The sequence below is a fragment of the Symphalangus syndactylus genome, chromosome 23 (genome assembly GCF_028878055.3).
Source record: "Symphalangus syndactylus isolate Jambi chromosome 23, NHGRI_mSymSyn1-v2.1_pri, whole genome shotgun sequence".
NCBI classification, from domain to species: Eukaryota; Metazoa; Chordata; class Mammalia; order Primates; family Hylobatidae; genus Symphalangus; species Symphalangus syndactylus.
Window position 1 is genome coordinate 53,977,050 of NC_072445.2, and position 144,179 is coordinate 54,121,228.

Here is a 144,179-nt window from a genome sequence, read left to right on the forward strand (position 1 = left end):
TCCTCTGTCTGTGCATCTCTAAATAATATGATTTGCTTTTGTTTATTTTAGAACTTTTAAAATGGAATAATAGTATCTAACTCCTTTGTGTTTTATTTGTCATTCAACATTGTGTTTTTAAGGTTGACACATAATCCTCTGTGTAGCCTCAATTTGTTCCTTTTCATTTGTATATAGGATTTTGTTTGTTTGTTTGTTTGTTTGTTTGAGGTAGAGTCTCACTGTGTCTCCAAGGCTGGAGTGCAGTGGCGCAATCTCAGCTCACGGCAACCTCTGCCTCCCGGGTTCAAGCAATTCTCCCGCCTCAGCCTCCTGAGTAGCTGGAACTACAGGCGCCCGCCATCATGCCACACTAATTTTTTTGTATTTTTAGTAGAGGCAAGGTTTCGCCATGTTGGCCAGGCTGGTCTCAAACTCCTGACCTCAGGTGATCCACCCACCTCGGCCTCCTACCCTCTCCCCCAGATTAACTTTCTGAGTATCTGCCACATAGGTTGAAATATAAATGGCCAGCTTTAGCTTTAACTCACCCGAAAGTTTAAGCACTGAAATTAGACAAACTAAATATTGTTGAATCCCAATTCCTCATTTCAGGGACAGAGTATCTGATTGTCTTAGCTTGGGCTAGTGCCTAAACTTGTCGTATTCAACTGTGGACCAGGAGTAGAAGGAGCAAGAGAGGGGGCCCATTACCACTCAGTGGAGTCTACATTATCAGACTTTATCAGAAAGAGGAGAGAGGAGTGGATAGTTCTCTAAGGAGGAAGTGTGGTGATGGTAAGAAAACAACTGGTATTTCCAATACAGATCTTCTACACCTTAGGAGGAGGAACATCTGGGCTTCCTAATCAAATGAGAGAGAACAACACTAAAATCAAAACTTGTCCACACCAAAGGGATGAAGTCTGAAGATACCTTATATTCTTTGTTTCAGATTTAATTCCTTCCTCTTGTCTCATGCTAAGTCACAAACGAATTCTATTTGGGATTATATTCCCTGTACCCATATTTCCTGGGGCTGAGTCAGCTAGCTACTCAAAGAAGCATTTGTGTTCTTCTTCTGTTTTTATTTTATTTATTTATTTTTTTGAGACAGAATTTCACTCTTGTTGCCCAAGCTGGAATGCAATGATGTGATCTTGGCTCACTGCAACTTCTGCCTCCTGGGTTCAAGCGATTCTCCTGCCTCAGCCTCCCAAGTAGCTGGGATTGCAGGTGTGCACCACCACGCCCAGCTAATTTTTTTTTTTTTTTTGTATTTTTAGTAGAAACGGGATTTCACCATGTTAGCCAGGCCAGTCTCGAATTTCTGACTCAAACGATCTGCCTGCTTCAGCCTCCCAAAGTGCTGGGATTACAGGCATGAGCCACTGCACCCAGCCAGCATTTGTGTTCTTCTTTCCCAGTGTATAATTGTTACTAAGAAGTAGCCGCCCAGCCAGGATCCACATTTTCCAGTCTCCTTGAATTTAGATGCAACCATATGGTTGAGCGCTCTCTAATGAAATGTGAGCAGGCCAGATCAATTACAGCCTCCCATGTGGCACTCTTCATGCTCTCCTCCAGTTGGTTGCTGGTTTCTAAGGACTCTGAGGCCTTACTAGGTGGAAGAGCCACAATATGGAAGAAGCCTGGGTTCCTGAATCACCACTAGAGGAAATCTGCCCATCCACCTGGGAAAAAAACTTCATTTGGGCTGTTAAAAGAGTAGACATAAACTCCTATTGGGTAAAGCCACAGATATTTTACAATTTACTTAACGCTAGTAGTAATTTGAAAGTACTTCCAGTTCAACAAAGAATAGCTCCAGAGGGTGGCTGGGTGCGGTGGCTCACGCCTGTAATCCCAGCACTTTGGGAGGCTGAGGCAGGCGGATCATGAGGTCAGGAGATCGAGACCATCCTGGCTAACATGGCAAAACCCTGTCTCTACTAAAAATACAAAAAAATTAGCCGGGCATGGTGGTGGGCGTCTGTAGTCCCAGCTACTGGGGAGGCTGAGGCAGGAGAATGGCATGAACCCGGGAGGCAGAGCTATTGTGACATCAATTGACTGGAGGAAGCCCATCCACATTGAGGAGGGCAATCTGCTTTACTTAGTCTACCAATTCAAATGTTAGTCTCATCCAGAAACATCTTCCCAGACACATCCAGAATAATGTTTGACCAAATATCTAGGCACTACGTGGCCCAGTCGAGTTGACACATAGCATTAACCATCACGAGGGGCAAGGGATGAATGATGTTAGCACAGCCTCCAGTGAGCTGAGCCATGGGTCTCCAGACAGGACCTATAGCTGAGAGACATGCAGCTGCTCTCAGAACAGCTCCAAGGCAGGGAGGAAGAGGGGTAAAAACTCCATTCTTTCTCTCTATACTCCCCTCTCCCATCTCCTGCCACTGCTTCCCATTGGCCCAACCCAACTAGAAGCCAGTGGATCATGGAACTTGAGCGGTGTAAGAGTGCAGCCAGCAGAGGTCAACGTCCTGGGGCTCAGAGCTGGCAGATAGAAGAGGAGAATATATTCAAGAAAGGACAAATGAAAATAAACCACCACAGCAACCCCCAGAACTTTTCTAGAAATACTTAGCAAAGTGAACTCTGAAAAAAAAAACTGTTACTCATAGCCAGGGTGGCCTAGAGTCATTTTAGTCTCAACATTAAACAATATTAAGCATTAAGCAAAAGGGGATTTGTACCCCATATATAATATTTGGAGCATACAAATTGCATGTGAATAAATTTATTAATTAGATATCTGTAATTCTGAGACTGTGCTCATGTGTATATCTCTTATCTCCTCTTCGAGGATGTAAGCTATTGTAGGGCAAAGATGGTCTTAGAATTCTACAGTGCATTGAACATGATAGATATTCCAAAAATATTTGCTGAAAAACTATTTCCACCTCTTTTCCTTAAACCTAATAGGAACTGATGAAATGCAATATAAAAAACAACAAAGGTTTTGTAAGTGTCATATGTAATCAGCCAAGGAGAGTTTTAGCACAGCAGGTAGTAAGAGTAGAACTAAATTGCTTAGTCTGACTTCTTAGAGCTAACTCATTTAACAAATGTTTATGAAGCACCTATGCTATGCCAAACACTGTGTTAAGCTTTTAAGATATAAAAATAATGTTTTGAAGGAAGAAATCCATTAAACATACAAACCACTCATGAACCACTCAATTTTTATGGCGTGCAACCAGCCAATTGCCACATAGCTGTTTGGATCAGTTTTACAGAGGTCTGATTCAGTTAAATCAATGAAATGAGTTGCTTAATCCACTTATTTTAGACATACAGAAACATGCTTCATTTTGCTGTCCACAGCCCTAGTACAGGTTTATTCCTTGACAAAACTTGGGTTTGCTATGACACAGACACAATGTTATAGATTGTGTCCACAAAAACTCAACAAAGCTATGTGCTGTACCACTTTCTCAAAGCTACTCCCAAGACTGGGGCCCAGTGATGAGAGGTCCTTGAAATGGAAGGATTCCAGTTAAGAACAGGAGTCACAGAACAGTTAGGCTTTCTTTAGCAATGTCAAATGCCAGCATATCCCGCAGAGGAGCATCTTTCATATCTGCAGACAAAACATTGTCCCCATCCACCCAACAATTTCAGCTAGCATTTCCTTCTAGACCCTGAGGCACAAAAAGCCAGTATTTACTTGAGTGGGTTTTCTCACAGCAAAACAGCCTTGTCTTTCAACTTCCTTTTCTAGAACCAACCCTGTCTTGCTTCCATAATACTGAGAAAAGTGGATCAGAGTCTCCCACTGTTTGTGTCAAATAGCAATTCTTTTATGTTGCTCTATTATAAATGCTGCTCAGACATTTTGAGTCAAAACTGTGAAATATCCCTTCTTGCGTCCCCATTATCCATTCTATTACGAGATTTAAGACTTGTGAATAATCCCATATGTGACCTTGGTTAGATGACTCTTTTTTTAACCAGGACAAAAACCAATTGAGTGATTTCTTCATGTAGAGTGTGCCAGTAGTTGAATACCCTACACTTTTTTAAAAGCACTATTATTTGATCTCAAAATATTCTGTAACGGGATGGAATATATTTTTTCCAGAATTTAACCTTATGTTAATTGTGTCTAGCACGGGCTCTGAGACGTACATTAGAATTACTGAACTATAATGTCAATCAAAGTTTTATCTTCAGTAGTGTCATCTGAATAGAAAATTCATCTGCTTTCTTAATGTAATCACTAGTAATTTGGTGTGTGTGTGTGTGTGTGTGTGTGTTTTTGCCAGGGTCTCGATTTGTTGCCCAGGCTGGAGTGCAGTGGCATGATCATGGCTCACTGTAGCCTCCACCTCCTGGGCTCAAGTGATCCTCCCACTTCAGTTTTCTGAACAGCTAGGACCACAGGCATGTATCACTACCCCAGTCTAATTTTTTATTTTTATTTTTTGTAGAGAATGGGGTCTCCCTATGTTGCCAAGGCTGGTCTCAAACTCCCAGGCTCAAGGGATCCTCCTGCCTCCTGCTCCCAAAGTGCTGGGATTACAGGCGTGAACCACTGTGCCCCACCACTAGTAATATTTTTTTAATTAACTTGCTAATATTCTCACTAGTTGCACTTCTGGTTGAGAAATGAGAATAATAGTTACGACAGTTCCTCCTTCTTTACTTTCAGATTTGTTAACTCAAATTACCATAGCTTTTATTTTATAGGTATTTGCTTATAAATTTGTAGATGATAAATTTTTTGAATTGAGGGACTTTTTATACTTGTTTTTTCTCCCCACAACCAGCCTTAAATATGGTAACTTCAACATAATAAATACTCCACAAATGTTTGTGGGCATTGAATCAATAAGATTTTTTTGAAAATAATAACATGCAAGGTAAATTTGAGGAAATCTCTCAGAAAGTAAAATAAAAGCACAAAAATATGAAAAATATGAGAGAAAAGAAAATTAGGGGGTCTAAATGGATTAATAAAATTCTAGAAAAATAGAAAAATTAAAGGGGTGATATTATCACATAAGTTATACAAGAAAAATGTCAAAAACTGAAGATCATTCATTTGCAGATTGAAAGGGTCCATTGATGGCTAAAATAAATGAAGAAAAAACTAACATTAAATCAAATATAATTGTAAAATTTCAGAACCTAAAATAAGAAATAAACCATAAAGGCTGTTGGAGAAAAGAGAAGATCAAACACCAATAATCAGTAATCATATGGAGCTGTTTTTTTGAATAGCAAAATTGGAAGCTATAAAACAACACAAAGAAAAGACATTAGAAAACACACAAGTTCTCAAAAATCAACTTTTCACATATTCTTTCTCGTGAAGCTACAGGAGGATGCATTCCATTTAAGCAAGAGAATAAAGCAATAAAGAGAAGGACAATAAATCCAGGCAACAGGATCAGAGATTTTCCAGTGTTATGATGAAGAGAAGGCTCAGGATGAAAGCTACATTCAGATTCAGATTAAATCAGGAGGTTATGGATTCTAGGAGAGATACTGATGAGAAAAACACAGAGTAGATTCAGTTCCCTGTGTTTTGCTCATGAGAAAGTGATTTATTTTACATCTTTACAGAAGTGCTTAGGGGAAAAAAACATGGTATATAAAAAAAGTGCATGAAAACAACAGGGCAACTGTAAATTCTAGAAAAAACAAAAAGTCATTCAAAAAGAGTAAATATATCACATTTTGTACCTTAGCTTGAACAATTTTAACATAATTATAATAATATTGGGAAGTTGAAGAAATTGGAAGTATTATGTGTATGTGTATATAAGGGAAAGGGTATAAGAAGGTTAAATTTTTATCTCCATAAAAGAAAAAAAATAATTAATAGTTCAATTTTAAATTATGAATAGTAATATCAACTGATATGGTTTGGCTGTGTCCCCACCCAAATCTCATCTTGAACTGTAACTCCCACGATTCCCACTTGTCATGGGAGGAACCCAATGGGTGGTTATTGAATCATGGAAGCAAGTCGTTCCTGTGCTGTTCTCTTGATAGCAAGTCTCACGAGATCTGATGGTTTTAAAAAACGGGAGTTTCGCTGCAGAAGCTCTCTCTTTGCCTGCTTTAAGACTTCACTTGCCTTGTGCCATGATTGTAAATTACCCAGTCTCGGGTATGTCTTTATCAGCAGCGTGAAAACAGACAAACACATAAACCATTTATTTTTAAACATAAAAAAGAATGTTAAAAGGATTGAATGGGATTATCTCCTCAGGTGACTAGAACTCAGAGGTGGAGAGTAGTGGAGCTGAGGATAAAATTAAAATTAAATTAAAAATTATATAATGATTCCCCCAAATTCATGCAACTATATTTATATAATATTTTGTTTGAATGAGTCATAAAATTACATCTCTTAATAAGAGAAATATTTGAAACTACCTTAATTTTATTAACCAATCTACCCCCAAATTTATTATTTTTCTTATTTATTTTAAAAAATGTTTAAGAAAGTTTAAATGTTAAAAATACATAAAACATTACTTAAACATGCATAAAGCAATTAAAAGCCATTCTGAAATACAAAGTGGCTAAGTAAGACACAGAAGCTAAGTCAATGCTATGATTGAGCATTAAATTGTGCTCCTAGCTACCTACAGAGAGTGAGAATTATTTATTTTTTAACCTGAGGGGGGAAAAACACATAAATTAGAATGGAAAGAAATTTTTCCTGGCATTAAAGTTTTGGAAGTATTTGAGATATAGATGATTATAGAAGGAACATTTGTCTTGCATCTTTCACAGGAACTCAGGAACTGAAACCAGTCCTTCATTAGTTTTTCTTAAATATTTTCTTGTCATCGCATCCACATTGTCACTACCTTTGTTCAAGGTCTTATAATCTTTCACTTAGACTAATTTGATTGTCTCCTAATGGAATGTTAGTTATTCATTCAGAAAAGATTTAAAGACCTAAAAACAGAATGAGAAAATTTCAGACCAAATACAGAAGGCAAAACCCCAGAAATATAGAAAATAAGTGTAATACTCAAAGATACTTTAGCTTTGAAGGTAGTTGCTGAGCTGGAAGAAATGGCCATGAACTTTATTTTGTGAAAGTTTCACCCACACATATAAATATATAATTAATACACACAGCAACAATAGCGTATATGTTGGGGGTAAACAAATGAAACTGAAGTGGTCTAAGATTCTTGTACTTTTTAGAAAGAAGTGAAATGTACTAATTTAACATATGATTTTGGAATATTGTGGTCCTTACTGTAATTTCTAGGGAAATATTAAAGTAACAGAAAGTGATCGTTGGGAGGAAAATGAAATAATACAGAAAATAAAATTAACCAAGTAAATAAGAAAAAAGAAAATAAAACAGGTGACACAAGTAGAAAGAACATAATAAAATGGTGAATTAAACCGAAGTACATGAGTAATTACATTAAATGTAAATGGGGTCGGACACGGTGGCTCATGCCTGTAATCCTAACACTTTGGGAGGCCGAGGCAAGCAGATCACTTGAGACCAGGAGGTCGAAACTAGCCTGACCAACATGGTGAAAATCCGTCTTTACTGAAAATACACAAAAATTGGCTGAGCACTGTGGCGGATGCCTGTAATCCCAGCTACTCGGGAGGCTAAGGCAGGAGAATCGCTTGAACCTGGGAAGTGGAGGTTGCAGTGAGCCGAGCTCTCACCACTGCCCTCCAGCCAGGATGACAGAGAGAGACTCTGTCTCAAAAAAAAAAAAAAAAGGTAAATGGACTAAATGCTTCAATTAGAAGATTAAGAAATTGTCAGACAGGAAAAAAGTCAAAGTCAAGGATATAATCATTATAAGAGAAATATAAAACATAAAGATATAAAAAAGTAGAATGTTAAAGTATGGAATAGGCATTAAGCAAGCAAAGGTGACCACTGTTAGCAAGGCTATTCAGTGTTGTACAGGAGGTTGTGCCAATCAGTAAGGAAAAGCAAATGCTATAAGGATAGGAATGGGATAAGCAAATTATTATTTTTCATAGATGATATAATTAATTTTATATTAATGTGTGAATATTCAAAAGAATCTTTAGATGAATTATTGGAATTAATACGTGAGCTTAGAAATACTGAAAGATATAAAATCAAACTTGAAAAAGCAACTGCATTTCTCTATAAAAGCAACAAACAGGTAATAAAATTAATGAATATATAACATTTATATCATCATCAGGAATATCTGTTACTTGGGAATATATTTAACAAAACAACTCTGCAGAGAAAATTTTAAAACATTTTAAAAATAAGAGTTAAATTGAAATATTTACAATGATGTACATGGGTAAGAAAACTTTATAGAATAAAAATGTCATTTTTCTTCATATTGATCTAGAAAGCTATACAATTCAAATTAAACTCTAAAGACCACTTGCTCCCCACGTGTTTTTCTCTGTGAAACTGGACAAAAAAGTAAAATAACTTTTATGGAAACATAACAAAGGCCAAGAATAACAAAACTCTCCTGGAGAAGAAAAAGATGAGTCTTTCTTTTCTCTACAAAATATCTAAACTTAAGAAGCTGTGTTAATTAAATGGTATCGATGCAAGACTAGTGGAACAAAAGAGAGCCGGCAGACAGATTCCACACATACAGACACTTGACTGATACCAGAAATGACACTGGAGAATAGGGAGAAAGGAGAGTCTTGACTCCCTTTACAAATATTGCCCTTTGCAAATAATGCTAATTGCACAGAATTGGACCCATATCTCACATTCTTACACAAAAATGAACACAAAAAGAATGATAGAGCTAAAAATAAGCAAAAGTATAATCTTCTTTTTTTTTTTTTTGACACAGAGTCTTGCTCTGTTGCCCAGGCTGGAGTGCAGTGGTGTGATCTCGGCTCACGGCAACATCCGCCTCTCAGGTTCAAGCGATTCTCCTGTCTCAGCCTCCAGAGTAGCTGTAACTACAGGCATGTGCCACCAGGCCCGGCTAATTTTTCGTATTTTAGTAGAGATGGGGTTTCACCATATTGGTCAGGCTGATCTCAAACTCCTGACCTCAAATGATCCACCCACCTAGGCCTCCCAAAGTGCTGGGATAACAGGCGTGAGCCACCACACCTGGCCAAAGTATAATCTTTTAAGATGGCAGTATAGATTGGGAAATAAACACAGGATAGGCTAGGATAATATTTTAGAATATATAGAAAAAAATATTGCCCAGGCATGGTGGCATGTGGGTGTAGTACCAGCCACTCAGGAGGCTGAGGCAGGAGGGTCACTTGAGTCCCAGGGTTTGAGACCAGCCTAGGCAACACAGCAATACCCTGACTCTTTTTATAAAAATCGAATAGAATAAAATAAAAATAAAAATATTTTAAACCAGATACATGAAGTAGAATAAAGGAAAAAACTGATAAATTTAACCATATTTAAATGAAGAACTGTTCATTAAAAAACTGTAAAGAAAGGGAAGAGAGGCCAGACACAGTGGCTCATGCCTGTAATCCCAGCACCTTGGGAGGCCGAGGCAGGCGGATCACTAGGTCAGGAGATCAAGACCATCCTGGCTAACACGGTGAAATCCCATCTCTACTAAAATACAAAAATTTAGCCGGGCATGGTGGCAGGCGCCTGTAGTCCCAGCTACTCAGGAGGCTGAGGCAGGAGAATGGCATGAACCTGGGAGGCGGAGGTTGCAGTGAGCCAAAATCGTGCCACTGCACTCCAGCCTGGGTGACAGTGCGAGACTCCGTCTCAAAAAACAAACAAAAAAAAGGAGGTATTTGCATACTGAATAAATAACTTGTTTCTAGGATACTTCATCAAATCAATAAGAAAGACACAAACTCCAATAGAAACAGAGACACTGAAAAGGTACACTACGAAACCACAAAAGAGAGTTCTTGAAAAGGCACTCTACAAAAGAGGAAACATATATGCTGAAAAACAATGAAAAGGTGCTCAACCTCATTAGAAAATAATGGAATGCAAATTCAGCCCACAGGCTTCTACACATCCACTGGATTGGCAAAAATTAACAAGTCTGACAAGACTAAGTACTAGTGATGATATGGAGTTATTAGTACAGTAGCTCTCCTGAAATATTGATGGGAAATAGTTTGCCAATGCCAGTAAACCACTTTGGTAGAACCACTTTGGAAAGAAGTTTGGCAGTATCTAGTAAAATTAAAGGTACTTTCTGTGGCCAAGCACGTCACTGCTAAATTTAACACTCTTGAAAAATTTGTGAAACCTGTGCCTTAGGATATATGTGCAATACCATTCATAACCCCAGGGTTTGCAGTGTCCCAAACTGAAAGCAACTCATGTGTCTATCAAAAGTAGAACAGAAGAACTACAGTGTATTTGCACAATAAAATCCTATATACAGGCCGGGCGCAGCCTATAATCCAAGCACTTTGGGAGGGGTGGGGACTAAGGGGGCATAAAGAAACTGAGAGACACTCCTGACATTACAGCTCCTAGTTCTATTTCTCAGGGGGAGTCACAGTTTCATGAAGTAACTTTGTGCCTTTCCAGAAAAGACAAAGTGTCTTTTTTGTGTTGGCACGAGTTTGGCTGAGTTAGTTGTTTGTAGCCAACTAAAATTATTTAACTAAAATTAATTTCTATTTGGTTGCAGAGGACTACCTCCTTGAGGACCGTGATGACAGTAATGGAGTCTAACTGTAAAGTCAAGCCCACTCACTGCACTTATTACTAAGTAACTGAAATAATACCCTTCTTTATATTTAAAATGAATTTCTTATCCATATACTGTATTTGTGTCTCACTTTCTCATCCAGTCTGACGATCTCTGCCTTTTAATTGGAATGTTTAGGTCATTTAAATTTAATGTAATTTTTTATTTTATTGGGTTTAAAGCTACATTTTGCTGCTTATTTTCTCTTTGTCTCATATGTTTTGGTTACTTTTTTCTTTCTCCTGCCTTCTTTTGTTGTATTTTTCAGGATTCCATTCAATCTCCACTATTGCTATTCTCCTTTATTTTTTAGTGCTTACTCCAAGATTTATAAGATACATTTTTAACTTACCATAGTCTATCTTCAAATATAATATACCACTTTAAGTATAATTTAAGAGCCTCGCACTAGTACTTACAATGGTACACTTTCGTTTCTACCCTCCTGTCCTTTATACTAGTTATCATACATTTGATTTCCATGTGTTATGCCCCAATATGTATTTTGTATTAATTTTGCTTTAAGCAATTATCTTTTAGAGAGACTTTAAAATAATGAAACATTGTCTTTTGTACTTACCCACATATTTTTCATTTCTGGCACTTTTCATTCCTTCATTTTTGTATATAGATCCAAATTTACATCTAATATTATTTTTCTTCTGCCTAAATAACTTTCTTTAAAATTCTATAGTGTAGCTTTTTTGGCAATGAGGTCTCTTAGCCATTGTTTTTGTGAAAAAGCCTCTATTTTGTCTTCATTTTTGAAAGATATTTTGCACAGTGCAGAATTCTAGGCCGACAGATTTTTCTTTCCATACTTTCAAAATGTTGCCTCACTATCATCTACCTTGCATTGTTTTCAACAAGAAGGCTGATGTCATCCTTATCTTGCTGCTTCTGCACATAATGTGTTTTTATTCCTCTGGTTGCCTTTATTATTTTCTTTTCATAACTGGTTTTAAACAATTTGTTTATAATGTGCCCTGGTGTGGTTTTATATTTCTTGTTTGGTTCACTGAGCTTCTAGGATCTATGAGTTTATGTTTGTCATCAAGTTTCAAAAGATTTACCCAACATTCCTTAAATATTCTGCTTTTCCTTCTTTCTTTCTTCTCCTCTGGTACTCCAATTACATGTGTGTCAAACTTCTTGATATTTTCCTACAGGTTACTAGTACTCTGTGCTATGGTTTGAATGTGTCCCTGAAAAGCTTATGTGTTGAAAACTTAATTGTCAATGTAACACTATTACAAAGTGGAGCCTTTAAGAGGTGATTGGGTCATGACAGCAGACCCGTTCCTTATGAATGGATCAGTGTGGTTACTGAAAGGGTGGATTGGCCAGTGTGGTGGCTCATGCCTATAATCCCAGCACTTTAGGAGGCTGAGGTGGGCGGATCCCTTGAGGTCGGGAGTTCAAGACCAACCTGGCCAACATGGTGAAACCCCGTCACTACTAAAAATACAAAAAATTAGCTGGGTGTCATGGCAGGTGCCTGTAATCCCAGCTACTCAGGAGGCTGGGGCAGGAGAATTGCTTGAACCCGGGAGGTGGATGTTGCAATGAGCCAAGATCAGGCCACTGTACTCCAGTCTGGGCAACAGAGTGAGACTCTGTCTCACAACAAAAAAGGGTGAGTTAGTTCTTGCAGGAGTGAGTTAGTTCTAAGAGAACAGGTTTTTGTAAAAGCGAGCTCAGATTGCTCTAGCGAGCTCCTGTGCATGTGCTTGCTTGCCCTTCTGCTCTTCTGTCATGTTATGTCATAGTGCGAAGCCCTCACCAGAAGCTGCGTACATGCCCTTGAATTTCTCAGCCTCCAGAACTGTGAGCCAACTAAACTTCTTTTTGTTATAAATTACCCAGTCACAGGTATTCTATTATAGCAACAAAAATGAGCCAAGACACTCTATTTTTTTCAGGCTTTAAAAATAATTTGTTTTATTTTGAGGCATTTATATTGCTGTTTTCCAGTTCATTGCAATGTCCAATCTGCTGTTGATCCTGTTTGCTGTAATTTTCATTTCAGGTATAGTGTTTTCCATGTCTAGAGGTTCAATTTAGGTTTTTTTTTTTTAATCTTTCATTTCTTTTCTCATTATGTTAATATCCTTGACCATAGTTTGTTGTTGTTGTTGTTGTTTATTTGTTTTGGGGTTTTCTTTTTCTTTTGAGACAGAGTCTCACTTTGTCACCCCGGCTGGATTGTAGTGGCACAATCATGGCTCACTGCAGCCTCAACTTCCTGGGCTCAAGCAATCCTCTCACCTCAGCTTCCTGAGTAGCTGGGACTACAGGCACATGCCACCACGCCCAGCTAATTGTTGTATTTTTTGTAGAGACAGGGTTTCGTCACATTGCTCAGACTGGTCTTAAACTCCTTGGCTCAAGCGATCCACCCACCTCGGCCTCCCAAAGTGCTGAGATTATAGTCATGAGCCACTGCGCCTGGCTACCCTTGACCATATTTTTAATAGCTGCTTTAAGGTCTTTGTCTGCTAGTTTCAGCATCTCTGTTATTTCTGAAATGTTTTCTATTGTTTTTTTCTTTCATTACGAGTTCTATATTTTCCTGCCACTTTTCATGCCTGTTAATATTTTTATTGAATACTAAACATTGTGAACTTCACATTATTGGGTGCTGGATTATACTGTATTCATTTAGCTTGGGACTTTGTTCTGGAATGCAGTTATGTAACTTCAAATCAGTCTGATCCTATCAAAGCTTTGCTTTTAACCTTTGCTAGGACAAGGCCAGAAAAACAGTTTGTGACTAATTTAGCCCCACTACTAGGGAGAGCCCTTTCTGAGTTTTGTACCCAATACCCATTTATTACAAACTCTCTCCTCTTTGACTGGTGGGGATGTGATCTATTTCCAGTCTTACATGAGCTTGGGAATTTTTTCAGCCTCCATTCTGGAAGTTCTTTTCCAAATTTTTTTTTCTGCCGAAAAATCAAGGGTATCTTTCTGCACACCTATCTCTATCTCTTTCTCTCCTTTCTTTCTCTATCTCTCTCTCCTTCTCCATCAGTATTTGTACCATTCATTTTAGCTGCCTTAGGCTTCCTGAATGTCAGTCTCTTTCTTCACTCAACACGACTCCTGGCTTATGTGTGGGTTTCCCCTCCCTGTGCTATGGCCAGGAAACTGCCTCCAGGTGAGAAACTGCAGGAATCATGGGACACACTCATTTATTTTTCTGCTCTAGAGATCACAGTCCTGCACCCTCTGTTGTCTAACGCCTGAAAACAGTTGCTTAATTCTACAGCAGGTATTCCTTCATAAGCAGAAGCAGAAGTTCTACCATATTTTGTGTTGTGCTGTTTATTTAGTTTTTTATTGTGGTGATGGTTTTTCTTTTGCATGATATATCTCATTACATTCAGATGTGTAATAAAATTGGTCTGTAATTGCGCTGATCTCACAGTGCTGAAGAGCTGTGGAAGACAGGGAGGATCAGGGAATAAATTTTATCCCAATTTGGATGAATCATTCCAATGCATCAGTTTAAATTGTCTCTGTAAGTAGCACAATTTCTGCTTAGATGAGAAAATAACATCAAGTTTTCCAAAGTTCTACCATCCTCCTAGGGTGACCAATTTATACTGGTTTTCTTAAAAGTTTTCCAGTTTTCACATTAGAAATCCTGCACACTGGAACACCACTAAGTCCCAGACAAACTTGGACAGTTAGTCACTATGTTCCTCCAACTTGTCTCCAAGATGACATCTGATTTGGGGGGCAATGATGTGTCTTCCCCATCCCTGTGATTGCAGAGGAATGATTAAGTATGAACCAAGAGACCTGTGTATTCTTACTGGCCACCAGCCAGAACTAGTGAACAGAGACTCAATTGTCCCATTCCTGGCTATTTTCCTAGAGCTGAAGCAATGTGTCTATGGAGCAATGGCTATCTCTTCTTGATGACCAGGCTTTATCTCAGTGGCCATTGGCCCAAGGAAACCCTGTGTTCTGGCTAAGACTCATTCTTCCTCCAGATTGACCCACCTGCCCCACAACCTTCACTTATAGGGCCACTGCACAAAAACCCATACAGGCAAGCTCTTCAGACAGCACCCTTAGCTACCTTTGACATCTCTCTGCAAGGCACACTAGAAATTCTTTATTCTGTCCACAACCTGTGCAACCCTGTGAGGCTAAACCAAGATCCTTTATCTGCCTAACCATATGACGTCACTGAATTTAGTTTCATGTGTCACCTTCAGCTTGTTGTGGGAACAGTGAATGGTCACCTTTTGCCATCGTGAAAGGGAAGTGGGTCAAGCTGATCTGCAATCAGCATTTTCCTTAACCGCCTAACATCCCTTCTCAAACTGAAAGCTGAGCCTGGGGATCAGGAAATACATCTGACTGCCCATTTCTCCTACTCTGGCTCCCTTATTTTCTTAGTATTCTGGGGGAGCTGAAAGAGATGGGATTTGGGTTTTTCACCTCTTCTTTGTCATGTGCTTCTTCTATAGGCCCAAAGCATAAAGAAAACTGATCCACCGGGTCCACCTCTTGTTATGTAAAAGACGGATTTTAAAAAAATTATAATCATTTTTCCTCTATAGCCTAGCTTTCTAGATTCACATCTCAGAAATTGAATATTAATTTTTTTTTTTTTAAGATAGGAGTCTCCCTCTGTCATCCAGGCTGGAGTACAGTGGCATGATCTTTCTCACTGCAGCCTCCACCTCTGGCGTCAAGCCATCCTCCCACCTCTGCCTCCCAAATAGCTGGGGCCACTGGTGTGCACCATCATGCTCTGCTAATTTTTTGTATTTTTGGTAGAGAAAGGGTTTCACTATGTTTCCCAGGCTGGTCTTCAACACCTAAGCTCAAGCAATCCACCCACCTTGGCCTCCCAAAGTGCTGGGATTACAGGCATGAGCCACTGCACCTAGCTAACTCTTTCTTCTTGCATTTCAGCCATAATATTTGCATCCTCCCCTTGCCCTCTGTATGCCCAGCCAGGAGGCAAATTCAAAGGAAAAGTACATTTGTGTATTTCAAAGTAAGACTTCCTTACATGTGATTTCTAAACTTTTACTTTTAACCTTCTTTAGTTTTAAATGTACTTATAGAAGACAATAATTCTTTTGGAATTTCTTTTTAATTTTTAGAATCTTTGTATTTCTGTGAGGGAGTTTTGTCCTTTATATATTGGCATAATTGATATCCTCACCTTACATCTGTTACTAATATTAAGCTTTCTGTTCCTGTAGGGCTCCTTGCTATTACTACCTTAAAATCTTTTATTATAAATTTTTCATCCATTGTGATTTGTAAAGTATGTATCATAGTCTCAAATCTCTTCATATATTATTTCCCAAAGTTTCATGGGGGTATTAAGAGCTGTTACTCACAACAAAGAAATTGTGCCATTAAATATGTTTGGGAAATTCAGGATAAATTAAAGTTAAACAGCCTTCTCACTGTAGTTCTTATAATTTTTAATATGTTAATGAATTTTAGGCTCCAACAGCAGAAAATACAAAACAGGCCAAATTTATTTGAACACAGAATCCCTTTCCCAACAAACCTTTAGTGAAACAATTGTCTTATAGAAAACTATTGGAAAAATGTGGTGCTGATATTTACATTTTTGCACCTATATTTATGTAAATATTAGTAAATAAAAGTACTACTGTCATCTGCCCTAAATATTCTCTAGTTCCTCCTGAGGTTTATTTTCCAGCTTTCTCCACTCTGCTTGATGGCTCAGAGACTTTCTTCTATGGGCTTCAGCTGGGTTTCCTCTTCCTCTGGGTCTCAGCTGGGTTCAACCCATGAGGCTCTGGCGGGAGATGGAAGCGTGGGAGGAAAGAGCCCACTCTATCTACTTCCCTGGTGCCCTTCCTGTAGGGCCATGGATTGGCACAGCTGTGTGCTTCTCTTGAAGGCTGCAGCTCCTGGCAGGAAGCGCTTCTATAATTATCTATTTTTCTTTTCCTTAGCTCTGCAGACCTAGGAGTTGGTAACAGCTACCTGCTCATACTATCCCCAAGTGTTTCGCCATCTCTTGCTGGTCCCGCATAACCTTCTACAAGGGTTATGATAAACCTTCATTAAACTCTCCTCAGTTATACCTTGGGAATGAGTGATCAGTTTCCTGTCAGTTCTCTGATTCACATAGTACCCACAGTGTAAAATATCAAAATTAACACACTTATGCTTTCTCATCCCTTTTCTCCTGCAACCCCAATTTTTGTTAGTTAATACGGAATTTTTTTTTTTTTTTTTGAGACGGAGTTTTGTTCTGTTGCTCAGGCTGGAGTGTAGTGGCACGATCTCAGCTCACTGCAACCTCCGCCCCCTGGGTTCAACTGATTGTCCTGCCTCAGCCTCCTGAGTAGCTGAGATTACAGGCATGCGCCACCACACCTGGCTAATTTTGTATTTTTAGTACAGACGGGGTTTCACCATGTTGGTCAGGCCTGTCTTGAACTCCTAATCTCAGATGATCCGCCCGCCTCGGCCTCCCAAAGTGCTGGGATTACAGGCATGAGCCACTGCACTCAGCCGTTAATACAGAATTTTATATGTAATTTCATAGTTTAAATTATTATTAATATCATCATTATTTTATGTTGAACATTTTGTCTATTAGGAAATGTTAAAATAAATGATATTTTGCATTCTATCTCTTCAATCATACAATAAACATTATTTAGAATAATTCTGGTTTAAATGGTTTTAAGACTCACTTTTAGTACTTTTGTACCATAGTTTCTATGTTCTTGAACGTTACTTTGGTTAATCACTTGGTTAGCTAGAATAGTTGTCAAAAAGAATACATAAATTTTACATTTTCACAGTCATTGCTTAGTTTACAATATTTTTCTTTGTCTTTCTCAGAACAGTCATTGGGCTTGTTGTGAAATTCATGAATCAACATCCTCTCAAAATTTTTTAGACGTTGTTTCCATTATCTACTATATTTGAAGATTATCGAGAAATTGTGTGGGGCCAACTCAATTTTTCTTTGAGGCTCATTATGTCCATCTTAGTTTCCATCGCTGCCAACCAACATTTCAGGGAAAAATATCTGCATTTCAAAAACCTTCCCCTTCCTTCCTTCCTTTCTTCCTTCCTTCCTCTCCTCCTCTTCTTTCTTTCTTTACTTCTTTCTTTCTTTCCTTCCTTCTTTCCTTCCTTTCCTTTCTTTTCCTTTCCTCTCTCCCCATCTCTCTCTGTCTCTCTCTCACACACACATACACACTTTAGTATGTGTAAATATCCTGCTTTTCTAAATCTCCTATGAGATTTAGCATTTAACCACATTTCTCGCCTATTTCAGTCTTTACCATGATGCTTGCAAGATGATGATTTTACAATTTTTACCAGTTGGTCTCTAACACTCAACTGTAAACAAGAGCCCTCTCTTCTCCCTGAATTATTTATTTATCTATTTATTATCGGCATGGATGCATGATTTCCTACTTTTTTTTTTCCAATGGTTTAAAAGTCATTACTGTACTTAATTATTTTAGTTCAGAATTTCCCAGATCTGGCCAGTGGGAGTCTCTCCAATCTGAGACACTCTCTTTAGACATTTAATTGCTCATTTACATCAAGATTAAGATGCAGGGAATCAGATGCTTATGCTCAAGTCACCAGCCTGTTCTAGAACTGACATCATTTTCTCATTGTACATTTGCCCATAGTCAGAATAGGCATTAGACGTCAATGCACTCAGTTCTTTCTACATTGCTCAACCCCTCCCTGATGACATTCTTTTGTATACTGATTGCTACAACCTTCTGTATATATGCACATACAGAGAAATCTGTAGAAAAAACTTTTTTTAATCAGGTCACTGTAAAGCAAGGTCTGACATATTGTACATAAATTCAAATGTGCTTATGCAAAAATCTATCTAAAAATATAAACCTCATGTCTGCAACGTCTAATGATGTGTGTGTGTGTGCATGTGTGTGCGCGCGTGTCTGTGTGTGTGTGTGTGTGTGTCCACTATGGCTGGAAAACATCCAGGGAAACAAGCTATCTCTTATTAAAACCACAGTGAAGGTGTTATTGGGTGCAGCTGGTTATCAAAACCAGGCTTCCCCAAGGCTTGCAAATGGTTGGTTCTCAGAATAGTGGAGTCCAGTAGAACACAGAAGAGGGAAGGAAGCTGGTATGAATTAGAGCTGAAGCCAAGCCCAAGGCAGAGACTTGATGTCAGATACCGAGCAGAAGACTCTGGCCTCAGCTCAGGTGAACCGGAGGTAGAAGCAGCCCAGTATTCTGGATAGCTCCTGAGCACAAAAGGTTTGCTAGGCTTGTAATCTTCCAAACACCATTTTGATTCTCTGCTGTGTCTGGAATTCTCTGTCTGAAAAAAAAAAAAAAAATCTTCTATGCCCCTCATGTTCCTGCTGCCCCTCTATCCAACCATGTAACCATTTCTATCCTCCTAAGAGCTTTTGCAATCTTCACATTGGGTGGGAGGGGTTCTCATAGAGTAGTCGTATCTTTAGAGGAGTCTACACAGCCCAGAGTAAGGACTCTGGGACAAAGCATCGAAAAAAAAAAACAGACAAAAATCCTGGCATTCCCCTCTTACCTCTGTGTGGGTGAGTGTTGCTGCTGAGAGTGGCCTCTCAGGATACCTCATTGCATGTGTGCATGGCACGTGAATGTCTCAGAGGGCTACATGCAACAATTCACAAACTCAGTTTTTAACCCCCCTTTTGCCATTCAGCTTGTGACACGTGGCCATCAGAGACAGCACCCAGAGTTACACAGCACTCCCTTCCCAATGAGGCTGCCACATGTCACCAAGAGCTGCAGTTCTCTCTCGCACATTTTGCATAATCAGTTTCTATTCTGTCGTGTTCTCTCACACATGGTGCTCTGAGACTATTCTGGAAAATAGAGAATTTTTTCAGTTTAGATGAGTAGCATGATTTTACGTTGTGCTCAGCCTGTTTGGTAAATGAAATCAATTACTCATCTATCTGTCAGATGAAGAGAAAGACACATGCCTGCGTTTAACCTGTTTTTAGATCCAGAGACCATCGCTTTGCTTCCATCACACTGAGAATAACAGCAATCCGCATCATGGCCCTGAGAGCTGATGTTTGCATTCAGATTTCTAACTTAAATTCCACACCATGGGTTTCTGCAATAGCTTCTAAATGTTTCCCCTCCTTTGAATACATTCTACATTCTGTAAGCCGTTCCCTGATCAAAGCTTTGAAAGCACTACTTACTACTTGGCTTACAGATTGAGTTTTATCATTGACTGGCTACCCAATCTAGTAAAATCACACCTTCTTCAAGCCGCAACTTCCTGAAAAGTAACATTGGGATCATAATACTACTTCTTCCTTAAAGGATGGTTAGGAGAACTCACTAAAAAATTGTAGGCGAAGAGTTTTGTAAATTATAAATTCTTAGAAGGTGTTCATTAGTTCTATAATCTTTCTTTTTTTTTTTTTTTTTTTTTATTATACTTTAGGGTTTTAGGGTACATGTGCACAATGTGCAGGTTTGTTACATATGTATCCATGTGCCATGTTGATTTCCTGCACCCATTAACTCGTCATTTAGCATTAGGTGTATCTCCTAATGCTGTCCCTCCCCCCTCCCCCCACCCCACAACAGTCCCCGGAGCGTGTTGTTCCCCTTCCTGTGTCCATGAGTTCTCATTGTTCAATTCCCACCTATGAGTGAGAACATGCGGTGTTTGGTTTTTTGTCCTTGCGATAGTTTACTGAGAATGATGTTTTCCAGTTTCATCCATGTCCCTACAAAGGACACGAACTCATCATTTTTTATGGCTGCATAGTATTCCATGGTGTATATGTGCCACATTTTCTTAATCCAGTCTATCGTTGTTGGACATTTGGGTTGGTTCCAACTCTTTGCTATTGTGAATAGTGCCGCAATAAACATACGTGTGCATGTGTCTCTATAGCAGCATGATTTATAGTCCTTTGGGTATATACCCAGTAATGGGATGGCTGGGTCAAATGGTATTTCTAGTTCGAGATCCCTGAGGAATCGCCACACTGACTTCCACAATGGTTGAACTAGTTTACAGTCCCACCAACAGTGTAAAAGTGTTCCTATTTCTCCACATCCTCTCCAGCACCTGTTGTTTCCTGATTTTTTAATGATGGCCATTCTAACTGGTGTGAGATGGTATCTCACTGTGGTTTTGATTTGCATTTCTCTGATGGCCAGTGATGAGGAGCATTTCTTCATGTGTTTTTTGGCTGCATAAATGTCTTCTTTTGAGAAGTGTCTGTTCATGTCCTCTGCCCACTTTTTGATGGGGTTGTTTGTTTTTTTCTTGTAAATTTGTTTGAGTTCATTGTAGATTCTGGATATTAGCCCTTTGTCAGATGAGTAGGTTGCAAAAATTTTCTCCCATTCTGTAGGTTGCCTGTTCACTCTGATGATAGTTTCTTTTGCTGTGCAGAAGCTCTTTAGTTTAATGAGATCCCATTTGTCGATTTTGGCTTTTGTTGCCATTGCTTTTGGTGTTTTAGACATGAAGTCCTTGCCCACGCCTATGTCCTGAATGGTATTGCCTAAGTTTTCTTGTAGGATTTTAATGGTTTTAGGTCTAACATATAAGTCTTTAATCCATCTTGAATTAATTTTTGTATAAGGTGTAAGGAAGGGATCCAGTTTCAGCTTTCTACATATGGCTAGCCAGTTTTCCCAGCACCATTTATTAAATAGGGAATCCTTTCCCCATTTCTTGTTTTTGTCAGGTTTGTCAAAGATCAGATAGTTGTAGCTATGCGGCATCATTTCTGAGGGCTCTGTTCTGTTCCATTGATCTATGTCTCTGTTGTGGTACCAGTACCATGCTGTTTTGGTTACTGTAGCCTTGTAGTATAGTTTAAAGTCAGGTAGCGTGATGCCTCCAGCTTTGTTCTTTTGGCTTAGGATTGACTTGGCGATGCGGGCTCTTTTTTGGTTCCATATGAACTTTAAAGTAGTTTTTTCCAATTCTGTGAAGAAAGTCATTGGTAGCTTGATGGGGATGGCATTGAATCTATAAATTACCTTGGGCAGTATGGCCATTTTCACGATATTGATTCTTCCAACCCATGAGCATGGAATGTTCTTCCATTTGTTTGTATCCTCTTTTATTTCATTGAGCAGTGGTTTGTAGTTCTCCTTGAAGAGGTCCTTCACATCCCTGGTAAGTTGGATTCCTAGGTATTTTATTCTCTTTGAAGCAATTGTGAATGGGAGTTCACTCATGATTTGGCTCTCTGTTTGTCTGTTATTGGTGTACAAGAATGCTTGTGATTTTTGTACATTAATTTTGTATCCTGAGACTTTGCTGAAGTTGCTAATCAGCTTAAGGAGATTTTGGGCTGAGACAATGGGGTTTTCTAGATATACAATCATGTCATCTGCAAACAGGGACAATTTGACTTCCTCTTTTCCTAATTGAATACCCTTTATTTCCTTCTCCTGCCTGATTGCTCTGGCCAGAACTTCCAGCACTATGTTGAATAGTAGCGGTGAGAGAGGGCATCCCTGTCTTGTGCCAGTTTTCAGAGGGAATGCTTCCAGTTTTTGCCCATTCAGTATGATATTGGCTGTGGGTTTGTTGTAGATAGCTCTTATTATTTTGAGATACGTCCCATCAATACCTAATTTATTGAGAGTTTTTAGCATGAAGGGTTGTTGAATTTTGTCAAAGGCCTTTTCTGCATCTATTGAGATGATCATGTGGTTTTTGTCTTTGGTTCTGTTTATATGCTGGATTACATTTATTGATTTGCGTATGTTGAACCAGCCTTGCATCCCAGGGATGAAGCCCACTTGATCATGGTGGATAAGCTTTTTGATGTGCTGCTGGATTCGGTTTGCCAGTATTTTATTGAGGATTTTTGCATCAATGTTCATCAAGGATATTGGTCTGAAATTCTCTTTTTTGGTTATGTCTCTGCCAGGTTTTGGTGTCAGGACGATGCTGGCTTCGTAAAATGTGTTAGGGAGGATTCCCTCTTTTTCTATCGATTGGAATAGTTTCAGAAGGAATGGTACCAGTTCCTCCTTGTACCTCTGGTAGAATTCAGCTGTGAATCCATCAGGTCCTGGACTCTTTTTGGTTGGTAAGCTATTGATTATTGCCACAATTTCAGAACCTGTTATTGGTCTATTCAGAGATTCAACTTCTTCCTGGTTTAGTCTTGGGAGGGTGTATTTGTCGAGGAATTTATCCATTTCTTCTAGATTTTCTAGTTTATTTGCATAGAGGTGTTTGTAGTATTCTCTGATGGTAGATTGTATTTCTGTGGGATCGGTGGTGATATCCCCTTTTTCGTTTTTTATTGCATCTATTTGATTCTTCTCTCTTTTCTTCTTTATTAGTCTTGCTAGCGGTCCATCAATTTTGTTGATGTTTTCAAAAAACCAGCTCCTGGATTCATTAATTTTTTGAAGGGTTTTTTGTGTCTCTATTTCCTTCAGTTCTGCTCTGATTTTAGTTATTTCTAGCCTTCTGCTAGCTTTTGAATGTGTTTGCTCTTGCTTTTCTAGTTCTTTTAATTGTGATGTTAGGCTGTCAATTTTGGATCTTTCCTGCTTTCTCTTGTGGGCATTTAGTGCTATAAATTTCCCTCTACACACTGCTTTGAACGTGTCCCAGAGATTCTGGTATGTCGTGTCTTTGTTCTCGTTGGTTTCAAAGAACATCTTTATTTCTGCCTTCATTTCATTATGTACCCAATAGTCATTCAGGAGCAGGTTGTTCAGTTTCCATGTAGTTGAGCGGTTTTGAGTGAGTTTCTTAATCCTGAGTTCTAGTTTGATTGCACTGTGGTCTGAGAGACAGTTTGTTATAATCTCTGTTCTTTTACATTTGCTGAGAAGAGCTTTACTTCCAACTATGTGGTCAATTTTGGAATAGGTGTGGTGTGGTGCTGAAAAAAATGTATATTCTGTTGATTTGGGGTGGAGAGTTCTGTAGATGTCTATTAGGTCCACTTTATGTAGAGCTGAGTTCAATTCCTGGATATCCTTGTTAACTTTCTGTCTCGTTGATCTGTCTAATGCTGACAGTGGGGTGTTAAAATCTCCCATTATTATTGTGTGGGAGTTTAAGTCCCTTTGTAGGTCACTGAGGACTTGCTTTATGAATCTGGGTGCTCCTGTGTTGGGTGCATATATATTTAGGATAGTTAGCTCTTCTTGTTGAATTGATCCCTTTACCATTATGTAATGGCCTTCTTTGTCTCTTTTGATCTTTGTTGGTTTAAAGTCTATTTTATCAGAGACTAGGATTGCAACCCCTGCCTTTTTTTGTTTTCCAGTTGCTTGATAGATCTTCCTCCATCCCTTTATTTTGAGTCTATGTGTGTCTCTGCACGCGAGATGGGTTTCCTGAGTACAGCACACTGATGGGTCCTGACTCCTTATCCAGTTTGCCAGTCTGTGTCTTTTGATTGGAGCATTTAGCCCATTTACATTTAACGTGAATATTGTTATGTGTGAATCTGATCCTGTCATTATGATGTTAGTTGGTTATTTTGCTCGTTAGTTGCTATAGTTTCTTCCTAGCCTCGATGGTCTTTACAATTTGGCATGTTTTTGCAGGGGCTGGTACCGGTTGTTCCTTTCCATGTTTAGTGCTTCCTTCAGGAGCTCTTTTAGGGCAGGCCTGGTGGTGACAAAATCACTCAGCGTTTGCTTGTCTGTAAAGTATTTTATTTCTCCTTCACTTATGAAGCTTAGTTTGGCGGGATAGGAAATTCTGGGTTGAAAATTCTTTTCTTTAAGAATGTTGAATATCGGCCCCCACTCTCTTCTGGCTTGTAGAGTTTCTGCTGAGAGATCAGCTGTTAGTCTGATGGGCTTCCCTTTGTGGGTAACCCGACCTTTCTCTCTGGCTGCCCTTAACATTTTTTCCTTCATTTCCACTTTGGTGAATCTGACAATTATGTGTCTTGGAGTTGCCCTTCTCGAGGAGTATCTTTGTGGCGTTCTCTGTATTTCCTGAATCTGAATGCTGGCCTGCCTTGCTAGATTGGGGAAGTTCTCCTGGATAATATCTTGCAGAGTGTTTTCCAACTTGGTTCCATTCTCCCCATCATTTTCAGGTACACCAATCAGACGTAGGTTTGGTCTTTTCACATAGTCCCAAATTTCTTGGAGGCTTTGTTCATTTCTTTTTATTCTTTTTTCTCTAAACTTCCCTTCTCTCTTCATTTCATTCATTTCATCTTCTATCAGCGATACCCTTTCTTCCAGTTGATCGCATCTGCTACTGAGGCTTCTGCATTCTTCGCGTAGTTCTCGAAACTTGGCTTTCAGCTCCATCATCTCCTTGAAGCCCTTCTCTCCATTGGTTATTCTAGTTATCCATTCTTCTAATTTTTTTTCAAAGTTTTTAACTTCTTTGCTATTGTTTTGAATTTCCTCTCGTAGCTCAGAGTAGTTTGATCGTCTGAAGCCTTCTTCTCTCAACTCATCAAAGTCATCCTCCATCCAGCTTTGTTCCGTTGCTGGTGAGGAACTGCGTTCCTTTGGAGGAGGAGAGGTGCTCTGTTTTTTAGAGTTTCCAGTTTTTTTGGTCTGTTTTTTCCCCATCTTTGTGGTTTTGTCTACTTTTTGTCTTCGATGATGGTGATGTACAGATGGGTTTTTGGTGTGGATGTCCTTTCTGTTTGTTAATTTTCCTTCTACCAGACAAGACCCTCAGCTGCAGGTCTGTTGGAGTTTACTAGAGGTCCACTCCAGACCCTGTTTGGCTGGGTGTCAGCACCGGTGGCTGCAGAACAGCGGATTTTCGTGAGACCACAAATTCAGCTGTCTGATAGTTCCTCTGAAAGTTTTGTCTCAGAGGAGTACCCAGTTGAATGAGGTGTCAGTCTGTCCCACTCGGGGGATGCCTCCCAGTTAGGCTGCTCAGGGGTGAGGGACCCACTTTAGGAGGCAGTCTGTCCGTTCTCAGATCTCCAGCTGCGTGCTGGGAGAACCACTACTCTCTTCAAAGCTGTCAGTCAGACAGGGACATTTAAGGCTGTGGAGGTTCTCGCTGAGTTTTTGGTTGTCTGTGCCCTGCCCCCAGAGGTGGAGCCTACAGAGGCAGGCGGGCCTCCTTGAGCTGTGGTGGGCTCCACCCAGTTCGAGCTTCCTGGCTGCTTTGTTTACCTAAGCAAGCCTGGGCAATGGCGGGCGCCCCTCCCCCAGCCTCGTTGCCGCCTTGCAGCGTGATCTCAGACTGCTGTGCTAGCAATCAGCAAGACTCTGTGGGCATAGGACCCTCCGAGCCAGGTGCGGGACACAATCTCCTAGTGTGCCGTTTTCCAGGCCCGTTGGAAAAGCGCAGTATTAGGACGGGACTGACCTGATATTCCAGGTGCCGTCTGTTTCCCCTTTCTTTGACTAGGAAAGGGAACTCCCTGACCCCTTGCGCTTCCCGAGTGAGGCAATGCCTCGCCCTGCTTCGGCTCGCGCAGAGTGCGCTTCACCGACTGTCCTGAACCCACTGTTAGGCACTCCCTAGTGAGATGAAACCGGTACCTCAAGCAGAAATGCAGAAATCACCCGTCTTCTGTGTCGCTGGGGCTGGGAGCTGGAGACCGGAGCTGTTCCTATTCGGCCATCTTGGCTCCACCACCCCCATTAGTTCTATAATCTTTCTATGGCTTCTCACTACTGAAATTTCAAACTCTACTCCAGCATTTAAACAACTCATGGACCAAAATCCACCCAAACACGTTTTTGTCATTTTTGTGTGACTCCCTGGTGTGAAAATTCTTTCCCAGCTGAACTTGTATACCTGCATTTTCACTGGGTGTGGCCAAAGTTGAATAATAAAGTCCAGAGAAGTGCAAGACAACGAAGAAAAAGGCAAGAGTAACAGATAAGCTGGCAAAACTTAGATTTCAGTAGATATTTTAGACATTGATTTTTCACCCAACTCACAATGCTCAAGTGCAACCACTCAGCACCTTTATGTTGGAAAGATGATTAGGGTTTGAATTACACCAATGACATTTTCCAAGTATGTGACCTTAGGACACTCATTTATAATTTCCTTTCTTTCTCTGCTGAAAAGTTTGAACCTTACCAGACAGTTGGGAAGAGTTGATGTGGCAAAGTATATATATACACAGTGTATATATATATATATATACACAGTGTATATATATATATATACACTGTGTATATATATATACACATACACATACACATATATATATATTTAAGTGTTTTTTTAAGTGTTAAAATATTAAAGGACTGCACAAATGTTAGTTTGCCATTGTTGGGTCATTGCAAGGGCTGGTGAATTCATAGTGCTTAAAAGAAACCTGCAGAGCAATTCTTTTGATCCACAAATCCTTGTCTAATCTCTATGGCAGATGACTCCATTAGTCTCTCACTAGGTCTGTCCTCAAATTTCATAAGCAGCGCCATTGTAAGGGCAGAGGAGAAGTAAACAATCTAAAAATACTTTCCTCACTAATTTCCCCTAAATTTGGAGAAACAGACAGTGTCTGTGAAAGCAGTAGCCTCGTGCTAGAGCATTCATGGATGAGTCAAACCCCTTTCCATCCGCTGCCAGATTTTTATTCACTCAGGGGCTGTCAACCCAGTTTGGGGCTCTGTTTTCCTTCCTCTTCCTGCCCACTGCCTCCTTCTCAATCTCCATTACCCATTAGCACACCTCCCCATGGGAGGACCAGGAAAGAAGACATTGATTAAGTCAAATAAGTCAATATGAGTACTTTTTAACAATTTACACCGGTGAAAGAGCAGGTTAAATAAGTTGCGGTTTGTAAGCACTCTGTGAACTTCATTCATCTACGACCGCTCTTTCCCCTTCAACAGAGCCACAAATAACTAGAGGTGGACTCTTTCGGAGCCCCTCTAGTAAAAACTCAGCTTCTTTGGTAAACAGCCGTAAAGGAATTTTGATGTGTAGGATTTTGTTTTTTTCTTTTTCCTTTTACAAATAATGAAATGCCGCTCATCTACTTAGAACCACTCTATAGACCTTGAGGACACCCAGGCCAGGAAATGGCAGCCCCCCAGAGTGTGGCTGCCCTGGAGCAATTGTCTTCATAACAGAAGTGGGCAGGACATAAGGCAAAGGGGGAATATCCTTCAGCCAAATCCCAATAGAGATAGTGCATTCTTCACCTGAATTGCATTCCGCAAGCATACTTCCAAAATGTATTCACTCCCCTGAAAACAAGCTGCCTAAACATCTGTGGGGAGACAAAGGAAAACATGGGGAAGGAACCCAGAAATGATATTTCAGCATAAACGTGGGAAGAAGTACACTGCAACTTGCAAACAGCCTTCTGTACCGCATGCCATAAATTAACACAATATAAATTTATACATATTTACACCACATAGTCTCTAACTATATAAATCCTCAATACTCAGACTTGTGGAGTAGGTGTAAGAGAACAGTCCATATGTTTATTCATGTTCTGTGGAACTCTAGGGAACTTGGTGATTATACACACACACACACACACACACGCACACACACTCTCTCTCTCTCTCTCTGTATGTGTGTGTGTATAATTAAAGGTGATTCTAAATGTTTAAATCAAATTAATGCCTAAAGGCAAAACACTATTTTAGAAAATGGTGACATTTTTCAGATAATCACAGCCCAAAAGAATTTTAATTCTATTTAACTAAGCTTTTCCTAGTTGGTTTATGTATTCCAAAACTTTGGTAAATAGTGACTGATCTATACATAAAGATTTTGTAGAGTAAACTTTTTATAGATGGAAAAGACAATTTAAAGGACTATTTCCCAGGATCTGTTATCCATATGAAAGAAAGTAGGATTAAAATACAAGATTTCACAATTTATACTTGGAAACTTCTTAGCTAATGAGAGACTTTGTGATGTCTTGAGGGTTGGGGGGTGGGAGGAAATATCAGAATAGTGGGGTTCTCCTCCTGGCTCTGCCATTTACTTATTCTTCTTGGAAAAGTCCCTTCACCTCTCAGAGGATAAGGGAGATAGTAATATCTGCCTTGAATACCTCAAAAAAAAAATGTAAGAGTCAATGACACAGAGCTGCTGTGAAAGTACTTGGCAATTGTAACGTCTTTATATGTACTGTCAAGTGATTGTTATGGTTTCTTTTATAATTCACTAAGCAAACAAAATGCATTCAATTTCTTTTATAGCTTTCTTGGAAGAAATCTACAGCTGGGTTGCTGTTGACACTCTTTGTATCAGAAGAAAGCCATCCACGATGGTCAGAGAAGCACATCACAGCACCGATTGCCAAATTGCTTTGGCACATGAATGTGTGTGGGCGGGGACTGTGGCTGTGTCTTGGACACTGCCCAGCACTCAGTGGGCACTTATTAAATATGGAATAACAAGAAGTATTTTAGAGGGAAATGGCTGTCTGACACAAACAAGACAGCAATTTTTTCACATGTCACCCATTTAAAGGTGTAGCAGCTGTGAAGTGAGTAGAGCCTTTATTGTATATGTAGGCACCAAAGAATCGTACTAAAATAGAGTTGCACTTATCATAGCCAAAGTCATAACTGTTACACAATGAAGAGTAGATGCTTAATCTCTGCTTTGCTTTACACTGACAGCAAATAGAATCGATTTCAAATGATACCTTGTCTCTATTTCAGTCTGCCTTTTTTCTTCTCAAACTATGAAAGGATGCTACTTATGCATTATTTGAGGACTGGAGAAGAGAAGTCTTTCTTCTGCTTTCTTCTGCCCACATCCTTATAAGTGTGGAAAAAGTCTACACATCACAGAGATGCCCTTAGACTCCATATAATGGCCAGGACATAAACCCAGACTCATGTGCAATGATAGAGGGATGCTAGGTTCATGCTGACACCCCTGTCCACTCCACCACCATCCCCAATGCCACCATGCCTAGCACAGCAGTGATGGCTGCAGCGGAGTTACCCAGCTTCATGCTCAGTGAAGTCACTGGTAACTACGACTCCACGTGAGGAATGGATTTTTCCATGTATAAAAATTAAGAGCAGTACCTCAAGGACATGTGGGAGCACCAGGTTAGAGCTAAGCCCTGTGCAGCCTCATTTTTAAGAGTGAAGGAAGGACCAGTAATGAAGGAATAAAAATATTTGAAACATTTGCTTTCTCACATTTTTTCTTTTATGCCACTCACAGCCTGCTGGGGATAAAGATGTGAAGTTACGAATGTCCAATCAAGACTAACATTTCCAATTTTAAGATCACAGATCACTTTGCCAGTCTGATGAAATCTATGGACTCCTTTCCAGAAAAATGCATGTGACACAAAATTGTAAATATAATTTTAGAAGGTTGATTGCCACTCAAACCCTGTTTAAGAACTCCGCTGAAGAATTAAGGGAAAGACAGCAAGGGAGGACTACTTATTAGGCTTGTATAGAAACTGTAGGGCTAAAACGGAGAAGTAGAGTATATTAGTTTCCTATTGCTGTTGTAATAAATCACCCCCATTCAGTGCCTTAAAACAACACAAATTAATCTTCTTACAGTTGTGGAGGTCAGAGGCCTAAAAATGGTTCAGTAGAGCTGTGTTCCTTCTGGAGGCTCTAGGGGAGAATCTGTTTCCCTACCTATCCCAGCTGCTGATTTCTTGATTCACAGCCCCACATCACTCCAACCTCTGCTTTCATTATTATATCTTGTTCTCTGACTATGGCTCCCACCTGCCTTTTATAAGGACCTCTGGGATTGCATTGGACCCACCTGGATTATGCAAAATAATCACCTCATCTCAAGATTCTTAACTGAATCACCTATGCAGAGTTTCTTTTCCCATGTAAGTTAACATATCACAGTTTCTGGGATTTAGGATGTGGACATCTTTGGGACCATGATTCAGCCTACCACAGGTTGCTTCAAGGTTTTCACTTTGCACAGCACTATTTGAGAGAATAGATTGGCATTCACGCTAGAAGAGTTAGCCAGAAATTGAAGGTGCATATTTGATTGACATCCAAGTTTCTATATCTTCAGGAGAGTTACCGAATGGGGCCAAATCTAAGCAATGGGAAGGAATTAGACCTCTGTGCTTGAGAAAAGCCTAATACTTTTTCAACCCATGACTCCAGGGGAACATTGCCTGACTCACTATATCTTGAGTATCTTGAATGGAACTCTGCAAACTGGCTCACTGAGAACCTCAAATGGTAACAGCTCTGAAAGACAAGGAAGAATGAAGAATACACTCAAATAAGTTGAGCATGTGTGCTAGTCAAAATAATTTCTATCATTCTCCCCTTAATTTTCCTGATACTTGAAAGCCACTTTTTTCTAAAATTTCTAAATTATTGTATTAGTCTGTTCACATGCTGATATGAAGAAATACCCAAGACTGGGTAATTTATAAACAAAAGAAGTTTAATTGACTCACAGTTCCACATGGCTGGGGAGGCCTCATGGCAGAAGGCACCTCTTCACAGGGCGGCAGGAGAGAGAATGAGTGCAAGCAGGGAAAATGCCAGGTGCTTATAAGGGCATCAGATCTCGTGAGACTCACTCATTAACACAAGAACAGCATGTGGGAAGCCACCCCCATGATCTAATTACCTCCACCTGGTCCTGCCCTTGCCATGTGGGAATTATTACAATTCAAGGTGAGACTTGGGTGGGGACACAGAGCCAAACCATATCAATTATCTAGATAATCTCCTCAATTGTCCTTTTCATTTTGTCTAGATAGATAGGATAATGTCCTAGGTAGGATCTGAGCTTGTTGAAAAAATAATGAACATAGGTCATACTATATTAGGACTTTGCAACTACCTGGAGAAACTCTTGCAGATTTCATACACCACTAAGAGGTGCTATTCTTAGCAAGATTCACACTTGGTATGCTCAATTTCAATATGAACTCAATATTTGAGGAGAAGGAAATTAAATCAGCACTTGGGTTGTTGTTTTCTTTTTTGATCTGCAGCAGACTGGTCTGTCTGGATCCTGCGATCAAGATGGAATGTCATTATCCTGGTTTTTGTCTGTGACCTGTCAGAGCGGACGACTGGGTTTGAACTGAAAGGCAGCACATATGCTTCTGAAATGCTTAATTGTAGCAACACAGAAACATTGAATAAGCTTCATGTTGGAAATGTTGTCATTTCTCTTCCTAAGCCCTTCAGTGTTAAAACTGGGCAAAAAATAGGCGGTCGAGCAAAGGCTGTTGTTTCCCTGATGTTCTCAGAAGCCAGCTCCCAGTTCTTGGCTTAGCCTTGCTGCCGAGTTTGAACTGAAGCTGGTGAGCAGATGAATGCTATATATCTCCCACAATGAAAATCAATTGTAGGCTTATATCTTTCTAGAGCATTGCACCAGAGTACTGTTGATCTGCTTTTTTGCTTTAAATGGAAAACCCTCCGGGGAAGTTTTGTGTACTCTAAACAAGATCTCTGTAGGATCAAATAATAGGGTCTGTGTGAATGTAATACAAAATAGAGAGAGAGAGAGGCGGGGGGCAAGCATGCTAATGCAGATTAGAAATTATTCAGCTGAGACTTTCATTTACTGAGGCGCATAATATAAAAATGCCACTATCTCAACTGCCATTTTCTTATGATTTCTCCAAAGATTTTGGGACAATTATTTGTAAAACAAAACTGCTTTAACTCTCAAGAAGTCAGTTCTGGAAACAAAACTTAATATGTGTTTCATCTACACTATTTGTATTTTTAAAATTGCACATACTTTGAAGGTAATACTTAAAGAATAGTGGATATGATTATCACTGATTTCATTTGGATAATCAAGGAATACTTGTTTTGAAAGGGGGTACTTTTAAAAAAGGAAATAGAAAATGTTTACATACCTCAACTTAATGATCCAAAGGAGAAATGTCTGATGTACAGGATACAATGCGTATGATAAGGACACTACATTTAGTACTATGATTACCAAATAGGACCATGTCATGAAATTCCATATGTTAATTCTTGACATGTTCCTTTTTGTATTAATCAGGGTTGTCCAGAGAAACAGAAACAATAAGATAGATATATACATATATATATAAAAAGAAATTATATATACATATGAATACATACATACATACATATCTATCTATCTATGAAGAAATGCATTATAGGGAATTGGCTTATGCAGTTATGGAGGCTAATAAATCTCAAGATCTGCAGTCAGACAGCTGGAGACCAAGGAGAGACAATTGTGTAGTTTTAATCTGAAGGCTGGCAGGCTTAACACCTAGGAAAACCCAATGTTTCAGCTCAAGTCCAAAGATGGAAAAAAAAAATGATGTCCTGATTTCAAGGTAGTTGGACAGGAAGAGCTCCCTCTTACTCTCAGAAGGGTCAGCCTTTTTGTTCTATTCACGTCTTCAACTGATAGGATGAGGCCCGCCTACATTAAGGAGGGCGATTTGCTGGACTCTGTCTACTGATTTCAAATTTTAATCTCATCCAGGAACACCCTCACAGACACAACCAGAATGTTTGACCAAAGGTCTGAGACCCCCATGGCACAGACTAGTTGATACATAAAATCAACCATCCCTGATAACCATCACTCATCTACCCATCCATCCAGTCACTTATTCATTTGCTTGATCTACATTATGAGCACCTACTGTGTGCCAAATTTTGGGGCTAGGAGCTGGGAACACCAAAACAAATAAGGTGGGTTTGACTTCTAGCAGGATGGCATGAGGACCTTCACAAACCTGCTAGCCAGTGAAACTGGTTCAATAACATATATTTTTTTCTTTTAGAGATAAGATCACCCAAGCCAGAGTTCAGTGGCACAATCATAGTTCACTGCAGCCTCAAACTCCAGGGCTCAAGTGATCCTTCCACCTCAGCCCCCAGAATATGGCATGCACCAGCACACCTGGCTAATTTTTTATTTTTTTGTAGAGATGGTGTCGTGCTATGTTACCCAAGGTAATCTTGAACTCTGGCCTCAAACAATCCTCCCTCCGTGGCCTCTCAAATTGTTGGGATTATAGGCATGAGCCACCATGCCCAGCAAAATTATTTTTAAAAACAAAACAAAAATAACCATTTAAAGTCTCTAGGAACTGTTCTAAATACAACAAATAAAGAAGCATTTAGGAGAACCTACTAAAATTGAGTAAGAACAGTGAGAATCTGTGGTATCTGAACAAATATCACTCCCTCCTTCTCCTCTCCAAGCTTAGTGAAATGGAAACTACACTCCAGACAGCTAAGAGCACACAGCTCCTTCTCCAGACAGCTCCCAGTCAGAGGATGTCAGCACTTCTCATCTTGTCCTCAGCTACCTGTTGCTGAGCCTAAAATTTGGGTGAGTGCAGCCAAGAGATAGAGACTCCCTTCCTCCATTCAGCCTGCGCTTGTGGGATGGCTTTGTATTGGGTTCAGTGCTGCTGATTATACAAAGGCCCTGATTGCTGTTGTATCATCTCTCAAGGTGATGGATCTATGCCAGGAGGAGTAAGCTGAAAAGACCTGAGGCTACTAGCTCCTCTCCTTTCCATCAAACATTCCGTTCCAAAAGTGAGGTGTCACTCAGAGAGAAACACACCATTGTCCCCACTTCCAGCCCAGATCTACAATCCAGAAATTTTGCCCAAGTAGAGAGGCAGACTATAAAGCAGAGAGCGCCAAGTCTCTTCCTAAAAGAACTTACTTCATTCACAAGAAAGTGTGCAGAAGTTCAAACCTAAGTGCACTCTCAAAAACAATGGACTTGTGGTTAAAAAACAAACAAACAAAAAAATTTAAAAAAAAAACCAAACAGCTGAGAAGACATTGGCGGGGTCATTGGAGATATATGCTAAACTGTAGGTCAGCTATATTGCTGGAGAAAACAGCCAGGGAAAGAGATAACCAGCGTGAGCCCTAGAAATCTGCTGGGAATTCATGGAGCTCAACGTCTGGGTGCAGTCAGTGAAAGAGATAGCTAAAGAGAGCTGTGCCCCTCTGCCAAAACCACTGCCATCCCAGAGTGACTGCGTGACTGCAGGCCTACCCAATGCTGTACCCTCTGAAGAACATCAGAGACTTAACATAGAGGAGTGAGGAGAACAGAATTCACTAAAATTATGCAGTGGCAACCAAACAAATAAGCAATAAAAAGCATGGGCGGTGGAAGGATTGTATTCAGAGTTGCTATAATATATTATCTAAAATGCCCAGTTTCCAACAAAAAATTATGAAACATACAAAGAGAAAGTATGAACCATGCACTGGAAAAATAAGCAGGCAACATAAACTGCCTATAAAAACAACAAAATGTTGGTATAACGATGACTTCAAAGTAGCCATTACAAATTTGTCAAAGAACAAAAGGGAACCATAATTAAAGAAGTAATGGAAGGTATAATGATAATGCCATATAAAATAGACAATATTAATAAAGAGATTGGAATTACAAATAAAATGTAAATCATGGAGTTGACAAGTACCATACAGTTGACCCTTGAACAATGCAGGTTTGGGGCACCAACACCCCACACAGTAAAAATATTACATGTAACATTTATTGAAAGTTGAATTGTTTAATATGTACCATAGATCGAGGTCTGCAGCTGTGGTTGCCTGCCGTTTCAAGATGTTTTTTAAAAAAGCAAATTCGTGAAATTTACATTAAATTTGCATATAACTTTTGACTCCCTCAAAAGAGTCCTGATCATAAACCCAACTGCATTTGCACAAAAGAGTAGAGTTAGCCCATCCCTTCCTGCCTTAAATCCTGATGCTCACTTCTCTTTCTTACTAATAAATGCCACTGGGGGCATTTTCTTTTTTCTAGAATAGGGCACTTTCACCTGCATTAAAAACCTTTTAGCAGATACCTTTTCTTATCAATGATTTTCTTAGTGGCATCTGGGAACTCGCTGCTGTCTCTGGGTTGCAGAAGATGCTTCTCCTGTTATCTTGACATTTTTAAAGCCAAATTTTTCTCTAAAATTATCAAACCATCCTTTGCTGGCATTAAATTCTCCAGCATTAGATCCTTCAACATCTTTTTGCTTTCGGTTGTCATATAATGACTTTGCTTTTTCTCACATCATATGAGAGGTTATAAGTATGCCTTTCTTTTAGCAATCCTACACCCACATAAAAGCTGCATTTTCTATATGACGTGAAAAGGTATTTTGCACAAAGTGCAAGGTCTTCACACCTGCTGGTACAGCTGCAATGATGGCTTCATGAATGAATTTCCTTTTCTTTTCTTTTCTTTTTTTTTTTTTTTTTAAGACAAAGTCTCACTCTGTCAGCAAGCCTGGAGTGCAATGGTGCAATCTCGGCTCACTGCAATCTCTGCCTCCCAGTTCAAGCAATTCTCCTGTCTGAGCCTCCCAAGTAGCTGGGATTACAGGTGCATGCCACCACACAGGCTAATTTTTGTATTTTTAGTAGAGACGGGTTTTCACCATGTTGGCCAGGCTGGTCTTGAACTCCTGACCTCAGGTGATCCACCTGCCTTGGCCTCCCAAAGTGCTGGGATTACAGGCATGAGCCACCTACCCCGGACTTCCTTTTCTTTTGTTCATGCTAGATTTGTTTATCTTGAAATGGCAGGCAATCACAGTTGCAGACCTCAATCTATGGTACATATTAAACAATTCAATTTTTTCTAGGAATGTCATGACTTTTCTCTGCTTCTTGGGAACATTTCTGGCATTACTTTGCATGGGTCCCATGGCGTTATTCAAGGTTTACAATACTACACTAAGCACAGTGAAAAATACATAAGAATCTTGAGAGATCATTTTTTACTGCAATATGCAATTTATTAGGGAGAAGAACTGCTCACAGGAAGATGATTAGTATCACATGTTGTTTTCAGCATATTCTCACAACACTTGAGCTCACTGTAATAGAAACAGGAGGTGGCTATGAAATTATTACAGTAGTAAAGTATATACCACAGCTAATTTTATGCAGTTGTGATTTAATACTGCCCCTTTACATTTGTTTACATTTCTCTTGACTGTGAATAGCATTGTGTACAGTCTGTAAGTGTTTGTGTAAGTTTTGATAAATTTTAACTTTTTATAATAGATTTGTATATATTTTATGGTACTAAATGATAAAATAGAATGACATCTATATATATTTTATGCATTCATGACATACCTAACTTAAAAGATTTTGTTTTATATTTCTAGGCTATATGATTCATTTGTGAATTTTTTGAAATTGTCACAAATTTCCAAAAAAATTTCCAAAATATTTATTTTAAAAAATTCACATGTCATTCAAGTGTCAACTATACTGAGATGAAAAATTCACTAGGGGGTCTCAATAGTAGATTTGAACTCTCAAAAGAAGGAATTAGCAAACTTGAAGGTAGAGTCATAGCACAGAGAGGGAAAAATTGAAGAAAAATGAACAGAACCTTCAGGAAAGGTGGGATACCATGAAGTACACCAGCATACATATAATAAGACTATAGTTGGGGGAAGAAAAAGAAGAAAAAATCTGAAGAAATAATGGCCTTAAATACCCCAAATTTATTGAAAAACATTAATTTATACACCCAGGAAGCTTGATGAACTAAACAGAATAAATGCAAATGGAACTACCATGAGACACATTATAGTACAAATTTTGAAAGCCAAAGACAAGGAGAAAATCTTGAAAGCAGCAAGAGAAAAATGACTTGTCATTCACAAGAGAACTCCAATAAGATTAATAGCTGACTTCTTATCAGAAACAATGGAGACCAGAAGGTAGGGACATAATATATTCGAAGTGCCCAAAGAAAAATATAATCAACCAAGTATCCTATATCCAGCAAAGCTCTCTTTCAAAAATGAATGTGGAATAAATTCCCAGATAAACAAATGCTGAGACTACTAAAGGAAGTATAGCATTTATTTAATACTAAAAGAAAAAACACTAAAGAAAATTCTTCAGGCTGAAAGCAAGTGACCCCAGATAGTAACGTGAATCCACACAAAAAAAACAAACAACACTGGTAAAGGTAATTATGTAACTATAAAAAGACTATAAATGCAAATTTCTTCTCCTTTCTTGTCTCCACTGATTTTAAAAGCAATTGTGTAAAACAATATGCATATAATGTATGGTTGGTCTCAAAACATATAGAAATGTAATATCTTTGCCAATAACAGCAACAAGAATGTGGGTGGGAGCAAAGCTGTACTGGGCTAAGGAAATGACTCCAGATGGTAGCTTGACTCCACAAGAACAAATGAAGAGAATCAGAAATGATAAATAAGAGGGCTAATATTAAAAAAGCTATAACTATATAATTGCTGTCTTTTATTAGCTTAGTTTCTTTAAAAGACATAAAATTATATAAAGTAATCATTATAACAATATATTGCTTGGCTTATAACATTTATAGATGTAATATGTTTAATAATAATACCATAAAAAGTGGGGAAAGGGAATAGAACTATGTAAGAGTGATATTTCTATATCTCACTGGAATTAAGTTAGTATAAATCTGAAGCTGATTCTGATAAGTTAAGATGTATATGTAAGCCCTAAAGCAACCCCAAGGAAATAACTCAAAAAGTATAGTGAAAACAATCATTAGAGAATTAAAATGTTACATTAGAAAATACTCATTTAATACAAAAGAAAACAGTAAAAGAGGAAGAGAGAAACCAAAAAGATATGCAAAATATAGAAAATAAAAAGTAAAAAGGAAAGATAATATCTAATGGGAATGAAGTAAGCAATTCAATTCAAAGGCAGAGATTATTAAACTGAATAAAAATTACAAGATTTGCTACATGCAATTTATGGGAAATACACTTTAAATCCAAAGATACAGACAGATTGAAAGTAGGGACTAGAAAAAGATATTCTATGTAAATAATAACCAAAAGAAAGCTGAGCTGGCTATACTAATGTCAGACAAAATAGACTTTAAGTCAGATATGTTACAGGAGAAAAAAGAATATTATACATTGGTAAACGGGTCAATCCATCATGAAGATGTCATAATTATAAACATATTTGTACCTCATACCAGAGCTCCAATATATATCAAGCAAATAGAGAATTAAAGGGAGAAATATACAATTCTACAGTAATAGGTGGAAACATCAATACTCCACTTTCAATAGTGAATAGAACTACACAGAAGATCAATAAGGAGATAAAACACTTGAACAACACCATAACCAACTAGACCTAACAGACTTAATCAGAATCCTCCACACAAAAACAGCAGAATACACATTTATCTCCAGTGTTCATAGAACATCCCACAGTATAGACCATATCTTAGGTTACAAAACAAGTGTCAACAAAAAGAATCAAACACTGTAAGATACTTGAGGAGATTTATTCTGAGCCAAATATGAGTGACCAATGGGCTATGACACAGCCCCATGAGATCCTGAGAGCATGTGCCCAAGGTGGTCAGCTACAGCTCGGATTTATACATTTTGAGGAGAAATAAGGCATCAATCAATATGTGTATCATGTACATTGATTCAGTCCAGAAAGACAGGACAACTCAAAGTGAGGCTTCCAGGTCGTAGGTAGATTCAAAAGATTTTTGGATTGGCAATTGGTTGAAAGAGTTTCTCTAAAGACCTGGAATCAACAGAAGGGGGTGTCTGGGTTAAGATAAGGGGTTGTGGAGACTTTCATGTGCGTCCGTGTGAAGAGACCACCAAACAGGCTTTGTGTGAGTAACGTGGCTGTTTATTTCACCTGGGTGCAGGCGGACTGAGTCCGAAAAGAGAGTCAGCGAAGGGAGATAGGGGTGGGGCCATTTTATAGGATGTGGGTAGGTAAAGGAAAAAGGGGGGTTGTTCTCTGGTGGGCAGGAGTGTGGGTAACAAGGTACTCAGTGGGGGAGCTTTTGAGCCAGGATGAGCCAGGAGAAGGAATTTCATAAGACAATGTCATCAGTTAAGGCAGGAACAGGCCATTTTCACTTCTTTTGTGGTGCAATGTCATCAGTTAAGGCAGGAACTGGTGATCTGGATGTGTATGTGCAGTTCACAGGGGATATGATGGCTTAGCTTGGGCTCAGAGGCCTGACATTCCTGTCTTCTTGTATTAATAAGAAAAATAAAACGAAATAGTGGTAAAGTGTTGGGACAGTGAAAATTTTTGGAGATGGTATGGAGAGATAATGGGCGATGTTTCTCAGGGCTGCTTCGAGCGGGATTAGGGGCGGCGTGGGAACCTAGAGTGGGAGAGATTAAGGTGAAGGAAGATTTTGTGGTAAGGGGTGATATTGTGGGGTTGTTAGAAGGAACGTTTGTAATTTAGAATTATTGGTGATGGCCTGGATACAGTTTTGTATGAATTGAAAAAACTAAGTGGAATAAGAGAAGGAGAAAAACAGGTATAAAAGGTCTAAGAATTGGGACGACTCAGGACATCTGATTAGAGAATGCCTAAGGAGATTCAGCATAGTCCTGCCAGCAAAGATTATTTATTTACTTCAAGAGTTAAGAGTGGCAGTTTGAGGATAGCATCAGGAGATATCAGCTGTGATGGCTTGGAGAAACAGCGTAAACCGGCAGTGTAAACAAGAGCAGGGCATGTATGAGTAGTTAAGAATGGTGAATAGGAGTATGACTAGACAGAAGATAGTAGGGATGACAAGTTTTTTTGGGGCACAGTCTAAGTTGGTCTGGTGTCTGGAATGAGACTGGGGCCTAATAAAAAGGAGCTCAAATGGGCTGTACCTTGTAGCATTCTGAGGACAGGCCTGAATTCTGAGAAGCGAAAGTGGTAGAAGTATTGTCCAGTCCTTTTCAAGTTGGTGGCTGAGCTTGTTGAGGTGTGTTTTTGTTTTTTGTTTTTTTTGAGATGGAGTCTCGCTCTGCAGGCTGGAGTGCAGTGGCGCAATCTCGGCTCACTGCAAGCTCCGCCTCCCGGGTTCACACCATTCTCCTGCCTCAGCCTCTCCGAGTAGCTGGGACTACAGGAGCCCGCCACCGCGCCCGGCTAATTTTTTGTATTTTTTAGTAGAGACGGGGTTTCACCGTGGTCTCGATCTCCTGACCTCGTGATCCGCCCGCCTTGGCCTCCCAAAGTGCTGGGATTACAAGCGTGAGCCACTGCGCCCGGCCGGTGAGGTGTGTTTTTAAAAGACCTTTAGTCCGTTCTACTTTTCCTGAAGACGGAGGACCGTAAGGCATGTAAAGGTTTCACTGAATACTAAGAGCCTGAAAAACTGCTTGGCTGATTTGACTAATAAAGGCTGGTCTGTTATCAGACTGTATACAGGTGGGAAGGCTAAACTGAGGAATTACGTCTGACAGAAGGGAAGAAATGACTGCGGTGGCCTTCTCAGACCCTGTAGGAAAGGACTCTACCTATCCAGTGAAAGTGTCTACCTAGACTAAGGTATTTTACTTTTCTGACTCGGGGCATGTTGAGTAAAGCTAATTTGCCAGTCCTGGGTGGGGGCAAATCCTCAAGCTTGATGTGTAGGGAAGGGAGGGGGCCTGAATAATCCTTGAGGAGTAGTAGAATAGCAGATGGAACACTGAGAAGTTATTTCCTTGAGGATATATTTCCACAATGGAAAGGAAATGAGAGGTTCTAAGAGGCAGGCTAGTGGCTTGTACTATAGCATAGCCTGCCTTTGCTGGTGTGTGGCGATTAGGCCTGGTGGAACTGCCATCAATAAATCAAGCGTGATCAGGGTGAGGAACAGGAAAGAAGGAAATATGGGGAAATGGGGTGAATGTCAGGTGGATCAGAGATACGGTCATAGGGGTCAGGTGTGGTATCAGGAATAATGTGGGAGGCCAGATTGAAGTCCGGGCCAGGAACAATGGTAATTGTGGGACTTAACAAAGAGTGAGTACAGCTGAAGGAGCTGGGGAGCAGAAAGTATATGTGTCAGGTATGAGGAAGAAAATAGATTTTGGAAGTTATGAGAAATGTAGAGAGTAAGTTGAGCATAGTTTGTGATTTTGAGGGCCTCTAAAAGTATTAGGGCAGCAGCAGCCACTGCACGGAGATATGATGGCTAGGCTAAAACAGTAAGGTCAAGTTGTTTGCACAGAAAGGCTACAGGGTGTGGTCCTGGCTCTTGTGTAAGAATTCTGACCGCACTAACCATGCCTAGGAAGGAAAGGAGTTGTTGTTTTGTAAGGGATTGAGGTTTGGGAGATTAATCGGACACGATCAGCAGGGAGAGCACGTGTGTTTTTATGAGAATTATGCCGAGATAGGTAACAGATGAGGATGAAATTTGGGCTTGACTGAAGTAATGGGGGCTGTCTGTGAAGCCTTGCGGCAGTACAGCCCAGGTAATTTGCTGAGCCTAATGGGTGTCAGGGTCAGTCCAAGTGAAAGCAAAGAGAGGCTGGGACGACGGGTGCAAAGGAATAGTAAAGAAAGCATGTTTGAGATCCAAAACAGAACAATGGATTGTGGAGGGAGGTATTGAGGATAGGAGAGTATATGGGTTTGGCACCATGGGGTGGATAGGCAAAACGATTTGGTTGATAAGGCATAGATCCTGAACTAACTTGTAAGGCTTGTCTGGTTTTAGGACAGGTAAAGTGGGGGAATTGTAAGGAGAGTTTATAGGCTTTAAAAGGCCATGCTGTAGCAGGCAAGTGATAACAGGCTTTAATCCTTTCAAAGCATGCTGTGGGATGGGATATTGGCATTGAGCAGGGTAAGGGTGATTAGGTTTTAATGAGATGGTAAGGGGTGCATGATCGGTCGCCAAGGAGGGAGTAGAGGTATCTTATACTTGTGGGCTAAGGTGGGGGAATACAAGAGGAGGACGCAAAGGAGGCTTTGGATTGGGAAGAAGGGCAGCAATGAGGTGTAGCTGTAATCCAGGAATAGTCAGGGAAGCAGATAATTTAGTTAAAGTGTCTCGGCCTAATAAGGGAACTGGGCAGGTGGGGATAATTAAAAGGAGTGCTTAAAAGAGTATTGTGTAAGTTGGCACCAGAGTTGGGGAGTTTGAAGATGTTTAGAAGCCTGGCTGTCAATACCCACAACAGTTATGGAGGCAAGGGAAACAGGCCCTTGAAAATAACCTAATGTGGAGTGGGTAGCTTCCGTATTGATTAAGAAGGGGACGGACTTACCTTCCACTGTGAGAGTTACACGAAGCTCGGCGTCCGTGATGGTCTGGGGGCTTCCGAGGTGATCGGGCAGCGTCAGTCTTCAGCTGCTAACCCAAGAAGATCTGGGAAGGAGTCAGAGAGCCTTGGGCCAGAGTTCCAGGGGCTCTGGGAGTGGCTGCCAGGTGAGTTGAACAGTCCGATTTCCAGTGAGGTCCCGCACAGATGGGACGCGGCTTAGGAGGAGTCCTGGGCTGCAGGCATTCCTTGGCCTGGTGGCCAGATTTCCGGCACTTGTAGCAAGCTCCTGGGGGAGGAGGTTCTGGAGGAACACCTGGCCGCTGCGGTTCAGGCATCTGGAAGTTCTCGTGTGCTGGAGATGTGGCTGGGGTTTGTCTCACAGCGGAGGCAAGGAATTGCAACTTTTTTCTATTATTGTACACCTTGAAGGTGAGGTTAATTAAGTCCTGTTGTGGGGTTTGAGGGCTGGAATTTAATTTTTGGAGTTTTATTTAATGTCGGGAGCAGATTGGGTAATAAAATGTATTTTGAGAATAAAATGGCCTTTTGAACTTTTAGGGTCTAGGGCTGTAAAGTGTCTCAGGGTTGCTGCCAAATGAGTCATGAACTGGGCTGGATTTTTATATTTGATGAAAAAGAGCCTAAACGCTATCTGATTTGGGATAAAGAAAAAGGAGCATTAACCTTGACTATGCCTTTAGCTCTAGCCACCTTTTTAAGAGTAAATTTCTGGGCAGGTGGGGTAGGGCTAGTCACGGAACGAAACTGTAAGCCAGACCAGGTGTGAGGAGGGGAGGTGATAAAAGGATTATAGGGTGGAGGAGCTGAGGCTGAGGAAGAATTGGGACCTAGCTCAGCCTGGCCAGGAGCAACCTAGGAAGGAGGGGAGAGGTCAGATGGGTCTGTAGAAAAGGAAGATTAGAAAGACTCAGCAACGCTTGGGGTTGGGACTGAGGGGACAGGTGGGAGGGAAAGAAGGAAGATTTGGGATGAGTTGCATTGGGCACAGAGACTAGAGAGGGACTGATGTGTAAAAGAATGCCTGGATGTCAGGCAGCTCAGACCATTTGCCCATTTTATGACAAGAATTATTTAGATCTTGTAGGATGGAGAAATTGAAAGTGCCATTTTCCGGCTATTTGAAACTACTGTCGAGTTTGTACTGGGGTCAAGCGGCATTGCAGAAGAAAATAAGATGCTTAGATTTTAGGTCAGGTGAGAGTTGAAGAGGTTTTAAGTTCTTAAGAACACAGGCTAAGGGAGAAGAAGGAGGAATGGAAGGTGGAAGCTTGCCCATAGTGAAGGACGCAAGCCCAGAGAAAAGAGTAGAGACACGGAGAAGGGGTGGGGGGTTCTTGCCCTCCAGAAAAGCAGAGAAGGGGTAGGGATGCAGAGATACGAGGTTGGGGCACGGAAATAAGGGATCGGGGTGCAGAGATATAAGAGGTTGGGGTGTGGAAATAAGGGATCGGGGCACAGAGATACGAGGTTGGGGTACTTGCCCTTCCTCTAGAAAAGCGGGACTTGCCACTCAGGGGGAAGGAGAAGGGGTTGGGGGTTTCTTGCCCCCCAGAAAGGTGGAGAAGGGGTAGAGACACAGAGAGAAGGGGTTGGGGTACTTGCCCCTTCCCCAGAAAAGCGGGACTTGCCACTAAGGGTGAAGGACCAAGGCAGGCGTCCCTGCGTGGTCTGACACCTCTGAAACCTGGGTGAATAATCAGAGAGGCATCTCTGCAATGATTAAACACCAAGGGAAGGCTGCCTTCCCTAGTCCGTGACCGGCGACGGAGTTTTGGTTCCATGGATGAAACATGTCTCCTTTGTCTCTACCAGAAAATGAAAGGAATTGAAATTAAGAGAAGGGAAAGGAGAAAGTGGTTGAGGGACAGTGAGAGAGGTTGAAGAAGAGAGTAAGAAGAGGCCGCTTACCCGATTTAAAATTGGTGAGATGTTCCTTGGGCTGGTCGGTCTGAGGACCTGAGGTCGTAGGTGGATCTTTCTCATGGAGCAAAGAATAGGAGGACAGGGGATTGATCTCCCAAGGGAGGTCCCCCAATCCGAGTCATGGCACCAAATTTCATGCACGTCCATGTGAAGAGACCACCAAACAGGCTTTGTGTGAGCAACGTGGCTGTTTATTTCACCTGGGTGCAGGCGGACTGAGTCCGAAAAGAGAGTCAGCGAAGGGAGATAGGGGTGCGGCCGTTTTATAGGATTTGGGTAGGTAAAGGAAAAAGGGGGGTTGTTCTCTGGCGGGCAGGAGTGGGAGTCACAAAGTACTCAGTGGGGGAGCTTTTGAGCCAGGATGAGCCAGGAGAAGGAATTTCACAAGACAATGTCATCAGTTAAGGCAGGAACCGGTGATCTGGATGTGTATGTGCAGGTCACAGGGGATATGATGGCTTAGCTGGGGCTCAGAGGCCTGACAGAGACCAAGGTTCTTATTATGTAAATGAGGCCTCCAGGAAGCAGGATTCAGAGAGAATAGACTATAAATGTTTCTTACCAGACTTAAGAAGATGCCAGACTCTTAGTTAGTTAATTCTCTCTTGGATCAGGAAAAAGACCTGGAAAGGGAGGGAGATTCTCTATAGGATGTAGATTTCCTCCACAAGAGACAGCTTTGCAAGGCCACTTCAAAATATGTCTCAGAAACATATTTTGGGGTAAAATACTTTGATTTCTTTTAGGGCCTGCTATCTGTCATGTTGGTATCTCATTGCTATAGAGAGTTTGTTTTGTCAGTCTTAAGGTCTGTTTTAACGTTAATGCTGGTCAGCTGTGCCTGCATTCCAACAAGCGGAGGATATAACAAGGCATGTTTGACTCCTTCTTTCCATCATGACCTGAACTAGTTTTTCAGGTTAACTTTGGAATGCCCTTGCCCTGGAAGAGGGGTCCATTTAGTTGTATGGGGGTTAGAATTTTAGTTTCGATTTACATAATTCTCAACAATTTAAAAATCTTGAAATATATAAAGTATCTACTTCAACTGCAATAGAATGAAACTAGAATTCAATAACAGAAGGCAAACTGAACATTCCCAGATATATGGAAAATCAAAAACACATTCCTAAATGACCTAAAGGTGAAAGAAGAAATCAAAAGGTATATTAGAGAATCCCTATAGGAGATGTGTTTTCTTGCATCATATATAGAGTCCTAGCCCATCAGCAATGCTACATCCTGGAGTGAGACATAGCTGTTTAATTGAACTGCTCTCAGGGATAAGAGACTGACTAAAGAAGACATGGGATGATATATTTTAACATGTTCTTTTCTGTCTATCCCAATCTGTCTTTCCACTTCTTTGTCTGTCTGTATCTAATAACCTCTAAGCCAAATCTCTCCAAAGCTAACAGGCTGGCTTTTAATATATGAAACTTTTTTCAAGTTTCAAAGTGAGGACTGAAGGAAATCAAAATATTTTACCTCAAAATATATTTTTTGACATATTTTTAAATAGTTGCCACAGGGCCAGCCGATTGAAATAGCCCAGCAAAGCTGGCTTTTGAGGAGAAATTTGCATCTGTAGAGAATCTCCATTAATGCATCCAGGTCTTCCCTTTCCAAGCCTTTCCAGAATCTAGGAGAGATTGAGAGTCTGACACCTTTAAAAGGCTGAAAAGGAACATTTACCATCTATTGTCTCTAAGGGCTACTGCCTCTGAGGCTTCATCTACATAACAAGACCCCCTATGCTAGCCAAGCCTCTTCCTTTTCCCTCTTATAACTTGTCTTGCTAATAAAACCAGATTTACCAACATAATCTGTTTTTGCCCATGCTCTGAGACTGTGTCCTTTCTATAACCTCAAGATGGTATATAAGCTTCTGTACCTCATTAGGGGTTTGGTCCTTACTCTGAAGGCTGCCTTGTGTACCTTTTAAATAAATGTGTAGGTCTTTTCTCCTGTAAAAAAGAAAAGAAAGAAAATACCTTTAGACAAATGAAAATGAAGACAAAACATACCAAAACTTAGGCATATACCATTTTAATGTAGACACATATCACTTTAATATAGGCATGTACCACTGCCAGCATTGCAGTGCTAAGGCAATGCTGGCAGTGGTACATGCTTATATTAAAAATATAGAAATATCTCAAGTCAGTAACCTAACCTTCCACCTTAAGAGAGTAGAAAAAGAAGAAAAGAACAAACAAAACCTAAAGCAAGCAGAAGGGAGAAAATAAAAGCAAATAAAGCAGAAACTGATGAAACAGGAACATAAAAACTATAGAGAAAATCAATGAAGCAAAATCTGGATATTTGACAGCATAAACAGAATTGACAAGTATGTAGTTAGACTGACCAAAAAAGAATGAAAGAGAGAAGACAGAATCTGAATTGAAAGAGTGGGCATTACCACCAACATTACAAAAAATAAAAAAGATGAGAAAGGATTACTATAAACAAATTGCACCATAATATATTTTATAATTTAGATAAAATGGACAAATTCCTAGAAAGACACTATCAAAACTGACTCAAGAAGAAATAATCTGAATAGACTTAAAACAAGTAAAGTGATCTGAATTTGTAATCAAAACAATATCCACAAAGAAAAGTCCAGACCCAGATGTCTTCACTGGTGCATTCTATGAATACTTAAAGAAGAATTAATACCAATTTTTTATTAACACCTCCAAAAAGTAAGAGGAAGGAACACTTCCCAACTCGTTCTATGAGGGCAATATTACCCTGATACTGAAGCCAGACAAAGACATCACAATGAAAAAAGAAAAAAAACTACAGGCCAGTATTTGTTATGACTATGAACTAAAAAATCCTCAACCAAACACTAGCAAAACAAACACAGTAACGTATAAAAAGAGTTATACACAACCACAAAGAAGAATTTATCCCAGGAGTGAAAGGTTTGTTTTCACATCCAAAAATCAATTAATGTAATGTACCACACCAAAAGAATAAAAAACCCAAACTACATGATTATCTTAACCATTTCAGAAAAAAAATTTGACAAAATCCAACACTTTTTGACCATAAAAAACACTCATCAGGACTTCTGATTTCTGGCCCAGCATGAAAGGAGCTTTAAAGTCATCACTCCATTATAAACAAGTAAAAAGCTGAACAAACTGAAAAAAATCAACAACTTTTCTTAGATCTGTCAGAGCATTGAGGTCCCAGGGAAAACTACTGTCCTCAAAATTGGAGAGAAAGACAAGTGGATGAAGGGAATCCAAACTTACTGGAGCAGAAACTCAAAAGCAGAAACCTCCACAGAAGCCAGTAATGGGGTAGGAAAACCCAAACAGTTGCTAGAGGCTCAGTGTGGACAAGTCTGATAGTTAAAAAACAAAAAAGGCTGGGCACAGTGGCTCACACCTGTAATCCCAGCACTTTGGGAGGCCAAGGCGAGTGGATCACCTGAGGTTGGCAGTTCGAGACCAGCCTGACCAACATGGGGAAACCCCATCTCTACTAAAAATATAAAATTAACCGGTTGTGGTGGCACATGCCTGTAATCCCAGCTACTTGGGAGGCTGAGGCAGGAGAATCGCTTAAACTTGGGAGGTGGAGGTTGCAGTGAGCTGAGATTGCACCATTGCACTCCAGCATGAGCAACAAGAGCGAAACTCCATCTCAAAACAAACAAACAAACAGAAAATCACAACTCCTCTGGGGAGCCTTGTCATAAGGTGGCACTGACACTTTTGTGAGTTTTACCCTCAGGAGCTCTCCCAGGTTCTCACAGTGAATATTGGAGAAAAATCCCCTTACAGGGGGAGGATAAAACCATCATTTTGAAATCCACCAGAGAATTCTGTTTTTCTTAACAAGACCTGCCATCAAGAGAAACTATTTTACCAGAGTCTAATCTGCTAGGATTTTGTCAGAACCCAAATGACCTGGGGGAAGGGAAAACTGAACTCCAGCCGCCTCAAACTATGCGTGTGGGGGAAAGGAAATACCCATTGTTGACATCCTGTCCCATCTCAGAGGAAGGAGGGGTGGAGGAAACTGAAAAGCACTTGTGAAATTCAGAGCCCACCAGCATAGGCTCACCAAAGGTCTGAGACCAAATCACAGGACTCTAGAACACTTCCTATTCCCTCAGCCCCTACAACTTACCACTACATCATTGAAGGCCTATTTACAAAGGTTCCTTTTAGCTCATACATCATGTTCAACTTGGAACAAAAATTACAAGGCATACTAAAAGGCAAAAAACTTGGTTTATGAGACAGAGCAAGCATTAGAACCAGAGTCAGATATGGAAGGGATGTTGGAATTATCAGACTGGGAATTAATAACAACTATGATTAATATTGCTAAAGCCTCTTATGGAAAAAGTAGATAACATGTAAGAACTGATGAGTACTATAAGTAGAGAGATGGAAATTCTAAGAAAGAATTTTTTTTTTTTAATGCTAGAGGTCAAAAATACTGAAACAGAAATGAAGGTAGACATTTTATTAGATTTGGAACAGCTGAAGAAAGACTCTCTGAGCTTGAGGATATGTTGGTAAAAACTTCCAAAACTGAAAAGCAAAGAGAAAAAAGACTGATTAAAGAAAAGAACAGAATATTCAAGAACTGTGATACAACTAACAAAGGTGTAACATAATGGAACTATCAGAAGGAAAACAAAGAGAAAAAGGAACAGAAGAAATAATTGAAGCAATCATGACTGATAATTTTCCCCAAATTAATGTCAGATGCCAAACTGCAGATCCATAATGCTCAGGACAAATGCCCAAAATACTGCGTCTAGGCATGTTGTTTTTAAACTTCAGAGAATCAAAGAGAAAAAAAGAATCTTGAAAGATGCCCAGGGGAGGGGAGGGACACCCTACCTACAGTGTAGCAAAGATGAGAATTAAATCTTATGGAGCCTCAGAAATTATGCAAGCAAGAAGAGAGTGGAGTGAAATATTTAAAGTATAGAGAGAAAAAAAAATCCACAAACCTAGAAATATGTATCCTGCAAAATGATCCTTCACAAGTAAAGGAGAAAAAAAGACTCTCAGACAAACAAATTTGAGGGAATGTGTTGCCAATAGAACTGCCTTGAAAGAAATGTTAAAAAAAAAAAAAAAAAGTCCTTCAGAGAGAAGGAAAATGGTATAAGTTAGAGACTTGGATCTACATAAACAAAAGAAGAGCACTGGAAAAGAAATAGTGAAGATAAAATAGAAGCTTTTATTTTGCTTATTTTTAATTGATCTAACAGATGACAGTTTGTGCAAAATAATATTAGCAGCAATGTATTTGATGGTTATAGCTTATGTATAAGTGAAATGAATGACAGAAATGACACAAGAAATGGGAGGGAGGAATTGGGAATGTTTTCTTATTTTGAGGTATGCTCTACATGTGAATCAGCATAATGTTACTCAGAAGTGGAATTTGATTAGTTGTAAATGTATATTGGAAACTCTTGGATACTCACTTTCAAAAGTAAAAAAAGAAGTATAATATATATGCTAAGAAATGAGAAAAAATAGAATTATATAAAATGCTCAACTACAAAGGCAGAAAAAGAGTGAAGATGAAACTAGGAAAAGGAAAAAGGGGAACAAATAGAAAACTGTAACAAATATGGCAGATATTAATCTATATCAATAATCACTTTAAACATCAATGGTCTAAATGCACCCTTTAGAAAACAAATGTTGTCAGATTAGAGCAAAAAGCAAGACCCAACTATATGTTGCCTGCAAGAAATCCACCTTAAATACAAAGACACATACAGATGAAAGTAAAAGGATAGAGAAAATTATACTAACATTAATTATAAGAAAGCTAAAGTAGCACATACTAATTTCAGACAGATCCAAGTAAGGACAATTATGAGGAACACAGAGGAGCATTATGTAATAAAAAAGGGGCCAATTTCTCCAGAACACATAAAAATTCTTTTTTTTTTTTTGAGACAGAGTCTTGATCTGTCATCCAGGCTGGAGTGCAGTGGCACGATCTTGGCTCACTGCAAGCTCCGCTTCCCAGGTTCACGCCATTCTCCTGCCTCAGCCTCCCAAGTAGCTGGGACTACAGGTGCCTGCCACCACATCTGGCTAACTTTTCATATTTTTAGTAGAGACAGGGTTTCACCATGTTAGCCAGGATGGTCTCGATCTCCTGACCTCGTGATGTGCCTGCCTTGGCCTCCCAAAGTGTTGAGATTACAGACGTGAGCCACTGTGCCTGGCTGACATTTAAATTCTTAATGTGTATGCACCTAGCAACAAAGAGGCAAAACACATGGAACAAAAACTGATAGAATTGCAAGGAGAAGTAGTTGAATCCACCAGCAGAGTTGGAGACTTCAAAACCCATCTATCAGAAATGGACAGATCCATCAGGCAGAAAATTAGTAAGGACATAGTTGAACACATCACCACAATGAATTAATTGAATATAATTGACATCTATAGACCACTTCCTCCAACAAGAACACAATACACATTCTTCTCAAGTTCATATAGAACATTCTCCAAGACAGACCACATTCAGGGCCATAAAACATATCTTAACAAATTTAAAATAATAGAAATCATCCAATGTATGCTCTCATACCATAGTGGAATTAAACTAAAAATGATAGCTTGAAAAACACAAATATAAATGGAAGGAAACTTTCTTAACCTGATAGAGGGCACTCATGAAAAACCCATAGCTGACATTATATTTAATGGTGAAAGACCAGATGCTTTCCCCCTAAAATCAGAAACAAATTAAGAATGTTCAGTCTTGCCACTTCCAATCAACATTGTACTAGAAGTTCTAGCTAGGTCAATTAAGCAAGAAAAAGAAATAAAATTCATCTAAATTGGAAAGGAAAAATTAAAATTATCTCTATTCACAGATTACATGATCTTGAACATAGAATATGTTCTGTAATACACTGAAACACTATAAGAACTAATAAATTCAGCTAGTTTTCTGGATACAAAATAAATACACAAAAATCAATTGTATTTCTATACACTTGCAATGAACAACATGAAAATAAAATTAAGAAAACTATTCAATTTATAATGGTATAAAAATAAACTACTTAAGAAAATTTTTAACAAAAGAAGCACAAAACTCATATGCTAAAAATTATGAAACACTGTTGAAAGAAATTAAAGAAGATCTAAATAAATAAAAAATACCACATGTTCATAGATAGGAAGATGTAATATTTTTAAGATGGCAATGCTCCCAAAATTGAGCTACAGATTTAATGCAATCTCTATCAGAATCCCAGCTGGCTTCTTTGTAAAAATTGACAAGCTGATTCTAAAATACATATGGAATTGCAAGTGACCGGGAATAGCCAAAACAATCTTGAAAAAGAAGAACAAAATTGGAAAACTCACAGTCCCTGATTTCAAAACTTACTACAAAGCAACAGTAATCAAGACAAAGTGGTACTGGTAAAAGAAGAGACATATGGATTGTATGTCTGTCACACGAATCATAGAATTGAGAACATAGAATTAAACTCTCATGCTTATGGTCAATTGATTTTCAACAGGAGTACCAAGAAACTTCGATAAGGAAAAAAATCATTTTTTGACAATTGGTAGTGGGACAATGGAATATCCATATAGAAAAGAATGAAGTCAGATCCCTACCTCACACTATATACAAAATTTAGTTCCAAATAGATATAAAACCTAATTTTAAGAACTAATATAGTAAAACTCTTAGAAGAAAACACAGTAGTACATCTTCATGACTTTGAATTCTTTGATTGGAATCGTGGATTCTTATATATGACACCAATGGTACAAGCAACAAAAGAAAAGTACCCCATATCCTTGGCCCAAAGGCTCCTTCAGCTGGTAGACAACTTCAGCAAAGTTTCAGGATACAAAATCAGTGTACAAAAATCACTAGCTTTCCTATATACCAACAACAGCCAAGTCAAGAGCCAAATTAGGAAGGTAATCTCATTCATAATTGCCACAAAAAGAATAAAATACCTAGGAATACATCTAACCAGGGAGATGAAAGATCTTTACAGTGAGAATTACAAAACACTGTGGAAAGAAATCAGAGAAGACACAAATAAATGGAAAACATCCCATGATCACGGACAGGAAGACTCAGTATCATCAAAAGGGCTACATATTGCCCAAAGCAATTCACAGATTCAATGCTATTCCTGTCAAACTACCAATGACATTCTTCACAGAACTAGAAAAGACTATTGTAAAATTCATGTGGAGCCAAAGAAAGAGCAAAAATAGCCAAGGCAATCCTAAGCAAAAAGCTGGAGGCATCATGTTACCCAACTTCAAACTATACTACAGGGCTACAGTAACCAAAACGGCATAGTACTGGTACAAAAACAAGCAAATAGACCAATGAAACAGAATAGACAGCCCAGAAATAAGGCTTCACACCTATGACTGTCTGATCTTCGACAAAGCTAACAAAAAAAAAGCAATGGGGAAAGGTCCCCCTTTTCAATAAATGGTGCTGGGACAACAAGCTAGCCATATGCAGAAGATTGGAGCTGGACCCCTTCTTTACACCATATACAAAAATCAACTTGAGATGGATTAAAGACTTAAATGTAAAACCAAAAACTATAAAAACTCTGGAAGACAACTTAGGCAATACCATCCTGGACACAGGAATGGGCAAAGATTTCATGACAAAGACACCAAAAACAATCTGAACAAAAGCAAAAATTGACAAATGGAATCTAATTTAACTTAAGAGCTTCTGCACAGCTAAGGAGACTATCAACAGAGTAAACAGACAACCTATAGAATGGGAGGAAAAAAATTGTAAACTATGTATCTGACAAAAGTTTATCTAGCATCTACAAGAAACTTAAAAAAAATTACAAGAGAAAAACAAACAACCCTATTAAAAAGTGGGCAAAGGACATTAACCAATACTTTTCAAAAGAAGACATACATGCAGCCAACAAGCATATGAAAAAGTTCAACATCACTGATCATTAAAGAAGTGAAAATCAAAACTACAATGAGATACCATCTTGCACCACTCAGAATAACTATTACTAAAAAGTCAAAAAATAACAGATGCTGGCAGAGTTGCAGAGAAAAGGAACATTTATACACTATTGGTGGGGGTGTAAATTAGTTCAACTATTGTGGAAAGCAATATGGCGATTTCTCAAAGAGCTAAAAGCAGAACTACCATTCGACCCAGCAATCCCGTTACTGAGTATATGCTCAGAAGAATATAAATCATTCTATCATAAACGTACATGCACATAAATGTTAACTGTAGCACTATTTACAATAGCAAAGACATGGAATCAACCTAAATGCCCATCAATGACAGATTGGATAAAGAAAATGTGGTGCATATACATCATGGAATACTATGTAGCCATAAAAAAGAATGAAATCATGTCTTTTGCAGGAACATAGGCGGAGCTGGAGGCCATTATCCTAAGCAAACTAACACAGGAACAGAAAACCAAATACCACATGCTCTTACTTATAAGTGGGAGCTAAATGATAAGAACACATGAACACAAAGAAGGGAAAAACAGACATGGGTCTACTAGATGGTGAAATGTGGGAGGAGGGAGAAGAGCAGAAAGGATAACTATTAGGTACTCGGCTTAATACTTGGGTGATGAGATAATCTGTACAACAAAGCCCCCATGACATGCGTTCACCTATGTAACAAACCTTCACATATACCCCCAAACCTAAAATAAAGGTTAAAACAGAAAAATACAAAGATAAATATTATTTCATAAAAATGCATTTTTTTGTGTTTAATAGGACACCATCAAGAAAAAGTAAAAAGACAACACACAGAATGAGAGAAAATATTTATAAATCGTATATCTCATGAGAGATATATAGGATTTTTAAAAGAATTCTCACAACTCAATAATGAAAAGACAATTTAAAAATATTCAAAGTATCTGGATAAACATTTCTCCAGAGAAGGTGTACAAATGGCCAATAAGCTCATGAAAAATGCTCAACATCACTAGTCATCAGAAAAAGGCAAATCAAAGCCACAATGAGATACCCTTCACACTCATTAAGATGTCTAGAATCATTAGTCAGATAGTAACAAGCAGTAAAAAGGCTGGGGAGAAACTGAACTCTCACACACTACTGACAGTCCAGGCAGTTTGGAAAACAGGGTAATAGTTCTTCAAATGATCAAACATAGAGTTACTATACGGACCAGAAATTCCTCCTTGATATATCCAAGAGAACTGAAAACATGTAAGCACAAAAACTTGCACATAAATATGCATGGCAGCATTACACATAATAGGCAAAAAGTAAAAACTTTGAATGGATAAACAAACTGGTATATCCATACAATTAGATATTATTGGGCAATAAAAAGGAATGAAATGTTAATAGATGCTACAACATGGATGAACCTTGAAAACATTATGTTAAGTGAAAGAAGCCATTCATAATATTACATGATTTCATTTACATGGAACATGCAGCAAATCTCTAGAGATAGGAGGTAGATTAGTAATTCCTAAGGGTTAGTGGGAAGGAGTGGGAGTACAAGGGGAATGATGGCTAAAGTGTAGGGGTTTCTTTCTGAGGCGATAAAAATGGTCTGAAAGTGACTATGGTGATGGTTGCATATATTCATAAATATACTAAACCCATTGAATTGTACTTGGACACTTGCTGTGCTAGAAATAAGCACAGGATGCTCTGGGAACTGCTGAGGGGGTTAGAAAAAGCTTTGTGGAGGAGGTGATGCTTGAGCTGGATCCTAAAATATAGGTAGAAATTGGCCTCTTGGAAAGAAAGAGAGAGAGAATAGGAAATGTAAAAGGACAAAAGAAGGAGGGTGTTAATGCCAGAGAAGACAACATGAGCAAAGATGTGAGGGAAAGTAGTAGCAATGGAAATTAAGGTTTCAGAGACAGGCATGGTCTGAGCATGACAGTTGTGAGACTCAAATGTTCGGGAACGATTGGAGTAAGGTCCTGATGTGATGCACCTGAACTTCACACTACAGGTTAGTGGCATACGAATACACCACAAACATTGCCAAGTGTTTGATCTTTATTTATCACTAAAGTGTGCTTTAACCAAAAAATATGCCATTGTAGCAATGCATGTGGGAGAAATATTGAGCTGAGCAGTTCATGCAACATAGCATAGAGCCTTGCAGAAATGGCTGCAATTTTTTAAAATTGCATGTTTACTGAATTACACAAAACATTTCCCATACATCTATATGACAACCTGAACAGATATAAGATAGCCCTTTTCAAACAAGAGCTACAGTGAAGGGCATTCAAAGGAAAGTCCAATGACTGTAGATGCTTTTGTAAATGCTATATGGCATAATTGTGCTGCTGCTGTAGCTGTGTAGTAATTATTGATGACTGGTTTTAAGCTTTTAAAGTCCTTTAAATGTGCTTCCAAAAAATAGTATTTTAAAATAAGCTATGAAAGACATAAGGTCTGGGAATGCTGCTTTGAGCTATGAGGTTTGTTCAAATAATTAAAGCTAACTGCAGCAACAGACAAATACCCATATATCAGAAACTGAATATAATAAAGGTTTATTTCTTGCTTATGTAAAATCTGATGTAATTTCCTCTTGATGCTACAACATCTGGAGTATGTGTCCTCCAATGAAAGAGAGGGATAGAAGAGACATCAGGCTCCTAGTGGCCTTATTCCAGAAGTTTCACCTACCATTTCTGTTCCCAGGCTATTTGCTGGGGTCTCAATATTTATTTCCCCTCAAAATTCACATGTGGCAACTTAGTCCCCAGTGTGATAATATTAAAGGTAGGCGCTTTGGGAGCTGATTATGTTATGAGGGCTCCATCTTCATAAGTGGGAATAGTGCTCTTATACAGAGACCCATGGGATCTTGTTTGTCTTTCAACCATGTGGGCACACATAGAAGGTGCCATTCATGGCTGGGCAAGGTGGCTCATGCCTGTAATCCCAGCACTCTGGGAGGCTGAGGAGGGCGGATCATGATGTCAGGAGATCGAGACTATCCTGGCTAACACAGTGAAACCCCATCTCTACTAAAAACACACACACACAAAATTAGCTGGGCGTGGTGGTGGGTGCCTGTAGTCCCAGCTACTTGGGAGGCTGAGGCAGGAGAATGGCGTGAACCCGGGAGGCAGAGCTCGCAGTGAGCTGAGATTGTGCCACTGCAACTCCAGCCTGGGCGACAAAGGGAGACTCCATCTCAAAAAAAAAAAAAAAAAGAAGGTGCCATTCCCAAAGAATGAGTTCTCACCAGACAATGAATCTCCTGATAACTTGATCTTGAACTTCCCAGCCTCTGAAACTGTGAACAATACATTTCTATTGCTTATAAATCATCCGCTCTGAGGTTATTTTGTTATAGCATTCTGAACAGACTAAGACACTGTTGGTCAGAACTAGTCATGTGGCCCCAATCTACTCCAAAGGGGCCTGGGAATATATGGGAGCTCCTGGATTACTTAGTGAGCACCAGCTGTCCTTGCTAAACGTGTGGAATGAAGGGCCTGAGGTTACAGGCTGAGAGACCTCAGCCTTGGATTGGCACTAAGCCAATAACATTGGAATCGTGGGGCATAGACAAGATGGGTGAATGGGGGATGATAAAAGGAAGAGGGTACACAAGAAATGCCAAGACAGCTGGCTGACAATTTTAGCTCTAAATATCCAACTCGAATTATCTAGGCCACTGAATTTCTCCCTTCTCCCTCTAGCCATCCCTGTGAGCCCACTGGAAAATGGATTGGGTAAGGTCAAGAGGTAAAAGTGTGAAAGGATAGAGATATTTTTGTTTGTCAAAGGTCCAGTACAGGAGACAGGAATTTCTAAAAAATATTAAGGCGGAGTTCACTCACCCATCCTCCTCCTGTTTGTCACTCTTGCAAATAACTGAATAGATAAATGCACTAGATTCAGACATGTGTGTGTTCTTCTTGCCCCATAGTTCACTGTGATTGTCCAGCTGCATTTTCCTTCAAGGAGAGAATATAAAGTCAGAAGAGAGGGGCATTTATATAGATTAACAGTACAAAAGAAATGTTGGATGCCCAGGGTGACATTGAATAAGGAATATAAGATGACTTTATTGAGGAAAGCAGACGTTCTCATTCTGCTACAGACCTGAGCTTCTCCCTCTCCCCTTTAGAAAGCATAATATGTCAAAACTGTCCCTGATAACAGCATTGGAAAATGAGGCTGGGGAAAAGGAAAAAAGGGAATGCCACCACTGCCCATTTTAGCTCCTTTTAGAGCATAGGCTGCCTCTAAAAATTCAGCAGGGCCAGAAACGGTCCTTAGGTCATCATCTCCCCCCAGCCGGGGGTTAATACTTACTGATAGCCATCAGCTTGTTTCCTGTGGCTCCAATAAAACCCAAGTGAACTGCGGGTTTATCTTCCTGATCATAAACCAACAGAAGTAACATTTGGTAGTAATGCCCTTTTCCTTGAACTAGCTGAAATTTTAGTTTCCTTTGAAAGCTTTAAAACAACACTCTGGCAATGTGAATGGAGTCATTAGCTAGAATTTGTAACAGCTCTTTTTGTACCCAAGGGGTTAGAGGAGAGACTGACAGCAGTGACAGGTGACAACATGGTCCACTGGATCCTTTCCACAACTGGGACATACTCCCTAAATGTTGATTAGAAGGAAATCGATCCCTACTCCTGGCCCTGCAATTACCTGTCTCTGCCATAAGGCTGCGTGTGTCTCAAGAATAAGGACTTGGTCTTACGCAACTTTGCATCTCCATTATTTGTCACTGTTGGAAACACTGTGGGTGACAGAATGTATTATATCTCTGGTCCGGGGCTGTGAGATGCACAGTACATTTTGTTAAATGAATGGATGATGTCAGATTAGAAGTCTAAGACATAGTCCCTGTATCCCAGGCCATAAAAACATCATCAGTGATGGTCAGACACAATGGCTCACGCCTGTAATCCCAACGTTTTGAGAGGCCAAGGTGGGAGGATTTTTTGCAGCCAGTAGTTTGAGACCAACCTGGGTAACATAGTGAGACTCCTTGTCTACAAAAAATTTTTAAAATTAGCCAGGTATGGTTGTGTGCCTGTAGTCCCAGCTACTGAGGAGGCTCAGGTGGGAGGATTGCTTGAGCCCAGGAGTTCAGGGCTGCAGTGAGCCATGATCACACCCAACCTGAGCAACAGAGGAAGACTCTCTCTCTCTAAAATATGTATATATAGTGTCAGTGAGACAAGACTACCACACACGTAATTAAACTATAACATAGGAGAGACTTACTATATACTTTATAGCTAATTAAATAATAAAAGAAATTCAGAGAAAGGAGAGATAACTGCAGGCTGTAGTGATTAAAGAAAATATAAAGTTTAACTAGAACACAAGTAACACCTTGGGGAAAAGAAGGATGATATACCAGGTGAGAAATAGCACCAGGGGAGTAACGGAGAACAGGCGATGGAAATTCACATGGGGAATATAGGAAGATAGAAGAACAGTGAGAAATAGGGTTGGAGGAATACAGTTGGATGAAATCATGGAAGGTCTTTGGAGCATATTGCAGAAAAAAGAAACCTCTTGAGGCTCATGAACAATGAAAATTATAAAACTAATATTCAGTATTAAAAGTCTTTGAAGAATGGAAAAGCAAAAGGTATTTTCCTCCGTACATCTCTGGCAGTTCTCTGCACACATTGTGCTATTTCCTACCTCTATGTCATTGCTAAAACTGTCACCTCTGCCTGGAAGACCCTTCTACACACACACACACACACACACGCACGCACACACACTCAGAAGCATTTCTCCCACTTTCTTCTCTTATTTATTTATTAATTAATTAATTTATTTATTTATTTTTTTGAGACGGAGTCTTCCTGTGTCGCAAAACTGGAGTGCAGTGGCGCGATCTCAGCTCACTACAATCTCTGCCTCCTGAGTTCAAGTGATTCTCCTGCCTCAGCCTCCTGAGTAGCAGGGACTACAGGCACGCACCACCACACCCAGCTAATGTTTGTATTTTTAGTAGAGATGGGGTTTCATCATGTTGCCCAGAATGGTCTCAATCTCTTGACCTCGTGATCTGCCCACATTGTCCTCCCAAAGTCTTGTTGATCTTTAAGATTTTGCTCATTCATCCATTTGTTAATTCAGTAAACAATTTCTTGCTGACTGTGCTGGGTATCAAATACTCTGCTAAGAGAAGGGATACAGTATGAACTAAGCAGGCGAGATCCCTGTCTGCACAGAACTGACTCTGGTGGAGGGAGCCAGCCTAACAATAGTGTACATCAGTAAACAAGGTGATGGCAGGTGTGTAATAAGTGCCGTAAAGACGGTAAGTGGAGGATGTTGTGTGGGTTAATGGGCTATATGAGGGAATTCACACAATGCACAAATATCTCCTTGCCCTTTTCCTCAGCACATTGCTAGACTACATTTCCTAGCCTCTTTTTTACATCTTCATCCCAATGGAATGTTGGCAGAAGTGATATACACCATTTCTAGATCAAACTTTTATAGACATGGGCATGTGAGATGTCGGCAACAAGAAAGCCCAAGGAGAAGACAGGACCACAGGAGGGGGCCTTGAATCCTTGCATCAAGAGAATCACTTGCCAACCAGGAACACCCACCATGGCTATTCCATGAGTGACAAATGAACCTCATTGTCCTTAAGGCATTGTGCACCATAGCTTAACCTGCCCTAATTAACACAGGGTGCTTTAACTAGGGTGGTTGGGAAAGGCCTCTCCCAGAAAACAGCACTGAATGCAAATAAAGAATGAGAAGGAGGCAGCCAAGCCACGAGCAGGAGTACTCCTGGCAGAGGGGACAGCAGCAGTAAAGGCTTTACACCAGGAAAGGATGTGGCATGTGAGAAGAACAAAAGAAGCAGTCTGTACAGCCACAGCATAGTGGAGAGTGGAATTAGGTAAGGCTGAAGAAGTAGACAGGGGCCAGATATTCCTAGCCACCACCTCAAGCTTTCACGATACCCCCCAGTTCAGCCTGGTGACCACTATTGGAGCTCTCATAATAACCTGAGGCTACTTCTATTATTACCTTTTCATCATTTTATAATTATCTATTTTTTTATTTTTATTTATGAGATGGAGTCTCACTCTGCCACCCAAGTTGGAGTGTAGTGGTGCAACCTTGGCTCACTGCAACCTCCACTTCCCGTGTTCAAGCGATTTTCATGCCTCAGCCTCCTGAGTAGCTAGGATTACAGACGTGCACCACCACGCCCAGCTAATTTTTATATTTTTAGTAGAGATGGGGTTTCACCTTGTTGGCCAGGCTGGTCTTGTACTCCTGACCTCAAGTGATCTGCCTGCCTTGGCCTCCCAAAGTGCTGGGACTACAGGTGTGAGCCACCGCGCCTGGCTATAATCACCTATTTATGGATGATGAGCTTTCTGAAAAACCAAGCCATTCATCTTTGAATCTCTAGCATGCATATCAACATATACAAGTGGTTAATAAATGTTTCTGGTATAAATGGATGAAATAAATGGTAGCGTTGCACATCCCCATGTGACAATGGCTGGCTCTAGCATGATGATAGTTGTGATAGGGAGCAAAGAAGGATGCTAAGACACAACTCATCTCCACAAACACTGCGATTTTGATTTTTTCCAGCGTGATTTGACCTCCTTTCAGGAGGTCCTTCCCTCCTCCCACCCACCCCTCCCTCAGATTCCTTTTAAGGATGACCCATTTTTAACGAAGATTTCTTCCAGATAACAGGTTGTTGAGAGCCTTCATTAAAGAGGAAGGTTTCCCCTTCAATGAAAATGACTGGAAACAGTGAAAAGACATAGTTTGAAGCTGAAGGCCCCCTGCCAATACAATGACCCAGTTAGGAACCAAAACAAAGAATAGATAAGTCAGGGGAATAAAAGTCTCCCTATGACTCCCCCAACGCCATCCTCAACTCACTGCAGTGGTTTCTAGGAAGTTTTAAACTTGAGGAACTAATTTCATTCCCCAGAATTGGAAAATGCCGTCCCCTACCTCTGAAGTTTTTCCCAGAGAAGTGAAGATGTAATTTTATTCACTCAAATGATGTGAGTTTTTATTCTCAGCTCTCAGAGGCAGACTTCCCTCCCTTATCTCATTTCCCTCTCCCCCATTCATCCTGAAAAAGACACCAAGCCTGCTGGTCCCCAAAATTAAAACAACTCAACAATGATTCACCACCTATTAATTTTGGGGTAGGGTGGATGCTGGAAGGTAAAACAGAGTGCTGGTATAGTGGGGAAAAGCAAATTATGTTCTTAAGGAAGCAGTGTTTAAATATTTCTTCTGAATTATTCCCTAGTGGCAAAGGAGAGTGAAGGAATACCTCTTAAGTTCTGAGGTCAGAGCTTGAAGCAGGCAGAGGCAGGCATAAAATTTTTAGAAGTTTCTTGTTTTATCTTTAAAATTGTTGCAGATTTTTTTTATCTCACACACACACACACACACACATTCCATGTTTGCATTAAAATAAAAAATAATTCTCTCTACCAAATCTTTGAGTAAAATTGACAAGACAAGCACCATCAAGTTTATTCCATGGTTTCAGGTACTAGTATCTCCCAAAGACCATCATTAGCCCCCAAGAGCATGAGTCCGCCTATGCTCTCAAGCGTTAGAGGCTTGTTCCTAGGGCATCCATTCCTGCAGATTCCAGATAGTCACATGTAGGGGTTGAGGTTATCTACCATGAGTTTGGATGAGACAGTATGAGAGTGGATTTCCAATCACCCATCTTTCAACCCAATCTTGACTGAGCATTTTTAGAAGGCTGTCGGGAAAGACATGGAGATGGAATAGGACAGAATTTAACATTATGCCACTGTTTATGGCCATTGGTGGTTAAGCAACAATTTACAAAGGTGTTGTGGTTTATTTCCTTATGACCAATGAGTAGGTAAGAGATGAAGGCAGTGCATCTGAAAAGATTGACAGAGGTTGTTCACAGTGGCTTTTAGCTCTCTTTGCTCCAGTTTCTTGCGGGTCTCATTCATTTCCTTCATCCTACTCCCGTATTTATTTTCTCCTTCTTGCCTTCAGCACTGCAGATTGGGAGATGACTAGTTGCTCTTACCTCTCTTGACATTTCTGGCTGTGACAGACCACAAGATAATTTTGGCTTTGGATATATTTTTTTCCAGCTAAAACATGATTTTGTTTTTCTGTTGCTCTAGCAAATTGCCATTTTCATTGCAAAAAAAAAATTTATTCTATCAATATTTTTGCTGTATTGTCAATCCATTAAGGAAACAAATCCTTATGGCTAGTAGAAGGATCATATACCATAAAAATAATTTGAGGTAGGGAAAATGGGGCTGAAAATTTTTTTTCCTCTGTCTTGGCCCTATAGAGGCACCATCATTTTTTCTTCTTCTTCTTCTTCTTCTTCTTTTTAAGAGATAGAGTCTCGCCCAGGCTGGAGTGCAGTGGCACAATCATGGCTCACTGCAGTCTCAACCTCCCTGGCTCAAGCGATCCCCTACATCAGCCTCCTGGAGCTGGGACTACAGGCTTGAGCCACCACACCCAGCTACTTTTTATATTTCGTTTAGAGACGGGGTTTCACCATGTCGCCCAGGCTGGGCTCAAACTCCTGGGCTCAAGCGATCTGCCTGCCTCCACCTCCCAAAGTGCTGGGATTACAGGCATGAGCCACTGCTCCCAGACCATCATTCACTTTTGATGAAAGAAAGAGGAGGAGAAAGAGGAAGAGGATTAAAAGAGCAAAGAAGAGGAAACACATTAAGAAAAAAGAAATGGAAAGAGCTGTGGTCAGGGCACATAGGCATTGGAGGAAATAATAATCTAATTGGTTGGTGTCCATGCTCTACTGATAATTAAATATTTAATAGATAATAGGGTGAGAACGGTTTTCCTCCATGTGGAAAGAATGAAACCAATTCTCAATCCTCTAAAGGCTTTTCTCATTCCTTCTTAATCTCTTTTCCTAACCGTAAAGTCAGGAGTCTCACATATGAATAGTATGCATAATTCCTGCCCATTGTTGGGGGTTTTGCATCTAATTGAGTGCCAACATTCAAATTTTTTTTTTTTTTGAGATGGAGTCTCGCTCTGTCACCCAGGCTGGAGTGCAATGGCAGGATCTCGGATCACTGCAACCTCTGCCTCCTGGGTTCAAGTGATTCTCCTGCCTCAGCCTCCAAAGTAGCTGGGACTACAGGCACCCACCACCACGCCCAGCTAATTTTTTGTATTTTTAGTAGAGACAGGGTTTCACCATGTTAGCCAGGGTGGTCTTGATCTGACCTTGGGATCTGCCCGCCTTGGCCTCCCAAAGTGCTGGGATTACAGGCCTCCCAAAGTGCCGGGATTACAGGCGTAAGTCACTGTGCCCGGCCCTCACAATATTCTCAATCTACTAGAAAGATGTCTTCCCACCGATAAATTTAGTATTTTTTTTCTTTTGATTTAATTCTTCCTGTATTTTTACTTTAAGGTCTGCCAACCTGTCAACTCTCAACCCCAAGTGTAAGGATTTTTCTTTCCTGGGAAACACTATGGGTTTCCTCTATGCCCCATGTAGCCACAAGTGCTGAGGATAATGTTTTTTTATATCATTAAATAACAGCAAAAGTGCTTTTTATTTCTCAGTAAGATCAATTTTATCCTGAGATCCACTACTCAACAATTCTCTATTTTGTTCCCACTTTAAATGTGGAAAGACAGAAGTTCCTACAGGTTGTAGACTTCTGGTGAGCTAAATAACATAATTACCAGTCCAATATCAAGTTGCCAAAGTGCTTAACCAAATCTCAGTGTTCCAAGAAAGCCTGCTTTATTTTTAAACAATTTGCTTTGAAACTCCTTAACAATAGTATTCATTTCCGATTTATCTTTATGTCTTTGTAGCGGAAAGTGAAGATTCTAACACACTGTAGTTATGTAATGTATTTCTGATAAATACAAGAGTAAAAATCAGTACAAGAAAACATGAGCTTTGTCATATTGTCACAAAATAATAGTCAATGTTATTTCTGATTGAATTAAAGGGATTGTGAAAAAAGAGTGCTCTACACTTTCGACCTCAAAGGTTTAGGATGTGCCTCAAAAACATTCTGTAGGAAGCTGTAGGTTCTTTTAGAAACCTATTATGGTTTTGTCTTTAATGAATCCAACCAAATCTTTAACAGTCATATTTTATCCTCTATCTTTCCTTTGTGAAAGAAGCTGTTGCCATCATTTTCGGCAAAACAAAGAAAGAAAAGAGTTCTTTAATACACTAGGATAAGAGGGAAAAAAAGAAGAAAAGGGCAGAGGATGAAGAAAGCAGTGGAAAACTACAAGCTAATACCCAGGTTCACTTTTCAAATGCAGGAAGCTTTAGTGGGTTCTCCAGAAGACCTATGTCTTAAAAGAGGTGGATGACATGAGCTTAGCTTCAAGAGTGCTCACTGGGGGCCGGGCGCGATGGCTCACGCCTGTAATCTCAGCACTTTGGGAGGCTGAGGCCAGCAGATCACAAGGTCAGGAGATTGAGACCATCCTGGCTAACACGGTGAAACCCCGTCTCTACTAAAAATACAAAAAAATTAGCCGGTCGTGGTGGCAAGTGCCTGTAGTCCCAGCTACTCGGGAGGCTGAGGTAGGAAAATGGCGTGAACCCGGGAGAGGAAGCTTGCAGTGAGCCAAGATAGCACCAGTGCACTCCAGCCTGGGTGACAGAGCGAGACTCCGTCTCAAAAAAAATAAAAATAAAAAAAGAGTGCTCACTGGGGACCTTGCTGTGAGCAAGATGGTGGTCAGTGACACAGATGCCACAATATTACAAGGCCCCACATCATCACTCTACAAGGTCAGCGATTTCCAGCTGACCAGGCGGTGAGGGATTCTGTGAAGGAAGAAGTGAAGAAGCATTTTTTAACCATTTTCTTAAATACCAGGCACTTTCTGGATATTTTGCATATGCTGTCAGGTTAGTGCTCACAACAGTATGAGGCATTATCCCCAATTTGCAAGTGTGGAAATTGAGGCTCAGAGTGCAGATAACTTGCCCGAGGTCACATAATGTGTAACAAATTCAAACTCAAATCTATTTAATCCCCAAGTTTGTGTTTTTTCCTATCACATTTGGCTTTGTCCCACAGCAACCTTTGATGCAGAGAAAAAACTGTAAGGAACTCAAGAGAAAAATCACAAGGGGCTCTCCACTGGAAGCTGGCCCTGCATAGCACCCTGGTGAGAACTATCACTCATAGGAGACACAAGCTGTGAAAAGTCCTTCGTGTTGGTCACTGCTGTGGGCAAAGATGGGGAGCACCCACAGGCCCTGGGAGCCCCTCTAGAAACAGGTTAAGGATGCTTTGCTGCTCAGAGACCTCCCTACACTCTGAAGCTTTTAAAAATGTGGGAAGGAAGGTCAGTAACCACAGTCTTCTTGCTATCTTCTTCAGAGAAGGTGCAAAGCAGAGAGGTCAAGAATTTCCCCTCAGGAAACCCATAAGCAAAGAGCCAGAAGCTGTAATTTTAAGCTGGGGCAAATTACAAAGCCCTCACAAAAGTACTCTACCCCTCAAATTCTCCAATAGAGGAAAACGCGAAAACTCTGCTGTTTGTCCTAAACTTTCCTATTTTGGGCTTCAAGAATGGCTCTTAGGGAAAGAAAGATAAACAATGGTCCATGTTTACTTTCTCCACATAAACCATATTTCTCCCTGACTTCATCTGTTCAGACCAAAAAATCCTGATCGTTTTAGTCAAGTCTCATAGAGAAGCACGAAGACCACCCTTCTTGCTTAGTCCCCATTTCTTTAACCTATCGGTTAGTTTAGTTGCACTGGACATGGTAGAATTATTGAAGATGTTAAGCTCCATAACATCAGGAACCATGTCTCCATGTTCCATTTCTAATGCCTATAATCATGCCTGACACATAAGTTCTTTCTCCAGCACTGTTGAATTTGCTTGAGTTATTTATTGAACTTATAGAGCTGAAGAAAATTATAGAGCTGTACGGATGATATAACTCAATCCTCAAGAAAGCAAGGTGGACTTTCCATGGATAGGCAAGTTGTGAGTGGCAGAACCAGGGCAGGAAGCCAAGTCTGGCCTATTGCTTTATGCCACAGAGCCTAAAGATTGAAGCAGGCTCAATATTATTAAATGGACTCTCTCTTAATAAGTTGATTCTAGCTTTTAGAATTGTCTGTGATCAGATGTGATTTGTAGACTAGCTTGCTAATGATGCAATGGCCCCTAAGTGTTAAACTTGGCAATAGTTAAGGTGTTATATCAGATAAGATGCTTTTGGCTGCAAGTGAGAGAAAATCCAAATCAACCGATTTAGACAATAAAGAATTGTATTGCCTTGCATAAATAAAGGTCTAGAGGTAGGTCAGGTATTACATATGACTTATCCTTGTGATCCCGTGGCCCTGCCCTCTTCCTTGTTCTTTATTCTCAAGCTGCCAGAGAAATGCCACAATATGTTACTACAAGGCCACACATCGGCACCCTACGAGGCCCAGATGAAAGGAAGAGCATCTCTCCTTGTGCCTGTCTGTTGAGGGCAAGGAAACATACCCGAAACCCTTAAAAAACTTCTCTTGTATCTTATTGGCTGAATTGCATCATGAAACTATTCCTGATAAATGGCCCTGTCCAAGTGAATGCTGTGCATTGACTGGCTTAAGTCTGGGTTCCTGTGTCAATCACTGGTCAGCAGCATGGGGTTACCACCATCAGCTTAGACCAATTAGGGTTCATCCCTGGAGGTGGAGATCAATATATTGAACAATGGCAAAGGGATGGTGTGAATGTTGACGCGACAATCTCAGAAGCCACTACAGTTACATAAGAAGAATATTTGCTTTATTAGCAAGTGGATCATTTAGGAAGATCCATCTATGAAGAGAGGCTTCATTATACCTGAGGAAGCCTAGATTACGAACAGTGTCCTTTGCCTGATTCCGCACCTCTGAATTCCTCTTCTTCCCACGGCCCTACTTCCCATCTTGACCACCCCCAATCCCAGACTCTGCCCTGTCTTCACTTCCCAAGAACAGTCCTTGCTTGTGTGGCAAGACTTAAGTCTTCTGGTAAACAGCCTGGTGTTTAGCATCACATGACCTTTGCTTCCACTCTCATCTTGCATTTGTTGCTGTTTTTATAACTGGTTTCTCCACTGATCCTAGCTCCTAATTTCCTGTTGTGGAAAACCGCCTCATACTATACTTGCCTCAGGACTGTAGCTCTTTGCTTCTTCCTTACCCAGGAACAATAGCCATGGCCATGAACCCCCTCTCGGGGGCTGCAAGCCTATTTCCATCTGATGCCCTTCATCCATGTCAGCTGCTTGTCTGCTGTGCCCTGTTTGTCTGCATCTCTTGCTCTGAATTCTTCACTCTGCACTCGTCACTCATTAGGATGCTTTGCCATCCTGGACTCCCTGTCCCAATCACTCCCCTTGATGGTGAGCCACAATTTCCACAATTTCCAGCCCTCCTCTCTGCCTTTCCTTGGAGACCCAAGGCTAGCTCTTCTCCTATTAAACTCCTACCAGTTCTATCATATAGTTTGTAAAGTGTCATGCCCCATTCCTAACAGGATCATCTATTCATTGGTAGATTATTTCTGAAGACATCTCCTAATCAGAAAGAGTAAAATTGTCTTCCTAGTCAGGACAAGGTTTCTGTAGAATCACAAAGCTCAGAGAGACCTTACAAAATGGCTTAGTTCAAATTTCTAAACTGCCATAATACTTGGTTTTACCATTCTGTTTTTTTGTGTCTGTCCTCTCTCCTTATAGTCCATGACTGTGCATTCCAAGAGAACAAGGGCTTTATTGTGTATATTCTCTATCTGGAATGGTGTCTTGAACATACCTCTAAATGTTGGTGGACTGAATGAACTAGATAATCAGACTCAAGTCCAAGGTCAATTAGTATCTTCAGTTGACCTTGGACTTGAATGCTACTCAATGGTAGAGTGGGGACTGGAACTCAGGTTTTCCTATTTCTTGGGTTTCCTGTATTACAAAAGAAAATATACAGGGAATAATTGGCTTTGCAATAGTAATATGTATTTTATTATAATACCTTCCCTCAAAGCATAATAAAGGATTTTGCAGATAACTTCTCTTTTACCATTCACATTCCAGTGGGGGAGAAATTGTATTTATTTTTGAAGGCTTACTGAGGTAAAGAATAGTGAAGTCACCTCATCACATTGCTACGTTCAGTTTCATATTCTCATTTGCTTTTCAGACCAGTAGTTAAATTTCCCAATTCCCACTCCAAGGCAAAGAAAATGCTGCTAGCTTTGTCAACAACAAATAAAACATGGGTAACTACTTTGCAGGCGGTTCACATGTTCATCTTTCAGCATCTATTATGAATCTATTATGAATCAAGCTATACTTGGCATATCTGTGAAAGAGTGTGTGAAGCTTTCTTGCAGAACAAAAAAACAATAACACCCATATTCATGAATTGTGATATTCTTGGATAACCATATGTGACTAGTGTGTCTTCAAAATATTTTATTCTGTTGATACATAAAAGGTTTGAAAATGTTGTTTTCTCGGCCTCTGATGTTCAAGGAGTCTAAAGAGCTGGCAGCCCTGAAATTTTTTCTTATTCACATGCAAAAGTTATATCTGAAACAGCCTTCCAATAGAACATGTTGATCATGTCTTCAAGAGCAAAAATGTGTACTCTGCTTTTTAGGGCCACAAAAGGCATTGGTCCTTAACAGAAAGTAGTTGCTAAGCTATTATAAATCCACAGGGCCTTACTAGTGCCCAGTGAGTGAACTTTCTTAATAGTAACCATGGGATTGAAGGGGATTATTTTGCCTCTGACCTGGGCCTGGCATATCAACATGAGGACATCTTGTGTCTTAGAGAGAAGATGTAGACCTGATATTTTATTTATGAATTAATGCCCTATCTAGTTACAGAAAGGATTTAAAGCAACTCATATAGAGACTTGTAATACAAGAAGAGGAAAAAGAAAACAGGTAAAATAAGTAAGAAAAATGAAGCCAAAAGAAAATGAGGGCAGTATATAAAGTTTGTATAGAACTCAATATGTAAAGGCTTAAGCCAGTGTTGGAATTACTCCCCTAAGGAACATGCATGGGTATGTATTACTTTTGGAGAACCAAGTGTATACAAATCCAAACTTTTAAGCCAAAGACCATACAAGGCTAATATTTACATTTCAAAAATATTTTTCAAACAATTTATCACTATATTTTGTAAAATGGTGAGTTTTTTTTCTGTTAAAATAGATTCATGTTATTATAGATAAAACTTTCAATTCTCTATGTATGGCACTTTATTCTGCTGTAGGATAGGCTAGATAATTTCCATTGCATACGATGTGAGTGCACAGCAACCATTGCAGAGTATAGCACCAAGAACTATTTGGAGATATTTAATCAAAAACATGGATCGATGGAGAACAGCTCCTCTCCAATTAGGCCAGGATTCTATGCACTTGTTTAACTTCAGAGATATAGCCTGACTCTCAAGGAAGGGAATCACACATCTGTTAAGTTCTAATCCTAGCTTTTTCCTGATCTTCATCCTAATAAAAACTCCTCTTATGACGCTTACTTGTCACCTCTTTGATAACAGACCTGTTTCACCTGATAGTACCTAGCTCAGCACCTTGAATACAGTAGGCATCTAAAATATTTCCCAAATTTTGCATGGAGAAAGAAATGAACTTCATGACCTCTGAATCCACAATTCTTACAAGTTAGAGTGAGATTCAGAATTTTCCTCTTATTTTAGCCCAGTAATAAGGTCACTTCAGATCCCCACCCGATGCTGTTAGAACTCAGGCCCCAGGCAGCTCAGCAGTGACTTTAAAGGACAAGAGTTAGGTCGACAGGACAGGGTGATGGGGCAAGAGGGAGAGACATTTCCTGGGTGAGAATGAGGTAACACAGCTGGTCCTGAGATAAAAAAGATATGAGAGTCAGATACGCACAATAAACTCTGGTCACTGCCATGGCCAAGGATGGTCTCATGGCAAATAGGAGGACTGCCCTTTGACCTTTCCATAATTATCTCTCAAGCAGCGATGCTCTGGTGTCGGTTTCCTTCCTTCCTTCCTCCCTTCCTCCCTTCCTTCCGTCCTTCCTTCCTCCCTCCCTCCCTCTCTCTTTTCTTTCTTTTTCTTTCTTTCTTTTCTTTCTCTCTCTCTCTTACTTTCTTTCCTTCTTTCCTTTTCTTTCTTTCTTTCTTTCTTTCTTTCTTTCTCTTTCTTTCTTTTTCTCTTTCTTTCTTCCTTTCTTTCCTTTCTGTCTTTTTTTTGCCTTTCAAGACTGCCTTTGACATTCATTTAATCATAAATGTTAGAGCTGTTGCCAAAAAGTGATTAAACAATCCCTCACTGAGAAGTTCCCAGGATAGTCCTGAATACTGAAACCTAAGGGCACCCCTGTTCTTCTTTACTGTTTTCATCATATTATTTGCCAGTTTTTTCTTTGACTCTATGAGTGTGTGAGTGTATGTGTATATGTGTGGTGAAAAACAACCTATTTCAACTAAAATCAATCTTCTGTTTTGCATTTGTACAAAATCAAATAGATTCTAAATTTGAGAGTCATGCCTTTAAGACTGCTCTGGGCTATTCTTCAAAGGTAGTTCTTACAATATATTGAAAATAATGTGGTCAAGTTAAAAGGAAAGCACTACAATTTTGCTTTTAAAATAACCAGCATGGTGTCGATCCACTTTTTGGTTTTCACATAAAACTCTTAGATTGTTAAATCCCCCCACCAAAAAAAAAATCTGTGCCTTTAAATTTTTTCTTGTTTAAAGTTTGTTTTTTTGTAATTTATTTTTGCATTTATTGTTGGATAATGAGTACTACAGAAACTATAAAACACAAGCTGTCTCTTATTTTGTTTGATGATAAATTGCTCAATTAAAAACAGGTTATGTTGTATGCCCTTGGCAACCTGAGCTGAGACTGTATTGTTCAGAACAGTACATGTCACTCTAAATAATTTCATATGCATCTGTTTTATTAGTAGGTGCTAATTAAACATGCATTTTGTGGAGTGACTTTACATAAGATCATTTTGCAGTTTCCTGTATTATTTATGTAACACTTACGGATCCGTGGGTCATGAATCCTACTATAAAATTTTCCTCTTAAAATCATTAATGGAAAGTGAAGCCCTTTCTAATAGTGTTTTTCTAGACATGGTTGGAAAATATTCTAGTGCAAATTTAAAAGCAACAAAAATGTATTACTAATATGCACCATGTTATGTATTTCTCAGATTTATAAGCCAATGCAAATGCTCATTATAAAAATTAATGCCATCTTTTAATTGGTCTCCACACATTCCTCTGGAAATCCATACAGTCCGTGCAAATGACAGTCAAATGAAGATGGCTGATGGTGAGTTTCTCTGGTGGCTAGGGGCTGTGGCCTTACCCAAGTGCTCTGTAGGGCCAATAGGTCACACATATGTATGATCTAGTCTGGTTGATGTAAGGCTACTTCCTGCCATTCCCTTGCCTCCTTGTCCAGTGCAACTCAAAGCCTCAAATCTGTAGCATTAATTGTTTCAGAAATGGCCACCATTCTTTCCTTTGTCTATTTTTCACACAGTGTTATACCACCATGGTGATCCCTCACTCAAGTAAATCATTTTAGAGCTCCTTGTGCATAGGTAGCTTGTAACTTTAGGCAAAGCCCTTAACCACTCTGGGTCTTGCTTTCATTCTGAAGATAAAATATTTTGGCATTTCTCAGAATACTATATCCATGAAAGTTTTTAAAAGTCTTAGTGAAATAAGTTGATGGCCCTCTTTATTCCTAATGCATACTAGCATATTAAAATTTCTAAGAACCACAAGGGAACTTGTTTGGCTTTGCTTAACACAGTGTCCACAAATTATTTTATCTGGGAAGCTTTCTCCTGGTAATATGTTGCCATCTCTCAGAATTAGTGGAAAAACATACTTACTCACCAAGTTACTTTAGACTGCTACACTTGACAATCTTTAAAAGACTGTTCTAACTCTCTTGGACACTGTGGTTCCCGTCTGTTATTCTCCTCTTCTCCCAAACGATTTGAATGCCTAGGTTAAGCTAAATGACTCCATGTAGTCAATAGTTTCTTTGAAAAATTGCTTGAATCTGGGCAATTTATCTGCCCACCAGTCACATAGTTCATGGCATTTAACACACTCACACACTAGAGTACAGTAAGCTAAAGGTTTTAAAGACTGACTAATACTCCACCGTGATAGGACAGACGTTTGGAGTTTCAGCCAAATCTTGTAAATATAGCAATGAATATCAGAGCAACTCCTTCTGTTACCCTAAATGTCAGGGACTCTTACATTTTCATGAAGAACACACAGGTCTTGGTTTTTAAAGGTCTTACATAAGCACTTTCATTGAAAATCATAAGGTTTGTCTACATTGAAAAGATGAGTGCTACCATTAGAGGCACGTGAAAAATTGACCTGGAAGTTCAAGGAGTCTTTTGATGTTCCTAGGTGTGGATTAGATCAAACTTCAGCACTCTAAGAGAGCTCCAATTAGCATATTTCAGGACCGGTATGACTACTTTCCCCACAGCCAATGTTTCAACATAATCAATTATATATTTTCATGCTCTATTATCTGAAATTGAGCTAAGTAAGCTATGTTTACTTAGTAATTGAGCTAAGTTAACTATTTGATACCCCAAAAAGCATTTTGAGTATAAAGATTAGTCTATGTTTTGCCCCATATATTTTACTATACCACAATCTAATTACTTCCTCTTCTAGGTGGTTAACTTACTCCCTATTACAGAGCCTTACCCATCCAATTTTTCCCTTGATTCTATTCTAGCATAAAGTCCATAAGACAATCTGTGGAAGGTAGCCTCAGTTTTGAAATGTCCATATGCCCATGTCTATGTGAGTGCTGATACTTTGAGCCAGTTCCAGTTTATTTGCTGAGTTTTATCCTCTTGCCCTTGTCTTGATTTCTGACTTTGCAGTACTCCTGACAGCTCAACTGTTTTCAGATAAACTGCTTCCATGTTAACCTTGCCTTGCCTCACCTATATCTGGCGTCCCATCTTGAATCCAACTACAATTATAGCACAACACTATAAAAACAAGTCCATTTAAGTGTGCTCGGGCACAGAGAAATAACAAAGAATGTTGAGTAGCCACAAATAAACTAAGCATGTGGCAGTTGGGTTGAGTCATTTTGCAACTAAACAGCCACATTTGAATAAGACTTATATGGAAGTCACTCAGGTATAGTTTCATAAGAACTATGGGCACCAGGGATTGTTCATCTCACTTCTCACCTTTGAGAAACCTTCCCTGATTGTCTGAATCCAGAGAGACTTGTTTTCTGAAGTTATGTAGCTCCTATTGTCTGTACCAAGTGCCAGGCATTTACCATTGTCTGGCATTGCACTGTCTGATTGTCTCATTGGCTCTATTTTTACACAGGGATAGTCTTCCTAAATAGATGAGAACTGTGTCTAACTAATTTTTATGTCTCCCACAATCTGTAGTTTATAGTAACAAGAAGATATTCTCAGAGATTTGAGCAACTAGACAGTGTGATAAGGGGTCATCAGAGGCATCTATTTGAGTAAATTGGAAAATGACCTGGAACCTAAATGTCGAGTGAGGATTGATGGGAGGGAAAGAAGAGATTTTGAGACAGAATGAAGAAGACAAACAAGGGAAGTTCAACTTGCTGCTCTGGTTTAGACTAAACACTACCATTTTCTTTGTTCCACGAGGGTTTCAGAATTCCCTTCTTTACTACACAATTACCTGTTATTTCGTAGGTGACAGATTAGACAAGAGCCTCCTGAGAATTCCTAACGCCACCATAAAACAATGGCAGCAAAAGTCCCAGGAATTCAGATTTAGATTTATCCTTATAAGGTTATTTACCCCTCCGACAGCTCATAATAATACTCAACTAAAGTGAGAAGGAAGCTCTGCCCAGAAAAATTCCTTCCTCATTCTCCTAACTCAACATGAGCCTCAAAGGTCTTTGGGAAACTCAAGACTCATAAAGAGCATGGCATCCTACTTATAAGGGTTTTCAAGTCAAAGACACTCTTCTCATTATCACAACTAGCAACTTTGATTCTTTGAAATGATTTATGCCTGGGAGTGATTAGTTTGTCCTCTTTACGTATTCATGCCTTTATATTAATCTATTATACGTGGCTATGCATTGACCAGCTCAAGAAATCATTTTTAAAAATATAAGTAGTGTTTTTTTAAATAATAATATTTGGTTAAACCCAATAAATGATTCAGCAAATTCGTTTTTTTGTTTTTTTTTTTGAGATGGAGCTTCGCTCTTGTTGCCTGGGCTGGAGTGCAATGGTGCGATCTTGGCTCACTGCAAACTCCGCCTCCCGGGTTCAAGTGATTCTCCTGCCTCAGCCTCCCAAATAGCTGGGATTACAGGCATCTGCCCCCACACCCGGCTAATTTTGTGTTTTTAGTAGAGACGAGGTTTCCCCATGTTGGTCAGGCTGGTCTCAAACTCCCGGCTTCAGGTGATCCTCCCGCCTCGGTCTTTCAAAGTGCTGGTATTACAGGCATGAGCCACCATGCCCAGCCAAAACTGTTTTCTTTTAAAGACATAAATATAGTAAAGGGACGTTTTCCTCCCAAAATAATTACAATAATGCCCAGGTAACTTGGTAAGCCAAAATAGTCCTAACCACTTGGGCCCACCCTCCGCTTTGGCATCTGACTCCAGACTAATGAAAAACTCACCATTTTACTTTAGACTGACAGCTATAAATTGTCTGAGTAGCTGCAAATATCCAACTCATTAGAGGCTTGAATAATATCTTTTAGTCTGTAATTATAAGCAGGGGCAAATGAACGTCTATACACTATGATTTTGAGACAGATTCAAATAAAAAGAATTGGCAGCATTATGAACTCTACCTCAAAAATATATCAGATAGGTACAAGTAGATCAATGAGGAGACCCAGAAGACTTTGCAGTTTTCTGTGGTCAAACAAATTATAGAAATCAGGGCAGGAGGAAAAGAATACAGAGCATGCCAGGGTGGCAAGATCCATTTGTCTGTGTTAACGTATGTATCTGCTCCCTATGTTGTCATATTGACCTTGGTGCAATGAAGCCCGCAGTGAGGCAGAAGACCTATGCTGTTATACGTATGGCTCTGCCTTATGTTTGCTGTGTGGCTTGGAAAATTTTACACTAGCTCTCTGGGTTCCAGGTTCTTCTTCTGAAAAATGGAGACACAAGTGCTTTTCCTATTCACCCAGAGGGGTAGTCATGAGGATAAAATGTGATAATTTTGGAACTGGCTCAGTGCCTTAAAGAGCTCTCTGCCTGCTGTTGACAAGGGAAGTCTAGAGTAGGCCTCCAGAAGGCTGCCTCCCTCTCTCCAGAGGTTGCAGTAGACACTGTCCACTCCTCCATCCCATGAGCAGTAGCGTCACTCAGCATTAGTGACTAACATTGTTTCTGGTGAGGTCCTTGATGTTCCTCTATCTCCTTTTCCAATAAGATCTATTTCAGATTACTTTGGAACTTCCCAAGACGGCCTTCATCCAAAATGCAACGTTCAGTTCCTTTTTTGATCCGTATCCAGGAGCCCTAGACTAGACCAGTTCTCCTAAACCTCACTGAGCTTCAGATAAAGCCTCAGGTTTCAGCTTGCCTGGAAAAGATTTAAGAGAAGGAGTTATGTGAAGATTTTGTAAACTATGAAATTCTACTCTGTTGTAAAGTAGCCCTTTGTGATTTTACAGTAATGGAGCACTCACTGAACCTTCAGAGGCAACTCATTCCATCTTTGGATAGCTCTGATGGTTGAGTTGGAATCCAGGTCCCTGTCACTTTTTGCCATTGTGGTCCAAGTGCTCCTCACAGTTCCATACGGAAGTCTAATCACCCAGGACACTTTTTCTTTTCTGTCCCCCCTAAAAAATCTCTTTTTCCCTGTTGTTTCTCATGGATATAGTATCTAATTCCTTATTGCCCTGTTTTCTTCTCCCTGAACACCTCCAGTTTTTCTGGCTTGAGGGTAATAACTAATAATAATGGTTATTACTAATATTCCACTAATAATCTGCCAATTCCTCCACAAGAATATTATGATTTTGTGAGATTCTTAATGAAGCTTCAAATATAGACTAAAAACAAAGGTCAAAAATCTAGCTTATTTCCTTATCTATAAGCCTGGTTATATTGTCAATGAAAGAAATCAGTTGTGTTTGACATGATTTGTTCTTAGTGAACCAATGCTAGCTCCTAGTGATCATTGCTTCTTCTCTTAAATAATCCATTCTAGCATCTCGGCCAGAATTCACTTTGACTTCCTTTCTGGAAATCAGAACGACACCCCAGTTTTTGAACCTTCCTTGTTCTCTGTAACTCTTTACAGATTCATAACAATGACTCAGCAATCTCTTTAACAACATTTCTCATTTTCGTCTTTTGATAAGAGATGAACCATTTGGATCCCAGAAATGAATGCAAGCTAACTTTGTGTGTCTGACGTGGACACTTCTTTCTGTGTAAACCTGAAAGAAGGTTATTTCTGAAGACTCAGAATTCTGTTTAGAGAAAGGGTGGGCTGAGACAACAGACTTCACTATCTTAAAACACCAACATCCACAACCCTCTTTATGCACAGTCCAAAAGAACATGAATTGTTTCCTAGCAGACAAGGTTCAGAGCGTGTACAGAAGAGAAAAAATCATTAGTAGGATCAGGCGGGACAGGCAGATAAATGAGGAATGAAAAGGATGACAATCGGAACCTGTGTTTTAATCCTTCCCAGGGTGCATCCCTCCTAGAAAAGAGAGAGGACTTCATTAGTCTACATCTTTCTCCACTTAGGTTTGGCATGACCAGCAGCATCTCTCCTAGGAGGGAAACTACAAGTGTCTGCTGGTCTGGATTAAGATACATTAACAGGGGAAGCATATGGTCATTCACATGGTGCTTGTTCCCACACTGCGCCAAGGTTAACAAATTAATGAAAAGGAAGCGCGCGACATAAATGTTGAGCCTTATTAAACATGAGATCATCACTCCCAGCTATCTTTATCTTACAAGAATCTAAATTAAAGAAATGCAACCCCTCTTCCATGCATACACAGTGAAAATCATTCTTACAATAGCAAATCATATTTTTGAGGACAAACAACAGCAGTTTTAAACTCTAAAATTGTAAGGAAAGAGTCTATTCTAAAAGAGTTTTATTGAGATGATATGGGAAGAAGCAGTGTTATTTATTTAAGTACAGCATTGCATTTTCCTTTGTCCTTTCAACAGGTTAGTAATTACAGGAGTAGTGATTAGCCTTGACAGAGGGTACACAAAACGATAAATGGATACTGTGTGCATGGGGGGGCTCTCTGGTGCCAAGCTTATTATTTTCAGTCAGAGCTAATTATCCTTATTATACTGCATGACTCTTTTTTCGTGAATTATGAGTGGAAAAGTGCTGAATAGAGTTTTTTTCCAAAGTGCCCTGAACTGTGGAGGGAAATGAAAATTACAAACAATGAAAAGCTTGTTAGACAATGAGAGCGATCATCTATAAAGGGATTCTGAAGGAACTTCCCTTTTCCCGCGCTATAGAAATGTAAAGTGCTTATCAGAAAATGATCAGGGTTTTGTTTTTGAGTTTAGTTTTTTTTTTTTTTGCCACACGGATGATGGGAGGAAAATAGTTAGACTCAGCCCAGCGTGGGGCAGTAGCAAAGCAGCAGGAAGAAAGATGGAAAGTCTTCTATCTTTGTACAGGATCAGTAAATTATGGTGGGTGGGGGGTAGATGGAGGGTGGAGGGCAGGGGGAAATTGTGTTTAGACACAGGGGCAGAAGGAATTTGTGGTTGCTGATTCATGCAATTAAATCCCCACGGCCAGACCCTTCAGTATAAGGAAAGATAGGATCCTGCCTGGCCCAAATGCCACCTGAGAACCGACCTGAGAAGAGACACTTCAGTTTGAAATCCAGTTACCACTCAATCCTTTATGTCTCTCTTTTTTCCCTTCTCTATTGCCCCCCTCCCATTATAGTGATGCATATGAACAAAATTCCACAGATGGTGCATGCTTTTATGAGCTCAGTCCTGAAATTTGGTTCGAAATTTCCCCAGTGTCCTCTGTGCTTCTCTCTTTGCAACAGATGCACTTAAATGTTAGCAATTTATTTGCGGCCTGTGCTCCAACCAGAGCTGGAGAGACAGGGCTGTTGTACAAAGAGGAGCAGAGCCACCAACACAGCACGAGGTTCCCTGACCGCAACTGCTGGGGCTGCGGGAGGAGGCCTCTGTTTCTGTGGGCACAGCCAGTCAGTCACAGGAAAACCAAACTTTATCTTCCCCTCCTTCCGGCTCAAGTCTGGTCCCTGAATAAGACGTTCAATCCGACGACTGCCGAAGAAGGGCTTCCCTTTCTTTAGCCTATCATGCCTAGTATTCTCCACACGCCAGCATCTCATTTCCAATTGTTACCACTTAGCTGGCTTCTGGGATTCGGAAGGCTGGAATATAGAATTTCATGAGAGTTCAGGAATAGGCAGATTCTTTTTAAGGACACCAGGGCTCTGTAAGGTGACACCCTCTAAGAATACAGCCTTGGTTCCAGGGTAACGAGTGAGTCAACCCTTTTATTTAGTATGTCAACAGTGAAATGCTCATTTAGTTGGACTAAAATATTCTTGAACAGAAAGTCATGGGCTCCCTGTGTGGGTTTGGAAATGTCAGCCCAGATAAGCAGGCAATTAATGAGAGTGCAATTGTTATCTTCCTCTAACACAAGCATCACCGATGAGATTAAGAGGTGACATGTGATTGCCCAAATAGGGATGTACACTAGTAAAACATAATTAAGGAAGGAAGTACATCCTGGAGAAGCAACTTGAGTTGCTTAGTGAGGATGGAATCTTCTTTATGCTTGTAATATCATTACATAGGTGAGATCACCACAGGCCAAATTGCCCAGATCCTATCCACAATCCAATGGTATTGGGAAACTTGTTATTTTAACCTGTGATTCACACATTTTCGTCCTCGATACAGGCTAATCTTGTCACTCTTCTTAATAGTTTTTATTCCTTTTCCACAAGATTCTTTTCATTAAGATGAAGAGACTCCAATGTCCCTAAGTCTGAGCGTTTTTATTATCGTTATTTCTTGCTAATTAGTTAAATTTGAAGTTCCTTAAACCATTGCACCAGAGTATGACAAACAGCCTTTCAGCAAGGGACTAAGCTGGTACCCAGTTTCTACACACATACCAGCGGGGTCATGATGTCCACCCAGCATATTTGGATCAATCATTCTGGTGAAAATTACTTCCCAGCTAATTTCGTAGACTATTTTTGATGTGATCATTCACTTTTTTCTTTTGGAGGGGGTGGAGAGGAGGGAGCGGAAGTGTGGTCTAGAGAGTGGGGAGCAGCATAGTCTCTGCTGTCTGACCACCAGCACAGTAATTTTGATCTATGTTTCCCATATGACCTAAGCAAGTTACTTACAGCTTCTTATCCACTATTCCCTTATCTACAAAGTGGGGACAGTAACAGGACTTATTTCAAAGGGGTTAGATTTGAAAATTTATAAGAAGCTTAGCACAGTTTCTGGCAGTCAGTAAACGCTCAACAAATTTTGTTGTAGTTATTTTTATTATTTTATCAGCATCGTGGTCATTTAAAATAAGGTGGCCTGCATTTATATAATAATGCTAATGTTATACTCCCATATTGTAAAAAAGACAATAATGCACCCAGGTATAGTCATCATCATTTGCAAAATGTTAGGTAGAGAGGATGCTGATGAAATAAGCTTCAAACAAAGAACGATTTTTTTAAAAAACCCAGATCTGAGTCTGATCATATCACTGATCTGCTTAAACCCTTCAATGGGTTAAGCACTGCTCATAGGATAAAGCCCAAATTTCAAAACATGACTTTGCAAGGCCCTTTGTGACCATGTCTTGCTGACCTTTCTTACCTCAAAACAGATCGCTAAGCATGGGCTTTCATCTGCCTAGAGTATTCCTCCCTCCTCTCTACCACTCCCATAACTAATGTCTACACATCCTTCAGGATCTGACTTCCATGCAACTTCCCCCTTGAAATCTTCCCAGTTTCTGCACACCTGAGTTGGCTGTCCCTCTGGCCTGATACTATAGCATCGTGGGTTAGTTTTGTTGTTGTTGTTGTTGTTTTTCTGTCAAAGAATGCTTTGGAATTGCCATTGTTCTTGTCCCTCACTAGCCCAAGAGACCATTGAGGACAGGGATGGTGAGTGCCGAGTTCACCACAGTTGCACAGTGCTTGTACGTATGGGTGATTCATTTACATAACAAATTTTAGTGAGTCTCTGCATATGCATTGCTCAATCCTCCATCCTTCCTCAAGTGAGCTGCACAGCTCAAATGGATTCACAATTTAAAATTAGACTTAGCCTCATGCAAATACATAGCTCAGTACTCATTCTGGCTTATTCTATTACTGTATGTGAGTCGGAAATTCTAGGTGGAGGTCGAGGTTCAGGACATTTGCCAATAACTTCACCAAGTCAGCCTTTACTTTCACCACAAAATGTCTTTGTAGCGGGGAGCTAATGAAAGGCAACCTGGTGAAGGTGGGTAGGAGACTTCTGTGCTGCACTGGCATAGCAAGCACGCTGCTTATTCATTCATTTGGGATGGTTTGGAAGGAGAACAAAGCCCCTCCCACCAAGCTACCATGATGCTTCCCATCAGGCAATGCTGCTGCCAACGCCCTTCTCATTTCCCGATTAAATGTGGAAAGCCAGCTTCCTGGAAATTCCAAAACACAGGGACAAAGAAACTAGACGTCTGTCCATATTTTGCAAGGCAATCCTGGCAGATGAAGCAGCTCCTCAATAAACTTTTACACCTGAAATTCAGATTTTCTGATGAAGGGTATAAGGCTTTGTGTTATTTGTTGACAGTTATGAGCCACAATCATATTTAAATCTCCCTGCGAACTGTATCTGTTATGCCAAAATAGCTCTGGTTAGGTTTACAGCCTGTGTAGAAGAGTAGCTCCTGACGTTATTAGATGTGTAAACCGCTGAAATGTAGTGCTTAGGGACTTATGTGCATGGAAATACACAGGTTTTGTTACGTATATTCCTCAGCTCTAAAAATGAGTAAGGACCAATTTTGTTTGTGCTGTTAGCATATTGTTTGCTTGGCTAAAGTCAGGTTGCCATCAACTGAGGGGATAAAACATGAGTCAATGGTTAAGAAAACTTAAAAAGGCTTAGATATAGCTGCTTTTAGCTTTCTGAATGGCTGGTGCCCAGCTAAAATAACAGATGCATTAATACTTCCCCAATGTTACACAAATGCTAAAGGCAGTGGAAAGCTGACCTTCTCATGCTTCTTAACAGTTTTAGTCCAATTATGACCCTATGATGCAAATGCTAAGGCCTGCTAGTGGCTTCTTACTATAATTATTTTGCTATTGTGGTCAAAGCTGTCACAAAATCACTGAATGAAAGCAGGTGCTCTTTTTCTAAGAATGTGAGCAATTTGCTTATTTCTCCAATAGGATAGATTAATTATATTAGCTTGATGCAAACATAATTGTAGTTTTTGCCACTACTTTTAATTGCAACAACCGCAATAACTTTTGCACCAACCTAATATTAGTGTGTCAACACAATTATGCTAAGTACATGAATAAAATGCATGTATATGAAGAAAATGTATTTATCTACAGAACTGTAGAATTCTGCCCTAGGGAAAAAATGGTCCAATGTCCATGTTTTAAATTTTTTTATCTCCAATCTGTCAACGGCAATGATTACATCATTACAGTGAAAATGCTGTCCACTTTCAGACTTAGGCAAGACGGAGCCATGCACATGCCAGAACACCTCCATCAAGGAGCACCCTTCAGAAAACACCCCTTGTTTTGCTCTGTTTTAATTGAGCAATAGCCTTTTACATGAAGTTCTAGATTTTTTTTTCAGATTTTGCATTAAATAAAATAAACCGACCTGAGATTTTTAGTTTTATCTTGGCATTTTTTCCCCAGTGATTTTTTTTTTTTTTTTTTTTTTTGAGATGGAGTCTGGCTCTGTTGCCCAGGCTGGAGCGCAGTGGCGTGATTTCAGCTCACTGCAAGCTCCGCCCCCCCAGGTTCACACCAGTCTCCTGCCTCAGCCTCCCTAGTAGCTGGGACTACAGGCACCCGCCACCACGCCCAGCTAATTTTTTGTATTTTTAGTAGAGATGGGGTTTCACCATGTTAGCCAGGATGGTCTCAATCTCCTGACCTCGTGATCTGCCTACCTGGATAACAGCCTCAGTTATTTATGGCTGTTGACCTGTGTATGTGTGATGTGGGGATGGAAGATTGTTTGGCTTCTCTGTATATATTGCACTAAAACCATAATGAATAAACTATAAGTTAAATTAGAAACATTTTAAACTATAATTAAAAAATTAATTCACAAAAATCAAATTACCTTTCCAAAGTGTATTTTTTAAGAGAATGGGTAAAATGCTGACTATTACAAGATAATAGCAATGGAAAAAACTGATTAAGTAACTGAGATACTGCCAATCTTATAATAATATTAACATAGTACTTATGCATATCATAAGCACTAAGTAAAATAATCTTATAGTTTCTCCTCGTCACAGAAAATCAGCCGAGTCCCTGAGGGAAAGGTTATTACAACTTCCTCCCCCACCTGGTACATCCTTGGACATTAGCCTGGAAGGCATCTCTAAAGGTACTTAGCACTAATTAGCACTTTCTATAAAGATCTTCATTTGTAGAATTACTTACAGGGGAGTCAGGCATCTCTTAAAAAGGTGCTGAATATTCTTTAGTGGCTCGTAGAGAAATTTTGGCTGCCTTTTTCAAGCGAGTTTCATAAAAAACAAATTAAAAAAAAAAACAGTAGAGACATTTACAAAGCTTTTTAGAAATACATGCACATTCTAGAAAATTCATTTTGTACACTTATTAATAGCACTGTGGCGAGGGAACTGGACTGAGATCCAAGAGACAGATGCTCTGGTCCTTATTAAACAGGGGGCCAATCATAGGACCTGGGCCCAATCTCGGTTCTTGAAGCCTCACTTTCTTTACCTGGAAAATGGGGATGACATCTTCCTTCTCTCACCGAGTCCTTTTAAGGATAAAATAAGACAACTGACAGGAAACACTTTGAAAAGCTGAAATCTCTAAGTAAATGAAATATCTTATTATAGAAATTATCCAAATTCTGAAATGTCTAAGCTCTTTGAAAAATAAATATTTGATTATTTGTAAAAATACTATGCCTGGAAATATCAGGCAATAAGTTCCTTGGTTGTACCTGTTCTCTTTTTAAAATATAGATTCTCTATTTGCCCATTTTTTGATGGTTGGGCATTTTTCCTGTTCCTCCATGACCTCTGGAAGAAAATTGTTTAGTGTTTCTGGGGTTAACTTTAATCAATTTCTTAACTTTGTGGGATATAATCAGATAGGTCTAAAAATTTATACAACCTTTTTCTGGAAATTCAACTTAATGAGACACTTTCCAATCCTAGAATGATTTTCTAGTCTTAACTTTTCTTTCTTTTTAGTTTTGTTTTTCTTTCAAATTACCTAAGCAATGCATGATTATTTTAGAAAATTTGAAAAACAGAGAAAACAGAGGAAAAAAGAATTTCTATAATCTCATTGTTTTTTAGAAGTTACCTAAATCAAGAAGTAAAAGACCCCTCTTCATGCATCGGTCCCAATCCCCAGAGATAATCACTGTTTTTCCCAGGAGAGTACATATCCTTTTTCACTTATGCAAACCTGCCATCAACAGAACACCCATATATGACAATAATTAAATCCCACTGCTTGATAGTCTTCCAACTTTCCATCATATAAAAACCATAGCTTTACACACGTTTTTTCAATTTTGTCCATGTGAAGCTATATTTCGGTTCACAGCTTATTAACTTGATTTACAACTTTTATATATTTCGACAGATGGTAAGTGGCCTCCATTTGTACTCTGGCCCCAGGCTCCACAAATGTTCCAGGCAGAGCTGCAGCAGTGAGCCTGCTCCAGCGGGTGCTCCCTGGGCCCCAGCCTCTGTTGGGCCCCACAGAACCCCTGAGTCATCTTGGCCCTAGCCCCCAGGCTCTTTCTGGAAATATGGATGTAGGGGATGGGAAAGGACAGGGTATAGCAGACTCAAAGGAAGAAGAAGAGGAAAAGAGATCCAGTACTACATGACACTGTACTCTAAAGGCTTTTTAACTTTCTGTTCCTGCGCTAGACTGTAAGCTTTGGAGGGCATTGACTGAATCATGTTTCAGGCACAGAATTGGCTTTCAATACATAGCTGTAGAAAGGACTGAATGAGGCCAGGCGTGGTGGCTCATGCCTGTAATCCTAGCACTTTGGGAGGCTGAGGCAGGTGGATCACCTGAGGTCAGGAGTTCGAGACCAGCCTGACCAACATGGAGAAACCCTATCTCCACTAACAATACAAAATTAGCCGGGTGTGGTGGTGCATGCCTGTAATCCCAGCTACTCGGGAGGCTGAGGCAGGAGAATCACTTGAACCCAGGAGGTGGAGGGTGCGGTGAGCCGAGATCACGCCATTGCACTCCAGCCTGGACAACAAAAAGCAAAACTCTGTCTCAAAAAAAAAAAGAGACAGAGAGAGAGAAAGAAAGGACTGAATGATTGAATGAACAAACAAACAAGCAAAAAAGAGAGTCCCATCACTTATATATTTCCACATATATGGAAATATATATATGGAATATATATATGGAAATATATATGGAAATATATAATTACTTATGGATCTCATACACTAACTTATGGATCTCATGCACTAACAATTCTGAAAGCAGAACATTAAAACATTGAGTAAGGTGCCTTTGGCCACTTCCTTTTAAATGCATACCTCTCAGTATATTTATGAAAACAGCAGTGCCCTTAGCTGATAGTCAAATGACATTTTCACCCTAAATGTGACTGCTAACATGGAATGCTCTAGCTGAAGTTGTGACCTACTTTTTAAAAGTAATACACCTTGCATGTAGCGGAGATAAACATTTTTTCCTACCTTGTGGAAGTATTATCAAACTCATTGTTTGCTCTTGAGTTTGATCATGTATCAGCCCAGAATTGTAATTTTGACGCTGTGAAGTAAAAATGCAGCAAGGACTCAAAAGACAGAACATTCTGGGTAAGTAAGGCTCTGTTTGTGCATTTTAGAGGCAGGTAAATCTAGTTGTGTTGGCCACATTTAGAGTACAATTGCCAGTGTTGATAAAATGGCAGCCAACAGTAGGTAGACTCTGCTGCCAGACCCAGGATGACCAACATTTTTATGTCTAAGATCACAATATATTGTTTACACAATATAAAGGAACCATAAAACAAAAACACAAGCATTGCTGAAATATATGGGTCAGTTTCTCATCATGCCTGTTTTGCAATCTCAATATTAGCCATGCTGCCAGGCTTGGATTTCCATGCCTATAATATGGCAATTTCATTTCTAGAAATTTATCCTAAGGAAATAATCAGCGAGATGCACAAATATTTATATACAAAGATTCTCATCACAGCATTGTTTATATTAGTGAAGCACTGAAAACTGTCTTAATGTCCTACTCTAGGAGACTGGATAAATAAAGCGCGGTATAGCCAAAGGACATAACATTATAAAACCATTAAAAACCATCATGGTGTAGCCAAAGGACATAACATTATAAAACCATTAAAAACCATCATGGTGTAGCAGGACAGCAAATTGTGTGGGAAAATAATCATGGTATATTTCACAGCATATTGTTAAATGAAAAGAACAGTTTGTAAAGTAACAGACAATGTGATTCTACTAAGAATTCCACCTAAGAATGCAAAGAAAAATGACCAGAATGCTATAGAGCAGCATTTTAACAGTGATTCTCGTTGGGTGACAGTAGGGGTGATTTTACTTTCATTTTTGTGCCTTTCTCTATTTTATAAATTTCCTACCATTAATATGTAATAAAAAAATTTGGCAGTATGTAATTCTTAAACATGACTACCTGATATCAGCATTCTGGTTTCTAACATTGATGATTGTCACATTTTATGCTCAACTCCCAGTCTGCAGAGCCCCACACCCAAAGTCCTCTTAACCCTTGTGTTTGGGTATCTGTATGTATTTGGGTAGCTGGCTTGCATGCTCCTTTGATGGCTGGGCCTGTGTCTTCTTCATTTTTATATCCCCAACATGAAATAAAAGTCATGAAGCAATCCTAGGTTTTCTCAAAGATCCAGGGAAAATTAATCCAAAGAAATATTTCTGAATTCCATGCCATCACTGAACGCATTCCTCCAGCCTCCCAACTGGTTCATGGCACAAAGTAGCCACCCAGGTTAAAACCTTGTAGTCAATTCAACGTGATGGGCTCCAACCGTATCTGTCTAATTTGCATGCCCTTTAGTAAGCATTTTACTATCCACTGTACAGGACTATCACCCAGATTTAATTAAATAGTTGATTAAACATGATAATGGTGGTCATTTCAATAAAGCACTGAATTTCAGTTCCTTGTTCAGAACATATTCCTTACGACTACATCATCTCTAGGGGAATATCAAATCTTTTTTTAAAATCTTTTCCCAGGAAAGTGTTCCACTTAGTAGGTGAGAGAATTGCTCTCACAAGGGCGATTCCTGTATTCTGCACCTGGAGGCTGGAGGGAAAGGGTGAGAGGGAATGCTCACCCTTGTACCTGAGCCCTTGATTGGCCCTAGATGTAAAGATGTCATGGGCGCTCACCTTAGGAGATTTATGACGTCTAATGGAGTCAGCGACCAAGGGCATTCCCTAGAATATCTGCTGTAGCTTTAGATGCCAGTACACGTAACTCTCTGGCAGGTAATTAGGGACGATGCAATCTAGTCTAGACTTTGGGATTTTTCTGGTTGGTTCCTGCATGCCCAACCAATCAATATGCATTAATCATTGAATGCTTATTGTTAACATGATTCAGCCTCAATGATTCATCTGCATTACACACAGGGAAGTCTGTTGTGACTGGAGATGGGCAAAAGAGTTAAAGGAATGAAGAGACGTGTTTTGCCTAAAGGTGCAAAATATTTCTGTGATAAATGATGAGAGCACCATGGTGGGGTGGAGGGCAAATGCAAATTCATCAGGAGTTTCCAGAAATGTGTGGACGGCGCCTTCCTAGCATTGTCTGCATGGCAAATTCAGCACTTGGCGTATGCTACTTTGAATTGTAATTATTTTTCATTTATAGATACCTTATCCTTCCAGCTTTGTTATACACTCCAGAAGGGCAGGGGCCACATTGCTTACGTCTGGGTCTCCAGCACCCAACACCCAGCCTCAGAGAGGTAGCCCCTCAGTACTAGTGATGGGAGATAGCTGCCTCCTTGGTGATTATCATGATGCTGCCGGCAAAATCTGCCATGCTGACCAAATAAAGGTAAAACTTTTAGAGGTGCTGTCAAGCTTGATTGCCCAGTGAAGCTTCTTTGGCCTGCTAATCACTGAAAAACAGGCTCTCTCACTCATATGAGATCTCCCCTCCTTCCTGTTCTCAGCTAGAAATACCATGAGAACAGACTGTCTCACAGTGTTTTCAGATTTCCACTTCTAGTCCCTGCCAAAAGCAGGAAGTGCAGAAGTGGGCGATAATTCTTTTTTTCTTTTTAGAACACTTTATTAAAGAGTTTTGGTTGTTACTTGTTTTTCCCCCTGAACCTCATTAGAATTAATTTGAGCAATATTTTGAATTCACATAATGATTTTCTTACAAGGCACACAAAAAGCCTTATTTATCAATGTCATTTCCCCATAAGGTGAAGTAGAAGGAGCTACTGAGGGTAATGAACATTAAAGATGGAAGGCACCTTGGGGATTTTCTACTCTGGCATATTTTTTAACTGATGAGAAAATTGAGACCCAGAGTCATCGTGTGGAGGTATTTGCTGCTCTGTGTCAGCACATGCTTCCCTGCTGTGATACAGCACAGTCATTCTCTTGTCCTGCACTGCCACCACCCCTACCCTATCACCACTTTCCCTCCCTACCCCCACATCTATTCTACCCCTCTGCTCTCCTGCTCCTTTCCCCAAAGTCAGCCGTTTCATTTTGGGAGAATCAATAGCAGATAACCATCATTAAAAGGACCAAGAATCACCGTGTCTGACTATACTGTTGGAAATGAAGGAAGAAAGGAGGAAAAGGAAAACAAGAAGGAAAGAAGAAAACAGAGGAGTAAACATAACATAAAAGGGGGGAGGGAAGAAAGCAAAGGTTAAGGTTTATCAGAGACCAAGGAAATGCCTGCTACCTCCTTTCAACATAATGCAGCAACTCAACATCCCTGTTGGATAAGCTGATCTATTGCATGGCATCACTTTGGTTCTACCTCCTGGGGGTCATTTTTCTACCCTACCTGTTCTAATACTATCCCCATATCTTAGATCAATGCCCAAGGAGGCAAGTGAGTCCTCAAATGAGAGCCAGAGGCAAAGCAGAAGTAGGCCTTACAGGTTCTATGGACTAAATTGTGTCTCCCCCAACTGCATATGTTGAAATTTTAACTCCCAATATGACTGTTTGGAAACAGTTATTGCTAAAGGAAGAAATTAATGTTAAATGAGGTCATAAGGATGGGGTCCTAATCCAATAGGACTGGCGGTCTTATAAAAAGAGGAAGAAAGAGTGATCTCTCTCTGCACACACAGAAGAAAGGCCATGTGAGAACACAGTGAGAAGGGCGCCATCTTCAAGTCAGGAAGAGAGGCTTCACCAGAAACTGAATGGATCATTTGATCTTGGACTTCCCAGACTCAAGAACTGTGAGAAATAAATATCTGTTCTTTAAGCCACTCAGTCTATGGTTTTTTGTTATGGCAGCCCCCTAGCAGACTAATACATGTTAGTTTTTTTTTTTTTTTTTGAGATGGAGTCTCACTCTGTCTGTTGCCAGGCTGGAGTGCAGTGGTGCGATCTCGGCTCACTGCAATCTCTGCCTCCCAGGTTCAAGCGATTCTCCTGCCTCAGCCTCCTGAGTAACTGAGATTACAGGCATGTGCCACCACCCCCAGCTAATTTTTGTATTTTTAGTAGAGACGAGATTTCACGATGTTGGCCTCGATCTCCTGACCTCATAATATGCCCACCTCGGCCTCCCAAAGTGCTGGGATTACAGGCGTGAGCCACCGATTCCGGCCTGCATGTTAGTTTTTAATTGTTAATGAAGTTAATTGTCATTGATAAAAGCCAGAGTCTGAATTTTTCTGATGACACTCTAAAGTCTCATGGCTGTTCATTTCATACCTCAGGACATACCTTGTGGGTATAATGGTTTCTCATCATTAGCCTACATCTCAAGTAGCCGATTTAAAGTCAATCATCATAGGACCAAACTGGGTGACAGCACAGTACAAGATCACAGAAAAGGCATATCCTCATTCATCAGCTGACTACTCAGGACCACATTCACTTCTTCAGAGAGAGGTAGGTTTTCTCTGAAGCTCACAGAGCTGTAGCGTCAGGGTACCACACTTGCATGGGCCCCTTCCTAAGCCCAGTACTTAATTTTGTTTTCAATTTTTTAAAGATTTTAAAAGTAGAGGCCCCCTGCACCAATATATGTGCCTGATACTCCCACATTTCGCCCTGTGTTCGACATGTATGTATTATGCCAGGCCTTATGCCAGACACTAAAAATATAGTAGGGAACAAGATAAGGCCATCACAGTACAAGTAAATGAGTACCAGAGTAAATAGATGATCTGTATAATTTAGGCAGAAACCATCCAAATACGTAATAGTGGAGGTGGGAGAGAAAGAGGAGTTTACGTTCACTTCACAACGACTCAGCAGATACAGCCCGAATCCAGTTTGCCCCCTTCATGCCCCCAAAGGCTCTGATGATGCACATTTTTCAACTGGAGGGAAAGATGATTGACTGAAAACCTGCTGTGTTTTGAGTAGAGAACTCAGTATTTTGCATATGAGCACAATTATCCCTGTGTGGTGAGGACAATAAAGCACAAAGAGGTTAAATAATGTGCCTCTTGGTGGAGCTCCCTTTACATACACCCAGGCCTACCTGACTCCAAAGCCCACGAAGTTTCCAGGCTGCCAAAGCTTCTGCCATGAGCCCCACGGCTGAGGCTGGGCTGAGAGCAGGCAGGAGATAATGGAGAAAGGGTGGGGACAGAGAGACTCAGCCTCTCAAATTATGACTGCAGCAGTTTTCCAAATGGCATTCTTTTCACATTGCTGCTACATAGGGCCCAATTCCATAGTACAGTAGAGTGCGTGGTGGCAGCAAATGAGCACAGGGCTGCAGGCATCTCCGTGCCTCTGAGTGCTGTGCTCCGTCGCTATTCCACTCTTTAAAGGGCTTCGAGCTCTGTAAAATTTAGTTTTAAATCCATGAACCACCTGGCTGTCGAATCATGCTTACACATCTAAATTCTATGAGAAAAATAAGCCATTCAAATTTTGAGAATTTTCAAACTGAATAAATCATGCTTGGCTACAAAATCTTCACCCTGCATAGCCCTTATGTAAGCGCCTTTGTGGAGGTTTCCTTGTTCAGCCAAAAAAAAAAAAAAAAGTGTCAAATGATCACAAACCACCCTCTCCTTTGGCTATGAGTATAACAGGAAGCACTAAGATGATAAGTCATTTTTCTCCTTTTATCTTTTTAAAAGACCAACCAGAAATCTAATGTGAACAAAGCTAATGTGATACTAAGTTTGCAAATTTAAACTAAGAGTTCTGCAGTCAAGACATGCAAAGTTTCCATAGCAACATTAGCTCTCATCTTTAGGATTTTCAGTTCTATTAAAGCCATTAAAATCATACTTTTGTATATACACATGTATACACAATGTGAATTGAATTTAAGATTGAGCCTTATTTTCCATATTTTAATTGTAAATGATTCCTGTTATGAGTTCGTATGCGTGTTTTGTGAGTACACCTTTTGTAAATGAATAGTATTAAGCAGTAGGTTGATTTATTTCGTTCTTCCCCCAATTTTTGCCTCTTTTATGTTCCATTTCCTCAATACCCTGGATACTGAAAGGGGGATGGATAAGGATGTCAGACTGCTCTAAACCACACAAGGAACCCACCTTGCTATAATCATGGTGCCACCTCCAAGTATAACTCGAAACCGATTTCATTAGGGAGGGAAAAGTCTCAGCAAACGTTCTCCCAGATTAGATGGATGTACTCACAGAGGCTACCCTCCAGTGGGTTTTCCTATCCCTTTTGGAGCTGGAAAGGAAACTGGCTTTACTAGTGGCCACAAACACAGCCGGCTACAGGAAAAAAGAAAGTGTCTCCTCAAGCTAAGCCTGAATAGAAAACCTAGTAAAACCCTACATCAGTTGGAAAGTGTAGTCACTGCAACGTATTTCATGAGCTACCCATAGAAAACCTCACGGGCAATGAACATTTCCTTGGGGGGAAAAAACCAAAACAAAAATAATTGTAGATTCCTGCTAGCAATGTGGATGGTGTTTATTTTTCCAAAAATGAGTGAAGCAGATGGGGATGGCAAGGATGCCGGAAGATTCCCGTGATGTCCCCTCATATGAGACAGTGTTGGACAGTTGCAGACACTGGACTGAACATGGAGGAGGGAAAGGAAACATTTCTTCAACGCACTTTCAGTCTGAAATAGTATCATGGTGTCACAGACATGCAGAAACCCTGAATGAAACAGACAAATGGATGTGGCAGAAGGCTTAAAGCGAAACCAGCCTGCAATGATCAGGGCTATTTTTAGTTTTCTAATGAAGAAAGCAGCTGTATTCAGAAAGGCTGTCACTCGCTGCTTGTGAGACCAATTTGTTCTTTTCCGGGGTTCCAGTATTCATCACCAGTAAACCTCCTCTGGGATCCTCAGAAAGAGGCCCCAAACAGCAATTACTGTGGGGCTTTTTTGTGTTGTTTTTTTAAAGAGGTTTAGGAGAAGGTTCTTAAGAATCTTAGTTAATAGACCTGTTAGAACCAGGGAAGAATAAGCTAAATAATAAGCGGTCCCTAGCCTTTCTGGTACAAACCTGATCCCATACAAATCAGTTTCAAAGCCTTAAAGAGCAAAGGACGAAATTCCAGCTTACTCTTTCTATGACCTAAGTGGCTAGTCTCTCTCTCTCTTTTATTCTCTTTGACCTGAACTGCTAAGCAAGAACATAGAAGACAGTAGACATTCCCCAGAAACTGAAAGGCAAGCGCTGGAGAGTGACCCACTTTTAGAAACAAGAGTGAGCAAAAGAGAGGGATTTATTGTCTTATAAAAGAGGCACTGAAGGATAGGTACGGTAAGGGAGAAAGTTGCTATCCCAGCTCCTGACAAGTCGGGTTTCAGCATAGGTCCTGTCACCCTCCATGGGGGTGCAACCCTCTATGGATGCTGTACTCAGATCTCACAATATGGTGACGTTTATGTGTCAACTGTACACGGGATCTTGTCAAACACAGCGAACCCCAACTATGACCTTTATTAAAACAGCTCTGGGCTGGGCGCAGTGGCTCACGCCTGTAATCCCAGCACTTTGGGAGGCCGAGGAGGGTGGATCACGAGGTCAGGAGATGGAGACCATCCTGGCTAACACGGTGAAACCCCGTCTCTACTAAAAATACAAAAAAATTAGCTGCGCGTGGTGGCGGGCGCCTGTGGTCCCAGCTACTCGGGAGGCTGACGCAGGAGAATGGTGTGAACCCGGGAGGCGGAGCCTGCAGTGAACCGAGATAGCGCCACTGCACTCCAGACTGGGAGAGAAAGCGAGACTCTGCCTCAAAACACAAAACAAAACAAACTGCTCTGACCTGGCAGTAAGGCATGTTTCCTTATTTCTAAATATTTAACTTTCTGGCAGAAATTGCCCATTATGTTAGCAAGAACTCGTGAAGGCGCAATAACCCTGCAAATGTGGGCCGTGAACAGAGCCTCAGGACTGAGCCCTTCTCTGGAGAGGAAGAATCAACAGAGACCCTCCCCGAAACCTCACCCTCAGCCTGTGCACCCAGTGGCACCTCACAACTTAAAGGTACCTGGCTGGGGTGTTGGGAAACAATGGCACATCCCTCTAAATTCACCCTACACTGAAAAAGAGTTTGAAAACCTCTTCCAGGTTAAAAAAAAGAAAAGGAGGCTGGGTGCGGTGGCTAACCCCTGTAATCCTAGTACTTTGGGAGGTCAAGGCAAGTGGATCACTTGAGGTCAGGAGTTCAAAACCAGCCTGGCCAACACGGTGAAACCCTGTTTCTACTAAAAATATTTTTTTAAAAATTAGCCAGGCGTGGTGGCAGGCGCCTGTAACCCCAGCTACTCAGGAGGCCGAGGCAGGAGAATCGCTTGAACCCAGGAAGCAGAGGTAGCAGTGAGCCGAGATGGCGCCATTGCACTCCAGCCTGGGCAACAAGAGCAAAACTCCGTCTAAATAAATAAAAGGGGGGGAGGAGGAATTGAGGAAGTAAACACGCAAGCAAACAAAAGCGTCAATAAGCCCCAAACACTAAAACCCAATGCCGACCTTCCATCATCTGCAAAATGAGGGTTGGACTCCATGATATTTCAGTCTCCTCTCAGTTCTGAAACTTGGACACAAGAGATGAGGAAAGCATCCTAAAGCGTTCACTTGAGTGTGTAAATGCTCTCACTTTGCGGAAATTCTTCCTCTAGCCCAGTGGCTCTCAGCCCTGGCTGTACCTTAGAATCACCTGGGGACCGTTTAAGAAATACTCAGGCCCAGGCCCAAAGCCAGACTGTTTAAATCAGACTCTCTTAAGGCCTCCATATTTTTCCTAACCACCTTCACCAGCCTAACTGAAATTCCTTTTCATTTCCACCTCATGAACACTCAGAAGAGCCACTTAGGACAGCTAAGCAGGAGGCTCATTCCAGGGCTGGATCTGCACTGCCCATCACCATAGCCACCAGGCCCATGTGATACTGAGCCTCGAACATGGGCTTGTCCAGATGGAAATGCAAATTAAGTAGGAAATACACACTCAGTTTCCAAGATTTAGCATGAAACAAAAGAATGTAAAATATCTCATTTAAATCATTTTAATTGATTACATATTGATTGAAATAATTTTCCAAGATGTTGGGTTAAAGAAAATATATTATTAAAACTAATTTTAATAGTTTCTTTTTATTTTGTTTAAGGTGTCCAGTAGAGAATTTAACCTTACACATGCAGTTCACATTCTTTTTTTTTTTTTTTTTTGAGGTGGAGTTTTGCTCTTGTCACCCAGGCTGGAGTGCAATGGTGCAATCTCGGCTAACTGCAACCTCTGCCTCCCAGGTTCAAGCAATTCTCCTGGCTCAGCCTCCTGAGTAGCTGGGATTACAGGTGTGCACCACCACGCCCAGCTGATGTTTGTATTTTTGGTAGAGACAGGGTTTCGCCATGTTGGCCAGGCTGGTCTTCAACTCCTGACCTCAGGTGATCCACCTGCCTCGGCCTCCCAAAGTGCTGGGATTACAGGTGAGAGCCACTGTGCCTGGTCTTACGTTCTATTTTTATTGGGCCCCCATTGTGCTAGACATAACTTTAAGGTACTGTTAATTTTTCTTCTCTAGCATCCTCTTGTCTAGCATTCTCTTCTCCACTCTGGAGTCTCATTTCCTTTAATTTTTCTCGAAATTATTTTTCCAGTACTAAGGGCTATTGTTGCTCTCCTCTGAGCCTCTTTCATGATGGAGCTTAGAATAGATATAATACATTTGGATTTGGAATGTTTCAACTCATGTCCAGCTCCCAATAGTGGCTACTGGGTGGAGTGTTTGGGAGTATTGGAAAACCTCCTAAGCCAAAAATACCTCCTCTAACTATCTTCCACAAGACCATTATAAATATTCCTTTGTATTAAGGCACTAGTTCAAAAGCCTTTACCAAACGTTCCCATAAACGCTTAATCCATTAATACTCTTACCACGTTTGCAAAGAGTAGCGTGCTTAGAGAATGGGATATAGAACGGGTAACTCACTTTTTTTTTTTTTTCATAAGACTTGCATAGCTCAGGAAAGGCCTCTCTGGGGTGAGGAGAGGTTGGAGGGGAGAGATAAAACTGGTTAAAGAACCCACCAATAGGTGCTCTGGGCAACCAGGAAGCTCATCAGAATCTAGTTTTCTCAGCAAGCTATAGAAAGTTGAACATATTCGAAAAAGATCTTGTCCCCTGAACGATTTTGCTGAAGGATTGATCCCACTTCTTAATAATAAAAAACTCATGAAAAAAATTCAATCTTTGTAAATAAAGATTAGCTATCTTTTGCCTTTCTTTAAATAGCCACTTGTCTAGGCATATTTTTAAAAAGAATTCTGTTTACAAAAATCCTACTTAATCACACCCGCGGCATAGAATGAAGCACCTATATCCCAGAAAGGGTCAGTCAATCATTGGAAGTAATGAGAGGATTGCTTTGTGAGTCATTTTCAACCCCCTGCATTCGTCTGCATGCATCTCAGGATTTTGCTTAATCTTTCAACTACACGTAAGCTCTATGGTCTGGACACCACCTCTCCAGAGTGTTTGAGTGGCCAGTTCTTCTCTTGGTGACACTTGGCATTTCCTCCCAGGGTGATCCTTCAAGGGCGGGGTTTTGTTTGTTTCTGGCATCTTTGTTCAACTGACCGAAGCACCTTGAAATGCTGATGTTCTCTGCAGAGTTGCTGGTGGTCACCCTCCCTGCAGGTCATCTTCCCAGGTTGGGACCAACCTCAGGGTTCTTGGCTACTCCCTCTATTTTCTCAATCCAAGTGACCTTGGAAAATGGGCAACAGCCAAGCAGTGCCTAGAAGGAAACCCCATGGTGGGGACAGGACCTCAGCAGTGAGGGTGGTTCCGGCTCACCACTTCTAAGCTCTCCCTTTCAGCAGTGAGCACTTCCCCTCCTGGTGGCTCTCTGCTCTCCCACTTCCAACCCTGCTCCTCGAGTGTGTCACTTAACCCCTCACTCATTTCACACTCTGCCTCTGAAATCCCCGTTCTTACTCAGCATCATATATCCCATGTGAAACCCCTTCCAATGTACAAACTTCCTACTGCCCTGAACAGCATGCTGCTGTGAAAGAGTAATTCTCTGCCCTCTTGTGTTGATTAACAACCCAGTGTATATAAATCAATGTTGTATTGCCAAATAGTAATGATTAGGAAATCTCCAAGCCCAAGTTCCAGTTAAATGGAGGGCTGGACAAGCTCAGCCCGGGGCTCAGAGTTTAATCACACTCGCCTGCCTTGATACATATTACCATACCTGGCACGCGATTCTATTTTTGCATCTGTCACACTGAACTGGGATTTGTATTAAAGCCTATCTCCCCTGCTACTCCTTGTGGGAAGGGAATAACTTTTGTTTTTCTCCTTACCTTTAAACCTAGGATAGTGCTAGTTACATATTAGGTGCTCAATAAATGTTTGGTGAATTAATGAAGTAAGTTAATCAGCTCTGCTCAGCAAATAGATTGGAAAAAGAGATCTCTCTCAGAGCAACATCAGAAATCTAGTTAGTGAGCCATGAGAAATGTGGATATTTGAAGCAGAAATCATCAGTTTCTTAGGCTGGTCCTTATAGGGAAGCAGACGGGAGGCAAAAAGGCCTAGCAGCCTGGCAAGTGAGTATTTTCAACAAACAGTACAGGGCAAGAAGGAGCAAAGGGGCTGGGCGTGGTGGCTCACGCCTATAATCCCAGGACTTTGAGAGGCTGAGGCTGGCGGATCACAAGGTCAGGAGATCGGGACCATCCTGGCTAACACGGTGAAACACCTTCTCTACTAAAAATACAAAAAATTAGCCAGGCGTGGTAGTGGGCGCCTGTAGTCCCAGCTACTTGGGAGGCTGAGGCAGGAGAATGGCGTGAACCTGCGAGGCGGAGTTTGCAGTGAGCCAAGATCATGCCCCTGCACTCCAGCCTGGGCAACAGAGCAAGACTCTGTCTTAAAAAAAAAAAAAAAAAAAAAGGGGGAGCAAAGGGACAGGGCAGAGAGATTGACATGCCTTTGCATCTTGGGCACCAAGCCATGGGGACCTGAAGGCAGGCAGGCATTGGCTAGGCTTGGCAGGACAGCACACAGCCCGGGGAAGATTCAAAATTTTGCATCAGAGGGAGGGCCTTGGATACACAATGACCCAGAGGTCAAGAGTATTGCAGAGTCGGGGAGCAAGGGAGTATACAATGAAGGGTGACACTAAGACCAAAGACCGGGAAGAAGATGCTAAAGGAGACAGAGAACCCTGTGAGTGCAGCACACTTCCTATCTGCAAACTTGTTGATATATGAGGCCCTTCACATGGGCTAGGGTTCCTGGACCACTGACCGGGACTGGATAGAACACTGAAGTGGGCTAGAAAATCACCAGCTCACCACCAAGCGGGTCTTCCTTTGCTGACTTGCCCCTCCGTAAAGGTGTTTCCCACCCTTGTAGTTCTCACAGTGCAGTGCCTGCACACACAGCATCAGCATCAGCATCACCTGGAACTTGTTGTACCTGCAGATTATCTGGCCTCACCCAGGCCTGCTGAATCAGAAACTCTGAGGAGGCCCAGCCATCTGTTCTTGAGGAGCCCTCCAGGTGCTTCTGGTGCGTATTAGACTCAGAAACAACATCCTAAGATTCTGACTCGATTGCTCTGGAAGCGTGGTACCCAGGCGATGCTAATTCACAGCTGAGGTTGAGGACACTGGCTCACGACTTCTACGAGTTTGTGTGACTTGAAGCAAGTTTCTTTGTTCTTTCTTTCTGCCTGGACTTGTTACCTCTTCTGTAAAATGAGGATTAAAGCATCTTATTTGCTGCAATGCAAAGCGCTGAATTAGATGATTTCTTGAGGTCCCTTTCAGCTCTAGAGAAAATGGTCCCTTGATTGCTTGAAAAAAAAAAAAAAAGGGAAGGACAAAAAAGGAAAATAGAAGACAGAAAAAGAAAGCACCAAGAGAGGTTGGTATGATAGAGAGGCAGCCAGCCAGTGCTCCAAAGACAAAGTGTGGCTTCTAAAGGTGGCTGTGGAATATTTTTAGCAGAACCAAATATGAGCATACCTCGTGTTGTTGCACTTGCCTTACTGCCCTTTTCGGATATTGTGTATTTCACAAATTGAAGGTTTGTGGCAACGCTGTGTCCAGCAAGTCAATTGGTGACATTTTTGCAACAGCATGTGCTCACTTCATGTCTCTGAGTCACATTTTGGAAATTCTTGGAATATTTTACACATTTTTATTATTATTATAATATCTGGTTATCTGTGATCAGTGATCTCTTAGTTGTTTTGGGGTGCTGCCAGCCATGCCCACAGAAGATAGCAAACTTAAATGATAAATGTGGTGTGTGTTTTGACTACTCTACCAGCTGTTCCCCCATTTCTATCCCTCTCCTTGAACCTCCCTATTCGCTAAGACACAACAATATTGAGATTAGGCCAACTGTTAACGCTGCAGTGGCCTCTAAGTGTGCAAGTGAAAGGAAGAGTCACATGTCTCTCACTTGAAATCAAACGCTAATAATGATTAAGCTTAGTGAGGAAGGTATGTTGAAAACTGAGATAGGTCAAAAGCTAGGCCTCTTGCAACAAACAGCCAAGGTGTGACTGCAAAGGAAAAGTTTTTGAAGAACATTAAGCATGCTACTCCAGTGAACTCATGAATTATAAGAAAGAAAGAGCCTTATTGCTGATATGGAGAAAGTTTGAGTGGTCTGGATAGAAGACTAAACCAGCCACAATATTCCCCTGAGTCAAAGCCTAATCCAAATCAAGGCCCTAACTTTCTTTAATTCTTTAAAGTCTAAGAGAGGTGAGGAAGGTACAGAAGAAAAGTGTGAAGCTAGCAGAGGTTGGTTCATGAGGTTTAAGGAAAGAAGCTCTCTCCATAACATAAAAGTGCAAGATGAAGCAGTAAGTGCTGACAGAGAAGCTGCACCAAGTTACTCAGAAGATCTAGTTAATATCACTGATAAAGATGGCTACACCAAACAACAGTGGAGATGCAACAGCCTCCTATTGGAAGGACATGCCATCTAGGATTTGCATAGCTAGAGTGAAGTCAAAGTTTGGCTTCAAATCTTCAAAGAACAGGCTGACTCTCTTGTTAGGGGTTAATGCAGCTGGTGACTTTAAGTTGAAGCCAATGTTCATTTACCATTCTGAAAATTCTGAGGCCTTTAAGAATTGGGCTAAATCTACTCTGCCTGTGCTGTGTAATTGGAACAACAAAGCCTGGATGACAGCACATCAGTTTACAGCAGGGCTTACTGAATATTTTAAGCCCACTGTTGAAACTTACTACACAGAAAAAAGGATTTATTTCAAAATATCACTGCTCATTGACAATGCACATGGTCACCCAGGAGCTCTGATGGAGATGTACAAGTAGATTCATGTTGTTTTCATGCCTGCTAACACAGCATCCATTCTGCAACCCACGGATTTAAGAGTAATTTCAACTTTCAAGCCTTATTATTTGAGAAATAGGGCCAGACAGCGTGGCTCATGCCTGTAATCCCAACTCTTTGGGAGGTCAAGGCAGGAGGATCACTTGAGGCCAGGAGTTCAAGACCAGCCTGTGCAACACAGCAAGACCCTGTCTCTACCAATAATAATAACAATAATTAGCTGGGTGTAATGGTGCACACCTGTAGTCCCATGTACTTGGGAGGCTACGGTGGCAAGGTCACTTGAGCCCAGGAGTTCTAGGCTGCAGTGAGCTATGCTCATGCAACTGCACCCTAGCCTGGGCAATAGAGTGAGAACTGGAATCTAAAAAAAAAAAAAAAATCTAGCCTTCCAGTGAGCAAAGTATATTGAAAACCTTCTGGAAAGGATTCACCATTCTAGATTCAATTAAGAACATTTGTGAGTCATGGCAGGTCAAAATGTCAACATTAACAGGAATTTAGAAGAAGTAGATTCCAACTCTCATGGATGACTTTGAGAGGTTCAAGACTTCAGTGGAGGAAGGAACTGCAGATGTGGTAAAAATAGAAAGGGAAAATTACAAGGGGAGCCTGAAGATGTGACAATTGCTGCAATCTCATTATCAAACTTGAATGAATGACGGTTGCTTCCTGTGAATGAACAAGGAAAGTGGTTTCTTGAGATGGAATCTACTCCTGGTGAAGATGCTATGAACATTGTTAAAATGACAACAAAGTATTTAGAATATTACATAAACTGAGTTGATAACACAGTGGCAGATTTGAGAGGGATTGACTCTAATTTTGAAAGAAGTTCTACTGTGGATAAATGCCATCAAACAGCGTCACATGCTACAGAGAAATCTTTTATGAAAGGAAGTCAACAGATGCAGCAAACTTTATTGTTGTCTTATTTTAAGAAATTGCAACAGCCTCCCCAACCTTCAGCAACCACCACCCTGGTCGGTCAGCAGCCATCCACCGTGAGGCAAAACCCTCTACCAGGAAAAAGATTATGACTCACTGAAGGTTCAGATGATCATTAGCATTTCTTATCCATAAGGTATTTTTAAATTAAGGTATGTACATTGTTTTTAGACATAATGCTTTGCACACTTAATAGACTACAGTATAGTGTAAATTAAGTTTTATGTGTACTGGGAAACCAAAAAATTCATGTGACTCTCTTTATTGTGATATTTGCTTTATTGCGGTGGTTTGGAACTGAACCCACAATATGTCTGAGGTATACCTATAATGAGACAAGTGGCACTTGTTATCTCTTCCTTGGAAACTGAAACAAGCTTTCTTAAGATCTTCTCAGAGGAAGATGTAAATGGAGTTAATGAAAGGACCATTTCAAAGCACATTAAGCTCAAAATAAAGATTCTGTAGCAGTCTGCAGATTCTATGAAAAAAAAAAATATGATAAGCGTCAGAACCAGTACTTGACAAGGTGAACCAAAGTGGGACAGGTTTGGGTCTTCTGGAAGATAACTTTGGTATTCCTTTCTTCTTTCCTCTTCCCTCTTCCTCTACCTTCTAAATGAGGGAGAATTACAGGAATTCCCTCTTGCTTCCAGATATACCTGGGACAAAATGGTTCTAGGCAAACAGGAAAACCTGGGATCTGGGCATAGGGGAAGAACTGGAAACGAAAACATAAGCACCCGTAATGGTGACCCAAGAAGCAGGTGCACCGGGAAGTCACTAGGCATTGCTAGGAGCAAAGCAGAAATCCAAGTCTCTATCTTCAGAATGGGGTAGACCTACTGGAAGAGTGGATTGTGTGGCCAGACCCTCAGGAAGCCAACTGCAATAGACTAGGTTGCAAAGTGGCTACAAATGGGCCTGATTAGAGGACTGAGTACAGACCACAGCTAGGGAGGGAAAACAGGGAGCCAAGGATGGTCAGTGCCACAGAAGAAGTGTCGGTGGTCAGGTCTATACACACACTTTATGTAAGGAATGATGCTCCTGAGAGCTGTGCAGTGCTCAACTGAACAACTATGCATGGCAGTCCTCTGTGATAGCTACAATATCCAGAGATATCACTGGAGGTAGCCAAACTGTTTTCTTCAAAATAATGCCTTTCTTTTGGGGGACTGATGTAAAATGCCTACTATATTAAACACACCACATAAAGGGCATGAATTTAATCAATCTCCTAATTCTCTTTTCCTCATCTTCTTCTCTCTTACTTTTCTGTCACTAGTACTTTAACTTCTCAAAGTTTGACAGGGTAGCTGCAATCAGAAACAGTGCCGAACATTAGCAAGAGCCATTTGAGATTTAATTAGGTAACCCTTTCAAAAATATGTTAACTCTGAATCAATTTGGCATAATTTTTTTTTTTTTTTTGACGGAGTCTCGGTCTGTCGCCAGGCTGGAGTGCAGTGGCACAATCTCAGCTTACTGCAACCTCCACCTCTTGGGTTCAAGCGATTCTTCTGCCTCAGCCTACCGAGTAGCTGGGACTACAGGCATGCGCCACCACGCCCAGCTAATTTTTCGTATTTTTAGTAGCGATGGGGTTTCACCATGTTGGCCAGGATGGTCTCGAGCTCCTGACCTTGTGATCCGCCTACTTTGGCCTCCAAAAGTGCTGGGATTACAGGTGTGAGCCATCACGCCCGGCCAATTTGGCACAAATTTAAACTAGGAAGCTTGAATCTTTCCTACCTGTTAATTTGACAATTTTGAGCTAAATAAAAAGAAAAACAGATAACAAGATCATTCTGTGTCACAAATTTCTTTTCAAAGGGGTTATGCATGAGCCCCAAAGTGTATCTCACATAAAATCTTGGGGGCAAACGAAATCTGTATAATTTTAGCATTAACGTTACTACTGAACTCTGAGAGAATAAAGTCATTTCATGAAAGAGAGAAGCATGAGCAAAAGGGTGGCTTGGAATGTGTCTTGGCATGAGATGGCCAAGATACGAAGAAAAAGAAAAAATATACCTGGCATCTTGGCCACATTCCCTCCTTAGAACAGAATCTTCATTTTATGGGAGACATAATTATCTCCCAGCTTCTCCAATGCTGGCTGTCTAGCTAATTCTATAGAGACAGGCTATTTAAATGTTCTACGAATGCTGTGCTGGTAGCGCTTGCATATGAAATGCAAGGCCTCCCAAAGATTTTACAGAACAGCAGGAACTGCGGTGCAAAAATTTTATGGAGCGAATAGCTTGTCAGAACTAAAAGCAGGTGCCTTTTGCTTTTTCGTAATCCCATGCCTATTTTAGAGACCATATATACATTTGCTTGTTATACTTATGGTTTTATCAAGGTTATATCAGGAGCTCAGGCTGATGTCTGAAACAAGGAATAACTATTAGAAAATTCATTAGGTGAGCATCCCTCTGTATGTACCTGTAGCACAGGGCTTTGAGTGCAAGAAGCAATGGGTCCATGTTCAGAGAAGGCAGGATGAAGCTTTGGCAGTGTAAGTTCCCATGCCAGGGGAAAGCCTACGTGGGTGGTTCTGATTTTCTATATCAATCAGCACCACATCTCCTTTTCCAATTACCCCAGTGCATGAGAGACAGAAAAGATCCTCTACACATTTCTATGACAAGCTACACTTCTACAAGTTCCTGTGAAGAAGACCAGTGATTCTACATGGGCAACCACTTCCCACTAAGGAGAAGTCGGCATAAGCAAAACTTCCCACTAAGGAGAAGTCAGCTAACCCTGCCAACTAATGTCATGTTCATAAGAAAATCTGGGTAACCTTGGGGTATGCTTCTGTGATGATTGGGGAAGTATATAAGGAACATAGCCTTCTCTACTCTGTTATGATTGCTTCCTGAACTCAGGAAACTACCCTCCCCTACTAAGATACGGGAGTTACGCTGATATGACTTTTGTGGTCCTGGTATTCATATATCGAGAATCCCAAGAGGGGCCTCCAGTCTTAGAAAGATTTTCATTGGGGGAGGGATGAGAATATTCTGAAGTTGGGGAGGAGGAATTCAGGGGATGTCAGAAGAAAAAGAGGACTATACCAGTTAGGGTCTTGGGAATCCCCAAGAGAGTGATACGGGAATCAGCTGTCAAGAGGGTCCTTCTTCTTTGCCATTTCCTCTTTCTGACGAAATAAACTAATCCTTCTCCTTTTTTTTCCCCACGAGTTTCAAAGCATCTTCCACTGATCAGCATTAGCAGACATTAGACACATCCACATCTGAGAAGCACTTTAATTACAGGGAAGCTCAGAGCGAGGTGCAACGATTCCATCCCCCTCTAATCAGAGTGTGTCTGAGTATAAAATTAAGAGAGAGAGACTGACTCATCCTCCAGGATTTTCTTGGGGCTAAAAACAGGCCCCATAGTCACTAGACCAGCACTGTCCAGCCACTTCCAGGGTGGACTTTCCTCCTCTTCTCTTACCCGCTTGGGTACAACCCACACTCTGCTGCCTCTTCCAATTTAACTTAGTGGAGAAGAGCACATGCCAACTTGGCAGGGCATAAATCCCAGTGCTGCTACTTCTAGCTGTGCCCCCTGTTCAGGTTGTTTAACCAGTCCTCATCGTAAAATGGGCATAATCATAATGCTTACTATGTAGAGTTATTGTGAGAACTAATTAAGTTAATGCACATGCAGTGCTTAGAACACTGCCCGGCAAGTAGCAAAGACTCGGTGAATGTTGATGGTTACTTTATTATTATAATGAAAGAACCCTAATGGTTGATCAGTTTGGGAATAAATATGTGTTCTATCCAAAAGAAAAATGTCCAAACTTGAAAAATAAATCTCATCCTAGGCCAGAGGTTGGTAAACATTTTCTGTTAAGGGCAAGAGAATAAATATTTTAGACTTTGCAGGCCATATGATCCCTGTTGCAACTACTCAACTCTGCTGCCCTAGGCAATTTGTAGATAGATGAGTGTAGCTATGTTCCAATAAAACTTTATTTACAAAAACAGGCAGCAGGCCAGAATTAGCCCATGGCTGTTATTTGCCAATCCCTGTCCTAGACTATGAGCTCTATGAGAGAAGAGCCAAGCCCATTACGTTTACCTCTATCCTACTGCTCAGCACAGTGCCTGGCACAATGTTGGTGATCACATTATTAATATAGTTATTTCTGAGTCAATGAAAACAAACTCAAAAGGGTAGGTCCTTTTATTCCTTCAAACCTTGGACTTTGGCACTCCTATTCAGACTGTGAAATGTGCAATTCTAAGTTCTGCCAACAGAAATGACAAAAGAGCTCCTGGGAATGATACACCATGTCCATCCAAGGGCTTCACGCTTTCTGGGCAAAAAAGTGTTATGTCCAAAAAAAAAGAACAACTGAAAACAGTGACAGATTCCAATTCCAATAATCCACAGACTCGACATTTGACAGCTTTGTCTGATTGATTGTCCATTATGAACTTAGATGTGTCAGAAATAGCAGGGCACCTCCTATGCCTGTCTAAAAAGTGTGAAATACCTGAAACTTGCTTCATTGCTCCCAAGCTCTCGGGAGGGGCAGTTCAGTGCACTGGTTATCAGTCGCCTGTAAGTCAGACAGGCACATGGGCCATGTGGGCTTCAGCAAGTGACTTCCCCTCTTTATGCTTTGGGTTCCTCATCTACAAAATGGAAAGAGTAATATGACTGACCTCTGTGGTTGATGTGAGGATGAAATGGGATAGCACTCAGCACGTTGCCTATTTAACAAGCACTCAAAAAATTGGCTTTATTATTTCTGGGCCAGTATATAGCTCCCGTTGAAGTAGTTGCTAAGGGCAGCCTTGCCCTGTTTCTGAACTGAAAGTCGAGTGGGATGTGTAAGGGACAGTGCCCGCTAGCAGGTTGTGGGAACCCAAAAGACAATGCCTCCTGCTTCTCTCCCTCCTTTATTTCACTTATTTCCTTCTCTCCCCCATCTCCTACCTGCTGGTTTGCATGACTGCAGGAGGTGGCAGTGTTCTGAATGCTTGGGAACCAGGGCATCTTCAGGAAGCTAGAGAATAGGACCCCGCATCTTCAAACAAAAGAGAAGAGGCAGTCTCTGAAGCATACTTGAGCAGGCAATTAAGACTGGGAGAAGTTGTTTCTATTCACGATGAGCTGGACTATGAGAGTTCTATTCCTAGCTTATAGCAAGTAGCTTCTGAGACATGAAGCCAATCAGAGGTCCTCACTGTGCCTCAGTCTCTTCATTTGAGAGAAGGAAATAATCATTCTAGGGCTGTGGATGGTATAATTCAAATGAGGGTTAAAGCACTTGACAAAAATAAAACATGATCTATGTAGGGTGGCAACATTTAATAGGAATGATTATACAGATTGCAGGATAACGATGTAAGCCACCACAGGTCTAAAACAGTTTTAGGAACAGCTCTGCCTGGAGGCTAAATGACCTCAAAGCACCTTCTAACTCTCTGATTTTCTGTGACTACAGTACAACTCATTAATTTCAGTATAATGGGGCAAGAGAACCCATCTGAATTAGTGAAGAGCTGGACTTTATTGCAATCAGTCCATCAAATCCAGCCCTTTTAGATATAAAGATAAGTGGATCTAAAATAACCAAATATTCCTAAGAAATGTTTGCTTAGAAACAGATAAAAATGATCTATAGTTGCATGAACCTGATAGGTGTTTATAGAGCATTCCAGGTTACTTGAAAAATCTGTGTTCTCTTGTTTTTTTTTTTTGTTTTGTTTTTTTTGAGATGGAGTCTTGCTCTGTCGCCCAGGCTGGAGTGCAGTGGCGCTATCTTGGCTCACTGCAATCTCCACCTCCCGGGTTCACGCCGTTCTCCTGCCTCAGCCTCCCGAGTAGCTGGGACTACAGGCGCCCGCTACCGCGCCCGGCTAATTCTTTTTGTACTTTTAGTTGAGACGGGGTTTCACCGTGTTAGCCAGGATGGTCTCGATCTCCTGACCTCGTGATCTGCCCGCCTCGGCCTCCCAAAGTGCTGGGATTACAGGCGTAAGCCACGACGCCTGGTCTGTGTGTTCTCTTAATTAATGTAAGATGAATTCTTCTGTGTATTCTGTATTACTGAGTATTAAGAGAACTGTGTATTCTCTTAATTAATGTAAGCATTTATCAGCTGTCTCTTACCCCCAGTCTTGGAGTTATTGTTGTTTTGCTTTATTTTTAACTAAGTATACAAAGAAGATAGGATTTTTAGAACTCTGCTAAGCAAACCCTATCTTCATAGATACTGCAAATGAAAATATCAGTCCTAGCTACATTGCCACAATCTTTATTTCAATTTTTGCATAACTAAGGGCTACAGGGATCCAAACTGCAAAGTCCACAGGACTGCTAGGGCACTTGGCCTGTGGCCATTGGAGCAGCCAGTGTTGGTGACCACACAGGGACCTGTCACGTACAACTCTTTTTTCTTGACCACTGTTCAGCTGGCAGTTGGGCTACATGTACAAATACCTGCAATCTCTGACTGGCCAGGAGAAAAAACAAAGTTGAATGACCTACTACCTTGTCTATGGATCCAGTCCCTGAGAACTTTAGATGAGGTCTTTCGTTCCTGAGTTGACAGCCAGTAGGCCATGAGGGAGCACATGTAGCTTGTAGGGTTGATTGGGGTTGCCCCTAGTTGATCCCTGTGTCATCTATGGAGCAAGGGCAAGTTCAAGGCAAAGGTGCAAATTCCACTAAGCACCTCCCACTGTCCCAGGGATGTGTGCTGAAGAAGAAGGGGCTCAGAGCTGGATGATCCAGGCTCCAATGACAATTTGCTCACCATCATCACTCTGTGTCCCTACCTCCAAGCCCAGGGCCTGTCACATAGGAGACCCTTGATAAAATGAATGAAAAAATGAATGAATATTTATTTTTTTGTTGAATGAATAGAAGTTACCAGGCCACACAAGTTTGTGTTTTGAAAAGTCTGAAGCAAAGGACATTTACCAAGGTAGCAGCAAAGGAGTTAGGAAGTATGTGTCCTATCTGGTAGTACTTGCTTAGGAACCCAGGTTCCAAACAACCACTCTCCAACCTTTGCTCAAAGGAAAGCACGTTGCCTCTTTTGAGGCACAAACTTGTGATGTTTAGTAGGCTCACTTATCTTGCAAATGGAAATTTTCTTTTCTTTTCTAAGAGACAGGGTCTCTCTGTCACCCAGGCTGGAGTGCAGTGGTTCACTGCAGCCTCAACCTTCTAGGCTCCAGCAATCTTTGTGCCTCAGCCTCCTGAGTCGCTGGGACCACAGGTGCGTGCCACCATGCCCAGCTAGTTTTTTTTATTTTTTTATTTTTTTTGTAGAGATGGCGTTGCCATCTCCTCAAAATAGGGTTGCCATCTCTATAAGATGGGGTTGATGAAAATGTCAAAAGCAATTGCAACAAAAGCTAAAATTGATAAGTCGGATGTAATTAAACTAAAGAGCTTCTGTACAGCAAAAGAAACTATCAGCAGAGTGAACAGGCAACCTACAGAACGGGAGAAAATTTTTGCAATCTACCCATCTAACAAAGGCCTGATAACCAGAATCTACAGGGAGCTTAAACAAATTTACAAGAAAATAACAAACAACCCCATCAAAAAGTGGGCAAAGGATATGAACAGATACTTCTCAAAAGAAGACATCTATGTGGTCAACAGATTATTAAAAAATCAGGAAACAACAGATGCTGGTGAGGGTGTGGAGAAATAGGAATGCTTTTACACTGTTGGTGGGAATGTAAATTAGTTCAACCATTGTGGAAGACAGAGTGGTGATTCCTCAAGAATCTAGAACCAGAAATACCACTTGACCCAGCAATCCCATTACTGGGCATATACCCAGAGGAACATAAATCATTCTACTATAAAGATACATGAACACGTATGTTTATTGCAGCACTATTTACAATAGCAAAGAAGTGGAACCAACCCAAATGCCCATCAATGATAGACTGGATAAAGAAAATGTGGTACATACAGACCATGGAATACTATGCAGCCATAAAAAGGGACATGGAAGAAGCTGGAAGCCATTATCCTCAGCAAACTAACACAGGAACAGAAAACCAAACACCACATGTTCTCACTCATAAGTGGGAGTTGAACAATGAGAACACATGGACACAGAGAGGGGAACAACACACACTGGGGCATATTGGGGGATGGGGAGGGGAGGGAGAGCATCTGGACAAATAGCTAATGCACGTGGGGCTTAAAACCTAGATGACGGGTTGATAGGTGCAGCAAACCATGGCACGCGTATACCTATGTAACAAACCTGTACGTTCTGCACATGTATCCTGGAACTTAAAGTAAAATAAAAATTTTTTTAAAAATTTTTTTGGAGAGATGGGGGTGCCCAGGCTGGTCTCAAATTCCTGGGCTCAAGAGATCCTCCTGCATCAGCCTCCCAAAGTGCTGGGATTACAGTTGAGAATCTCAGCCAAAGCGCACCTGGCCAAAATGATCATTTTTTAAGTTGATGATAAACTGGAGGCGGCTCAGGCTTGCTGAAAGCTCTCCACTTTTTAGGATCAGCCAAATATTAGCTTGCATCCAGTAGGTGGCACTTTGACAATAGAGGCTCCTAAGCCCTTTGTGCAGCTTGATAACGCTTTATCAATTTATCTAAACTTTTAAAATGAGAAGATTCAAACCACCACAAGCAGGTGCGCAGTTATAGATGATTGGTATTTGGCTATAAATAAAATCATAACTCTCCAAAGGCCCCTAATTTCAATCTGAGAATTGGAAACTTTTCCTGTGAAAATCTAAGACCAAAAAAAAGAGTTTATGTCCTGAGGAATCCTGAAAGAAATAAGGTCACAGGGCCATCCCTAGCGCTATGATGCTTGTGTTTAGTGATTTCTTTTTCTCCTATTAAACATGCCATCTGGAAGCAAGCTTACCATCTGGAAGGACATTAAGTGGGTTCCAGATGGATCTCCCTTTGATCCAATCGATATGGACAGGAGAACACCCAGAACAAACTCTATGCCATATTCTGAGTTGTCTGCTAGAACATCGATATTTCAGAACACAGGCTAAAAACAAACATTGCACGAATAGGTGAGGAGCAGGCTCTTCAGTAAAAAGGGGCAAACCACGGGAAAGAGCAAAACCTGCAGAGAAGGGCCAGGTGAGATAATACAGAATTTGAGGGTACTCAAGGTGCCTACAACATTACAGGTTACTACCTTGGAGAACTGTGTCATCCTTTCAGCTTTCACTTTGTTTTAACGAAAAGGTCACAGTCTATTTTAATTGTCTGGCACATCTGAGAAGAGTGGTAGAAAAAAGTTAAAGATTAGCTCAACTTTTTCACCCCGTGTCTGTGCCAACCTGCTACCCACTCAGTGCTACAGAGACAGAGGAGAAAAAGTCAGGTGCGAAGGTGCCTGATGTTTCTTTCTTTCCACCAACCTCAGCAGCCCCAAAGCCAAGATTTGAGGACTGGGATTCCTACGGATTAGGAAGGCAAAGAAAAACATGGAAAATATGCGTCGAAGCTCTATCCTTACTTGTATATATCAATACATGTGTATATATCAATACATGTGTATATCAATACTTAACAAGCTCTATCCTTACATGTATATATCAATACATGTGTATATCAATACCTACTTCACTGAGGCAACTACTTAAAAACTTTTTTTTTGTTTTGTTTTTGAGACTGCGTCTTGCTCTATCACCCAGGCTGGAGTGCAGTGGCACAATCTCGGCTCACTGCAGCCTCCGCCTCCTGGTTTCAAGCAATTCTCCTGCCTCAGCCCCCTGAGTAGCTGGAATTAAAGGCACACGCCACCACGCCCAGCTAATTGTTGTATTTTTAGTAGAGACGGGGTTTCACCATGTTGGCCAGGCTGGTCTTGAACTCCTGACCTAGTGATCCGCCTGCCTCGGCCTCCCAAAGTGCTGGGATTACAGGCATGAGCCACCACACCCAGCTCTATTTTTAAGTAGTTTCTCATCAACTTAAAAAATGATCATTTTGGCCAGGTGCATTTTGGCTGGGATTCTCACCTGTAATCCCAGCACTTTGGGAGGCTGACGCGGGAGGTGTTGTGAAGAGCAAAAATGCAAGCAAAGAATCTGATACAATGCCTGGCACTTGTAGATGCTCAAGAAACTGCAGTTGTTTGCTTGTTTGCTTTTTAAGTTAAATAATGCCTTCTTGTCATGATAGACAAAACAACTTTATAGCATTCATTCCTTCGAGTGTCACAATAACTTTGTGAAATAGGAGGGGGTTATATCTCAAGACTGTTTTATATTAATGTCTTAATATTAATATTAAGATTTTAATACTAATAGTAAGATCTTAACACTTTTTGCTCAAGACAAAGAATGGCGCTTGGAGAGTTTTAAAGAAACTCCAAAGTTGTAGGTCAAATAAATGGAGATCTTGGACTTGAAACTGACATAATTGGATTCTAGCTTCAAGGGGTCTTTCCACGGTGCCAATTGCATCATCCTTTTCACAACTTCAGTGCTTTTGCTTTTTCCTTGAGTTTACTAGAGTTCTGCATCTGTGCGCCTAGAAAGGTGGTAAAAATACTTACTGAGACTTTGGAATCTTCTTTCAAGGGAGCCCCATTTCCAGTTGTTTTTTCTCTCTCTCTCTTGCTCATGCTCTTGCGTTCATTGTCACTCTCTCTCTCCATATATATACATCTTACATAGAGTAAACCATTTTGATGATTTGGAGATGAGGTTATCTGTGTACGAATGGAATGTTTCTACCCTGGGCTAAAATAGTAAAGGCAGCAGAAAGCACTAGCCCTGATATTATTCAGAAAGAGAATCACTGCTGTAATTCTATGCTACACATAAAATTTAGTGTATTATACATTTGGTAAATTATATATAAAATAAAAATAATTGTAGCATTTAGTATAGGTAGATAGGTAATGGTAACATATATATAATCCAAATTAGAAAATGATAAAAGACAATTCCCTAAAGAACAGTCATCCTTTTCCTGGTATATGATTATCCAGTGTTAGGTTATATGGTTCTAATTTGTACTTGTAATTTCACTAAAGCCTTCTGGAAATTCTCCTCATAAAGCTCTATTTATGGAGACCTAAACAAATTTAAAACTGAACCCTTTTCAAGGGAGAATTTTCTGTGTGGTTGGTTGTAGTCTAATTCTTGTCCAAAAGACAGCTTTTTTTTTCCTGTCCAGTTTAGTTGTTGGAACAAACCTGGATGCATCAGCCACAGATATTATTCTGTCTAATAAAAGCATTGTGGAATTTACATAGCATATTTCAATGCCCAGGAGGTTTCCATTTATTTATTTATTTATTTATTCATTCATTCATTTGCTCTGGTTTTGGAGAACATTCCAAAGAACAGAAGATAACACCACAGAAGCACACGTGGAAACGATTTTATGTGTGGTCTTTAGTACGTGCGCCCAGAAACGAGCCTGCTCAGTCTTGGCATGTGACACACCACGGGCTCTTTCGCAAAGTTGAGAGTCTCGGAGATCTGTGTTTGTTGGTGGGAAAAACAGTATTTGGTGCCTACAACTTTCCCTTCCCTGGGAGTAGAGGTTTAATAATTAATTAATTATTTATTTTTTTCCGAGAGTCTTGCTCTGTCACCCAGGCTGGAGTGCAGTGGCACGATCTCAGCTCACTGCAACCTCCACCTCCCAGGTTCAAGTGATTCTCCAGTCTCAGCCTCCCGAGTAACTGGGATTACAGGCGCACGCCATCACGCCTGGCTAATTTTTGTATTTTTGGTACGGATGAGGTTTCACCATGCCTGCCTCGGCCTCCCAAAGTGCTGGGATTACAGGCGTGAGCCACCACGCCTGGCGAGGTTTAATTCATGATGTTGGAAAACTAAGCCCAACACAGATACACTGCAATAAGAGGTAGCAGCATAAAGGCCTAACCTAGGGTTTCCAAACTCAAACCAATAGGAATTCTGGAGAAAAATGCTGCCATCTGCCCTGCCCTTTTGGGCATTGCTGTGGCCAGACAACTAACTGGGGTATGTGGTGCTTCCCCTTCTCTTGTAAGTTAAAATTGGTGACCAGTGCTTCTCAACCCTTTTTCCTATTATAACACATTACAAACGATATTCGTGTAAGGAGAGTGGGGAGCAGGGATGCAGACCGTAAGTGACTAGCTCAAAGAGCTCAGTCCTCCTGCTCCCCATTCTCAGTGGCTAGAGAGAGCAATTTTCTTGGGACTCCTGAAACCCATTCCCAGTACTCTGAGAAGCAGCTTCAAATTTGGGTCCCATGGAAGAAGAAAGAGAGAGTAGCAGAATATATACATTTCTAATTAAAATACAAGTTGGTTTTGGGAACAAATCCCCTTTATCATAATTTTTAATGATTCCTTTTAACCTAAAATATAGTTAAGCTTAAACTATATTTTAAGTTAATTATAATATGGGTAAAATATATAGGTAAATATAGGTAAAATATAGGTAAACTATATTTTAGGTTAACTACATTTTAGGTTATTATATTTTAGGTTAGTTAAGCTTAAACTATATTTTAGGTTAAAAGGAATCATTAGAAAACAGTTTCAGGCTAGGCACAGTGGCTCACGCCTGTAATCCCAGCACTTTGGGAGGCCGAGGTGAGCGGATCACGAGATCAGGAGATCAAGACCATCCTGGCTAACATGGTGAAACCCCGTGTCTACTAAAAATACAAAAAAATTAGCTGGGCATGGTGGCGGGCGCCTGTAGTCCCAGCTACTCAGGAGTCTGAGGCAGGAGAATGGCGTGAACCCGTGAGGTGGAACTTGCCAAGATCACGCCACTGCACTCCAGCCTAGGCAACAGAGCAAGACGCCTTTTCAAAAAAAAAAAAAATTTCAAATATAGTTTAACCCTGGGCATGGTGGCTCCCACCTGTAATCCCAGCACTTTGGGAGGCCAAGGCAAGAGGATCACTTGAGGTCAGGAATTCAAGACCAGCCTGGCCAACATGATGAAACCCTATCTCTACTAAAAATACAAAAATTAGCCAGGTGTGGTGGTGTGCATCTGTAATCGCAGTTAGTCAGAAGGCTGAGGCACGAGAATTGCTTGAACACGGGAGATGGAGGCTGCAGTGAGCCGTGATTGTACCACTGCACTCCAGTCTAGGTGACAGAGTGAGACTTCGTCTCTAGGTAAATAAATAAATAAAATATAGTTTATATTTTAAGTCAAAAGGAATCATTAAACTAATACACTAATCCAGGTTGAAGTTAAAGAAAGGAGACACAAAACTGACCACCAACTACCCAATCCTGTGGTAACCAGAACATTCCAAAGTCTGGTCTTCAACTTTGCAGATGTAGAAATTTGTTTTTTCAGTGCACCCAGATTCAGGAGGTCTGGTTCATATTAATCAACCTAATAAGAGACTGATACATAAACTATAATGTCAAGTTAAAAGTTTGTAATAAAAGCTATTTCTTTCTTATGGCTGAAAATTTAAAGCGTATCATCTAGATCATCCTCTTTCCAATGTCAGAAAAGCCAGTGTGGAACCAAAGGTGGGTTTTAGGGTACACGGAATCAGAACAAAAAGGGATGGCTGGACTGCCTTTAGAGATCTTTTATGTAGGCCATAGACAAGTCCCATGAACGGTAGGGCTTCATGGCTCCTGCCTGTAATCCCAACACTTTGGGAAGCTGAGGCAGGAGGATCACTTGAAGCCAGGAGTTTGAGACCAGCCTGGGCAACATAGCGAGACCCCATCTTTACAAAACAAATATAGCCAGGTGTGTGGTCAGTACTTGTAGTCTCAGCTACTAGGGAGCCTGAGGTGGGAGAATCGCTTGAGCTCAGGAGTTTGAGGTTGGAGTGAGCTATGATCACATCACTGCACTCCAGCCTGGGTGACAGAGCAAGACATTGTCTAAAAAAGAAAATGCTGAGTGCAATGGCACACCCCTATAGTTCCAGCTACTCAGAAGGCTGAGGCTGGAAAATTGCTTGAGCCCAGGAGTGAGCTGTGATCGTGCCACTGCACAATCACTGCCCTGTGAGTGAACCACCCTTACTTTATCATAGAGTACACCTCTCTAGTTATCATGAGGCTCATTAACCTCAGATCTAGTGTCCTAGCCCTTGGATAATACCAGATAAACAAAAATTCTTCCCCTGTAATTTCCTTTTTTAAAGACTCTTAGCAAGCAAGAGTTAAAGACTCTTAGTAAGATTAGTAAAATCACATTCTAATCATATGTCGGTGAAATTATAGCCAAGTTACTTCAAATGGTCTTGATGGCTTTCCAGATTTTCTTTCTTAGGTGACTCTTACAGTTGGCCTCATCAAATTTTTTTCTTTTTCTTTTTTTTTTTTTTTTTTTTTTTGAGACAGAGTCTCGCTCTGTCGCCCAGGCTGGAGTGCAGTGGCGCGATCTCGGCTCACTGCAAGCTCCGCCTCCCAGGTTCACGCCATTCTCCTGCCTCAGCCTCCTGAGTAGCTGGGACTACAGGCGCCCGCCACTGCGCCCGGCTAATTTTTTGTATTTTTAGTAGAGACGGGGTTTCACCGTGGTCTCCATCTCCTGACCTCGTGATCCGCCCGCCTCGGCCTCCCAAAGTGCTGGGATTACAGGCTTGAGCCACCGCGCCCGGCCATGCCTCATCAAATTTTTTTATGGATGCTTATGTTGTTGGGCTGATGTTTCCAAGTTCAGGGGCACCTTCATTCACCTTAATGTATTACCAGAATTCTTTGATGATAGGTGGTGAGAAAAGACAATAAGATCCATTTTCACCTTAACATTTGTAGGTCTGTGTATTCTAATAAAAGTTGCAGAAGTTAACAACAACAAAAATTGTTATAATAAACAACAAAAATAAAATAAACAATAAACAACAATAAAAATTGTAAACAGCTAGAGCTCCTTAATTCTGCCTAACTGGAAAACAGGGTAATTTAAATTAGCAAAAGTCTTAATCATAGCTTTTGTTTCTTAAAGCTCTGATTTAATGAAAAGCGCTCTTGCTTGAAATGACATCTCTTTTCTATTTCTGTCCTCCATTCACTTTGGCCAAGACCATTAACCTGTCTAGGTCTCAGTTTCCTCATCTATGAAATGAAAGCACTAAGCCAGCCTACCTCTAGGAATCCTTCCAGCTCAGTACTTATGTTATTTTACGTGTATATCTGTATCTCTCAGCAAAAGAATTGACATTTGCAGGCAAGGAAATGGACCTCGCAGTAACCTGATAGCCCTGCCCCAGTGAAGCATATTTCCAACCACTGGAGCCCACAGAAGTATAATATATCAACAACAAACAATGAGAACAGCAAACATTCAATTCCAAAAATTAGTTATGTGACTACTTGCAAGAATATACAGCATCTCAGACTAGGCTTGAATGAATGCCAATTATTCAAAAGGCACTTACTGAGTATATACTATTTACTCGGGTTTGGGGAGTGAAGGGAAATTACATTAGTCCCTGCATTTAGAGCTCAGCCCCAAAAGGGGATACAGATGTTACCAAAACACCAGGAGTTCAGTCTAGGTCCTGCTACTCACTGCACAGAAAGCCAATCACTGAGACAATAAGTATGAAGAAGGAGAAGAAGGCTTTAATCAGGTGCTGCAGCCATGGAGATGAGAGATCAGTCTCTAATCCATCTACCTGACCAACTAAAATCAGAGGTTTATATAGCAGGGAAGAAGTATAATTATATGCAAGAAAACAGGAATTAGGGAGGGCTAAGGAAGAGGAGTTAGTCAACAGGAAGTAGGTGGCTATTTGGGCAATCCTGATGGTGAGGGGTCTGGCATCTCATTGTCCATATATCGTGATCTGCTGAGTTTCAGTTCCTTGATACTCTCTGGGGGCCCTGATAGTTGGTTTCCTGAGAAAGGAACTCAGATAAGACAATTGTAACTTTCTCAAGTTTTAAGACAGGGAAGGTTAATTTCTAGGTTTATTCAGAAAAAATCCTTAACATTGGTTCTATGGGGCAATTTGGCTCTTTCACAGACACAAGCATAGCTGCTCCATAATGTGGTTCTAAGCCAGTTATCCTACATGACACTAAGAAAACACAAACAATGGTGCAGTTAATTCTGCCTAGAGAGGAAAAGTGGAAGAAGGCTTCCAAAAAAAGTTAATATCTGGGCCTTTGAAGGCCTTGAAGGATGAAGTAGAAAGACGTGGTGGGTTTGGAGTATGAGGCACAGTAGCCTGGGAAGCAAGGGATGGGGAGGAGAAAGATTGGGAAGGGGAAGAATTGCCACAAGATGTGGCTGGAAAAATGTGACTAGGAATATGAGTGGGCCTTGAATGATATTCAAAAGCATCTGGGCTTCATCTTTAACCAGGAGAGTTCCATGATCTGATTAGTATTTTGGGAAGGCCAAAATATGGAGAAATGTTTTGAACAGGAAAGGCTGGAAATCAGAAGAACAGCTTGGAGACTATTACAGTAGGCCACAGGATAAGCAATCAGGGCCTGTGCTAGAATGGTACCAGGTGGGATGGATTTGGAAGACATTCCAGAGGCAGAAGAATGCACAGGAACTTGGCAGCTAATTGTATGTGGGAGGCGACAAGGAGGGAGACATGAAGAAAAGACTCAGATGTTTTTGGGTGGAACTGGTGGATCCAATGGACAGTGGTCTCCTTTAAGCTTATAAAGACTGATAATCTGCACTATACCAGAAAACAGCACTTAGGAAACATAAGTGAACTCAGCCTGGCCCCACAGAACACTCACAAGGACCCAATGAATAAAACCCACAAATGAAAGGATTCTTAGAATCCACAGAATTTACATGGAAGTGAAAAATTAATGACATACGAAAATTAAAATGGCTTAAAGAAACCATGAGTTTTTGAGGGGAAAAAAGTGGCTTTAAGAGTTTGAAGTTGTTGTTTGTTTAGGGTTTTGGTTTTTGTGTGTCGTCTTTTTGTTTCGGGTTTTTAATGTTTTTTAGTTTAGGGTTTTTTTCACACATCTGTTTGTTTGCATATGACATTGTTATTAAACTTAGAATGGAAAATGATGCAATAATAACCCAACAGAGTTTGAGTTTAATGTCTGGTTTAGCATTTCAACTATAAAAGCACCAACGTTTCTCTGCAGTTTCTCCATTCATGTTTCTGGGTGAAAGGCATGAACCTTCAGGCCTCTGATACCCTTTGCTTTGTAAGTCACCAGGACTAAGTTTTTCCACAGGTAGAAGACAGGACATGTAGTATTGCTGTTATCCTTATTTCATAAAATGAGAAGGAGAAGCAACCAAAGCTGGCAAGCCAGGTTTGTACACTAATACTGTCCTCCTGGTCCCCAGGAAAATTACTGCTGAGTAAGTGCATTGTAGAATGCATTAAAATATTTTGCATTTTTACACCCAAAACAAGGTGCAAAATAGCATTATTTTAAAATTAATTTTGCTAGTGAAATGCAATAAATGCTTGAATAAGTGCTTGCTCTATGTGTCTTCTTAATTTTTGTTATCCTACTTAATCCTCAAAACCATGAAGCAATAGGTGATCTTGATGTTGCTATTTAACAGGTGAGAAAACTGAGGCATAGAGAGGTTGAATGACTTGCCCACATTCATGTAGCTAGTAAGTGGGTGAAGTAGCATTTGAGCCAGACAATCTAATTCCAGAGTTTATGACCTTAACTTCTCTGCTATTACTCCAATTAAATAAGCAAAATAATGATATGCTCATTTGACCAAATATTTTGCAATATTTGCAATTAATAAGCAATTAAGAATAAGAACTTCTGTCAAAATGGGCAAATATATGACAGTGTTTCGTGAGTAAATAAAGTTATAAAACTATGCACAACATAGCATAATCCTATTAAAATGATTTTCATATATCACATAAACATACACATTATAGGCATAGAAAGCACATACACCCACCATCTCTGGGTAGTAAAATTATTGGTGATTTTTATTTTATAATTAATAATTTTCTGTATTTTTCAGATTTTATAAAATAAACTTTAAAAGTTGTATCTGAACTTCCAAATTTCAGCCTGACCTGTAACAAATTGAAAAGTTATCACTCTTGTTCTAACAACAAGGAAAAAGTTGAACATATTGAAAATAAAACCACAGACCCTATTCAAGGAGTTGCTAAGAAAACTGAAAGATAACAGGAGAAATGAAAATGAGAACACTGGAAGAAACTGTAGCCTCTGACACCACAACCAGAGCCAGATAACTCTCAGCCAGATAAACATAAAGCCCCACAGTAGAGGCCTAACTACCTCAGTTCTTTTTACCCAATACCTCATGTCCAGCTTTCAACAAAAAATGACAAGTTATGGTAAAAGGCAAAAAAAATGGTCTCGAAAGACGGAGAAAGCATCAGAACCAGACTCAGATATGACAGTCTTGAGAATTATCAGACTAGGAATTTTAAAATAATTCTGCTTAATATGCTAAAAGCTCTAATGGAAAAGATAGACAACATAAAAGAACTTATTGGTAATGTAAACAGAGATGACAACTCAGAAAAAAATCAAAGGGAAATGCTAGAAATCAAAACCCATCATAATATGCAAGGAGACAAAAAAAGAAAGAAAAAGATCTAACAGATTATCCAAGAACTGTGGAACAATTACAAGAGGCATAACATATGTATAATGAGAGTGCCATAAGGAAAAGAAAATGAGAAACAAACAGAAAAAGACTATTTGAAGTTGTAATGGCTGATAAGTTTCCAAAGTTAATAACAGACACCAAACCACGGATCCAGGAAGCTCAGAAAACACCAAGCAGGATAAATACCCAAAAATCTATACCTCTGCATATTACATTCAAACTGCAGAACAACCAAAGACAAAGAAAAAAATCCTGAAAGAAGCCAGAAGGGAAAAACACCTAACTTGCCAAGGAATAAGGACAATAATTACATTGGACTTCTGTCTTCAGAAATTATGCAAACAAGAAGAGAGTAAACTGAAATATTTAAAATATTCGAGGATAAATCCACCAACCTGGAATTCTGTATCCAGTGAAATTATCCTTCCAAAGTGAAGGAGAAGCAAAGACTTCCTCAGACAAACAAAAACTGAGGAAATTTGTCACAAATGGACCTGCCTTACAAGAAATATTAAAAGAAAATTTTCAGAAAAAAGAAAAATTATATAGGTCAGAAAGTCAGATCCAAAGACAGAAAGGAAGAGCATTAGAAAAGGAATAAATGAAAACAGGAACCCAAAGTCACCTACCATTGTCATTACCACTGCCAAAATCAAAGCTCCATCAGGAGCTGTGCTGCTGCAGTTGCCTGAGTAGGAACCCAGCAGCTTCTGGAAACTCCATCAAAAGCAGAAAACAAAGATGGCTCCTCTTTAGGCAGTCTCCCACCAGTCTCCCCCAAATAACCAGAAGAATCTACTTTTGGTTCCTCAGTACGTTCCTACTTAAACTCTACTTAAACTTCCATATTGCAAGGATGCCAATACCATACATAACAACAACAGCAAGCAACTATTCCAACTAAGAGGAAAAAGAGAAACGCACAATATCCTATCCATTACCATGTCTATGCCTAGGAGATATTAATTCTGCTTCTAGTTCAGCCACAATTCCACCCAGACAGTCTATAACCTAAAGGCTAGATTATAAATTTAATAACTACCAACAAAATTGACAGACCTGTAACTAGACTAAGAAAACAAGAAGAAAGAACCACCACCAACAAGACTTATAGAAAATAGGAGAAAGGGGAAAGAAGAAAATAATTGGTTTTATATTCATAGGCAGTGTTGTTGGCTGAATCATATTCCCTAAAAGATACATTCAAGCCCTAACCCCTAGTACCTGTGAATGTGACTTTCTTGGGTAATAGGGTCTTTGCAGATGTAATCAAGTGAAGTTGAGATCCTACTGGATTGGGGCAGGCCATGAATTCAGTGGCTGGTCTCCATAGGAGAAGAGAGATTTGGAGACACATAGACAACACACAGAGAAGGAAGAAGGCCATGTGACAACAAAGGTAGAAACTGGAGTGCTGCAGCACCAGCCACAGAATGACAAGGTTGCCAGCAACTACCAGAAGGTGGTAGAGAAGAGCAAAGATTCTTCCCTGGAGGCTTCAGAAGGAGCATGTTCCCATCAACACCTTCATTTTGGATTTCTAGCCACTGGAACTGTGAAAGAATAAATTTCTGTTGTTTTAATCCCCCCAAAATAGTTTTATTTGTTTAAGATTCTTTGTGGGAGTGGGGGGATGAAAAAAGTGACTTTGGTCTCATTTGGCTCCTACTGTGAAGATGCTCACGTGGAGGAAGCCAGCGGCTGCTTCCCAGAGGGCCATCTGAGCTGGAGTAGTAGGCAGTGTCCTTGCAGGGATGAGGGGCTGTGTTTCTGTATGCAGGGAGGCAGAAGATGCTGCTAGAATACAGAAGACATTTTCCACAGTTTGCCATTTCTTCTCTTTTCTTCCGCAGTGTTTCCTCTTGGTGAGTGGTGGGGGTTTAGGTAAATGGGCACGCCCCACCACCCACCATCCCCATCTAGCCAAGCAGTAGGAGCTGGATGCACTTGGGACTTAGAGCTTGTTTCACAAGAATTGAATTGGGCCTTTCATCTCCTAATACAATGTAATCTGACTTGGGATCAGTTCACTCTTCAAATATGCATGTAATTATCAGGTAAATGCCTAGCACTGTGTATTTAGACATGTAGATGACAATGTTAAAATGGTTTTTAAGAGGATTCACCTTTGTGAACCACTATGCCTCTGCCTGAACCACTCATGTTTTTTCTTTTTTCTTTTTAGCCCATCTAACTCTTCTCTGAATCAGTCAAGGTCCAGCAGGAAATAAATGGCACATGAAAATTAGGATAATTTGAGGGGGGTGGTGGAGGAAGAACAAAGGATAGTGCAGAATCCTGGGCCCAGTTACAGCAGAGCCATTACAACCCCCGGAACCAAAGGGATAGATGACATTTAAATGGAAGAATAGGGGACATGGTGGCTCACGCCTGTAATCACAGCATTTTTGGGAGGCCAAGGCGGGCGGATCACCTGAAGTCAGAAGTTCAAGACCAGCCTGGCCAACATGGTGAAACCCCGTCTCTACAAAAATACAAAAAAAAAAAAAAAATTAACCAGGCATGATGGCAGTTGCCTGTATTCCCAGCTACTCAGGAGGCTGAGGTGGGAGAATCGCTTAAACCCAGGAGGTGGAGGTTTCAGTGAGCCGAGATCGTGCCATTGCACTCCAGTCCAGGTGATAGGGCAAGACTCTGTCTCAAAATAAATAAATAAATAAATAAATAAGCATAAAAATAAATAAATGAAAGAATATACCTTAAAACAAGTATTTGGAGTCTACCATGTGGTGGAATATCAGATGCTAGATGCAGGGACTAGTGTAATCAACACGTTCTCCTCCCTCCTCATGAGACTTTGCAACCTAATGGAAGACAGAGACACTCAACAAATGACTACACAAATAAAGATCACATACAGTGGTTAGGTTCCAGAAATGAAAAGCAGAGGAGGCTATGAGAAATTCTAGCAGAGAGGCAGGACCTGGTGCCACCCATCAGGGAAGAATTTCCTGGGAAAGGGATGTTTGGGCAGTGATCTACTGCATGCAGGAGTTTCCAGCGGCAGCAAGAGTAGGCAAGGAGGAACTCCTGTGGGGTGGTGGGAACATTGCGTGTGGAAACCCTCACCTTAGAACGGACTGGGAGCATTCAAAGCTCTGGGGAAGCCCAGTGTGGTTGAAGCTCAACCCATCAAGGGAGAGAGGAGGAACGGGAGCTGGAGGGCCAAATCATGATGGCTCTCACCATGGGGGCTTGGGATGTGAAGAGGAAAAAGTCATAGAAAGATTTTAAATTTAGGGGATCCGTCTGCATTTTTAAAAAGATTCTTAAAGACAAGGGATACAAGGGTTGTGTTTGGCTTATTTTCTAGCCCTGCATGGTACCTTACACATAAGTGGGGCTTTTCATATTTGTTGTTCTGGATGTCAGTACTGTGAGAAAGGTATTTTAGAAACTGTGTTTAGTAGTAGAAACTAAAAGACAGCATGTAGAATTAAGTTTGGGATGAGCAGTGGTGGCTTTCCCTCAGGAAATCTGTTTTCTCTGATTACCATATGTCAAGGTCTCATAAAATGAAAAAGATGCAATTGCTTAAAACAACATAACATCAGCATCAGGAAAACATTATTTTTTATGTATACTGGTTAACAACATTAGCTATGAAATCAGAATTTAAATCACGGTTTACTACTTCCTAGCTGTGTGTCCTTGGGCAGGTTGATTAGCCCCTCTGTGCCTCAGTTTTTTTTCTCTGTAAAAGAAGTATATGATAATAGTAGTATCTATTTCATCTCTTTATTGTGAAGAATAAGTGAAAAGCATGTTGAAGACTGCCTGGCACAAAGTTAAGTGCCCAGTAGATGGCATCTACTATTTAATTGCATACAAATTTCACGGTGCATATAAAAAGTTTTTCCCCAATGTTAAAATAATTTACTCTTCAGTGTTCCTGTTCCTTGTTTCTTAACAGTGGCTATTTATGTGCTCATAATAATTACATAATGGCAAAATGACTTTTACAGTTATGTTTAATGCATCAGCTTTCGGCTGGGCTTATTACATAAAGTAATAAGAACATGTCTCCCTAATATTAAGTTGTTTTCTGATACACTCTGGATAATTCACTTTAGGAAATGTTAAAAGCTAACAACATATAAACCCATGGTATGTAATTTTCTCTGACTTCCAGATCATGAGAGGTGTTATGAAATGTATGTGGGGTTTATATACAGGCATCATCTTTTTTCTTCCTCCTCTTGCCCATCTCTCACAACTTGCAGAAAGCTGTGTATTTTAATATTTTAATTCCCCACTCTTTCTCATGTATTCATAAGTGAAAATATGCACATTAGCACAATTTTATTTTTCAAGCTCATAAAGGTTAAAAGGCATCCCTTAGCTCAGTAGACAAGACATTCATTCTCTTTCTCTTAGCTGCAAAACGAGGCTCCTGGTCTGCTAGTTTCATAAATCATTCTCCAACTAGCCCATGACAGACAAAAATCAAAGAACAAGTTAGCACTCAGCTAGTTACAGATTAGAAATCAGCTGACAGCAGGCCCCATTGTTTCTTCTATAATGTATCCCCCAAACGGGTATGCTGCTGTGCCTGGGTGAACACTCCCATACTTGTTGACAGAATTATTTTTAGAAAGTAATGCTTTCCCATTTATAAAATCCAGAGAGAGACAGCATGATGTGTAGGCGGTAGCTCTCAGCTGTGGCTGCAGATCAAAATTACCTGTGGAGCTTTTAAAAATCTGCAGATGCCATGACCTCACTCCAGACCAATGGTTTTCAGCCTGGGCTGCATATGTGAATTGCCTGGGGAGTTTTTGAAAACTAGGATGCCTGCCAGGCAGCCCCACCCCACACCGATTGCATCAGAATCTCTCTGGGGGTAGGGCCTAGAGAGAGTCATTGCTTAATCAGCTGTCCAGGTGATTTTAACTTATGGACAGGCCTGAGAACTACTGCTCTAGATAGATGGAATGCACTTATCCATTTAGCAAGTGTCTACTGACTGCTACTATATGCAAGGCATTGCTGGGAACATTGCCATTAATATAATACATACTTCCTGCTCTCCTGGGCTTAGAAATGCAAATAAAAATTTTCAGGGATGGGCCCTAGGTATCTGAAGCTGATTATTTTTAAAGCTGATCAGCCAAGCTTGAGGATCAGAGGGTAGGAGAAAAAGCTGAGAGTCAGACAGCCGTGTTTGAATCTTGGTTCCTCTGCTTATTGGCTGTTTGGTTTGGGGTAAGTTATGTAACTGTTCTAAGCTTCTGTTTCCTGATCTTTAAAATGGTGGAAAGCAAATCTTCCACACTAGAGCCATTATCAGTTTTAAATGAAAAAGAAAACCCGTAGTAATCTTGGTGCAGTAGCTAGTATCTACCAGGCATTCGATAAATGTTAGTTTTTTTCCTTCCTCCTCCCCTTCATTTCTCCGTTGTCCTTAAAGCAATAGGTTGGTGCTAAATACGTGGGATGTACAGTTGAAGTATGAGACACGGCCCCTGCTTTCTAGGAGTTATGGTGCAATAAACAATTAGAGAGCAACCACATGGTATGAAAGCTATTCCTAGGTGTGTGGTATTGGCTACTTTTATTGCTGCAGGGGTTCTGGCTGGAGAGAAATAATCACTGAGAATCAGGAGTCCGAGAATGTTTCCTAAAGAGGAAGAATTTAAAAGGAGTTTTGAAAGGTGGGTAGGTTTTGCCAGAAGAGGAAAGGGAGGGTATTACAGGATGAAGGAAATAGCACAGCAAAGGTAACTTCTGAATGATACCTGAAGGTAGGTCATGTTTAAAGACAATGTATATTTTGCAAGCACTCATTTGACATGTGTCTATGCATGTCACAGATCAAGAAAGTGAGGTTTCCTTTTTGATCAGTGTGAGAGTGAATGATACTGTGTGAGTTGTATGTGTTTAAGAACATGTACGAGGTATATATTTCTAATGATACATGCATTTGTTTTGTATGTATTTTCGTCGCTACATTAGTTAGGAAAATTTTGCATACATCCATGTATTTTTACTTGCATTCTCCTCAGGGGGTAGCAGCATGCCTTCTTAGAATAACCCCACGTGCCTCATAAATAACAATGAATTTTCTGAACACGTAGAACAAAGAGCTGAATAAAGATGACATCATCTTCCTTAGAGTGAATTTTCATTCAGGTTATCATTTAAGTCCTGCTAGAGGTTTGCCTGGAACAGTTAGTCCCTGACCGATTGTGAACAGCAAAGGGAGTGGATCTGCTTAAGCCTATCTGTCGCTGTTTGAGAAAGGCGAGCGAGCATCTCAGTAGCCGCCTCCTGCCCCAGCGGCCCCAGCCTTCTGTTCCCCACCCTCCAGTGCAAGGTCTGGGCCTCCTCCCAGGCTCTGATGACAATTGCTGACAGCTTCTCCCTCCTCTGCTAAGATGACTTTGAATGACCTACTTTGAAAATGGTATGAACTCAGCGGAGTGCCCAGGAGTTGGGGTGCAAACAGGCCTGCCCAGAAGGGCTTCCTGCAGAAGAGAGCGGGCGCTCCGGGGTCCCTCCAGAGGCTGCGTGCACGGTTTTGTTTTGGTGGTGGTTGCTCTTTTTTTCTCCCCCAGGGCCTTGGCTGTTACAATTCATCTTTATGCTCTTGGAGTACAGGCTAGTGATTTGCTGGGCCGCTGTTAAGTCAGAGGATGGCAGCCAATCAGAGCAGGATTCTGCCCTGTCTCCCTGCTGCAAACTGCTGAAGTAGTAATGAACCTGAATGCGAGGTTTCAGGCTGAGCTCTCAGCTGCAGCCCAAGAGCGCTCTTTCCAGGGCAAAGCGCGGGGGGGGGTGGGGGGGAGACCAGGAATTCTCGGAGCTGAATGACAGATCAGCGGCCTCCTGAGGCCTTTACATTGGCTGCCACGTGGAGTCTTGGCTAAGCCTACCTTCCACCCAGCTAATTTTTTTTCTCTGAGTTATGTGGCTTTAAAAACCAACATGGATGTCTATAGGGTGTGGAGAAGGGAGACAAGAAGGAAGCCAGGCAGAAGTGTTGGGAATTACTTTACCGCAACCACTTTCAGTAAAGTCTCCAGATCATCCCCTTTTCCCCTACTTCAAGGACTGCCCACTAAAAAAGGAAGCCAGCTTTGAAATGATTTGAACTTGTAAACTAGCTTAAAAATGACTTTTTTGCAAAGCAGTGATTCTGAGTTCAGAATAGACACATTTCCACTGTTTATCATCTGATAAAACTCTCCCTAAAGTGAAAAGAACAGGAGCTGATTTATCAACTTTTCCTTCAGGATATTTACAACATGTTAATTTGTCTGTGTTGAATCAGCTTGGGCCATTATCGATATGAAGGAAGAGAAAATTTTACTTCAACTCCTATATGTGAATCTAAAATGGAACGTTCAGTATTTATCTGAAGTTCCATTTAAAACTATCTGCATAGAACATCTGACCTGCTATTCAGTGTGCTTCTCTTGTTTATTTGGATTTTTTGAGGCTGTAAAGATATTTTCCCATGATTTTCTATGAAACCCACCACCTTCAGTTTCACCCAGCATTCTAGTCTTCTTCAGACCTTGGTTTGTGGAGTAGAATCCACTGAGGGCCATGGAAACTTCCCTGAAAGAGACCTAGCAAAATATTACATATGGGATTATCACCTTCAAATGCTATGCATGATTCTTCACACAAATTCACAGTTGGTAGCACATTGGTAAATGTTGGCAAAAATGTGCTATAAGGGTTTTAAAATAGGGAAAGATGAGCACATATTTTACCCATTCCGAAGTGCATGGAATCTCTTCCATGCAATATAGGCTCAGTATTGTTGGCTCCTGACGTTCCCCAACGTGTTGGGTGGACAAGTTATATGGGGGAAATGAGAAGGAAGACAGGAAAGATGGTAGAATTAGAACATGCGTTCAACACTCAACAGTTGCTGGCTGTATGCAAAATATGAGCCAGTCTGGGTCCTTACATCATCTTTGGCAAACCATCGTCCCTTTCTTCATCCAGCTCCTTGTGGCTTTCTGGCTGACAGATGTAAAAATAGAGGCTACAATAGAGCCAACAATTTTGTATCAGCAGGATCACTCACACATGCCTCACACTGGCAGCGGGTTTTAATTTTAAAATCTGAATGAAGGTTGCTGTGCTCAAGACTTTAGGGGCCACTAGGCCAAAAAAAAAAAAGAGAGAGAGAGAGAGAGAGACCCAAACTCCTTTGGTGGGACAATAGGTGAAGGGAGGACCAAGCCCTGGGCTGAGAAAGAATGTAGGAATAGAGCCAGGTACTGAGAAACCAAGTAGCTTATTAAAGAGAGAAGAATCCACTACAAAAGACAGTTAGGAGACTGTGTGTCTGTTAGTCTCCTAACCTGGAAAGCTGTCAGAATGACTGGGACAGAGTTTTGCAAGCAGCTTTCAAGATGGGACGGAGAAGGCTACTGTGGTTGGGTGAAAGCATCCATATTTTTCCCCAAAAGACTTCAAAATGGCTTCTGTTTTAATTTTACAGGCCAAGTAAAATGTTGCAGGCTTCATGAAGTCATGTTTCATTGTTAACTAATATTCATTAACTTATTAAACACCTGGATGCATATGATACTGTCACAAAAAGAGCTAGGCAGCCCTCAAGGAATATGTAAAAGCAAACAGAGGGGAAACCTCTTCATGCAGCTCATGGTGATGCCAGATCTTCCTCCTTTCCCCAATGAAGTCTTCCAAATGTGTCTATTTAGAACAGCTATTTTAGCTTTTACTGGATTAGCCACAAGAATAGTGAATACAAAGAGGAGAGGAAGAAGGGGAAGGAAGGGAGGAGCTTTGGACCCCCAGACATGTCACGGGACACTGGAGGGTGTCACACTGGACACCCATTCTCTCCCTGCTAAAGGGACCACCCACCTGCTGCTGGAAATTGCTCAGCTTCTGTTTTCCTTCTGTCCTGAAGTTTTTCAAAATTTTGAGAAAAGACGACAAGGCTGGAGGTTTGCACATAGCTTGCTGGAGCCCCTTCTGGTGGCCAGGTAGTGTGGCCTGCTCTGTGACTACACCTCTCCTCCCTCCTAGTCCTACACATAACCTATTTAAAGAACCACATTAAGTGGTAGTAAAAGGAATACAATAAGACAGAAATGGAAGAAAAAATGTGTCATCAGACACTGTAGTGATTGTGCAAGAGCAGGACTCAGAAAGGAACATCACACCAACTTTAGGGGAAGGTTTCAATTCAGATAAAACTCTGTGGTCAGGGAGAAAATGATTCTAGTTTAATTTCTGGGATATAGATTTCATGAAGTCTTCCAAAGAAATAGGACAACACCTGAAGCATGTTTGAAGAAAAGGTTGTGATTTGATTTTCGTCTTCTCTGCAAGGAAGCTCATTATAGACAGATGATATAGTGTTGTCAAATTTTCACTGAGATATACAAAAATAATATCTCACATCTAACTCCCAGGAATATGCATAAGGTAAGGTCAGAAGCTATATCCAATGCATACAAATAGGAAAAACATGTCAACTTTGTGAGGTCTCCTTCTCAAAGAGAAGTAGGTAATGGAGTACAAATATCAATTAATGCTCAGTAGAGTCTGCACATTTGCTGGTAACACAGCTATGTTTTAGCAAATAATTGTCTCTCTTTTGTTTCTTGATTGTTAGCAGGGGGAACTGGGGAGATAAACATGTTGCAAAGGTCTGTGCTGCATCATTGTGGGAAGGATGTTCAGTTCATCTAAGAGAAAGTAAAAAATTAGCCAAACACTGCTCACCAGATATCAGAGCTGCAGGAATATGACTTCCTTCTTTAGATTCTGTGCTGAGTTCTGCTGGCACCCTGCATTAACATGAAATTAACAACACACTACTCACACGGAACTTCACATCTAAAAAAAGCTCACATTATGCTTTAAGCCTTTTATTATAAAATAATGGAAGTCATGAGGTTAAAGTTTGTTCATACAGTTTTCTCTGGATCAGCTGTACAATTAATTTTATATGGGGGATGAAAGTATATTCCATGTGGATCTTTGTCAGTTGAGAAAGCAGTAAAATAACTAGTGGTTAAGCCTGCCTTCCCCATCCCACCCCAAGCACATATATATTATTTCCTACTTGCAAGCACTCCAGATATTATTTTTTTGCAAATATGAAATACCCCTGGTGTTCACATTCATTGTCATTGTTATTATTTGCTATGTGTCAACAGTGTGACTCATCCCAACTAAAAGCCTCCAGGAGAATAGAGGAGGATGGCTGAGAAAGAAATTCCATTCAATAAATTACCATTGAGCATTTACTATCATTGGCACTGTAAGGCCAGAGTCCCTAAAGAGTGCACAATCTAGTATACTGAGTAAGGCAGATGTACAGATAACTATAAATCAGGGCAGAATAGGGTAAATGTCTTACAAGAATTTATTAAAATGTGGTGCCGTGGGTGGATCACCATTTGGAAAGGCTCAACAAAGGTTTTGTAGAGAAGATGGTAAAGGGGAAAAGGATATGTAAACCAGATGTGGGCTGGGCTCTCCCTGCCATTAAGACCTAGGTAACACTGGCCTGCATCCCCACTCCAGGTCCTCTGGAAAATCCAGCGCCTTGCTCACCAGGCTCCGTCCCTGCTGCTTTCCCCATTCATTTATTCCCTTTACTGAAACCCTGCCTCTTTTCTTAGTTTCCACCAAAAACCACTTGCACAAAGGCTTTCTGAGATGCAGTGATTACTGCAGGTGCTGGGGATATAAACGTACAGCCTAATAATGTGCACATCTAAAAATTGCACATGAGGCATAGCTGCTTTGAAAAATCCTTTGGGTGCCCCATCTTGTTGCTCACTCATCCTACCTTTGCTGCCTCTCTTGGTCTTCTCTTTTCAGGGGAGAGGGCAGCAAACAAAAAAAAAAAAAAAAAAAAAAGAAAAAGAAAAAAACAGAAAAGAAAGGAAAATAAATCCAATCTTGTACATTTAATTAAAGACACAAATTCATCATGTTTTTTATTCTGCATTCTTCCTTTAGACTGTGGATTGGGGCCTACTTTTTTCAACCAAATGACTCATGGATGTCATTAATAACATTTATTAAATAAAGATTTGTTTGCCCCTTCTAAGATGAATCCTGGTAAATATTCTTTTGTTTTAATTTGCTACAGTGAAAACTTGGCCAGGCAGTGCTGGAGGATAGGGATTTCATAGGGCCATAAATTACAAGATCTAGAAAAAATGTTAGAGATTTTTCAAATTCTAGTCTCTCATTTTACAAATTAAAAATTGAGGCTCAGGCTGGGCATGGTGGCTCATGCTTGTAATCCCAGCACCTTGGGAGGCTGAGGCGGGCAGATCACGAGGTCAGGAGCTCAAGACCAGCCTGGCCAGCATGGTGAAACCCCGTCTCTACTACAAATACAAAAAATTAGTCAGGCATGGTGACACACACCTATAATCCCAGCTACTGGGGAGGCTGAGGCAGGAGAACTGCTTGAACTCGGGAGGCAGAGGTTGCAGTGAGCTGAGATCATGCCACTGCACTCCAGCCTAGGTGACAGATTGAGACTCCGTCTCAAAAAAAGAGGCTTGGACCTGCCAGTGCGCATGTAATTGAGACAGTGGAAGAACTCTGCCAGTAGAGTGCTTTCTTTCCTGATGATAGGAATGTCACAGGAAGGTAGTGAGATTAAAAAAGAAGACATTGATGATAGCAGATGTAGTTAGAAGTGGCATGGGGAGCAAAGGTGTGCAAGCAAAGGAAGCATCTTCACCCCCTTGGAAGTGACCTCATAAGCACCTGTCCCACCCCACTGGGCAATAGGAACAACCTAGACTTTTCAGATAACAATATCTGTCTCTTTCAATTAAGTTGCTTGCAGTTTAAACATTGCAAATTACAATTTTAATTCCCTATCAGCGTGGACTGACAGTCTCTACAGGTAAACACTCTGTCATGTGGAAGGCATACCATATTTTCATGGCAGAAGACAGAAGGGCCCTCTGCACCATTGATTGAGCTCTTTTGGAGCATGGGAGAACTGGGCTTCTCTGCACACTGATGACCACGAAGATGCAGCTTGTTCAGTCTGGCTTTTGAGGGATGATATGCTGGTACCCACTCTTGGAGCATGTGACCTTGGCCATTTGTCCTGGGTCTTGAAATCTCTAGTCATCATGCCCCTTTGTCCCAAACCTAGGCCACTGAGGCTTTAGGGACATCCAGATAATGTGGAGAACACAAAAGGCCTGGAGACCAGGAGCCTATCTCCTTGGGGCAGAGTGTCATGGTGACTGCAGGTCTTTAAGAGAACTCCAGCCATGCACTCAGTGGCCCACCACTTTGGAAAGCAGTGATAGCTTGCAGAGGGTGAGAGAAGGTGACAGATGTGCTGCTGGCTCCACCCCAAGTCTTGCCATCCTCCTGGTGATTCAGTGTCTGTTGGGGTGATCGATCTAGCACCTAACCCCTTTTTCAAAAAGTTAAACTTTTAATTTTGAGACAATTGTAGATTCACATGCAGTTGTAAGAAATAATACAGACAGGTCCCATGTACTCTTTACTCAGTTCTCTCAATGATAACGTCTTATGAAATAATAGTATGCTAACTACCAACCAGGATATTAACATTGACATAATCATGACACAGAATATTTCCATCACCACAAAAATTCTTCATGTTGGCTTTTTCATAGCCACACCAGCTTCTCTCCAGCCTCAGCCCCCTCCCTGTCCCTACAACCACTAATCAGTTCTCATTTCTATGATTTTGTCATTTTAAAATATGTTTTATAAATGTAATCTTATTGTATGTAACGCTTTAGGATTGACTTTCTAAATTCAGCATAATTCTTTGGACACTCATCCAGGATGTTGCCTATGTCAATAGTTGGTCCTTTTTACTGTTGAATAGTATTCCATGGTATGGATATACCAGTTGGTTTAATCATTCACCTGTTGAAGGATATCCAGGTTTGTTTGCAGTTCGGGGCTATTGCAAATAAAGTTACTATTATAAACATTTGTGTGCAAGTTTTTGTCTGAACATAAATCTTCACTTCTCCAGGATGAATGCTCGAGAATGTAACATCTGAGTCATAAAGTTTTTTGCATATTTAGTTTTTTAAGCAACTGCAAACTTTTCTAGAGTGACTGTACCATTTGGGGTTATATTCTCACCAGCAATGTACAAGTGATCCAATTTGTCTACATCCTGTCTAGCATTTGGTGTTGTCGTTGTTTTTGTTTGAGTTACTCTAATAGGTATAAAGAGTTATCTTGTGATTCTATAATTTGCATTTTCCTAATGGCAAATGATGTTGAACATGTTTTCATGTGGTTATTTGCCATCTATATATCCTGGTTGGTGAAATGCCTCTTCATGCCTTTTGTCCATTTTCTTTTCTTTTTTTTTTTTTTTTTTTTTTGAGACGGAGTCTCACCCTGTTGCCCAGACTGGAGTGCAATGGCGCCATCTCAGCTCACTGAGACCTCCGCCTCCTGGGTTCAGATGATTCTCCTGCCTCAGCCTCCCGAGTAGCTGGGATTACAAGCACCCACCACCACGTCCAGCTAATTTTTGTATTTTTAGTAGAGACAGTGTTTCACTCGAACTCTTGACCTCGTGACCCGCCCACCTTTGCCTCCCAAAGTGCTGGGATTACACGCGTGAGCCTCCATGCCCGGCCTGTTCATTTTCTAACTGGATTGCTTGCCTTTGTTGTATATGTGGTTTGCAAATATTTTCTTGCTGTTTGTAGCTTGTCTTTTCATTCTTTTCATCCTGTGTCTCTCACAGAGAAAAAATTTTTAATTTTGATGAAGTCTAGTTCACCAATTTTTCCTTTTATGAATTGTGCTTTCTTTGTCAAGTCTAAGAGTTGTTTACCCGGCCTTAGATTCCAGAGAGAGGCTCCTATTTTTTTTCCTATAAGATGTTTGGGTTTTTGTTTTATATTTAGTTCTGTGACACATTGTAAGTTCATTGTTGTATAAGGTCGAGGTTCAATATTTTTGTTGATAAATGTCCAGTTCCCTAGCACTATTTGTGGAAAAAGCTATCTTCTTTCCATTGAATCACTTTTGCACTGTTGTAAAAACTAACCGAGCATATTTGTGTGGGTCTATTTCTGGGTTCTATGCCTGTTAATATGATGGATTATACTGACAGATTTTCAAATATTGAACCCCTTGCATCCTTGGCGTAATCCCCACTTAGTCATGGTGTATACTTCTTTGTATATTTGCTGAATTCTATTTGTAATATTTTGTTAAAGATTTTTGCACCCTATATTTATGAGACTCTTGATCTGAAGTTTTTTTATTTGATGCTGCCTTTGTATGCATTGGTATAAGGATAATACTAGCTTCATAAAATGAATTGAGAAGTGATTTCTCCTCTTTTATTTTCTGTAAGAGATTGCAAAATTGGTACTAATTGTTTAAATGTTTGGTAGGATTTTCCAGTGAAATCATTTAAGCCAGGAGACTTCTTTGGGGGGAATTATTAAATTACAAATTCAATTTTCTTAACGATGATGAGGCCATTCAAATTATTTATTTTGTATTGGGTCAGGTGTGGTAGCTTCTTATTTTTGAAGAATTGATCTATTTTATCTGCACTGTCAACTGTACATGCTTAAGGTTTTGTATAGTGTTCCCTTATTATCTTTTAGTGTCTTTAGGGTCTGTAGTGATATCTTCTTTCATTTCTGATATTGGTCATCTGTATCTTCTCTCCTTTTTCTTTGTCAGTATTATTAGAAGTTTGTCAAATGTATTGATCTTTTTGAAGAAGCAGCTCTTTGTATTATTGATTTTCCCTCTTGTTTTCCTGTTTTCTATTTCATTGATTTGTCTTTTTATTTTCATTGTTTCCTTCTTTCTGTTTGCTTTGAGTTTGCTTTGCTCTTCCTTTTCTACATGCTTGAGGTGAAATATTAGATCGTTAATTTTGTTCTCCCTTTTTCTAATGTGCATTTAATGCTATAAATGTCCCTGTCAGCATTGCTTTAGCATCATCCCACAATTTTGCTATGTTTTATCTTCATTCAGTTCAATGCGTCAATTTCTTCTGAGATTTTCTTTTTTACCCTTGAGTTATTTAGAACTGCAGTGTTTAGTTTCTGAGTGTTTGGAGATTTTTCGATTTTCTTTCTGTTTACTGGTTTTTAGTTTGATCCCATTGTAGTTAGAGAACTCTGTATGATTTCAATTCTTTAAAATTGTTGAGGTTCATTTCATGGCCCAGGATATGTTGATGTTGGCACATGTTCTAAGGACACTTAAATAATGTATTCTGCTATTGTATAAATACCAATTTGATTTTATGGATTGATGGGGTTGTTGGATTCTTCTATATCCTTGCTGATTTTCTGCCTAATTGTTCTATCAGTTGTGGAGAAAGGAGTTTAAAGTCACTAAATATAATCATGTATATATCTATTTATCCTTTCATTTTTTTATTATTGTTTTTTGAGACGGAGTCTTGCTCTGTTGCCCAGGCTGGAGTGCAGTGGTGTGATCTCAGCTCACTGCAACCTCCGCCTCCCAGGTTCAAGCCATTCTCCTGCCTCAGCCTTCCAAGTAGCTGGGATTATAGGTGTGCACCACCACAGCTGGCTAATTTTTGTATTTTTAGTAGAGACGGGGCTTCACCAAGTTGGCCAGGCTGGTCTGGAACTCCTGACCTCAAGTGACCCACTTGCCTTGGCCTCCCAAAGTGCTGGGATTACAGGAGTGAGCTACTGTGCCTGGCCTATCCTTTCATTGAAATCAATTTTTGCTACACATATTTTGCAGATCTGTTGTTCGGTATGTAGATATTTATGATTGCCATATAACAACCTTCTCTGTCTTGGGTAATTTTCTTTATTCTGAAGTCTATGTTGTCTGAGATGTTAATATAGCCATTTCTCATTTCTTTTGATTAATGTTCCTATGATATATCTTTTTCCATCCTTTTAGTTTCAACCTGCCTGTATAGTTATATTTGAAGAGAGTTTTTTATAGACGGCATATAGTTGGATCATGTTTTTTAATCCAGCCTGTCAATGTCTATTTTGACCATTTACATTTAATGTATTATTAATATTTTAGGGCTTAAGTCTTTTTTTTTCTACGTGTTCTCTCTGCATTATTTCCTGTTTTCTTTTTTATGCCTTCCTGTCAGTTACTTAACATTGTTTTAGAATTCTGTTTTATTTATTTATAGTGTTTTTGAGACTATCTCCTTGTATAGCTTTTTTAGTGGTTGCTCTAACTATTACACTATGTTTACATAACTTATCACAGTCTACTAATGCAGTTGTTTTACCAGTTTAAGTGAACTGTAAATCTCCCTTTATGTCTCTTTACCCAGCTCTTTAAAAAATTATCTTTAGTTATTTCCTGTACATATATTTAGAACCATGTCAGACAATGTTATCATTTTTGCTTCTATGGTAAAACATAATTTAGAAAACTCAAGAGGAGAAAGAAAGTCTATTATATTTACCCATATTTTTGCTTACCAAGCTGTTTCTTCCTTCTGATGTTTAAAAGGCTTCCTTTAGCCATTCTTGTTGCTAGGTCTGCTGGTAACAGATTCTCTTAGTTTTCTTTCATCTGAGAATGTCTTGACTTTGCTTTTATGCCTGAAGGATATTTCCCCTAGTTATAGAATTCTAAGTTGATAATTTTTTTTTCTTTTAGCACTTAAAAAATGTTGTGCTACATAGTTTCTGATGAGAAATCCACTGTAATTCAAATTGGTTTTTCCCTAAAGGTAAGGTGTCATTTCTCTTTGCTGCTTTCAAGACTTTTTTCTTTGTCTTCAGTTTTCAGAAACTTGCCTGTCATGTGCTTTGCAGAGGGGTTTTATGCTTGGGATTTTCTCACCTTTCTGAATCTATAGGCTTGTGTCTTTCCCCAAATTTGGGAACTTTTCAGACATAATTTCTGAGTACTTTTTTCAGCTCTGTCCCCTTTCTCCTCTCTTCTCCCTACCAAGACATTCTGATGATATGAATGTTAGACCTCTTGTTACAGTCCCACAGGTGCCTAAGGCTCTGTTCATTATTTTCAGTGTATTTTCTTTATGTTGTTTAGATTTGTAATTTCTAGTCTATCTTCCATTTACTGATTCTTTCCTCCTGTACTTTCTACTTTCCTGTTCAGCTCATCCACTGAGCTTTTTATTTCAATTGTTGTATCTTTCTGTTCTGGAAATTTTATTTGATTCTTCTTATATATTCTTTTTCTTTGCTGAGATTTTCTATTTTTTCATTTTTAAGTGTTTTTATAGTTGCTCATTGAAGCATTTTTACAATGCTTTGAATCTTTGTCAAATAATTCTAACATATCTGTCTTATACCTGTTGCCGTCTCTTGATTGTCTTATTTCATTAAGTTTGAGGTTTATGTTCACCTGGAACCTTAAAATGTGACCTTATTTGGAAATAGGGTCTTTGCAGGTATAATTAGTTACATTTATATTAGTAGGCTCTCTAAATCCAACGACTAATGTCCTTATAAGAAGAAGACACACAGATACACACAGGGAGAAGAAAGGCATGTAATGACAGAAGCAGAGATTGGATTGATACAGCTACAGGCCAAGGAATGCCAAGGATCAAAAAGCTACCAGAAGCTAGAAAAAGACATGGAAGGATTCTTCCCTAGAGACTTCACAGGGAGCATGGCTCTGCTGACACCTTTATTTCTGACTTCTTATTTATTACTTTAACTTTGTTTTTAAAATGTATTTTAAAGTTTTTCCCGGCTTTATTGAGATATAATTGATAAAGAAAAATTGTATATACAGCCATGTGCTGTATATACAGTGTTTTCATCAATGATGGACTGCATATGCAATGGTGGTCCCATAAGATTATAATGGAGCTGAAAAATTCCTATCACCTAGTGATGTTGTAGCTGTCATAACATTGTAGCACAAAGCATTACTCACATGTTGGTGGCAATGCTGGTGCACACAAACCTATTGTGATGCCAGTTGTATAAAAGTATATCACATATAATTATGTACAGTACATAATACTTGGTAGTGACAATAAGTGACTTTGTTACTGGTTTACGTATCTATTAATACTATACTATTTAACATTATTTAAAAGTGTTCTCCTTTTTTTTTAATGTCAATTGGGCCAGGCATGGTGGCTTATGACTCTGAACCCAGCATTTTGGGACACCAAGGCAGAAGGGTCACTTGAGGCCAGGAGTTTGAGACCAACCTGGTCAACATAGTGAAACCCCATCTGTATGAATTTTTTTTTTTTAATTAGCCCAATATGGTGGTACATGCCTGTAGTCCTAGCTATTCAGGAGGCTGAGGCCTTGTAAAACAGACTCAGGCAGGTCCTTCAGGGGGTATTCCAGAATTAGGCATTGTTATCATAGAAGATGACAGTTACATGCCTGTTATTGCCTCTGAAGCTCTTCCAGTGGAGCAGGATGTGGAAATGAAAGACAATGATACTGATGATCCTGACCCTGTGCAGCCCTCAGCTAATGTGTGCGTTTGTGTCTTAGTTTTTAACAAAAAGTTTAAAAACTAAAAAAGAAATGAAAAAAATGTTTAAATAGAAAAATTATTAAGATATAAAGAAAATATTTTTGCATAGCTTTACAGTGTATTGGTGTTTTAAGCTAAGTATTATTACAAAAAAGCCAAACAGCCTTTGCCCATATTCACTTCCGTCCCTATCTAATTAGACCTCATAGACTTTCATTTGGACCACTCTCTTTTCTACAGTCTTCAACTTTTTTCACCTTGTTCTTCTTTCTCAATCATAGCAAAATTCAAACTTTGTAACAATCTAATTATCTGCCTTCTTTTCATATACCTGAGTAAGAAAGAGAAAGTTGCACAGACAAGGGAATTGGAGCATCAAAATTCCTTGGAGTACAAATTCAACTTGCTTCCACACTGATGGCCATTCCTACTGTGTTTATGGTCAGCTCTCTATCTCTCTCCCACACCTCATAGCAGTTACTCAAGCCACCTCTTTCAATCCCCTATTCTAACATCTCCCTACCTACCTCACTCTTGCCTGCTACCTCATGGAGAAAATGGAATCCATTGGGTAGAATTATCTCCACACCTACATACATCTGCACCAATCTGATATGTTTGAATATGTGTCCTCACCCAAATCTCATGTTCAACTGTAATCCCCAACATTAGAAGTGGGGCCTGGTGGGAGGTGATTGGGTCATAGGTGTGGTTTCTCATGAATGGTTTAGCACTACCCTTTTGGTGCTATATTCATGATGGTGAGTGAGTTCTTATGAGATCTGGTTGTTTAAAGTGGGTGGCACCTCTCTCCCTGCCTTGCTCCTTCCCTGGCCATGTGAAGTGCTGCTCCCCCTTTGTCTTCTGCCATGATTGTAAGTTTCCTGAGGCCTTCCCAGCAGCCAAGCAGATGCCGGCATCATGCTTTCTGTGCATCCTGCAGATCCATGAGCCAATTAAACCTCTTTTCTTTATAAATTACCAAGTCTTGGGTATTTCTTTATAGCAATGCAAGAATGGGCTCGTATAGAAAATTGATACTGAAGAGTGGGACATTGCTATAAAGATACCTGAAAATGTGAAAGCAGCTTTGGAATTGGGTAACAGACAGAGGTTGGAAGAGTGTGGAGGGCTCAGAAGAAGACAGGAACATGAGGGAAAATTTGGAACTTCCTAGAGACAGGTTGAATGGCTGTGACCAAAATGCTAATAGTGATATGGACAGTGAAGGCCAGGCTGATGAGGTCTCAAATGGAAATGAGGAATTTAATGGCAACTGGTCACTTTTGTTATGACTTAGCAAAGAACTTGGCTGTGTTGTGTCCCCACCCTAGGGATCTGTGGATGTTTGAACTTGAGAGTGATGAGTTAGGGTATCTGGCAGAAAAAAATTCTAGAGCAGCAAAGCCTTCAGTATGTGACCTGGCCACTTCCAACAACCTACTTATGTGTGTGAGCAAAGAAATGACGTAAAGTTGGAACTTATATTTAAAAGAGAATCAGAAAGTGAAAGTTTGGAAAAATGTGCAACTTCCCATGTGGTAGAAAAGAAAAGCCCATTTTCAGGGGAGGAATTCAAGCAGGCTGCAGAAATTTGCATAAGTCAAAAGGAACCATGTGCTAATAACGAAAACAATGGGGAAAAGGCCTTGAAGGGATTTCAGAGACCTTTGTGGCAGCCCCTCCCATCACAGGCCCTGAGGCCTAGGAGGGAAGAATGGTTTCATGCGCCAAGCCCAGGGCCCTGATTCCCTGCACAGCCTTAGGACACTGGTCCCTGCATCCCAGCCACTCCAGCTTCAGCCTTGGCTCAAAGGGTCCCAGGTACAGTTTAGGTTGCTGCTTCAGAGAGTGCAAGCTCTAAGCCTTGGTGGCTTCTACATGGTGTTAGGCCTTCCAGTGCATAGAATGCAAGAGTTGAGGCTTGAGAGCTTCCACCTAAGATTCAGAGGATGTATGGAAAAGCCTGGATTTCCAGACAGAAGCCTGCTGTGGGAGCAGAGCCCTCATGGAGAACCTCTACTAGGGCAGCATGGAGGAGAAATGTGAGGTTGGAGCCCCCACACAGAGTTCTCACTGGGGCACTGCTTGGTGGAGCAGTGAGAAGAGAACCACCATCCTAGATCCCAGAATGGTAGATGTACCATTCACAGCTTGCACCCTTCACCTGGAAAAGTCACAGGCACTCAATGAGAGCCTGTAAGAGTAGCCCAGAGGCTGAATCCCACAAAGCCACAGAGGCGGACCTGCCCAAGGCCTTGGAAGCCCACCCCTCACACCATGTGTACTGGATGTGGGACACAAACTGAAATAAGATTTTTTTGGAGCTTTAAGATTTAATGACTGTTCTGCTGGGTTTTGGACTTGCATCAGGCCTGTAGCCACTTTTTTGGATCAATTTCTCTCATTTGGAATGAGAATATTTACCAAATACTTACTCCCACTGTATCTTGGAAGTAAATAACTTAGTTTTGATTTTACAGGCTCATCTGTGGAAGAGACTTGCCTTGTCTCAGATCAGACTTTCAACTTGGACTTTTGAGTTAATGCTGGAATGAGTTAAGACTTTGGAGGACTATTGGGAAGTCATGACTGTATTTTGCAATATAAGAAAATCATGAGATTTGAGAGGGGCCAGGATGGAATGATATGGTTTGGATCTGTGTCCCCACCCAAATCTCATGTTTAATTTTAATCCCCAATATGGGAGGTGGGGTCTGGTGGGAAGTGATTGGATCATTGGGATTGTTTCTCATGAATGGTTTAGCACCATCCCTTCAGTGCTGTTCTCATGATAATGAGTGAATTCTCACAAGATCTTGTTGTTTAAAAATGTGTGGCACATCCTTACTGTCCCTCTTTTGCTCCTTCTCTGTCCATGTGAAGTGCTGCTCCCCCTTTGCCTTCTACCATGATTGTAAGTTTCCTGAGGCCTCCCCAGAAGCTGAGAAGATGCTAGCATCATGCTTCTTGTACAGCCTGTGGAACTGTGAGCCAATTAATACTCTTTTCTTTATAAATTACCCAGTTTCAGGGGTTTCTTTATAAAAACATGAGAACAGACCAATACAGCATCCTTACTTTCCTCTCATGATGAAGGATGAAGCCCCTCCTTCTAAAGGCAGTCAGTGCACCTGAGCTATGTAGCCCATCACAACCTGTACACTTACGAACCTGACTTCTCAATTGTTGTCTCTCTTCTAACTCTTCTTTAACACCGTTCCTCCCAAAAGTCTTGTCTCCCATCATAGCTCCCCACAAAAAATCCCACTTGCCCCCCTTCTCATCACCTCTGCACCTCTTCCTTACTTTACAGCCAGGATTCTCAAATGTGCCTTCTATACTTGCTGTCTGTACTTCATGACGTCTTGTTCCCTTTTTAACAACTGCAGTTTCCTTTCTGCCCTCACAACATTTAAACTATTCTTGCCAGGATCTCCAGAGACATTTATCGCCAAAGCCAGCAGATACCTTTCAACTTGATCTCACTTGACATCTGTATAGAATTTGCACAAATTGAACATTATCTTCTTTTTGAAAACATTCCCACCCACTAGCCTTTTCTGCTTTCCCTAAACCTCTCTGGCTGCTTTCTTTGGTCTCTATCAGGTCCCCCTTCTTTAACAGTGTTCGTTATTTTAGGTCTACTTTTCTTTTTGCACACTAAACCTCAACAACACTCATCCAACCCTTGACTCCTCACTCATCTATTTCCTATATTGAATAAATTATCATATCTTTCATTCCACTTCCATTGTGTCTCAATCAGCTTGGGCTGCCACAACAAAATACCACAGACTGGGTGGCTTAAACAACAGACATTTATTTTCTCATCATTATGGTGGCTGGGAGTCCAAGAGGAAGGTGCGAGCCAATTTACTTCCTGGGAAGGGCTCTCTTCCTGGCTAGTAGAGTACCACCTTCTTGCTGTGTTCTCACATGGCAGGAGGGGAAACAGAATGAGAAAGAGAAAGAGAGCACTCTGGTGTCTCTTCTTAAGAGGGCACTAATTCCATCATGAGTGTCTAACACTCACGACCTCATTAAAATCTAATTATCTCCAAGGCCCCATTCCAAATACACGGGGGCTTAGGCCTTCAACATATGAATTTGCGGGGGCGGGGGGAGCAATTCAGTCTATAATGCATTGCTGTAAAATTATTCTGCATTTTCCATCTCTACCTCCATTTTTTCTTACCTGGATTACTTTAATACTTTCCCTACTGGGCTTCTTGCCTATATTATACCTCTCAAAGCCATTTTCCATACTGCAGCTAGACTGATATACCTAAGATACTAGGCCTTATCATTCCCTTGTAAAAGATGCTTCGGTAGTTTTTCATTGACTTTAAGTCAATTGAATAATATGTATTCTGATTGACTGGATTAAGTCTACATGCCTTAATATAGCATGGAAATCTCTTCATATTTGGGCTCCTGCTTGTCTCTAGCTCAATCTCTTTTCCCTCCCCCTTGCACTCAGTGATGCTTCCACAGAACAGTACTTAGGGTTTGCTGAACACATACTTCCTAAATTTTCCTCACTTTCGGGACTCAACTTTGCTGCCATCTCCCATAACAAGCCCTCTATGAGCTTTTACAGATGGATCAGGTGCCTTTTCTAAGTGTCTCCACAGCTCACTGTGTTTATCTTTTTCTTTTCTTTTGTTTTCTTTTTTTTTTTTTTTTGAGACAAGGTCTTGCTCTGTTGCCCAAGCTGGAGCGCAGTGGTGAGATCTCGGCTCACTGCTACTTCCACTTCCTGGATTCAAGCGATTTCTCCTGCCTCAGCCTCCCAAGTAGCTATGACTAAAGGCATGCACCACTATGCCCAGCTAAGTTTTAAATTATTTTAAGAGACAAGGGCTTGCTATGTAGCCCAGGCAGGTCTCAAACTCCTGGCCTGAAGCCATCTTCCCATCTTGGCCTCCCAAAGTGCTGAGGTTACAGGCATAAGCCACCGCGCCTGTCCTTCTTCATCTTTCTAAATGTGCTCTCACACTTCTCCAGAGTTGGAGTACCAGGAGGAAGATGAGGAAAAGGAAGTAGGACAGTTCTGACCTGCCTGGTCCTCTTCTATAGCATCAGAGTTCTCTTACTTTGACAGGTATTCAAGTTGTCTCTCTTGTTGGTGTTGTATGAGTTCTTTGGAGACACCTCAGGCTAGGACCTCTTTCATTAGCATTTTTTTCATTAAAATTAGAATTTCAGTGTACAGTCACCTGCTTTTTCTGATGGAGGGATAAATACATGTGAATGTGGCTGATCATTTACTCTTTCCTCAGCCTCTAGGAATCTAGTACCACCTCTAGCTTCTCCCTGTTGAGTTCTGTTCACCATATTCAGGTGGCCCATGTCTGATCCAAGGGAACAACTCTCCCTCTCTTTGCCGCTACTAGACTAAGGAAGGTGAGTGGGGGAAAATACCCAGCACACAGACTACTGTGCGGAACAATCCTCTCCTCTAATCTCTAGTTCTCATTTATTAATGTACTTTTTATTTACAAATAAATCCACCATGTAACATAAAGCCATGTAATCAGTTTTTGATAACCTCCTTGACAAATTTTGCACAGCGAGATTCTCATACCTCACTTTAAAATGTGATCTCTGTGCCTTTGTGCTTTACCTGAAACTTTCATTCTTTTATAGTTTTACCTGCCTTGTGATGCTAGAATGACCAATTTATTTTTTTTAATGGGCCAAGCACTGTTTTATTTTATTATTTTTTAACTTTTATTTTAGGTTTGGGGGTACATGTGAAGGTTTGTTATATAGGTAAACATGTGCCTTGGGGGTTTGCTGTATAGATTATTTCATCTCCCAGGTATTGAGCCCAGTGCTCAATAGTTATCTTTTCTGCTCCTCTCCCTCCTCCCACCCTCCACCCTCAAGTAGGTCCCAGAGTCTGTTGTTTCCTTCTTTGTGTTCATTAGTTCTAATCATTTAGCTCCCACTTATAAGTGAGAATATGCTGTATTTGGTTTTCTGTTCCCGCATTAGTTTGCTAAGGATGATAACCTCCAGTTCCATCTATGTTCCCACAAAAGACATGATCTTGTTCTTTTTTATGGCTGTGTAGTATTCCATGGTGTATATCTACCACATTTTCTTTGTCCAATCTGTCATTGATGGGCATTTAGGTGGATTCCATGTCTTTACTATTGTG